Genomic DNA, 144,179 nt, shown 5'->3' on the forward strand with positions numbered 1-144,179 from the left:
CTTGCACTCACTAAAACACCTCCATCCTGATGACCTCAAACTCAATCAGTCACCGTAACCCTGGCTCCATCACATCTTCTCTGGCACCATCAACCTAACATTCTCACACTCCCTCAATCAACAGCACTCGAACTCCCGCATACTCACTCCATCACTGTCAAGCTGAACCCTTCACATTCACTCCGTTACTGTCACCATTACTCTGTCATTCTCACTCCATCACTGTCACTCTGATCCGCTCATACTCTTCGTCATTGTTATTTCGGCCCCCTCAAACTGACACTGTCACAGACGCACTAGCCCCTTCACACTCACTTGGCCACTGTCACTCTGACCCCCCTCACTTTCACTCCATCACTGTCACTCTGGCCCGCTCACATTCACTTCGTCACTGTGACCTTTTACCCATCAGACTCAATCCCTTACTGTCTTCCTGACACGCTGAAACTATCAACCTGCATAATCACTCTGTCACCCTCACTTTGACCACTCACACTCACTCCCCCACTATCACCCGGACAACCCATACACCTCACTGACACGCTCGCACTCTCCTAAAGTCACCCTGACTCCCTCACACTCACTCCATCACCGTCAACGTAACCCCCTCAGACTCACTCACCTGCTGTAACTCTGAATCCATCACATTGTGAGCGGCAAGGTGGCACAGTGGTTAGCAATGCTGCCTCCCAGCGGCAGAAACCCGGGTTCAGTTCCCGCCTCGGGCAACTGACTGTGTGGAGTTTGCACATTCTCTCCGTGGCTGCGTGGGTTTGCTCCGGTTTCCTTCCACAGTACAAAAAAAAATGTGCAGGTTATGTGAATTGGCCATGCTAAATTGCCTGTAGCGTGAAGTAAAGGGGTAAATGTAGAGGAATGGGTATGGCGTGGACTTGTTGGGCCGGAGGGCCTGTTTCCACACTGTAATTAATCGAATCTAACCACTCCCACTCTCACTCCATCACCATCATGCTCACTTCCTCAGACTCACTCACCATCACACGCATTTCTCACACACATTCCCAAACCTGAGCACATCTTCGAATCCGTCGCCAGTGCATATCCCAGAAATGGCCTTTGACCGCATCCTCTCTGTACCCCAAAATGTTTTCCATGCATAATAGCCTGTTCCCGTACAGCCACAGGCTATGGTGCCACTCTCACATTGACCTCCTGGTAACGTTCAGTATTTTCACCCTGTGTCGGTATCAACGGAATTTGGCGCCAGACTCATGCTGTTCCACTAGCAACTGCGTGAAACACCTCATCCCATGTTTTCCCGTAACAATGGCCTGATGTTCCAGACCTTCCTCTGTTAGTTGATCAACTGCCTGAAACTCCGCAACTCCCATTTTGTCCTCGTAATGGCTGGTCCTGCACGCTCCCGTCACCATAGCAACAACCTGAAGTCCCATATAAAGCCCTCCTTTCCCATGGTAAGGTTAAGATGAGGGAGGATTCCAAATGCAGAGGTTTGGAGAGAGGGAGATTGGGAGATTAAGGATGCAGATGTAGAGAGTTTGAAGAAGAATGTGGAAGGTATGGACAGTGAAAGAGAGCGTGTAAATGGGAGGAAGGGAGACAGAGGTGGGAGGTATTTGGGGAGTGGGACTATGGGAGAGAGATGAATTCTGCCGAGGCCTCATAGGGTAGGTGGCCCAGAGAGGAAAGCAAGGGCAGAGTGACTCTAACCCAATTCCTGAGCTCAGGTATTGGTCACCTCCCCTCCCCTGAGAACCAGAACGTTGGGCTGAGTTTTTCTCCCTCCAGCTCAGTTTCTTTAACACAAAGACAAACAACAATATCGTTGACTGCTGCTTGGTGCTTTTTGTAGAGCATTTTTATTGTTTCCAATTTGAAGTGATAGATACAGTCAGTGGGATGGTAATTTTTCTCACAGACCCCTGAGTTGAAAGAAACGTTGAAATATTTCCTTGTGATCCCCTCGGGGATAGGTGTGGAAAAAAAAAACAGCAGTCCCTTCAATCTGAAACCAATGCACAAGTTTGCTTCATTTCTGAAAATTTGAACTTAAATGAGAAAACCCCGGGTGCATTGATGTGATTGTTTGTTTAATTTGAATAAAGGAATATTCCAGCACATTCTTCAGTTGTTCTCTGAACTTCGTCTGGGTGACGGCATAAATTACGGTCTTTGTGCAGCAACTGAGGAGCTGCAGCATGAAGCCGAGCTCCAGCACAGCCATATCGAGATATACAGGGGTGTTCACCATCCCCACGATCCGGTTCGTTATAGAATACACCATGAACATTGAACATAACAGGATGAAATTAGCCGAGATCGCAAACAGTAAAATGATGGGCTTTTTTCGATTTCTCATTTCTGTATCAGACTGAGTCTCCCCATTGGAGTGAGCTCGGAGTCTTCTGCGGGCTCTGCTGGTTACTAAAATGTGTCTGATGGTGAATACACTGAGCAGCAGAATCAAGAGAAATGCGTCACCCGGGGTTAGAATGTGGTGGAGGGACTCGATTGGCACCCAGATACTGGAAAATTGAACATTTTATCTTGAATCACAAAACCAGGGCTCGTTCGCCAACCAAGAGTGAGATGTGAGTAAAATATACCAGGAAATGTTCTTCAAACAGCTCAGCGCAGTCACGATTCCCAGAACCACAGCCACTGTTTTCTCAATGCAATATTTACTGTCCAGATTCTGGCAACAAATGGCCACATATCGATCAAAAGTGAAAGTGACGGTAAACCAGACAGAAATGTCAGTGGCTGCATAAAGCAGGACGGCGTGGATGTTACACACGGGAAGAGATTCCAGGAATAAAAACTGTTCTGCATAAACAAGCGGAATGTGTCTCATTATCAGGTCTAGGATAATGACCAGGAGATCCGCCGCTGCCATGGCCCCCAGGTAACGTCTGACACACGGAGACAATCCACAATCGTTGTGAAGCAGAACGTAAATCGTAATTATGTTAACTGTGAGGAAGGAAAACAAACAACTTATACTTCATCATGGAAGCAAAATGACCAGTTTGATTGAGGACCCAAAGAGATATCCAATTGTGTCACGGTATGGATAAAATTAGAGCTGAAATTGAGATGTTCATTTCTGAATTACCGATAAAGAATATGATGTATACCATAAGAAACCCTCCCTCTCAAAACACACAGACATGCATCCTAAACAGTAGGTGGTTTCTGGAACATTCCCACACACTCGATCATTTTAAAGCATTTCTTTTCAGTTCCTAATACGGACAGTGCAAACGTTGTTGTTCTGAAGGATTCTCTCCCAATTCTTTGACTACCAACAGAGGTTGGAAATTTCTGTCTTTTAGTCTGAACTGCATTTGATCCTCTGTCGTGTCGAAATGTAAACGAAGGGAAAATATGTTGACCCCTTAAACTGCAGAATGGCACCTTGGAAAAATATTTCCTTCTTCCTGGGATGTGATCTCTTCCCTCTGGATATTATCTTTTTTGCAATTCACTGATGTCTAGCCGTTCACAAATGATGCTGGACACAGAAAGTTCTGGGGAATGTCGGGTACAGAATACTCTGGGGAATGACGGGAAAAGAATGTTCCAGGGACTGTCGTTTGCAGTATTTTCTGGATAATATCGGTTACAGAACGTCCTGGAGAATATCGTGTAGAGAATGGTTCTGGGAAAGTCGGTTACAAAATGTTCTAGGTACTGTCGAGTACAGAATGTAGGCTATAGAATGCCCCTGTCTGTACAACTCACCAAAACATATTCGAGCCATTATCCTGTGTCAGGCAGATGCCCTATGAGGAGGAACTAATACAGTCTGTTGCAATCACACGGAAATACCATTACAGTGCGTCATTTGCCCATTTAGCACTTCACCCACACTCGACGAATCAGTATGAATATTGATGATCTCTGTCTCCACTTCTTTCTGGGCAAGAGAATTCCAAACACTCACAACCGCGTGAGAAAATAAAATAAATCTCTTCACTCCTATAATAAATGAAAAATGCCCTCTTCAAAACAATTCTGCACCCCCCAGGTGCAGCCTCATCGCTTAATAAACAACTATTTGCGATTGAATCTCTTCCGTGAGACCCTTTCTGAACCACAGATCGTTCATCAATGAAACAAAATTTTTCTGAGTAACTAAAGCCATTCCTTGAAGAAGAAAACAGCCTTGAAATGTCTGAAAAATGGTGGCAGAGTTTAAAAGTTCCAGCAGGAACACACAAAGCTACATTGTTCAGTTTCCGATTCAACATTATTTATCTCATTGCTTTAGGTTTTTAACCTAATATTAATTGGAGTGCAATAGACTCAGCGAGTCCCACACTTGGGGCTAGCACAGGAAGGGGAATTCCACAACGGGGTCTCAGGCCAGAATTTGAGCATTGTGGAGTCTGGATACTGGGTCCGTTGTGGTCCAGAAGCTGGTTTCAGGACATTCAGGAGACTGGGCCTGGTGCAGTCCGGAGTCTCAGCCTGTTGTGGTCTGATTTAGGGATGGTGCTTTCTGGAGACTGAGCCCGTTGCACACAGGACACTGGGCCTGATGCTGTCTGGAGACTGGGCTGGGTGTGGTCTGAATATTGGCCCCAGTGTGGTCTGGAGACTCGGACCAGTGCAGTTTGGTGCAGACAGGAGACTGCGCCCGGTGTGGTCCAGAAACTTGGACTAGTGTAGTCTGCAGACTGGGTCCAGAATGGTTTGGAGACTGGGCTTGGCGCAGTCTGCAGAATAGGCCCAATTCCGTCTGGATACTGGGTCCAGTGCAGTCTGGAGACTCAGCCCGGTGCACTTTGGAGACTGCGTCCGGTGCTGTCAGGAGACTGCATCCAGTAGGTTCTGAAGACAGAGATGGGCGCAGTCTGTAGATTGGGCCCGGTGTAGTTTGATGACTGGAGAGATTGCCGTGGAGAGGCCCGGCCTGATGTGGGTCTGGAGGCTGTGGCCAGTGATGACTGGAGATTGGGCCCGGCACATTCTGGAGAATCTGACCATTCCATTTTGGAGACTGGGTCAGTAATATCTGGAGACTGGCCCAGATTGGTGTCTGGAGACTAGTGCCTTTTCGGTCTGGAGACTCGGCGTAGCGTGGCCTGGAGACTGAGCCTGATGTGGACTGGAGACTGGGCCCGTTGTGAACGGCATGAAGAGCTTGGTGTGGAGAGGGCAATGGTCCTTTTGTTGTTTGGAAACTGGGCCCAGTGTGATGTGGTTACTAGTTTGGTTGCAGTCTGCAGGCTGGACTCGTTTCGGTATGGAAGCTGGTGCTGCCCGGAGACAGGGCCTGATGCGAGCTGGAGAATGGGCTATGTGCAGACTGGTACCAGAGTGGTCTGGAAACTGGGCCCAGAGTAGTCTGGAGACAGGGCCCAGCAGGGTCGGGAGACAGTGCCTGGTGCCGTTCTGAGACTCGTTCTGGTGCAGTCTGGGAATTGGCCTGGTGTACTCAGGACAGTAGGAGCAGTGTGTTTTCACACGGGGCCCTGTATGGTCTCGAGACTGGGGCTGGTGTTGTCAGGGAACTGAGCTTGGTATGGCATCGCCATTAGACTGGTGCAATCTGTAGTCTGGGCCCGGTGCAGTCTGGAGATGGGGCCTGGTGTGGTCTGGAGAATTGCCAAAATCCGGCTTGGAGACTGGTCTGGAACAGTCTGGAGACGGGGTCTAGACCAGTCTGGAGAATGTGCCTGATGTGGTCTGAAACCTGGGCCCAGGGTTGTCTGGAGACTTGGCATGGGGCAGTCGTGAGTCTCAGACTGGCACGGTCCGGAAATTGAGCCTGGTGCAGATTGGAGAGTGGCCAGAGTGTGATTTTCAGAATGGGCCCAGTGAGGTTTGGAGACTGGGGTTGGTCTGGAGACTGGGCTCGATGCGATCTGGCGACTGGGCTTGGTGCAGTCTGGAGAATTCCCACGATGTGGTTTGGAGACTGGTACAAGTCCAGTCTGGAGACTGGGCCTGGTGGGGTCCGGAGACTGGGCTTTGAATGCTTTGCAGACAAGGCAGTGTGCACGCTGAGACTAGCCCCAGTGTCGTCCAGAGACTGGGAATGGTGCGGTCTTATGGCTCAGCCTGGTGTGGTCTGGAGATGGGGACAGTGCATTCGGGGGACACAGCCAAGTGAGTACTGGAGACTCGGCCCAATGCAGTCTGGAAATGAAACTGGTGCTGTTTTGAGAATCTGCCCAGTGTGACTTAGAGTCTTGACTGAGTGCAGTCCGGAGACTGGAAGAAGTACCGTCCAGAGACGAGGCTGGCGCAGTCTGGAAACTGGGCCTCCTGCAATCGAGTGAATGGCACAGTGCAGTCTGTCGACTCGATCCAGTGAAATCTGGCTTCTCGGCTTGTTGCTTCTGGAAACTTGACCTTGACCTATGAAATCTGTCCAGAGTAATCTGGAGTCCTTGCCGAGAGCAGTCTGGTGACTGAGCCCATTGCATGCGGTAGACTCAGAGCAGCGTGGCCTACTGACTGGGTCCAGAGTGATCTGGAGTCTCAGCTCAGTATGGTCTGGAAATTGCACCCGCGGCGATCATAAGATTAGATCTGGTGTGGTTAGAAGACTGGACCCTGTCGGGTCTGGAAACTGGAGAGTGGACGCGGTGCAGTCTGAAGACTGGCCCGGTGTGGACTGGAGACGGGGTCTGCTGCGGTCGGGAGACTGGGTCTCACGTGGTATAGAGTCTGGGCTCAGTGCAGTCCGAGGAATCTGAGCAGTGCTGTTTTGAGACTGGACCTGTTGCAATCTGGAGACTGTGACCTGTATCATCCAGAGAATCTGACCCGTGCAGACTGGAGACGTGGCTATGCACGGTTTGGAGGTCTGGCTTCATGCTATCTGGAAAATGGGCCTGGTGCAATCTGGAGAATCTGACCATTCCCATTTGGAGACTGGGTCGATGAAGTCTGGAGACTGGCCCCGGTGGTGTCTGGAGACTTGTGCTTTTGCAGTCTGGAGATTCGGGCTGGTGTGACCTGGAAACTGAGACTGATCTGGACTGGAGACGGGCCTGTTGTGGACTGCATAACGTGCCCGGTGTGGAGAGGAGACTGGGTCTGTTGCTGGTTGAATAATGGGCTCGGTTTGGACTGAAGAATTAGACAAGTGTGGTTTGGAGACTGGGTGCTGTCTGGAGGCTGGACTCGGTTCGGTATGGAAGCTGGGCGCGGGGCTGTCTGAAGACAGGGCCTGGTGTGGTCTGAACAGTGGGCTCAGTGCGCCTTGGAGATTGGACCCAGTGTGGTCTGGAGACTGGAACCCGAGTGCAGTCTGGAGACAGGGCCCTTTATGGTTTGGAGACAGTCTTGGAAATGGCCTGGTGCACTCAGGACACTTGGCGCAGTCTGGTCTTCAGGCGCGGCCCAGTATGGTCTAGAGACTGGGTTTGGTCTCGGGACTGGGTCTGGTGCTGTCTGGCAACTGAACTTGGTGTGGTCTAGACGATAGCCTGGTGCAATCTGTAGTTTTGGCCTGGGGCAGAGTTGTGCCTCAGGCTGGCGCTGTCTTGGAATTGGGCCTGGTGCAGTCAGGAATCTGGGCACAATGTGATCTTCAGACTTTGCCCAGTGGGGCCATTTGACTGGGCTTGCTGCAGTCTGGAGGTTTGCCACAATGCACTTTGTAGACTGGCTCTAGAGTGGGCTGGAGACTGGGCCCAGTCCCATCTGGACACTGGGCCCCGTGGAATCCGGACACAGGTCCTTGAAATGTTTGGTGACTAATCCTCGTGCAGTCTGGAGACTAGTCCCAGTGTCGTCCAGAGACTCGACATGTTGCGCTCTTGTGGCTCAGCCCGGTGAGGTCTTTAGAGACGGTATGGTACAGTCTGCGAATAGACCTGGTGCACTCAGGACACTGGGCGCAGTGTGTTCTTCAGACTGGGCCCTGTATGGTCTAGAGACTGGGGTTGGTCACAACACTAGGCCTGGCGCATCTGGGGACGGAGCTTGGTGTGGTCTCGACAGTGGACTGGTGCAATCTGTAGTCTGGGCCCAGTGCAGTCTGGAGACTGGGCCTGACTTGGTCTGCAGATGGGGACTGGTGTGGTCTGGAGAATAACCAAGCTTCGGCTTGGAGACTGGTCCAGAGATGTCTGGAGTCTGGGCCCGCTGTTGTTTCGAAACTGAGCCCAGTGTGGTCTGGAGGCTTGGCCTGGGGCAATTTTGAGACTCAGTCTGGAGTGGTCTGGAAATTGGGCCTGGTGAGGTGAGGAGACTGGGCACAGTGTGATCTTCATGTTAGGCCAAGTGAGGTCTGGAGACTGGGGTTGGTCTCAAAACTTGTCCTGCCGTGGACTGGTGACCTGGCTTGGTGCAGTCTAGAGGATTAGAACGAGGTGGTTTGGAGACTGGTCCGAGAGTATGCTGGAGACTGGGCCAAGTCCAGTCTGGAGTCTGGGCCTGGTGGCGTCTGGAGACTGGGACCTGAATGCTTTGGAGTTTGGTGCAGTCTGGAGACTAGCCTCTTGTCGTCTGGAGACTGGGCATGTTACGGTGTTGTGGCTCAACCTGGTATGGTGTGGAGACTGGGACAGTGCCGTCTGGAGACTCGATCTAGTGAGGTCTGGAGACTCAGCCAAAAACTATCTGGAAACTGGACTGGTGCAGTTTGGAGAATCAACCCAGTGCAATCTGGAGACTTGGCTGAGTGCAGTCTGGTGACTTGATCCCGTGAAGCCTGGCTTCTTGGCCTGCTGCTTCTGATAACTTGACCTGGTGCAGTATGAAAAGTCTGTCCAGGGTGATCTGGAGACTCTGACGACTACAGTCTGGAGATTGACCCCAGTGCAGGCTGGAGACTCAGCCCAGCTTTCCCTGCTGATTGGGCCCAGTATGATCTGGAGTCTCTGCTCTGTGCAGTCTGAAGACTGTGCCCAGTGCAGACTGGAGACTGGCGCTGCAGGGGTGTGGGGACTGTGCCTCGCGCCGTATGGAGGCTGGGCTCAGTGCAGTCTGAGGAATCTGAGCAGTGTGATCTTGAGACTGGACCTGGTGTAATCTGGAATCTGGGCCCAGTACCATCCAGAGAATCTGACCCGTGCAGACTGGAGACGGGGCTGAACACGGTTTGGGGGCTTGGCTTCGTGCAGTCTGGGAACTGGGCCCGGTGCCATCTGGAGACGAGGCGCATTGCAGTCTGCAGACTGGACCCTGTGACCTCTGGAGACAGGGCCCGGTGCAGTCTGGAGACTTTTGCTGGCACAGACTGATGCGTGATGACTCTATATATTGTCCATTATTTTTCTTCTTTTAATTTTCTGCAGGATATTCATTTAAACTTCTACTAATTTTGCACCAAAAACCGAAGAATCTGTATCTAGCTACGTTGTACCTCATGTGGCACCATAAACAACTGCATTGCAAACGGTTATGTGCATTCATTAGATTGCACGTGACAGTAAAGCCAATTGAATTCAAATGTGTGAGAGTCACTTTTTTATGCCTTTTCCGTGAAAGCTGCTGCTTGTACAGTGGAATGGCATGGCCAGCATGGCGTATAATGAGATCACTTTTAACACAAGAGGGAAAGACAGATGTAAAGACAGTGAGAGAGTGAGGAGTGTCATCATTTCCCCCACTTCCATCCGTCCACTAGCAAAACAAGAGAACCTGAAATGTTGAGAGATGCAGAAGTAGAGGTACTCACATAGATACACTGAAACACATACAAACGCAAAAACAAACACATGAAGCATACAGGCAAAAGTGAGGACTGCAGGTGCTGGAGATCAGCGCTGAAAATGTGTTGCTAGAAAAGCGCAGCAGGTCAGGCAGCATCCAAGGAGCTGGAGATTCGACGTTTCTGGCATGATTCCTGAAGAAGGGCTCATGCACATAAAGCATACAGTCATAAACACATTAGGTATGTGCAGACATCCGACCACTCATGGCTGATCGGATCTGGGCCTCAACAGTGTTTCCTCTTCTGAATTGGAAACATAATTAAATTAGTTTGGAAACATAATTAAATTCGACTGAAAATAGTTCTGGAAAAGCAAAGGCTTTTTCCACAAGTTAATGTTATGAATTGTGGCAAGGCCAATTTTGACGCAATTTCCCCTTCCACGTGTTTGGAGATGCCCAGCCGTGCCTCTCATCCACGTCCCGTACTTCTGACCTGGAAGCCCACTCCTCCAACGGCAACAAGGACAGAACCCCAACTAACCTTTCACCTCACCAACATCCACACAGATCGCATCGTTTTCTTTTACCGTTCCGCCACCTAAATCGGACCCCACCACCAGTAATTTATTTCCATTCCGACCCTCATCCGTTTTCCGTAAACATTGCTCCGTCCACCACTCCCTGGGTCAGATGCATGGACTCCTAACAACCTGCACTCCATTTTTGGCACCTTCTGCCACGTCAGGAATTGCAAAACCTGCACCCACAATTCCCGCTCATATCCATCCAAGATCCCAAGGGAGCCTTCTACGGCCAACAATGTTTCACCTGCACTGACACACATGACATTCATGTATCTGTAGCGCCCAATGCGTTCTCCTCTGCATTGTGGAGACTGGACGCCAATTCGCAGAGTTCTTCAGACAACATCTCCAGGACACCTGCACCAATCAAACCCACCACCTTGGGGCTAAATAATTCAACTGTCCCTCCCACTCTGCCAAATACATGCAGGTCCTGAGCCCCTGTAATCACCACTCCTTAACCATCGGACGCCTGGAGGAAGAACGCCAAATCTTCCTCGTCGGGACACTTCAACACCTAAGATCCCTGTGGATTTCAGTTTCCTCATTTCTCCTCCCCCACCTTACCCCAGTTCCAACCATCTAGCTCAGCACCATCGTCATGGCTTCTCCAATCTGTCAATCTTCCTTCCCCCATATCCGCTCCACCATCCTCTCTGACCTATCACCTTCATTCCCACTTCCATCCAACTATTGCGCTCTCAGGTACATTTGCCCTAGTCCCACCCGCTTCCATTTATCCCTCCACACAGAAGCTCCCAGATACATTCGTGCTGAAGTGCCTTTGCCGGAAATGTCCATTTTTCTGCTCCTCAGATGCTGCCTGACCTGCTGTGCTTTTTTCCAACAGCACTAATCTGAACCCTGATCTCCAGCGACTGCAGTACTCACTTTCGTCCAATGTTAATGGTGTTACGCAGGAATTTTCAAAAGATGATTGGCCAAAACTGTTCAAAGATAAAGGAATTTCGAGCAAGTGGGAGTCATTCAAAAGCAAGATAATGAGAGTTCAGAGAGTATGTTCCTTTTAGTGTGAAGGCAAACGCTAGAATGAGTAGGGAACAGTACATGGCAGACGGTATTTAGGCTCAAGTTAAGAAGCAAATGTTTGTAACTCAGATATAGGAAGTCAGGGTAAAATAATTTCCTTTGGTAGCACAAGAGGTGTAGGAGTGTATGTCCGAGGGAAATCAAAATGGAAGGACTAAGAGGGTCTAAGATAGCTTTGACAAATTAGTTGAGGGGAATCAACAGTGATTCTACAAGTATATTAAGGGAAAAAGAGAAACTATGGAGAGAATACGGCCCCTTAAAATCAACAAGCCATCTATATGTGGAACCACAGGAGAAGAAGTAGGTTTGATTTTATATGCATTAGCATTAAGACAGTACGATGTCTCAGTGGTTGGTACTGCTGCTGCACAATGCCAGCGATCCGTGTTCGATTCCAGCCTCGGGCGTCTGTCTGTTTGGCGTTTGCACATTCACCCCGTGTCAAGGTCGGTGTGCTCCGGTTTCTCCCATTGTCCAAAGATGTGCAGATCCGGTGAATTGGTCATATAAAATTGCCCATATAGTTAGGTGTTTTAGTCAGAGGTGAATTTAGGGTAGCGGAATGAGGGTCTGGGTGGGTAACTCTTCGATTGGCCTTGTTGGGCCCAATGACCTGTTTCCATACTGGAGGGGACCTAATCTAATCTCAACTAAAAACAAATTACAGGGCATAACATGTGATGTAATCTTCAGTACAAAGATACCACCTACGATATATAAATCCTTGGTGCAAAGCAGAAGAATAAAGAAAACAAAATGTAAATGTAAGACATTACAGTCCTTCCTGTAAAGGTGGAAAAACACAGAAACACAGTTGACAATTCAACAACACAGTCGATAAGCCTCTGGCCATGCGGGGTTCACTCTCCTGACAAGGCCTCGACATCCCATACTCCGTGGCCTAATGGCCTGTTCTTTCTCGATGGTTGAGATCCTTCATGAATATATCGCGTCAATATTTACTTTGGAGAAAGAGATGGAAGCTCGGGAAATTGGGGAAATAAATATATCCAGTGATGTTTCAAAACGAGGCCACATTACAGAAGAAAATGTGTTTCAACTCTTAAATTGTATAAGCCGAGATAAGTACCCAGGACCAGTTCAAATATGTCCTATGTTATTGAAGGAAGCAGGGGAAGAAATTGTGGGTCTCCGAGCTGAGGGTTTCATAATATTCCTCAGAGTCCAAATCTGTTATGGACCGGGCCAGACCATTCAAAGCAAATTCTTAAGCAAGCTGCCCCGAATCTAAACTGATTCGGCAAGTGTACAGTGTTAGTTACCCGGAATAGGTTAGCGAAGTTAACTAACGGCTTAAGAACAGAAACATATGTATTCACAAAATTACACAATAAAACACAAAGAAAAGAATAAAGAACTCAGACATAATTCAGTCAAGCAAAACTAGAATTAATAATGCGTTTCCGAATGCACCCAGCTTTCCCAATAAGCAAACCCCCTTGGAAAATGGAAATGAATGGATCAGTAGCTGATAGGTTGAAATTTGAATGGCAGAAAAGAGAGAGAGGTTGCTAACACGCAGCTCACTGTTAACCTCACAATTAATTCTAGAGTGAATGAAATGGTTCACCTAGAGAGGTGACCAGATTACAGTGGTGCTGGTAAAGCACATCGCATTTCGGGAAGGAGATCTTCATCAGCCCTTCATTCCTGAAGAAGAGGTCCTGTGCAAATCGTCGATTTTCCTGCTTCCTCGAATGCTGTCTGACTTGCTGTGCTCTTTCACTACCACCCTAACCTTGACTCTAGTCTTCAGCATCTGCAGTCCTTACTTTCGCCTGGAGAGCTGACCACTCCCCTTTCATTATACAGGTCACTTCGAAACATGACTGTTTTGACCTTAATTCTCATCTGTTTACATATAAACAAAAATACTTCTCAATACCCTTTAATATTTGCAGCAAACCAAATTAATTGGAACTGAAAGCTGTTCTTAAACCTCTGGAAAAAAAACAATGACACAATATCCTTGAGAAATGGAACAGATTTTCGCGAAAAAAACATTTTGTGGGTTGTTTGGCTGCACCCACACCGCAGCAAGAAGGTAGCAGTGGGCACGGCTTCTCTTGGATTTTGGTACCTTTGGTAGCAGCAGCAGGCTTGTTCTTCTGTCGTTTGCGGCAGATGGTGGCGACAGCAAAGCAATATCTGCAGTCGCAGCTGGACATGAGGGCTTGCGTGGCAGGGGAGTGAATCGCACCTGGTTGTGGTGCGAGTGTAGGTTCAGTGGCGTCAGGGAAGTATTCCGAGCGGCGAAGGGATGGCACCTGCTGTGGGGTAACTCATATGTTTTTAGTTCTCGTGCACGTCGCAACGAAGTTTTGCAAGTTATCCTTTGAGACAAGTAACTGATATGGACTCTATCAGAATGGCTTGTATTCGGAGCTTTTTACATTTTTACTTTTCTATTTTATTACCATGGAATATACTTTTGAAATATTTGTTTCTTTATTTCTGTTACGTTTCGCGTTTCCAAACAATTTGATCTAAAATGACTGTAATGAGTCACCTCTATAGTTAAGGTGGTGCTGTATTGTGATGACTACAATATTATCACTGGACACATTTGAGTATGTGATACGCTAAAGTTAAATCAATTCAGTTCTGTAACATTTGAACTTGCAGCTTGTTTCAAGAAAACACACCATTGTAAAATAGCGTACATGACTTTTCGATTTACAAACACGGAATGTCGCATTTTTCTGCTTATATCAGAATGGCAAAGATATTGGGGATCCACTGGATTCCAAAGACTCAGTGACTTGTCACGAAAATGTATGTTTGGTACCTTGAATGTTCATGTGACATGACATTTTAAATCTGGTTTCCGACCAAAGACGATGTTGAATTTGTTGAGTTCCTCTAACAGTTTCTGTTTATAAATAAATACAAATGATATAGCCTAGATTGCCTCTCTCTGTCCTTCTTTTTTCCAGCTAAAATATTCATCATCAGTGTAACTTGCAATATGTTGAACGTCTCTGAGAATCTCTTGTTTTCTTTATGCGCAATTATCAGAACGCTACAGACTAAAAAACATTGCACACCTCTCGGTTCTGCAGCACCTGTTGAAAAACTGACATGTCAATCCTCAAACAATATGGATTGTTCCGTCAATCATTGGATTATCCGTAGGAGATCTCGAGATCCCGAGAGAAATATTACATCAAAGATTTGTTTCCAACAGTGATTAGATATTTTGTTTACTGCGATTAAAAAAGCACCGTCTCCAAGTAATTGATCTCGCGCCCTCTGTCTCTCCCAACACTTTCCATGGAGTTCTACAAAGGGGTGTACCCTAAACCCCCTCCCATAGACAATCTCTCCAATATTGTCCTGTTCAAGGCAAATGTGGAACCTCTCAAAAAGATACAGTAAAATGTATTGTATGTGGCTCTGTGCGTTTGTGTCTGTGTGTGTGTGTATGTGCGCTATGTGGAGACTTACCTCGTAAAGGCAGAAACAGCAGTTGTCATGTTGTTTGTGTCCAATACGGCTGTCCCGGAGCGGGGGGCGCGGGTTGGACTGGGGTGCGCAGGAGGGATGCAGAGACGGACGGGGTTCTGAGGTTGGGCATGGTGATGGACGGGGTTGGGGCGGGGGGCGTGGGAGGGGGCGGTGATGGGCGGTGGCGGCGTGAGCGTCAGTGCACAGGGTTAGGGGCGGGTGGCGGACGGTGATGGATGGGGTTGGGAGTGGGGGACATGAGGATGGTGATGGACGGGGTTGGGGCAGAGGCGGGAGGGGTAGCGGTGATGGGCAGGGTTGGAGGCGGGAGGGGCGGTGGTGGACGTGTTTGGGGAGGGAGTTGGGAGTGGCGTGTGATGGGTGGGGTTGGGGCTGGGGCAGGCGGTGATGGACAGGATTCAGGACGGGGACGCGAGGGGGCCGGTGATGGATGGGGATGAGGTGGGGGCAGTGTTGGACGGGGTTGGGGGCGGAGCGCGGTGTTGGGGCGGGCGCTCGCACGCTGTGTACTGCTGAACAGGGAGCAGACTTATCGAACTCATTACCCCAGATGGAAAGCATTTAATCGATTAACCGAATAATAGATTCTCCGAACAAAATAGTGCCCGCCAATAATCGAGATTCTCCTGTATATATTTTCAGGCTATGCAAAGTTCAGTTAATTTATGGATAATTTACAAATTGGTGAAAGGATCCAGTGGGATAAAGATCATTTGCAGATATTGGCGGGTAAATGCCACACGAAGAGTAATCCAAGTTACAGTGAGGTGCTTTTTTTATTACAAACGAAACATTAGGTAAAAGTTTACAATTAATAGAGGAACACCGAAAAGTATTGCTGGAAGGAGGGATCTTCGGGTTCAACTCAATAATTCCCTGAAAATGTCCACGGTGGTAACGCAGGTGTACGGCTTGCTTGATTTTATTGTTTGGGGACATTAATATAGGAGCCAGGTTTGCCACGTTGAAGCATAATAAGAATTATTTCGGTCACACATAGAGCATTTTGTTCAATGCTGGCCGCTACATTTCTGGAAAGATGTGAGTGCTTTGGAGTGGGTGCAAAAGAGATTTATCAGGTTGCATATTGGATTGGCGATTGGGGCTTTATCGAGAGTCTAGAAAAATTCGGGCATTTCCTCTGAAGCGGCGGAGGCTCAGGCAAGATTTCTTAGAAGTCCATAACATTATGGGATGTTTAGCTGGGGTTGACCGCCTGACTCTCTTTCCCAGAATTGAAATATCTAGTACTGGGGACAACCAATTGAAGTGAGCGCAAAATTTCAAACGAGATGTAACGGACCTTTTTAAAAGGTTCACACGAATGCGCTGCCAGAAGTAATGATGCAGGAAGACACTGTTGTGGCATCTAAGGGGCTTAAGGATAAGCAAATCACTATGCAAGGGATCCAGTGATACGCAGCACTGTCAAGCAATAGGGATTAGTTTAATTTGGCGTCAGATTCAGAAAATTATCGTGGGCTGAAAGTCCTCTGCTTTCTGTATAGTTCTATGTTCCAGATGGGGTAAAGATGGGGGTTTTGTCAGCTGAGGAACACAAGAAGGAGAGAAAATTGTGGTATGATAATACCCTGGAAGGTAAGATTGGATAAAATCCGAAAATGTTCTGCAAGAATATGAATCGAACAGAATGATGAGGGAAATATTAAAGCCTATGTGGGGCCAAGGGCGACTCTGCATGAGAAACTCAAAAATATTGGCTGACTAAGAAATCAGTGCTTCTCACATGTCTTCCCTCGAGACAAAAATGTCTACAAAATTTTGGCAAATTGCCTGTGAAGTTTTTGAGCAGATTCATATTAGAAAGAAGGAGAGTTAGGCATTATTGATTGTAAATTGAACAAATACCCAGGTCTACGTGAGTTTTATCCCAGGCTATTGCGGGAGATAACGAGGAAACTACTGGAGTTCTGACAAAAGTTTGAATCCATGTCCGACAACAGAGAAGGTTCCAGAGTTCTGGAGGACAGACAGTCATTTTCCAATTTGCTAAAAAGATGGTGGACGTAAACCAGGGAACTACAGGCTAGCGAATCGAACATGAGGGATTCTGATTCTACTGGAGAAAATAGTAAAGGATAAAATTAAATTCCGTTCAAAATCAGAGCATCATCAAATGTGTACAGTGCAGAAGCAGGCCATTCAGCCTATCGAGTCCCACTGAAGCTTTGAGATCTTGCCAACATGGACACAAATCCCAACCTAACCGTGTGAACCGGCATTTCCCGTGCCTAATCAACCTATCCTACACAATTTATCATATCTCATCCACCTAAACTGCTCAAAGTTGGATTTAGAGGGATAATTTTGATCAGTGATATTCAGAATGGATATGACAAACGGAGATCATAACCAACAAATCTGGAAGAATTTTTGAAGGAGATGACCACGAGTTCTGATGACAGTGATATGAATTTCAGGAAGGTCTGTCATAAGGTAAAAGAAGGTAAAAGCTAATGTTGTTAGGGCAAGTTTTGAAGTTGGATACAAAATTGGCTTCGAAGAAAGAGACTGATGGAAGCTGCCTGGAGATGTTATGAGGTGATCTACTGTCAAGATCAATGCTGGGCCTTTGACGATGTATTCAAAACATAATTTAAATGAGAATGCGGGAAAGAAGCTAAGTATGTTTTTTTGGATGATCCAACATTACGGGCGGAACTGTGGTTAGCACTGCTGCCTCGCAGCGCCAAGAGACCCGGTTTCAATTCCAACCTCAGGCGACCCTCTGTGTGGCGTTTGCACATTGGCTGCGTGGGTTTCGTTCGGGTGCTCCGGTTTCCTCCCACAATTCAAAAATGTGCAGGTTAGGTGAATTGGCCATGCTAATTTGCCCGAAGTGTGAGGTGAAGGGGTAAAGGTAGGAGAATGGGTTTGTTTGGGTTACGCTTCGGCGGGTCGGTTTGGACTTGTTGGGCTGAAGGGCCTGTTTCCACACTGTAAGTAATCTAATCTAAAAAAAATTGGCTGGGTGGTTGAAAGTGACGAGAGGGGTGTGAGGTTATATGAAGATATAAATGGATTGGTCTGACATACAAGCAGCAAATGAATTTTGTCACTGATACATCTGAGATGACATACTTTGGAAAAAGGAATTGGAAGGGGAGTAGTATGGTTTGCCTCCAACGAAGGAAAAGGCCATTTGGCCCCACGAGTCATCAGAGAAACGCAGAAGGTAATCCACGCTGAACCATTCATCCCACCAAGCCCTATCGCAATCAGTCGGCATTTACCATGGCTAATCGACATAAATACACGTCTCTGGACAATATAGAGTAATTTATCTTCGCCAATTCACTTAACGTGTAAACATTTGGGCGTTAAGAGGAAACCATATCACCCAGCCGAAACCATGCAAACACGATAAGGGAGTGCATACTGCTGTAATTAAATTAATATTCCTCGTTATTGTGTGGCAGCCATAGTATTTACTGAGCTTCCTTGAAATACAAGATATTAAGAATCTTTAATGAATAGGACAATGTTGGTGTACTTATGCGAATATCTCTGATGCTGGCAGTAAAGGTGAAAAATAATTAGCAAGGAATATTGAACACTTCAGTTTATTGGACGAAAGTGAGTGCTGCAGATGCTGGAGATGAGAGTCAAGATTAGAGTGATGCTGGAAAAAAACAGCAGGTCAGGCAGCATCCGAGGAGGAGGAAAATCAACTTTTTGGGAAGGGCCTTTTGCCCGAAAAGTCGATTTTCCGGTTTCTCGAATGCTGCCTCACCTGCTGTGCGTTTCAAGTACTACTCTAATCTTGATGCTTCTCCTCATTGGGCGTGGCATTGACTGTAAGAACAGGGACTTCATTCTGGAACTCTGCATGTCATTGATAAGTCTGCAATTGGATTACTGTGTGTAGTTATCGTCTCTAAAATCATGGGGAAGAATGTGGTTGCAGCATCTGGATGGACGAGAGGTTCACTGAGATATTGTGAGGTTTGACAGCTTTACCAATTTCAAGTGCATTCAACAATTTCTTGATATTACCTTGAGTGAATTGAAGAGACAGATCTCAGGGACTTTTTGGAATTGAAGATTGAGTAAAGACTGTATAGTGGTGTACACACTGTTGAGAGAAATGCACAGTGTGAGCGGAAACCAATATTCCGATTAAATGAATGCTCAGTATCAAGGGAGCATAATTTGAGGGGTTTGTGGCAAAAAAAGAACGTTTGTCCTCGGATCATAGTCTGAAATGTAGTGCCAGAAATGGTATTTGAGGCGATAATATTTGAGCATTATAATAGACTTGGATGCGCATGTAAAGTCTCCTAACATCATTTTTTTTTAGAAATGAATTTGGTAAAAACAATGATGCATTTTTGTCACGACACATTGGATGCAGGAAAGTGCCTCGTTTGCACAGTATACATCCATTATTCTGATGCAAAAACGTCCTCATGTGGATTCAGTGATGATAATGTCATTGAATGCCAATGGATCATTTTCTTTCATTGGACATGACCATTGACTGACATACATGTTGCACAAATCGTCGTTCCCACTTTCCAGCACGAATCTTCATGTTGCCCAAATGGGAAATATCATTGATGAAGCTGTTGAAGGTTTTTAGGCAAATGATACTACTCTGGTGAACTACTGTGGAGATGTTCTGCAAGCATTCAAATTGATATCAAACCCCGAACTTATTTTTGCCAGTTTTTGTCAGAACCAGCAGAGAGACTTAAGTATAAATGTCTTTGATTCCAGTTTTTCTAGAGTGTCTTAATGTAATAAATGCCGCAAAAAGTCACATATGGAATTAATGTGGATGGGTGTCATGCTGGTGTCATCTTTGGGAGTATCCTACATTCTCAAGCTTGGAATGATATTAGTGAATGAAGTGTCAGAAACGTAGACGAGTTGGCATTGAGGGAGTTGTTGCTGAGCAAGTGCTCATTGATTGCTCTGTTGACGACATCTTTACTCAGACTATTCATAACCAAGATAAGAGTGATGTGGTGTTGGATTTGTCATTCTTCAGGATATGTCTGGACCATGTTTTTCATTGTTGGGTTGATGCCAGCATTGTAGCTATAACTGAAAAAAAAAAACAGTCGTGCTGCTGGTTTTACATCATAAGTATTTATTATTCTGGCCTGAAATTTTGTCAGGTCTGACAGCTTTACCAATTTCACGTGCATTCAACAATTTCTTGATATTACCTTAGTGAATTGAAGTGTATGCAAATTGTCATCCTGTGATGTAACTGTCGAGAACATTGTCCATAAAGAATAATTATTACAAGTGTTACCTCAGGATTTCAGTTGACCTCCCTGTTGTAAACCTCTCCAACTTTTAGCAATAGCATCAGACGTTTGTAATGTTACAATATCATTGATGCTGTTTGTTATTTCTGAGATGGAAATTGTTTAGTCCAGTTTCTCTTTGAGACTGATTACTTATTCTGAGCACTTTATTAAGCTTTTTGAACCACCCTCATCACAGTTAGTGTTCAGTCAGTGTTATTGGCCGGATAAGAAAAGGTGTGACTATTGTTTCTTCCGAGTACATGAAGAAACCAGATAGACGTTTACAACAATCCAGATCATCTCATGGCCACCAATGGAGCAGCTTTTGTCTCGAGGGTGCACTCACAGTTCTCTTCCTCATTGTTCTGAATTGTTCTGTCACAATTTAGTGAGAACAATTATTCACTAATATAGGAGAAGCCCGCATTTGTTTTCATATAGATTTTGGCCAAAAAATACTTACACAGTCGCATCAGTTAACAAAATCCTCACCAAATAACAAATTAACAAGAGGATACGTTTGTATATCTTCAATAATTCAATCCTTCCTTTCTCTCAATTAATTTAATAATTACAGTAAAGGGGAATTTCAATATATTCACAAAATTAGTTCTGAATTTAGTTTGTGATACTGCATAAATGCCAGTGTTCGTACAACAACTCAGAAGCTGAAGCATCAGTCCCATCTCAAGCACGAATGCCTGCAATGATATGGCATAATACCCCAAGGAAAACATGCGATGCCAAATTGAATACAACATTAACGTTGACCATAACGTAATGAAATTAGCTGAGACAAGGAAGAGTAAAATTATGGATTTTCTACGACTCTCCATCTCTGGATCGTTGCCACTACGAGAAGCGTGAAGTCTCCTACGAGCTCTGCTTGTCAATAAAATCTTTCTCACAGTTATTATATTGAACAACAGAATCAAGATGAAAGGGAAACATGGTGTTAGAATATGATATAGAAACTCAATTGCCACCCAGAGCATAGAATTTAAAACATTTTCTCTCATGTAACAGAACCAGGGTAAGTTGACCTGCAAATAATTACCTGATAACATGAAATACCAAAAAATATTCTTCATGCAGCTCAAAGCTGTTACAGTTCCCACAACCATCGTAGGTGTTCTTTCCGTGCAGTATTTACTTTTCAGCTTCGGGCAGCAAATGGCAACAAGTCGATCAAAGGTGAAAGTGACGGTGTACCATACGGAACAGTCAGTGATTGCATAAAGTAGGACAGCATGGATATTACACACAGGGATATAAATCAAGAAATGAAAATCTTCTCGGAAAACAATTGGAATGTGTCTGAATATGAGATCGAAGATAATAACCAGTAAGTCTGCAATTGCCATAGACACCAGATAGAGCGTGACACATTTGGATAGATCACACTTCCCGCGGGACAGAATCACAATTGTCACTGCGTTCACTGTGAGACAAAGTACAAGGACATGCATGAATGTTATCTAGGAATCTGGGGGAAAAAAAACTTCAAGAGTAAATAACAAAGAACACCACAGTTCCGCATCAGGTTCTTCAGCCTTCCAAACCTACACTGCCATATTTTGCCCTTTCTTCTAAAATTGCTTCAGTTTGAGGACCCATAACTCTCTTTTCCCTTCCCATTAATATCTTCGTCCGTATGCCTTTTGAGTGCTGCGATTGTGTCTGCTTCAAGCACTTCGTCTAGCAACGTTTTCTCAGCAGTCATCACTCTGTGTGTGAAAGCATTGCCTTCTGCATCGCGTCTGAACTTCCCATCTTGCATCTTGAAACTGCGTAATTCACCCTTTACACAGGGGAAATGCTTCATATTTTCCACTCTACCAATGCCATTCACGAACTTATGAACTTCTATGCTGCAGCACCCAATCTGCTGCATTCCAGTGAAAACAATTCCAGTCTAGCCAATCTTCCGTAATAACTTAAAATGCCCCATACCCGGCAACACCCTCGTTATTAATTTCTACACACTCTTCAAAGCATCCTTGGCATGTGCCAGAACTTTACACAATAGATTAGGCATGTCAAAACATAGATAAAATAACCTTTGCCTTTACTGAGTGCCATAGACAATTGGGTGTGATAGGAGTGAAGTATATGCATAATGTGAAGAGTGTGAGAAACTGATGTAATTGCATGTATTTTTCTACGGATATATGGTGCATGTACAGAGGAGAATCAGCAAAAGTGGATGGGTCAACTTCCAGCAGAGCAGATTGAGAAATAAATTAATTTAGTTTGATTAAGGGTTTCATGAAAACAAAGCTGTTTCAATCGATGCGGTGTCATTAACCATGTGACAGCTCTACAACACAATTGATAAAAGAGGACGGACTGGCTGTACGAATATCTATTTTAACAACAAGTCATATCCAATGGAATGCGTACTTACATTATGAGGAAAGATTGTCCTAATAAAGGTTTTCAGATACTGCAGGGAAGAATTCCAATCTTGGAAGAGTCAGTAATTAGATAAGAAAATAGAGTTGATGAAGAAACAGCATAATAACAGGAATTCGGATGATCTAGATTGGGAAATAGAACGGAAAATGTCTCCACAGGTATGCAGAAATGAAGTGGATTTTTATGTGTTATTCGCGCCAAGACGAAACTCACCATGTACATGCTGAAACGTAGGAAGGGAGAGGTTGTTTACTCTGGACTATCTGGTTGTGTGCTTAATTGAAAATGGATGTCTCTGGGTATTTTAGATAACAAAAATCTATATTTCTAAGGCCTAAGCAACATTTCTAAAAGAACAAATACGATTTGTGTGTGACGATTCGAATCACATCTGGAATGCAGTGCTTTCAGCTTGTCTTGACATAAAATACAAGCTAATGTCTTGGTTATTTGAATGGCATGTTTTGAAAGGGGCTAGTTTCATCCTTGACTGGGGTTTACCTAAAATCCACCATTTCAAAGAAGACTCTTAATTGGCATTGTTCATAATCGAATACTTGTCAATCTATCCAGAATGTAACTAGCCGCATTCCGTTATTGCTGTTTCAAGATCTCTGTTGGCAATTCTGGTATCATTAGGTTAAATATAATATGAAAAAGTGGAACGCAACTTCTATAACAGTTGCTCCAGAAAGCACTACAAGTTGCAGAGCACAAGAAAGCTTCATCAGACTCTCCGTTGCGGGTAATGCTTTCTTTTATTCTGTTTAACAGTGCTTAAGTGGTGTGACGTTGAGTTTAGTTCCTGCAACCACTCTCTGTTAACATGAGTCACGATGAAGAGCCAACACTACTGGGAGAACCAAAGGATATCCCATGCAGTTTCTCCATGCTTTCAAAATCCCCAGAATTAAGTGGCATATGCAACGTGAGAAAGACTTGCACGATGTAATGTTTTTAAAATGTGCCCCAGGCGATTTTTCTAAATATAAGGGAGCATGCAGGTGGTGCTGCAAGGGAATGGAATGTGCTGCTTTAAGTTTAACAAACAATGGTAGGCAAATCTTAGATATGGAAAGAGAGACAAAGAACAAATAAAATTTACAACCCACGTACAGGCCTTTTTGCCCACCAAGCCTGAGCCATTTCCAAATTTTCTATCTGTACCCTAAATACTAAGCATATGTATCCCTTTGCTCCCCACCTACTCATGCATCTGTCCAGATGGATCTAAAATGAATCTACCGAGCCTGCCTCTACCACCTCTGCTGGCAACGCGTTCCACATGACCATGACCCCCTTTGTGAAGTACTTGCTGTTTGTATCCCCCTTAAACTTTCCACCTCTGACCTTGAAACCGTGACCTCTCCTTATTGAATCCTTCATCATGGGAAAAAGTTTGTCCCTATTCACCTGTCGATATCCTTCATGACTTTTTAAAACTCAGTAAGGTACCCCCTCAATCTCCTATTTTCCTAATGAAAACAAACCTAACCTACTCAACATCTCTTCATAGCTAGTACATTCCGTACCAGACAACATCTTCGTCAACATTCTCTGTGCTTTCTCAAAAGCGTCCACACCCTTTGGGAATGTGGCGACCAGAACTGTGCACAGTATTCTGAAAGCGGCCAAACCAATGACTTGTACAATTTTAACATGATTTGCCAGCTGTTATACGCAATACTCCATCCAGTGAAGGGAAGCATACCGTATGCTTTCGTGACCTCTCTATTCACCTGTGCAGCAACTTACAGGGTAGATTGGACATGCACTCTCACATCTCTCTGCCCATCCACGTTTCCCAAGGTTCTTCAATTCATTGTATAATTCGTCTCGAATTAATTTTGCCTAAATGTATCACCTCACATTTGTCTGCATTGAAATCCATCTGCCACTTTTCTGCCCAACTCTCCAGTCTATCTATATCCTCCTGTATTCATTGACAGTCCCTGATGCTTTCTGCTACTCCAGAAAACTTTTCTGACATCTACAAACTTGCTGATCATACCAATGGTGCATTCTTCCAGATCATTTACGTACATCACAAGCAACAATGGCTCCAACACTGACCGCTGTGGAACACCACTGGTCACCTTTCTCCATTTCGAAAAACACCCTTCAACTACTACTCTCTGTCTCCTGTTGCTCAACCAGTTCTTTATCCGCCCAGGTAGAACACCCTGCACACCATGTGACTTCACTTTCTCCATTAGTCTACCATTGGGAACCTTATCAAACGCCTTATTAAAGTTCATGTATATGAGATCAACAGTCCTTCCTTCATCTATCAACTTGGTCACTTCCTCAAAGAACTCTATTAACTTAGTAAGGCACGTTCTCCCCCGCACAAAAAACATGTTGCCGATCACTGATAAGCACAATCTTTTCTAAATATATGTACATTCTGTCCAGCAGTACCCTCTTCAGCAACTGTCCCACCACCGAAGTCAGGCTTACTGCTCTGTAGTTTCTCGGGATATCCCTACTATCCCTCTTGTATGTTGGGGCAAAATGATCAACCTCCAGTCCTATTGCACTTCTCCTGTGATTAAGGATGCTACAAAGATATCTGTCAGTGATCCAGCTATTTTCTCTCTCGCCTCCCTCAGCAACGTGGGATAGATCACATCCGGTCCTGGTGTTTTGTGCACCTGAATAAGCTTTATCCTGCCCAACACATCTTCCCTACTTGTGACATCGTAATCCAGAATAATCAAACATCTTTCTCTAATCTCAACATTCATCATGTTCCTCTCCTCAGTGAACTTTAATGCAAAGTCATCAATCAGAATCTCACCCATTCTCTCAGTTTCGACACACAGCCTTCCTTCATTATCCTTTACTGGGCCAATCTTTTCTCTTTTTACCCGCTTGCTTCGTATGTAAGAATGAAATGTTTTGGGATTCTCCTTAATTCTGCTCTCTAAAAGTACTCGTTTTAGCCCGCTTTATTCCTCCTTTAAGACTTGTCCGACTCTTCCGAAATTTCTCCAAGGCCAATTCTGTTCATTACTGCCTAGATCTTATATACGCTTCTCTTTTCCTCTTGGCTGGTCGTACAATTTCTCCAATTATTCACGTTTCACGAATCTTGCCCTTCCTATACTTTGCCTTCGACGGACCTTGACTCTCCTCCACTATCTTTAACCTATCTTTGGAAGCTTCCTACATATCAAAGGTGGACTTCCCTTCAAATAGCTGTGAACAATCCACATTTTCGAGGTCCTGCCTAATTTTGCTATAATTGTCCATGGCCCAGTTTAGTACTATTCCCTTAGTTACTCTGTCTTCTTTATTAACGAGTATATAAAAACTTAAAGAATTGTGGTCACTTTTCCAAAAGAAATCCCCCACCGCAACTTCTACTACATGTTCTTGCTTGTTCCCAAGTAGCACATCCAATGTGGACGCTTCCAACGTCGGACCATTGACATGCTGCTCTAGAAAAATCTCCTGGGCGCATCTTACAAATTCGACCCCAAATAGTCCTCTGACCCTACGTGTATCCCAGTCAATGTTGGGAAAATTTAAATTTCCCACGGAGAATGAGTTTGTTGTGACTATCATGCATTTATATTTGAGGCATTAATGGGTAAACACAACCCTGGATTGGCAAATGAAACACTCTGGTTAGGGGAAGATTGATTTTGCACCATTGCTTCTGCATGAACTCTTCCAAATCCGAAATATCGGAGCTTCTCGTTGAAGCATTCCTGATAATTTTACAACATTTTCAGCCGTGCTTAGAGGATCAAAGACTCAAGACAAATTAAAGCTAACATGACTGTGATGTTTTTGCCTCATAGAGAATTGACGATCACAAAATACAGAAGAGCAATACTTCAAAACATTGTTTTGAATGATAATTGAAATTACAGTGTCCCGCATTTTATGACCACCCATAGAGACATTTGCTTCCCATTTTCTTCAAGAAGATAATTTACATTAGAATGGTACACATTTGTCCTCACACAACTTCGTCGATATAGATTGGTGTGCGAATTGTTAGAATAGAAGTAAAGTTGCAGAATGAGGAGGAAATGTGCTAATAATACTGAACTACCCTTGGGTCCTTTTTATCTAGGATTCTCATCCAATTAGAAGTGTTACAGGTATGCCACTTCATTTTACAGCTTCTTCCGAAATGAGCAGCATTTTTTGAAAGTTTAACAGTATTAACAAATAAACAGACTACAAAAGTCTAACTTCATTGAAAATGTATGGGAATGGAAACATTGAATTGGGTGAGGCCACATCTGGGTTTGCACAAAATAATGAAAGCAGAAAGTAGTTTTTTTGGCCAAACGAGAACCTAATGTAGATGCGTTTGTACAGGATGTCAGTTGAACAGAATTGGAGTGAAATGGTACGAGCAGTCGGGATTTGGAAGATGTTTTCTATTTTCCCAATATGTATTTATTGTAAACGAGTCCTTCTGAGAATTGTGGAGTCTCAACTTCAGAAAGGCACACGTGGTCTCACAGTTTGACTCTGGTCGCACAAAGAAGCATTGATGCAGGTGGTGAGATGGTGCACCTAGTGTCTGAATCGAGAAATATTCTAAAGGTGGAAGATAGTCTTGTTCAAATTCACCCAGAGCAGCGGAACCGAGCTTCTGTTCAATGTTGAAGAGAATGATTTGGTCTTACCAGCACTGAAGTAAGAATATCAACAAAGAGGAATTTTGAGGATTAAAAATATATGACTTGAATTCTGGCACTGACTACCAATACTACCAGACGCAAATAAAAAGAAGATAGTTAGATAATGAGAGCACGAATACAACTAGCAGTGAATTCAAATGTTTCATCTGTAAAAAGAATCTCTTTAGGAGCACTAATCGTATCTATAGTGCTGCACTGAAATGCAAGAATAATAATCCAGATAAGTTCGTTTGATTTATAAATATATAAAAAAGAACAATTATCATTACTTACGAGGAACACCAACAATTGCAAGCATAGGATAGTAGAAGCATTGAAGAATATAAAGTATATATTGGATCCGCCAAGCTACTGACATCCGATTGTAAAATACAGAAAGAAAGTAAACAGTCCAGGATAAATCTCTCTTAATTGGGATCGCATTCCAATTTTTTGATCCAAGTGTCTCAGCACTTGATGGAAAGTTCCACGCTGGTATTCGCAAAGCCTGGTGCATTGTTGTACCATACCAATCTGTTACTGTCATATTCTGATCCATTTGTTGTTAAATTTCAATGGCGGGTTTTGGATTCAAGAGGATTTGCTGAAGATGTCGATGTATTGACTCTCAGCTCCTCTTCTGTCGGTCTCAGTCTGTGTCTGTATTCACTTATCTCTGCTGGTGTCCAAGATCTTGGTTCCTCTGATACTGTTGGAAAACTTTATGGCAAGGATTCACTTACGTAGATAACAATCACGCAATCCCCGCTCAATTGATACAAATACAATCCATGGGGACAGGCATTAATTAGTCACTGAACAAATAGTCATGTTATTCTGCTCAATGCAGTGCAGTCGGAAAGGGATTCATGGGAGGAGCCAATGATTCAATTACAAAAATAGCGAAGGGATGAACCTGAATATTTAAATCTACCATGTATGTGAGATGATGTTATATGCCAAAGAATTATTGCAGCTATTAAACCAAATGTAGTATTTGCATAAATTGATGCAGTGTCTTGAAGTTACGTAGAGGAGTCACAAAAGTGATGTGGCAAAGTGTATTTCGAAGGATTAATTACAGCAGCTGAAATCAACTGAATAAAGAGATTAGAAATGAATTTGAGATTCACTAAGAAATGAAAACATTAGCTGTGCTCAAAATACTGATGGTTTGTGCAGGTTTGTGAGCCTGGGGATGAATGTAGAAATAGCGAAGGGTTAAGTTCTGGGGACAGGGATAGAGATAGGAAGTTTTATGGGGCTTGTGTGATCACGATAAGATGGAAGAATTGAAGCTTAAAACAAGTATATCGTTCGTCGTTAAAATTTTAGGAGTGCAAAATCTCAAATTCTAAAATTAGTTTGGACATTTGAGACTTTAACCAGTAAGGCAAACGAGCAGTCTTTTGCAAGAACTCAGGAACCTTTAATATATTATAACACTATTGAGGCAGCGACCTGACAGGTGTACCACAGCTGTTGCTTTCTGGTTCAGCTTAGGACGCAGGCATAAACTAAGTTGGTTCGTCTCCATTTGTAAAGCCTCGAGGATATTCCACTCCAGTTTGCAAGCAGTGTAACTTCAAACTTTCAGCTAGGTATCTTAGTCAGTGAAAGCAGTTCTTTATTAATTCGTTCGAAGCCACAAACTTACAGCCTGGTGACTTGATGCATTATGTGATGACTGACCTTTACTATGTGAGATTTAGTTCTAGTTGTGCTACAGACTCATCTTCAATCCATATTTGAGTCGAAAGTGAAGGCATACGCTGATAGAACCTGAATATTGACGTTCTTGAGAACTTTTCTCAGTCCTCAGTCAATTGGCAATGCTGCATTGAATCGAGCATTTACTCATATTTGACCATTTTCTTCTGCTGGGCTGGATGCTTGTAACAGTTCGTTCGCCTGTATGCCTCAAATGCTAAACAAAATCAGGAAATAATGATCCATATAAATTGTATTAAGGTCCGATACAGTAAATAACGACAGATATAAAAACTTTATTTGTAAGTTGCCCCGACTATACAAATTTAATTTAGTCAATTTTTCTTTATTTCATATACATTTACAAGTCCCAGCTGCTGTTACATTTTCTTCATGAGGGCTACCAAACTGGGAGTAAACCATCTGTGTCTTATTCAACCTTGAAAATATAGGCCGTGAACTGAACTCTCCCCACCTTACAAATATATCGTTAAACACAGGGTTCTCTTCTAAGCCTGCTCGAAATCCCATGGCATATTCCGTTTTCAAAGGAAGTGGTGTCACATATTGCTAGAGTGCGAAGATTTTCCATCAACAACTATATCGCTTAACACAAATTTTTCTTTTAAGCTTGCTTGAAATTCATGGAACGTTCCTTTCTTCAAAGAAGTGGAGTCACGTATTTTTCAAAGTTCACTGACCTCTATGATCAGTTAATATGAAATGATTACTTAATGATAACTGAATCCAATTGATACAAGAATGTTAGCTTCCGGCATATTGAAAAGTTGTAAAGTACCACTGCTAATAAGAAAAAAGGAAACTCTGTGAGAAGGGGAAGTTTACATGGAGGATTGTGGAGTCCAAGGCAGGCGAGAGATTTATGTAAGATTGAATTGAGTCATATACTTTGAAAGAGGTTTGATTTTATTCATATGATGTCATGGCGAATACAGTGCAATGTATTCATATTTATGGCCATATTCTTGGACCATCTTAAAACGCAGAAAAATAAGTTTTGACGTGCGATATTAAGGCAGATGAATAAAAATAAAATTGTTCAATTTTACTGTCCATTTCGTGAAGTTCTCCGCTATGGGCCATGGTCCTGGTGGAGAAATAGCAGTCCCTTCAGCATACCCCTGCACTTGGGATCGAAATTGCCACAGTCCGAATCTGTCTTGCCCCACCAACGCCCTCGCTGGTATGAGACTTCGCTGGACTCGCCATTGCCAAAGTTGCTCTGGGTAGTGTTCAGGCCAAAATTCGAGTCTGATACTGCCTGAGTCCGAAATAAAGTGCGAAAAGTATGCCACATGTGACAAGGTTCACGAAAGGCTGTTGCAACTAGAAAATATTGTAAAAACCGCGAAGCATTTTAAGGCTGGAGGACGTTATCGAGTTCGGGAGTGCTGTATCCATCAGAGTTCACCGTGCAGGTGGAAAACTTATCGCGGTTGACTGGGGCTCCAATCATATGGACGGTTCAAATCACGGAGATATTTCTAACTTTGTGTGAACTATTTGACATCAAGGTTTTTTTTTTGAAACAATGCAATACTGTCAGCTTTGATACTAGCTGTGAATTGTATCAAGGACTCCTGAGATGAAGCTTCTTGAAGTTATCATATGCAAGAGCAGATGGAGGTGCATTAAAAACTTTAGTCGAGATGTTAAAACAAACGAAATGGGGTTTGAATTGAAGACGCTGGGTGGCAACATGAGGCATGCAAGCTAGGACATGAGTCGCAGCTCTTCACATGCTAAGTCATGAACATGTGTTTGGGAATTGGCTGGATAACACTGAAATAGTTGTAGGAAAAGTGACGAAGTCTGTAATCAAATGTCAAGGAAAGAAACCTTTGCCAGTCTTGAATGCAGACAATATACCTTGCACTTATTCCAGTTTTTTTTCCCTTTGAGCACGTGGCCCTGGAGTTTTGGAAATGCTTCCCTCAGATCTCAACGGCTGATTCCAGTAATGAGAGCTCTTTTCATTCAACCACGGGTGACTTCCAGCAGTCCAGTTTGGTGAGTTCCCATCTTTGCAGCTTTGACCCTGCTGGGTGGCCCTCTATGGAAGCCTTCTTCAGTGACAACGAACAGTTATTATAATCGCGGACAGTCCCATCTTTTATTGGCTGTCACAGCCTGACATGACGGTTTCCCACAGCCGGGATTTCCAGCCCAGCATTGTCATATCATTCTTGCATGGGAGAAAGGGAGCACTGCAGTTTCTGGAAATTAGAATCGAAGACTGTGGTGCTGGAGTAGCACAGCCAGTCAGACAGCATCCACGGAGCAGGAAAATCGACCTGTTGGTCACAAGCCCTTGATGAAGAATGAGGAGGTGGAAAAGGGAACCTGAGAGATAATTGGGAGGGGATGGGACGAATGAGAAGGTAGCTGAAAATGCCAAAGGTAAATGAGGTTGGGGTGAAGATGATAGCTCAGAGAGAAGGGTGGAGCAGATGAGGAGGACTAAGGTGGACAAGTAGGACAAGTGAACAGGGCGATGTCGCGTTGGAAGGTGGGAATTGGAATTAGTTGGGGAGGGGAACTAAGGAAACTTGCGAAATCCACACTGATTCTGCTTGGTTGGATGGTCCCAGGCAGTAGATATTCACAAACTCCTAAGTTTCAAGTTGAGGAGCAGAGGAGTACCAACCTTGTTGATGTTGGAGGGGTGATCTTCAAGGGCGGAGGTGCGAAAGTTGGATGTGATACGCAGGAGACCATCACGATCACTTGGGGCAGGAAATTTTGATCTTTGAAGAAGGAGGTCATGGTGTATTCTGTAGTGGAATTGGTCCAGTTGGAAGCAGGTGCGGCGGAGGCAGATAAATTGGGAATAAGGATATTGTTTTTTACAGGAGACAAAGTGAGAGGGGATGTCGTCCAGGTAGCTGTGGGAATCGTAGGGTTTGTAGTAAATGTCTGTGTTGAGTCAGTCATCGTTAATAGAAATGGAGAGGTCCAGGAAAGGGAGGGACAGTCCGAGATGGTCAGGTGTAGTTGAGGTCGTGTTGGAATGTGTTTATGATGTTGATGAAGTGTTTAAACTCCTCGTGGGATAGAGTCAACAATGCAGTGGAGGAAACAATGGCAGGGGTGGTATCGGTATTGCTGCAGAAGATGGACTGTTCCACGTTTCCAACGAAAGGGCAGGCAGAGCTGGGGACCACGCGTGTGTCCATGGCGACGCTGGGGGAAAGGCAATTACGATGCGGTGAGGCAAGATTTAGGAAGCATAGAATGGGGAAGGAAACTGCAGAGGATGGGCACATTAGAAATGTGGAGCTTATTCAAGGAAAAGCTCCTCTGTGTCCGAGATAAGTATGTTCCTGTCAGGGAAGAAGGAAGTGGTACAGTGCGGGAGACTCGGTTTGCTAAGGAAGTGGAATCTCTGGTCAAGAGGAAGAATAAGGCTTACGTTATGGTGAGATGTGAAGGCTCAGTTATGGCGCTTGAGGGTGACCAGGTAGCCAGGAAAGAGCTATAGAGAGAGCTCAGAAGAGCCAGGAGGAGACATGAGAATTTGTTGGTGGATAGATTCAGCGTAAACCCTAAGGCTTTCTGTAGGTATTTAAGGAATTAAAGAATGACGAGAATAAGATTAGGGCCAATCAAGGATAGTAGTTGGAAGTAGTGTGGGGAGTCAGAGGAGATAGGGGAAGAAATAAATGAATATTTTTCGACAGTATTCACCCTAGAAAACGACAATATTGTCGAGTAGAATACAGAGATACAGGCTACTAGACTGGGTGGGATTGAGGTTCACAAGGAAGAGGTATTCGAAATCGTGCAGAGTGTGAAAATAGATATATCCTCTGGGCTGGATGTAATTTATCCTAAGATCCTCTGGGCAAGGAGGAGATTGCTGAGCCTTTGGCATTGATCTTTAAATCGTCATTGTCAACAGGAAGAGTGCCAGAAGACTGGAAGATATCAAACGTGGTCCTCTGTTCAAGAAGTGGGGTAGAGACAACCCTGATAATTATAGATCAGTAAGCCTTACTTCAGTTGTAGGTAAGGTGTTGTAAAACGTTATAAGAGATAGCATTTATAATCATGTAGGAAATAATAATTTGATTCGGGAGAGTCAGCACGGTTTTATGAAGGGCACGTTGTGCCTCACAAAACTTACTGAGTTCTTTGAGAAGGTGACCAAACAGGTAGATGAGTGTAAACCTGTTGATGTGCTGTGTATGGATTTCAGCAAGCCGTTCGATAAGGTTCCCCACAGTAGGCAACTGTACAAAATGCAGAAGAATGGGATTGTGGGAGATTTTACAGTTTGGATCAGTAATTGGCTTGCTGAAAGAAAACAGAGGGTGGTGGTTGATGGGAACTGTTCATCCTGGAGACCAGTTACTAGTGGTGTACTGTAAGGGTCGGTGTTGGGTCCAATGCTGTTCGTCATTTTTAGAAATGACCTGGATGAGGGCGTGGAAGGGTGTGTTAGTAAATATACAGAAAACGCTCATATCGGTGGAGCTGTGGAGAATGTCGAAGGTTACAGTGAGATATAAATAAGGTGTAAAGCAGGGCTGGGAGTGGCAAATGGAGTTTAATGCGGACAAGTACGAGGTGATTCACTTTGGTGGGAGTAACCGGATTGCAAAGTACTGGGCGAATGGTAAGATTCATGGTAGTGTAGATGAGCAGAGAGATCACGGTGTCCATGTACACAGATCCTTGAAAGTTGCCACGCAGGTTGAAAGGGTTGTTAAGAAGGCAGACAGTGCTTCAGCATTTTTTAATAGAGGGATCGAGTTCTGGAACTATGAGGTTATGCTACAGCTGTACAAAACTCTGGTGCAGCCGCACTTGGAGTGTTGTGCACAGTTCTGGTCACCGCATTATAAGAAGGATGTGGAAGCTTTGGAAAGGGCACAGGGGAGATTTACTAGGATGTTGCCTCGTATGGAGGGGAGGTCTTACCAGGAAAGGCTGAGTGACTTGAGGCTGTTTTCGTTGGAGAGAAGAAGGTTGAGAGGTGACTGAATAGTGACACATAAGATAATCAGGGATCACATAGGGTGGACACCTTTTTTTCCAAATATGGTGACGGCGAACACAAGGGGGGCATAGTTTTAAATTGAGGGATGATATATATATATATATATATATATATATAGGACAGATGTCAAAGGTAGTTTCTTTACTCAGAGAGTAGTAAGGGTATGGAATGCTTTGGCTGCAACGGCAGTAGATTCACCAACGGAAAGTGCATTTAAGTCGTAATTGAACAAACATATGGACGTACATGGAATAGTGTAGGTTAGATAGGCTTCACATTGGTAAGACTTGTTGGCGCAACATCGAGGGCCGAAGGGCCTATACAGCGCTGAAGTTTTCTATGTTCTATTGAGATTGAAGACCAGTTCTGCCAAGCAAATGAAAGCGTACTGGTGGGGACGACTGGAGAGGAAGAGATGGAAGTCTTGGAAGCCTTCGTCGGGAAGGATAGATGTGTACAGAGACAGGATGTCCATGGTGAAGATGAGTTGTTGGGAACCGGCGAAATGAATGTCAAGGAGGAGGTGGAGGTCGTTGAGGTGTCTTGACTTTCGGTGAGGAGACTGGACTGTGCGGATAGGAAATTATCAAGGTATGTGGAGATGATTTCAGTGGGCCAGGATCATTCTGAGACAATCGGTCGAACTGGGCAGGGAAGTTTGTCAATTTTGAGGAGGCAGTGTGTAGGAGTTCCCATTGGCTGATGAGGTCGGTTTATGCTCTGAGAGTTTGGTGATGGGATGGGACGCCATGGTCAATGAGGCAAAGGAAGAGCTGCCTGTGAGTTGGCACCTGGCTTCAGCACTGCAAATTTCGTTGCGCCAAACTACCATTGCAAACTCCACTCCCCCCTCCGCCCCCCCTCCCCCCCCCCCCGCCACTCAACCCTTTGCCTGCTGGTCTGACTGTGAGTTTGGGTTTCAAGCGGAGCATGTGGTAGGCTGAGCTTTGCAAGGGTGACAGATTGGATTGTGTGAGGGGTGTGGACAGATGAGGTGGTCGATTTCCCGTCGTCCATTGGAAATAAAGAGATCAAGGACTGGTAACAGGCCAGCACGAGGTTCCAAGTGGTTGGGGTATGTTGGAGGCGAGAGAAGGGATCCTCGCAGGGTGGACCAGAGTCCTGTTGGAATAAAAAGAGCAGAAGCAAAGGCATCAGAAGTATTCAATGACATGGAAAGTGTTGAATTCATTTATTTGTATCCATCGGGTTTGAAGGTGAGACATTTGCTGAGGAGTTAATGAGGATGGTAAAAACACAGCAGGGCTGGGAGCTAGGAATTGCTGTAAAGCTGGAGCTGGGGGACGCGGTTGAGACTTTAACTGGAGTTGGTGTGGAAGTGAGATGTAGTTGGTTTCACTACACAATTAACGCTCACCCAGCGTCGGGGGTCGGAAGTGGTTCCTGTGGGATCCGCAGGGCAGAAGAGGCGTAACACAGGATATTGGCAAAGTTTTCGAAGGTGTTGCCGTGAGTGATGTCATTAGGGGCAGTCACGGAGGTGCCTGTAAGCACATTCACACATTCGCAAATGCACATTCACGCAGCCCTTTATACACACTCTCTCTCTCTCTCTTCCACACACACACACACCACATGCAGGCACACGCACACAAACTCTCACAGGGATATAGTCCATTACACCCACAGACACACTTTGCCAAGCTTTTACAGATGAAAACACACACTGTTTTGCAGTCATACTCACACACCCACATGCACTCTCTCTCTCACTGACACACAGACACGAGTCACAATCCATGGTGTGAGTTTGTATTTGCAGAATTAAATTTGTAGACACATTCTAATTTGCTTTAAAAATGGACAATCTGCAGAAAGTCAATGCAGATGTAAACACATGTCACATGTAAATTACAATTTGTAAGTAGAATCAGTCTGATTCAAGATTGGGATACAGACAGACTCTGACCTCACACCCATCATACAGTGTCTGAGCTAAAACGTCACATTTTGTTACAAAACGTTAAGTTATCTCGAGAAGGTGACTTCAAAGATCTTTAGGATTCGCATATAAATGAACCAAAGCCTACATTCGAAAAGATGAAAGACGCAACAATCCAGGTTTGTTCAATATATCCCTGTATAAAACTGCAATTCTTTGGTATAAATTGTTTGTCTCATAATCATATACTACGCAATCACGCATGAAGTAGCAACGCTCCGAAAGCTAATGCTTCCAAATACAACTGTTGGACTAGAACTTGGTGTATTGTGATGTTTAACTTAATCAAGATTTGAAGTCACTGACAAGAGATGGTAAGGACGAAAGAATTTCCAGAAGGGTAGGTACAAATCAAAACAGGGAGCACGTCCGACAATTGATTTGCTTATCTCAGATTTAAAATCAGCAATTGAGGTGTGGAAGACAGTTCTACACCTCTCCATACTTTTCCTTTCAAATTGTTTCATAACATCTCTCCTGAACGGACTGAACATCATTTTCACATTCATTGCAAAAGCCCCACCCAATGGCATCAGTTTACTTTTATCACCCGCTTTTATCTTGTTAATATTTTGTCGGGCTTCATTCAGATTATTTTTTAACTTTGGAAATTCTCGTGAAAACAGGCCTCATTATAACCGATAGAGAAGTACCTCAGCAGGTCTGCTGGCATCCGTGGGATAGAAAACAGAGTTAATATTTCTCGATCAGTGACCCTTCTTCTGAAGTAACACACCTGATCTCTCCTTATACATTCAAACTTTATGAAACCGGAACAGATGATGGATCTCTGAGATCAGAAAGTACTGCACCAGCAGTAAAGTTGGGAGTTTCTGTCAGTGGATAATTGCACGGAGAATGCTGCTCAGTGATTTTCTATCACTGTTCCGGTGTCTGGATGAGGCTGACCAGTCAGTGAGCTGGAGACATTTCTGTTCAAATGCGAAAACGAGAGAGCATAGTAGCAGAAGATTAAAACAGATTCAATTGTCATAATGCCATATCAGAAACGCAATTAAAGCGAATGATTGTGTCGGACATCTTTTTCACATGTATTTTTCGGTGAGAGGTGCCTTGTCCCTGCAGCCAGCCCAAAGCTCCTTGATTGAAAATCTGAGCAGTTACATTCACAGAGACGTTGCCTTATACCATGTGGAAGATCTTTGGGGAGATCGAGTTTGCAGCTCAGCTTTATTGACGTTTGTTGTCAAATTCCTGCCATGAACAAATCAATTCTAAGAACAAGATTAATCTCAACTCTGAAGGAGCATTTCTGCCCATACATCATAACGAACTAACGAAAGCAGAATCTGGAATCTTAAAGAAACAACGCTGTTCACTCAAACCCCATGAGCCCCAACCTGAGATCATATACTATTTCACTCGATGTTGCATCGAGACAGTTTATTCCAATTGTCAAAAAATATCTCAGAACTGTCATTCTTTCCGCTAGTGTGGTGTATGCCCTGTTTAAACAAGACCATTTCACTCACTGATTGAAATTTAAATCTTCCCATACATTGAACGTGTTCATTCTGCCAAGGCCGTTATTTATTCCCCTTCCACAATTGCACAGGATCTGGAGCCACATGAAGGACCAAGTGAGAAGAACATACTGCCTTTTCTGATAGAAATGCCGTCAGTGAACAAGATAGGCTTCCAAAAATGGAGACGTCTTTGACCTCTATTATTATCACTATTCATCCTGACCCATGACTGTGTCTGACTTTACATAAATGTTTGAGATGTTTGACCCTTCTCCTGTTGCTTTAAAATGTGTTTACAAATTTAACACAAACCTTCAATAAAAGTTAACAGTGATGAATGAATAATGATGTATAATCATTACAAAAGCAGGTCCGACTCTGTTGAAATCGCCTGGATGCGGCTATCTATTTCTCAACTTGTAGCTACTGCTACTTGGGTTTGATACATGGCAAGGAGTTCACATTTTGAAAAGCTCAAGGTAGCTGCTCGCTGCCTGACATAATACATGGTAGTTTTAAAGAGTTCGTTTATGTGTTGTTACACATCCAGCTCAGCCATTATGTATTGCACATTCCTATTTGTCGTTTAACTGAAAAACTTGTTAGACAATTTCAGGAAGCAGTGAAGAAACAATTGTTTTACTGTCTAGAGGCACATATATGTCAGGCAAGGTGAGGACAGCTTATTGCCTCATTCCGAAAGAGTAATAGTGATCAGATGTGTTTTTTCAACAATTGATATTTAGTCAGATGGTCACTATGAAGCCACCAGGAGAAGGTAAGGCTGGTTGATGCTGGAGCTCAGAGTCGAGAGTGTAGTCCTGCGAAAGCACATCAGATCAGACAGCATTCGACGAGCAGGAGAATTGATCTTTCGTGCATCAACCCTTGAGCAGTTTCAGACGTTACTTTACAATGCTCGCGATCATCAGTGAGCCTGCGGATGAACGCTTGGTGGTATGGACCGCATTCTGTTTATGTGGAATGTTTCCTTGCTTTGGTGAAGTCATTTTCTGCGCTGAAGTCATTTCTGTTCTTTTTCTCACGGGGTGGTAGATGGGGGTCAAACTCGATGTGTTTGTTGATGGAGTTCCTGTTGGAATGTCATGCTTCGAGGAATTCTCGTGCGTGTCTCTGTTTGGCTTGTCCTTCGGTGGGTGATTGTCCCTGGCAAAGTGGTGCCATTCCTCATCTGTATGTAAAGATGTCAGTAAGAGTAGGTCATGCCTTTTATGTGGATAGTTGATGGTCATGTATCCTGGTGGCTAATTTGCTGCCTGTTTGTCCAAGGTAGAGTTTCTTACAGTCCACGTGAGGTATTTTGTAAATGACTTCAGCTGTGTGTGTTGTGTGTGTAGGCTTTTTGAAGTTCGTTAGCTGCTGATTAGTGCCTTGGTGATTTTGTGAGATGTGAGTTGGAAAATGTGATGTTGGAAAAACACAGCAGGACTGGCAGCATCCGAGGAACAGGAACAGAGCTTATGCCCTAAACGTCGATTTTCCAGCATCACATTTTTCATCTATGGTCTCCAGCATCTGCAGTCCTCACTTTCTCCTACCTAACTTTGTGAGATACCATGATGCCCAAGCGTTCTGAATTGTCTGGCACTCCTTTGTGAGATTTATCCTTACATTCAGATAAGGAAGGAGACCATTTCGACTGGTACAACTCACGCATCCTTCGACAGGCCAAACAGAGGCAGGGACGAGAATTCCTCGAAGCACGGCATACAAACAGGAACTCTATCAACAAACACATTGACTTGGATCCCATTTATCATACAAACATAACGGGAAATGGCATCACCACAGGAAAGGAAATCACCACAGAAAATGAAGTCAACAACCCAAGGAAACCTAAACAGGTAAATAGAATGTGGGCCATCCCATCTGTGCTTCTTCTGAAGGCTCAGTGATGATGTTTCCTCGTACACTGACAAAAAAGTCTGAAAACGACCCTGCCCACTCAGTGAGCAAACCTACATCAAAAACAGAATATGTTTCCCAGATTGCCGAATGTAGATTGTACAACAACATACACTATCCAAAAATCGGAAAGGTTATGCCAACTCGATGATGCTATTCAAGATAACTGCAATAATCTCTAGAAGCACCCCCTGGCAAAAGAGAAAAAAACAAGCACAAGGTTCTTACAGTAAAGACAGAAATGGCGGAGAGATTCACAATGGAACACCTTCTCTGATGTACCGGTTTATTTGACAGCAGCCTCAAAACTGACTGACAAGTTCCTCTGAACAGCTAGCCTGCTAAAACCCAACCCAAACCAATCCTAACCAGAAACATGCTGCATTTGGAAACCGGTCCACTCTCTTTTATTGCACAAAGGCTTGATTTTAACTTCAAAGCTTCTTCAAGTAGGCCAAGGCAGACATGCCTTGAACCTACATTTGTTTCTCAAAACAGTTGAAAAAATCCAATGAGCTGCAGCATTAGAAGACTGCGCGGAATACATGTCATATATCATAAAGAGAGGCAAAACTGCCAGCTCTGTCCAGACTGCTGCTACACATGATCCAACCCCTCAAAATATTAGAATAATGCAGCACAGAACCGAAATATGTTACTTGTTTTAAACAGTTGTAAACTCGATCTTCCAGGAGTGATATGCAGCTCCCCCAACAAGTCAGTTTTATACTAAGCCCAATTTATTTACCCACGATCACGAAACCCAATTAGGAATAACATAATTATTTGAAAACCCAACACACACGAAATCACAATTTGTCAAAAAACTGTTGCAAATACTTGCAACATTCCCATAACCATCCCCCTGATAATAAAATCCCCCTGACAATTCAATCACATATTCTTGAAGGAGAGATGTCAGAAGAAGAGATGATCAGCATGGAACTGCTGCGTTGACATCCTGGCAGGGTCTCTGGGATCCAGGTAAACCGTGACCAGCAGCTGCAAACAAAACCAGCTTGCTGAAACCAAACTAAACTGAACCCTGAACTGGGAGAAGAGGGCACTCCCCTTTCATGGTACAAGTATTTAAAAATTAATTACAATGATTCTCAAGTACATATTTCCAGACATATCGGAACCTCTGTTTTTATGAAGGATCTGACATAAAAACAAGGACGGGGTAAACTCCTGCTTAGTTTAAACCAGCAACACAGAAATGTTTACCTCTTGCAGTCATCCGTGAAACTTTTAGAGGCCAAGAATTTGTCACAGTAAAAATTATCAACTCTATTTCTGAAAGTATAACAGAGAATAATTAACTGATAACTATTTACACCTCCTTTCTCCAACCTATGTTTACTTTCTCGACGATAACACTCGTCTAATAAATATCCCAAATTAGATTTACAGGAAAATTCAACTTTTAAAGCTAACCAACGTTCGAATCTTCTCTTTCTCTTTTCCGATCGATTCGCTCTCTATGCCAGTGTTGAGATTTTTCTCTGTGCAATCTCCTTCTCTGGACAAGTACCTCTCAGAGAGTTCTGGCTAGCAGTCTATAATCTGCTGGTCTGGTGGCAGTTCTCATCCCAACTGTTCAATTTTCCCCAGTGGTATACACCAAAGTCATTGGTTTTAAAGATTGCCAATATCCTCAATTTAAACTTGACTAGAACTTTGTAATTCTTCGGAATATGATTTCAACTGACGAACCGATTTCGAATCTGTTTTGTCGTTTTCAGGTAACTAGCTACCCCAGTAGCTATATCACATGTTACATAGTGCTGTAATTTCTAGCTTTAACTCTCTTAAAGGTATAGTACATCACATCTTCATAACAACAAACTGACCTTGTTAATACAGCAGCATTGTCACACTCTCCCCTTTAAGAAATGACTCATAAATTTCCAAAGATGGCTCAATTTAAAAATCCCATTAAGCTTACAGTGCTTGCATACTGTAGCACAACATACATTACTTTGACTGCATCAATACATTCTGTTTCAATAAATTTGATCGTCTCACCAAATGCATCCGTTTCTCATCCAAGTCTTGAAATTGCATTTTAATCATGTTTTCTAGTCCTGGCACGTGCATAATATTCATTGCAACATTCTGGAATTTTTGTCCCTATATTTGTTCACAAACGTCGATGTGTTAGGGTCAATATATATGATTGTTCCAGATACGTTGCTAGTAAGATAAACATTGAAATATTATAACACAAATACCAAGCTCAAAGTCTTCTTCTCCACTGTGGAATATCTCGGCAAATGAATGTTCAACTTCCTGGAAAAATATATCCGCTAGGTCTTTCTCCCTTCCAGTCATCCTGCTGCAAAAGCACAGCAACGACACCGACATCACTTGCATCGATTGCCACCTTAAATGGATTTGCATATGCAGGTGTGGCTCACACTCGGGTTGTCGTTAACACAGCGTTCCGGAGAATAGATGCCTTCTGACAGTCGGCTATTCACTGAAACCTCTTGGCTTGCTTTAGTAAACCAGAGAGCGGAGCAGCCAAACTGTTTAATTTGGGACGAATTTCCAATAGAACCCATTCAATCCCTGGAGCTGTCGTACTGTTCTTTTTTGTTGATGATCTGGGAGACTCCAGAGTTTATTCTGTTTTTTTTTTTATTCAATGGGCCATTTGTCCATGTCCGAGAAAATGTCCGAGGAAGTTGAGTTGCGCTTTGACAAATCCATTCTTCGCCAGGTTTTTCACCAAGACTGCCCCCCAAAGTTAATCGAACAATTTCGATAAATTTTGATTATTTTCCTTCCATGTGTGGCTAAAAATCACCGGGTCATGAACTTAAAATACACCATTTTGTCATGCGAATTTGCCTTATTGGTTAGTTTTTGAAATGTGGCTGACACATTATTCATACAAAACAGCATTGTTGGAAATGGAAGAGAGTTCAGAGTGTGGTGCTGGAAAAGTACAGGAGGTCAGGTACCATCCGAGGACCAGGAGAATCAACGTTTCTGGCATAAGCCCTTCAGCAGAAGCCCATCATTCTCCATCTGTTTTCGTTCTGGGTCCTTGCCATTGCATTTGAGAATAACCGCTGGATGCCCTGCATTCAAAAATGCAAACAGGAATCAGGAAATATAGCCCAGTTAGGGTTTAGATGTCGCAGGGAAATTGTCGTAAATTGTTATTCATATAGATACATTGATCTGTTCAAATTAATCTGGCAGTTGCTTTGTGATTCTATTGACATTTCTTATATGACGTAAAATGTACCATTCAAAAAAAAAGAAGCTGCACCAGTACTGTGCTGATTTTCTTTAAATAAAGTAATACGCTCAATATCATGCCAGAAATTAAAGAGTTGAGCTATAAATGTGAATATCTGAATGGGAGAACGCTATTTATTTACATGCTAAACACCTGAAAGGAACACTTGCATTTACAATTTTTCTGAGGCTTTATCTGGTTTTCACGATTTCTCGGCTGTTTTTCCGTTTGGCTCAATCTGCCTCGTCTTCACCATGGATGTGCAATCCTTCTGCGCATCCATCACTCATCAAGGCTTGTGTAACCATTGTCTGCTTCCTCCTGAAACAGAGACCTAAAATGTCCCATCCAGCATCATATATTTTCACAGTTTTGAGCTTACACGTAAACGTAGTGTTTTTTTTTTCACTTGTTTCTGTCATCTCCTTCAGTACCTGCATCCCTCCCTTTCTCTGCAACCTGGTCCACTTCCAATATTGCACCGTATTGGGCCAAACTGCTACAGATCCCGCACATATCTCTCTCTCTACAACGTCCTCTTGCACCTCCATATCTCTATACACCTCCAGATTTGAAATCTCTCCTTATCTCTATCATTTCCTCCCAACAGACCTCCGTAACTCTTATCTTCCCCAGTCCCTACATCCCTCCGTCTGGAAATCATTGTGAACATGATATGCATCTTATCTCTGTAACCCACTCCAGAAGCTATACCATCTCTCTATGGAACTAACTCTAACATCTGCATCACTCTTTATGCCTGGAATATCATCCATTCACTCCACCTCCCCATATCTCCATCACCAGCTCAAGCCAACTTCGCCTTCATTATCACTGTAATCTCCTCCAGCTCTGACACACCGTTCTATCTCTGTAATCTCTCACACAGAGACAATTTCGGAACACGTACAGAAAGAATTCTACTTTTAATGTTTGTATCACAAAGCTCATTTCACTTTTTGTAGTCTCAATGTGAAGAATTAAGTGGGAAGGTAATTAAAAGTGAGTAATACACTCCAAGTTGTAGTCATTGACCCATGGAGTACAAAAGCCATCGACAGGCTAAAAATATATTATTACGAATGATAGTCCTACTTTCCCTCTTTCGGTCAAAGACTCAAATGATGTAACACTTCAAAGCACATCCAAGAACCGTGTAATTGTCTTGGACTTTGATGCGTCAACTCGCCTCCCAGAAAATGTATTCCAAATTCTCACCAGCCTCAGAGTGAAAACAGTATTCTTCAATTCCCACTAAGCCGTCTACCTTTCTTTTTAAAATGATGTCTCATCTAGACCAACCCCTCCACTAAAACGAATTGTTGCTTTATATTCACCCTATGTTCACTACCTTATGCACATCAACCAATCCCTCCTCAACTTTTACTTTGACTGAGTAAATAATCCGAGTTCTTCCTGTGTTGTTTCACAGCGGAACTGTTCCATCCCAAGCAACATTCTTGAAAATGGTGTGCATTCATCCAGTTCAATCACATTCTTCCTATAATACGGTGACAAGAGTGGGCAAAGAACTCCAGCTCGGCCTAACCAATAATCCACGCATTTCCAAAATGAACAGCTGCAATTCACTTCCTAACTACCCAAATGCAGTCCTCTATCCAGAAGCTACAAGAAATGTTTGTCTTGGAACAAAACCCACTCACCTGGATGAAGAAAACACTAACAACACTCAAGAAATCGAGTCCATCCACGGACAGCCGCCCATTTGATGGGCATCATTACATCAATATTCACTCTTTCAACGTCTGATACACGGTAGCAGCAGTACGCAACATCAGTAAGATGCACTGCAGAAATTCAGAAGAGCTCCTTCGGCAACACATTGCAAACGCACATCAATTACCATTTGTAGCAAAGGTAGCACCATCTGCAAGTTGTCCTCTAACCCTCAGATCAATATGACTAGCAAAAACTTTGGTGATCTTTCACATCCACTGACTCAAAGTCCAGGGCATCTAATGGGACATCTAATGCTGTAATTTTTAACGATAACCACTTCACATCACTATAAATGCTAAACCAACAGCATCACACTATTTCGAAACGTGACCAACCTTCCAAAACCTCAGAATAACAATCCCTAGGATTCCCCTAACTCTGCGAGTAACCCTAACTCTAACCATAATCCTGATGCTCACTGGAAATTCAACTCAGTCCGAGCCTTGAATACATCAAACCCCAATATTCCTCTAATGTTGACATGAAAAATGGATCTGAAATTAATCCTAAAACTAATATGAGCGCCAGCTCAAATCTTATCGTCTGCATAATGCTAACATTGATTCTCATTCATAAGCATACATAGAAGCATATAAAGTAAGTGCAGTCGTAGGCTATTCGGTCATTCAAGCCTGCATTTCCCTCTAATTTGATTATGTTCGATCATGCAAACTCAGCATCTTATTTAAGTTCGCACTCCTTACCCCTTTGTGCCTTTACCCGCAAGGGCTGCATCCAGCTCCATCTTGAACATATTCAAATACCCGGAGGGCAAAAAGGGGACTCTCTACTCTCTAAGTGAAGACATTCTTCATCATATCTCCCTGTAATGGCTTATCCCTCATTCGTAATCTGAGACAAACGTCCTACAACTCCCCGACATTGGGAACATTCTTCCTGCATCCAGTCTGCCCAGTCCCAACGGGAGTCTATACGTTTTGATGAGATCCCTCCTCATTCTATTAGATTCCAGTGAGGACAAGTCCAGTTGATCTAATTTTTTGTCGTTTGTCTCCTGTCAACTTGGGAATCAGTCTGTTGAACTTTCGCTTGTCTCCCTCAAGCGCAAGAATTATCTTCCTCAGATAAGAAAATCAAATGCACAAAGTTTGACCTCACAAAGGTCCTCTTTAACTACAATGAGACGTCTTTACCATGACACTCAAATTATCTCGCTTTACCTTTGGTTTTCCTCACTGCCTGCTGCACCTGCATGCATAGTTAACCTGACTCTGTGAATATCTCAAATGTATCAGAGAAATTAAGCATAACAGTTAGGAAAGGAAGGAGGGCGTGTTGGGTATTCTAAAAGAAATTAAGATGTCCAAGTCCCCATGTCCGGATGGGATCTATCCTGATTTCTGAGGCAAGCAAGAGGGGAAGTAGCTGCGGCCATAGCAGATATCTTTGCAGCATACTTGAACAAAGGTAAGGTCCCTGACGAATGAAGAGTTGATAATGTTGTCTCCGTATTTCGGAAGGGTGGAAAGCATGAACCAGACAAATATAGACGGTGAGACTGACATCAGTGTTGGGCATGCAGCTGGCGAAGACCTGGACCATCTCTGACACCTCCCTCCCCTTCTTGGACCTCTCCATCTCCGTCAGTGACGATCGACTTGACACTGACATTTTTTTACAAACCCACCGACTCCCACAGCAACCTGCATTACACCTCTTTCCACCCTATCTCTTGCAAAAATGCCATCCCGTATTCCCAATTCCTCCACCTCCGCCGTATCTGCTCCCAGGAGGACCAGTTCCACCACAGAACACAGCAGATGGCCTCCTTCTTTAGAGAGGCAATTTCCCTTACCACGTGGTTAAAGATGCCCTCCAACGCATCTCGTCCACATCCCGCACCTCCGCCCTCAGACCCCACCACTCCAACCGTAACAAGGAGAGAACGCCCCTGGTGCTCACCTTCCACCCTACAAACCTTCGCATAAACCCAATCCTCGGCCGACATTTCCGCCACCTCCAAAAAGACCCCACCACCAGGGATATATTTCCCTCCCCACCCCTTTCCGCCTTCCGCAAAGACCGTTCCCTCCGTGACTACCTGTTCAGGTCCATGTCCCCCTACGACCTACCCTCCCATCCTGGCACTTTCCACTGCCACCGCTGGAACTGAAAAACCTATGCCCACACCTCCTCCCTCACCTCTATCCCAGGCCCTAAAGGAGCCTTCCACATCCATCGAAGTTTTACCTGCACATCCACTAATATCATTTATTGTATCCGTTGCTCCCGATGCGGTCTCCTCTACATTGGGAAGACTGGGCGCCTCCGAGCAGAGCGCTTTCGGGAACATCTCCGAGACACCCGCACCAATCGACCAAACCGCCCCGTGGCCCAACATTTCAACTCCCCCTCCCACTCTGCCGAGGATATGGAGGTCCTGAGCCTCCTCTAACGCCGCTCCCTCACCACCAGACTCATGGAGGAAGAACGCCTCATCTTCCGCCTCAGAACACTTCAACTCCAGGGCATCAATGTGTACTTCAACAGCTTCCTCATTTCCCCTTCCCCACCTCATCCTAGTTTCAAACCTCCAGCTCAGCACTGTCCCCTTGTCTTGTCCAGACTTGTCCGACCTGCCTAGCTCTTTTTCCACCTATCCACTCCACCCTCTCCTTCCTGACCTATCACCTTCATCTCCTCCCCCACTGACCTATTGTACTCTATGCTACTCTCTCCCCACCCGCACACTCCTCTAGCTTATCTCTCCACGCTTCAGGCTCTCTGCCTTTATTCCTGATGAAGGGCTTTTGCCCGAAACGTCGATTTTGAAGCTCCTCGGATGCTGCCTGAACTGCTGTGCTCTTCCAGCAAAACTAATCCAGAAGCTGGCGAAGACACTGAGGGTTACGAACTATTCCCAGTTGGAAGAAAATGAACTTATCGGTAATAGGCAACATGGTTTTGTACAGGGAAGGCCATATCTTATGAAACTAGTGGAATTCTTTGTGAAGTGAAAAAGTTGATTGATGAGGGCAGGGATGTCCCTGTCAAATGCATGGACTTCTGTAAGGCACTTAATAAGTTTCCCCATGTTAGGCTGATGTAGATAGTGAAGTCACATGGGTACAGGTTGCATTAGCAAGTTGGATTGAGAACTGGTTGGGCAACAGAGGACGGAGAGAAGTCGTAGAAGAAATGAGTTTCACAAAATGGAAAATTGTGTCCAATTTTGTTCCACAGGGTTGCGCTCTGGAACACTCCTGTTAGTGATCGACATATCACTGATCTGGAAAAAGGTGCGCGTGGTCTAATTAGCAGGTTTGCAGATTACAGTAAGATTGGTGGAGGAGTAGACAGTGAAGGGAGCTGTCAGAGAATACAGAAGAATATAGATCAATTGGAGAGTTAGACGGGGAAACGGCCAATGGAGATCAATCTGAGCAAATTTGAGGTGAGGCGTTTTGAAAGAATGAATTCAAGAGCGAAATCAGTGGTAAATGGAAAATCCATGGTGAAATTGATGTACAGAGAGATTTTTAATATCCATTGCACGCGGAAGTTGGCAACAGAGGTCAATGCAGTGGTCAAGAAGGCAAAAGGCATGCTTTCCTTCATCGAATGTCATACTGATTACTGGAGTTGGCAGGCCATGTTCCAATTGCATAAGAGTTTGGTTCAGCGAACTGTTCTGGTTGTCACTTTATTAAAAGAATGCGGATGCTTTGGAGGGCGTGACGAGGATATTCACTAGTATGTTGACTCATTAGGAAGGTGCTCGTCAGGAAGAGGGGTTAAGTTTTCCTGTCCTTCCAAATGCACCATTTTTTTGAAAATTGAACACGTGTAAACAAACATGCTCCACCTAAACAGTCTGACACTTCTGTCCTTACGTTTCTCCATAAGCTTCAGTGGGTTATGATCAGTGCATATGTATGCCTCATATGCATTACCAGTAACATTAACACTGAAATATTATAGTGTCAATACCGAGCTCAAAGTCACCTTCTTAAAGGTGGACTATGTCTGCTGCTGAATATTCAACTTTCAGTGAAATACCCGATAGGTCTTTCTATCTTCTCGTCGTCTACTTGCGAGAGCACAGCATTGACATCGACATCATTTGCATTAACAGCCACCTTGAACAGCTTTATGTAGTTAGGTGCGGCTGAAACTGGGACAAGAATAGAATTTTCAGGTTGTCAAATGCCATCTAGCAGTCTGATGAGCTCTGAAACGTCTTTCCCTTCTTGTGCACTTCAGTAACTGGACTATGCACACTACTAAGTTTTGGGACCATTTCCGATAAAATCCACTCAATCACAGGAACCGTAGTACAGCTCCACTTGATAATGTTATGGGAAACTATCCAATTGCTTTAGTTTTTGGACCCCATGGGGACGTTTGTCTATGTCCAGTTATATGGCCCAGGAACGTGACTTGGACTTCGGCAAATTCACGATTGGCCAGGATTATCGCCAAACCTGTGTTTCGAAGTCAGTCGAACAAGTCTGATAAATGTTGTAAATGCTCCTTCCATGTGTGACTGAAAATATTTGGTGATCTATATAAGCAACACAGTGGGGTAATCCTTCAGTTACCTAATTGGTTTGACTGTGAACTATGGTTGGCATATGTTTGACGCCAAATGGCATCATATTAAACTGATATAGTTCATTCAGCTTAACAAAACCCGAAATTGCCTTTGCTCTTTCTGACAAGGTTAGTTGCCAGTATCTCCGGAACAAACCAAACTTAGAAGTATAAGTTTTTTTATCTGACCTTTTCCACACGGTCTTCCAATCGCGGATTCGGATATGCATTAGTGTTTGTAACTACGATGACTTCGCGGTAGTTCACACATAACCATTGGTTAACATCTGCTTTTTGCATCATAAACATGGGTGATTTCCAGTCACGATAACTCATATCGAATATGTTGTCTTGGAAAATGCGTTCAATCTCGTTTATAAACTGTGCCAACTTTAGAGGTTTATGCCCATAAGGATGTTGATTAATCGGAACAAGATCTCCTGTGTCTACATCCTGCACAATTATATTAGTACTTCACAGCCTAAACACTCGTCGCTACACGAAATATTAAGAACTTTTTCAGGTCATTTCGATTTTCCTCTGGAAGATAACTCAAAGTGCACCGCAAGGTTTGGCACATTCCGCATTGTCCAACTTAATTTGAGGAATGTCCAATTTAGAATCCTCTGAACTTGGGTCTTCCCTCTGTTGCAATAAATAATAGATTCTCCTCTTGCTTTCCTTCCCTATCAAAACACTTTTGGAGCATATTTACATGACACTCTGTGAGATTCATTTCTGCCTGGAATCCCTGTCAGTCATTTCACTTCACTCATTTTTCTTGTGATCGAAATCTTGCTTTTAAGGGTTCACTTATCACTGCAAGTAACACTTCCTTATTCCTGAGAGCAAAATTGCGATGTTTTATTTCTTGTATGCTTCCTGTTTCATTGTATATTGTAATACTGTTAAATGCTGTCCCGCCAACACCCCAGCTGTATTGAATTAAACCCTAATATTTGACACATGGTTCAATTATGTGATCTTTGCCTTCTTACTTACAATTTCTCCTTCGTCCATTTTGACAGTTCTCTTACTTCATGCCAGAAAACTACTTCATGAAATGAATTTGGTCGTTTCATTTGATGCATATCTGACAGCAAAAAGCACGAACCGAATTTTCTTACCCCAATCATCTGTATTCTCTTGGATTTCAGCCCTCAACATGGTCTTTTATGTCTGATCCCACCTTTCCCGCGATTCTGAATAGGCAGCAGTAGAATCAAATTGTTTTATTTCTAAGCTGCCCATAACTTCATTGACTAATGTTGATGTGACGTTTCATGATTGATCGGATTGCATCACTGTCAGTAGTCCGTATCCAGTGAAAATTTTGAGTAATCCCTCGACCATCCTTTCAGCTGTGATGTTGTGTAATGTAACTAGTCGATACATCAATTCTTGTTAATAAATACATGATTCCCACATGTTTGTGGTTGGGGATCTGTGAAATCAGTTAAGACGCTTGTAGAGGTTTCCTCAAATGCAGGAAAGAGGTTAAAGATGGAGCTATTATTACCGCCTGTGGTTTTACTATTAGCTGACAGGTATTACACGTCTGGCAGAATGCAATTGCGTCCTTGTGCAATTCACGCCAATAAAATGGTTTTCTATTTGAGCTGTGTAGTCCTCACTCCTAAACGATCCGTAAGTCATACACCCGAATGTACGAATATGCAGCATTGAAAACTAACAATAACTGGTGTATTCCATAACTTTTACTTGGAATAATTTGGGAATTTTCATTGTGCAGAGTCATGAAAACAGCCGTGGAGACGTTGTGAAAAATTGGAGCAAATCCAACGAAATACGTTCAAGTTGTAATTCAACTACATCCTCGCGCAGTTCAAGTCAGTACAAGTATATTGTCTTTTAGCTTGTCTTTTTCTCAATCCTAAACGACACTCAAGTGATAGATCGGGCAACGCTTGCGACATATCTGTCCTAAACCCTACTGACAATACGATTTGAAAGACTTCTGATCATTTCCCAAATGCCTGAACATGTGATTTTCTCCACTTCCTGAGAAATACATCATTTGTAAGGTAATAATATTTCAGGATGTATTCGAATTCTCTTCTGTGCATGCCTTTTGATGCAAGTTCTTTAAAGTTTCAACTTTCCACTGTAACTCAGTCAATTTATCGGAGCTAAAGATGTCTGTATTGTCATTTATAGGCTCCTGCCTTGGCTCAACCATTTGAGCGAACAGGTTCTTTACAAATTGCACTTCAGCATTCTTATTTCTACTCTTTGATATCTTATGTTTCAAATCTGCATTTTGTTACGTCATTAGCACGATCAGCACAAAATCCAGGATGTGACCTGAAGCAGATCAGTTGCCCTAGTTTTCACGTGATTTTCAAACACAGTAGGCAGCAAACCTAACGGTGAATCAGCGATATCGTTTGCAGGGACACATTATATACTCATCTCTGTACACTCTGACCCCACATTGCATATCTGAGAGCTTTTCGTCCCGCCGTGAATTCCCGATACTAGTACCATTTCTCGAGATATTCCTTTAGAGGTACATATTTCCTCATCTTTGACAATCACAGACTGAGAGGAACCCCGATCTCTGAACATTGTCACCTCTTTACCTGTTGCTCATGGCCGATACGAATAAACTTTACCCTTTGCAGGTACATGGTTCGGGATCTGGCACTTCTTCCTTACATAGAGAACACATATCATCGAACTTCGCACAATACAGCGCAGAACAGGCCCTTCGGCCCCCAATGTTGCGCCGACCTGTGAACTATTCTCAACTCGTCCCCCTACAGTATCCCAATATGCGCGATGTGCTATTCTAAGGATTGTTTAAATATTTCTAATGTGGCTAAGTCGACTACCTTAGCAGGAAAGGCATTCCACACCCTTACTACTCTCTGCGGAAAGAACTTGCCTCTGACATCTGTCTTAAATCTATCGCCCCTCAATTTATAGTTATGCCCTGTCATTTAAGCTGACGTCAACATCCTAGGAACAGGTCTTTCACTGTCTACCCTATCTAATCCTCTGATCATCTTGTATGTCTGGATCAAATCCCCGCTTACCCTTCTTCTTTCCAATGAGAACAGACCCAAGTCTCTCAGCCTTTCGTCATAAGACTTTCCCTCCAGACTAGGCAACATCCTGGCAAATCTCCTCTGCACCTTTTCCAATGCTTCCACATCCTTTCTGCAATGGGGCGACCAGAACTGTACACAATATTCGACGTGTGGCCGCACCAGCGTTTTGAATAGTTGCAGCATGATCATGCGGTTCTGGAACACAATCCCTCTAGCAATGAAACCTAACACACCTATACCTTCTTAACAGCACTATCCATCTGGGTGGCAACTTTCAGGGATCTATGCATATGGACTCCAAGATCCCTCTGCACTTTCAAACTACCAATAATCTTTCCATTGACCAAAACTCTGCCTTCCTGCTATTTCTCCCAAAGTGCAGCACGTCACATTTGGCTGCATTGAACTCCATTTGACAACTCTCAGCACATTTGTGCAGTTTATCCAAGTCCTCCTGCAACCAATTACATTCTTCCAAGCAGTTTACTACTCCACCGACTTTAGTGTCATCTGCAAATTTACTAATCCATCCACCTATGCCTGCGTTTAAGTCATTTATAAAAAATGACAAGCAGCGGTGGTCCCAAAACAGATCCTTGCGACACACGACCAGTAACTAGACACCTGACTGAATATTTTCCATCAACCACCACTCGTTGTCTTCTTCCAGAAAGCCAGTTTCTAACCCAATTTGTAAATCTCTCTCAATGCCGTGCCTCTGCATTGTCTCCAGCAGCCGACTATGTGGAACCCTATCAAAGACTTTACTGAATTCCATGTATACCACGACAACTGCCCTACCCGCATTTACATGCTTCGTCACCTTCTCAAAAAACTTAATGAGGTTTGTGAGGTACGATCTGCCCTTGAGGAAGTCATGTTGACTATCTGAAATGAAATTGATGCTTGCTCGATTATTGTAAATCTTATCTCTCATAATACTTTCCAAAACTTTTCCGACAACAGAAGTAAGGCTGTTGCAAGGTTTGTGAAGGTTTGTAGCTCAGGTTGAGGTTTAGGGGGTAGGTTTGCTCGCTGAGCTGTAGGTTTGATATCCAGATGTTTCATTACCTGGCGAGATAACATCATCAGTGGCGACCTCCAAGTGAAGCGAAGCTGTTGTCTCCTGCTTTCTATTTATATCTTTCTCCTGGATGGGGTTCCTTGGATTTGTGGTGATGTCATTTCCTGTTCGTTTTCTGAGGGGTTGATAGGTGGTATCTAGATCTATGTGTTTGTTTCTGGCGTTGTGGTTGGAGTGCCAGACCTCTAGCAATTCTCTGGCATGTCTTTGCTTAGATGTGTTGATGTGTTGATAGATGTGTTGTCCCAGTCGAAATGGAAGTAAGGCTCACTGGTCTATAACTGCAAGACGTGTCAGATTGTGGACATAGATACCACTATTACGCGTTTGAACACCTCCCACCTTGCACATGGCAGGTACTCATGTGACACAGCCAATGTTGCCCATCTTATACGTTGCAGGCAAGGATGCCCGGAGGCAAGGTACATTGGGGGAACCGAGCAAAGGCTACGACAACGGATGAATGGGCACCGCACAACAATCAACAGACATAAGGGTTCCCTCCCAGTTGGGGAACACTTCAGTGGTCCAGAACATTTAACCTCGGACCTTCGGGTGACCATCCTCCAAGGTGGACTTCGGGACAAGCAGCAGAGGAAAGTGGCCGAGCAGAGGCTGATAGTTAAGTTCTGTACCCATAGGGAGGGCCTCAACCGGGACCTTGGGTTCATGTTACATTACAGGTGATCACTATTGCACTACACATACACACACAGATATTCCTACACACACACTCTCTCACATACACGCGGACACAGGTACAAACAGACGCGCACACAGGCACCCACACACCCTTATAGACACACACACTCCCACACATGCACCCCCTCACAAACATAAGACACTCTGCACTCACTACACACACACATACACACATTCTCACACTCACAACCCCCACCCCAGACAGACACACACACACAGACAAAGACCCATATGCACACATATATTTTATGTGGTGAATTTGTACTTGCAGAGTTACATTGAACTTTGCTCAAAAACTGCATACATTAAAGTAGAACTCTGAGCTCAAAAACTCCATAAATCTATGTAAAACTCTGTTACCTCACTTTTTAGAATAGAATCAATCTACATATCAGGTCATAGACAGAGAACACAGGGGGCTAACACCTTCAGCACATTGCCTCGCTATCACCATTGTTAACAGCTAACCTGAAAATGCAACTTTTAAAAAAAGGGTTTAGTGATTTACACATGAAAGAAGTGAAACTATCACTGTATTCAAACAGATGAAAGGCTTAACAGGCAATCAATTTTTCAATGTATAATTTCAGTTACATCACACTGCAAATTTTTGAAATAAATTCTGTGTTACGATCGAGCCCTCCACAATCACCTGATGAAGGAGCGTCACTCCGAAAGCTAGTGTACTTCCAATTAAACCTGTTGGACTATAACCTGGTGTTGTGTGATTTTGAACTTAGTCTATAACTAACTGTGTCATCTCTGCTTCCCTTCTTGAACAAGGGCACCACTTTTGTAATCCTCCAGTCCTCAGGTACTAAATCTGTAAGCAATCACGAGTCAAGTATCAAAGCCAAAGTTTCTGCTATCTCCTCCTTAGCTTCCCAGAGAATTCTCCGATAAATCCCATTCGGCCCAGGGGACTTGTCTACTTTCACTCCTTCTAGAATTCATAACACCTGTGCGTAACTAACCTCAATCCTATCTAGTCGAATATCTCGTACCTCATCCTTCTCTTCGACACTATTCTCCTTTTCCTGAGTGAACACCGATGAGAAATGTTCATTTATCACCATTCTGATCTCTACAGGGTCCACGCTCAAATACCCAATTCTGTCTTTGACTGGCCCTATTCCCACCCTAATTATCCTTCCATTCTTCACATACCTATGGAAATTTTTAAGGTTCTCCTTTATTCTGTATGCTGTATTCTATAAAGACTGCTCGTGTCATCTCTTTGTTATTCTTAACTCTCTCTTTCAATTCTTACTAGCTGATCTGTAACTCTACATCGCCTTTTCTGTACCATCTTGCCTCATCAACACTTAAGCCTCTTCCATATTCTTAACAAGAGACGCGATTTCTGTAGTAAAGCACGATTCCCTTACCCTATCACTTCCTCCCTGCCTGACAGGGACATACCTATCAAGGTCACGCAGTATCTGTTCATCAAACCAGTTCCACATTTCGTTTGTCTGCATCCCCTACGTTTTGCTACGCCATTCTTTGATCCTAATTCTTGCCTAATCGCATTATAATTGCCCTTGCCCCAACGATAACTCTTGAACTGTGGCATGTAGCTATCCCTTTCCATCGCTAAACTAAACGTAACTGAATTATGGTCACTCTCTCCAAAGTGTTCACCTACAACTAAATCAAACACCTGGCCTGGTTCATTACCAAGCACCATATTCAGTATGGCCTCCCACCTTGTCAGCCCGTCAACGTACTGGGTCAGGAAACCCTCCTGTACACATTGTAAAAAAAAAGATTCATCTGACGGACAAGAGCTGTAACATTTCTTCAAAGACCGCAATTTTCCCCCAGACGTGGTCGACGATGCTCTCCACCGCATCTCCTCCACTTCCCGCTCCTCTGCACTGGAGCCCCGCCCCTCCACTCGCCACCAGGACAGAACCCCACTGGTCCTCACCTACCACCCCACCAACCTCCTTATACATCGTATCATCCGTCGTCAATACCGCCATCTCCAAACGGACCCCACCACCAGGGATATATTTCCCCCTCCTCCCCTTTCAGCATTTCGAAAAGACCACTCCCTCCGTGACTCCCTTGGCAAGTCCACACTCCCCACCAAACCAACCTACACTCCCGGCACCTTCCCCTTCAACCGCAAGAAATTCAAAACTTGAGCCCACACCTCCCCACTTACTTCCCCCAAGACCCCAAGGGATCCTTCGGTATCTGCCACAAATTTACCTGCACCTCCAAACACATAATTTACTGCATCCGCTGCACCCGATGTGACCTCATCTGTATTGGGGAGACAAGTTACCTACTTGCAGAAGTTTTCAGAGAACACCTCTGGGGCACCCGGACCAAACAACCCAACCACCCCGTGGCTCAACACATCAAGTCCTTCACCCACTCCACCAAGGACATGCAGGTCCTTGGACTCCTCCATCACCAGACCATAGCAACACGACGGCTTGAGGAAGAGCGTCTCACCCTCCGCCTCGGAACCCTCCAACCACAAGGGATGAACTCAGATTTCTCCAGTTTCCTCATTTCCCCTCCCCCACCTTGTCTCAGTACCAACTCTCGAACTCAGCACCACCTTCCGAACCTTAAATCTTCTTTCTGACCACTCCGCCCCCACCCCGACTCCGGCCTATCACCCTCACCTTATCACCCTCACCTTAACCTCCTTCCACCTATCGCATTTCCAACGCCCTCCCCCAAGTCCCTCCTCACTACCTTTTATCTTAGCTTGCTTGACACACTTTCCTCATTCCTGAAGAAGGGTTTATGCCCGAAACGTCGATTCTCCTGCTCCTTCGATGCTGCCTGACCTGCTGCGCTTTTCCAGCAACACATTTTCAGCTCTGATCTCCAGCATCTGCAGTCCTCAATTTTTCATGTAACATTTCCAATCAATGTTGGGGAAGTAAGGTCCCCCATAATGACCACTCTGTTCCTTTCACACCTACCCAGAATAATTTTGCCAATCCTCTCTTCCACCTTCCTGGAACTCTGCGGAGGCCTATAAACAAACTCCAAGCAGTGTGACATCTCCTCTCCTCTTTCTAACCTCAGCCCACACGAGTACTCATCAAAAGGTCTCTCAGCCACCGTTATGCTATCTTTGACTAACAAGGCCACGCCTCCCCCTCTTTCACCACCTTGCCTGTTTTAATGAAAGATCTAAATCCTGGAACCTGCAGCATCCATTCGACACACTGCTCTATCCATGTCTCCGAAATGGCTACGACATCGAAGTTCTTAAACAACCTTCGACTGGCTTGTACATTCTGGTGCAGCATCCACGGCGCTTTCTATTACCACTCCGACAAAATTCACAGGCTTATCCGGTTTTCATCGTCTCAATTTTCCAGTACGTTTCAAAACCGACCAACATGGTGATTTCATGGGACTACTTTATTGCAGTGAAAACACCGGAACTTCTTACCTGCTTTGTCCCCTTCCAGTGTTTCTTTTTGACACTGTTGTAACTCATCCTTATGATCTTCACCGAGTTTGATCTTTCATTTTTCACGTGAAAATTTGTCATTTCCTCAATTTCTAAACCTTTCTTTTCTGTTCCAACTCATCATCATCAGCTATCTCAGCAGCTAATCGTGCCCATTTACCTCTCTGCTCTTCCATATGAGCTCTCAGTAATTCAGGAAGCGAATTTTTGAACTCCTCCAAAATAGTTGTCTCTCACAGAGTCGTAACTTTCCTCCATTTTTACCACCCTTATTTACCTTTCAAAATTGCTTTATTTAATCCTTTCAAACTCAACGGAGTTTTGACCAACGTCCCGCCAAAGTTTCATGAAACGTTGTTTAAAGTCGTCTGACACAAACTCATATGCACTTAAGATGGCTTTCGTCGCCTCCTCATAAGCTCCAGCTACATCCTATGATCCTGATGGCATTGCCTCACTATTTCTACCCTTGAAAGGGACAACACAGGTGAGTTTTGTTTGGATCGGCAACCATATGAGCATTGGTCACCTAATCTGTTTAACATCACTTTAAATGAGATGAAGAAGGTTTCAATATCCTACTCATCGAATTTAGGCACAGCTTGAGTATATTTAAACAGATCCCCACCAAGCACTTGGCTACTAAGGGTTTGCTCATTCTCACTCTCTCTCACAGAACTTAGCTTCAGCTTTTATCTCCATCCTTTTCAGCTGCGTTTTCTGTCTCAGTGTCATACTATTAAGTTCAAACGCTCTCTCTATTTCTCTCTGACTTCTGATAAATCCATTCATTTTTTTTTTTGTGTTCTGCTTTGAATCGTAATTCATTGTCCTTTCCTTGCCTTTTGCCTGTAACGCAGGCTGCTTCATTTTACTTTGAAGTTTGGCCATCTTCAAATATTCTGATGGTGTACAGAGTAAATTTAAATGTTGAGCTATTGCTCTTCGTCCTTCATTTTATGTAGGCAGCTGCATCTCCAGCTTCCCTGCTAATTCCAGCAACATGGTCTTAACCACCTTTTGTATAATCCCAATGTCACTTTTTCCACCCAACAAAACACCTTGGTGACTGAAAGAGCCATCGCTATCCCAAACACTGTTTTAACTGAGCAAATTTAACACCGAGAATAAAACACCTACAACTCACTACCTTTGAGTCCGATTTACCTCATCCCAATTTGGAACAACAGAGCAAACTCCGAATAGAGCCGCAAATCTGTCATGGATCTGGCCAGACCCATCAAAACATTTCAAGAAGGTAGCCTGAAACCTATTTTGCTAATTATTTTCAGCAGGTGGGAAGTAGGTATTCCAGGGGAGAATCAGTTTGTCAAATCAGTTTAAACAAAACTGAAATTATTTACGAAATTAATGAATGAAAAACCAAGAACAAAAAAGTAATACCGAATAACGTCTTCTATCCATGAACCAACAGATCCACCAACTTAATGCTGCAGTTCTAAAATACTTGCAATAATCCCCATAAGCAGCAATTAGCATAAAAGGTAAAATTAAATCAAGTTTTTTCATGGTTGAAGTCAGAGAGAGTGAGAGAGAACGAGTCAAGACCTGCTTCCAGCAGCCTTTCTTCACTACTGTTAATACTAAACGACCAGAGAAAAGCTGGTCTGGCAGAACTAGCGACTCACTTCTCATTGTAGAATTGTTTTTTTTAATCTGGATAGCATTTTGGCTGTCGCAATATCGATTATCTATAAACAAGTTGGCTCTAAAACCTTACAAACTCAGACATTCCAACATGTGTTTTTCCAACCTCTCTGCGAAGGATAACGTAATCTTGTTAAAGGAACAGCTTCGTCCCTAAAACCTACACATCTTCATGCTACATATGCAAACAAGCATATCATTATGCACATGTTGACGCACACAGACACATACATACCGAGATGTACACATTTTTGCATGTACATTTGCATTCAAAAATACACAATCCTGTGTCTTCTGACAGCCTCTATATCAGTATTCCCTCGAAGTCATTGACTTTTCTTGCGTTAATGCTAACGAAAAATGTTCATTTAGCTCCTCTCCTCGCTCCTCGCACTCTGTGCACAACTTGCCAAAACTGTCTTGACTGGCCTTAATCTTACTCTGCTCATTCTTTTATTTTTGACATACCTATCGAAAGCTTGAGAGTTTTAATTGATTCTACCTGCAAATCACTTCTCATGTTGCCTCTCGCTCCTCTTCGCTGTTTCTTTCGGTCCTTTCTGGCTAACGCGTAACTCTCAAGCCCCACAACTGAGCCTTTACGTCTCATCTTTACATCGTCCACTTTCTTCCTCTTGATATGAGATTCAACGACTTTGGTAAACCACGGCTCCCTCGCTCGAAATCGTCCTCACTGTATGAGAAGTGCAGACTTTATCAAGGCATGCAGTAGCTCTTCGTTGAACAAGCTCCACATTTACATTTTGCCCACACACTGCTGTTTCCTTCCCCATCCACTGCATCTTTGATCTTGCCTAATGGCATCGTAATTGGCTTTCCTACAAGTGTAAGTCATGCCCTGTGGTATATAGCTTTCTGTTTCAATCGCTGACATAAACGTAACCGAATTATGGTCACTATCATCAAAGTACGCACCTACCTCCAGACCTAACATGTGGCTAGGTTCATTACCCAGTACATGATCCAATGTGGACTCTGCTTTTGTCGGCCTATCTACATCGTATGTCAGGAAACCCTCCAGCACACTTTGAAATAAATGCTGGACTCGAAGAATAGCGTTTCCCAGTCATCATTTGCAAAGTTAAGACCCCATAACAACCACGATGTTACTTTTGCTCCTATCTGGAATCATCATTGCAATTCTTTCCAAAAAATCTATGTAATTTTTCGAAAGTCTATAGAAAACTCACAATGCTTTGACCTATCATTTCCTGCTTCTAACCTCAGACCATATTACATCAGTAGATGAGTTCTCAACAAACGTCCGTTCTGCCACTGTTACACTGTTCTTGACTAACAATGCACACCTCACCTTTTATCACCTTTCCTGCACTTTCTTTAACATCAACACCCCAAACCCTGCAACAACTGTTCCTGTACTTGGTCTATCCATGTTCCAAAATGGCACAATTTCGAAGTCCCAGTTTCCAACCGATGCTGCAGGTTCAACCAGGTTTTCTTTTCCAGATGCTCCTGGCGTTGAAGTAGACATTCTTCAAACCAACTTCCCGATTGCTGATACACTCCTGCCACCTTGAAAATTTATTTATGATCTTACTACTTTCAACCTCTCGTTCAATGGATCTGCAGTTCAGTTTACCATCCCCGTGCTGAATTCATGTAATCTCTTCTGAAGCGGATGAACAAATTTTCCCCCAGAGGTTTTTGGTATTCCGCTGGTTCAGGTGCATTCCTTCGCGTTTGTAGAGGTACCACATAGCACAGATTGAGCCCCAATTATCCAGGTATACAAAACCTTCCCTCCTTCAGCGTCCCTGCTACCACGTACTCTAGGAATCTGTCTATTCGTCGCCTCGATGGCACGTGGCATGTATAGCAAAGCAGAGATAACAGCTCTGCTTGATCTAGCTCCAAGCTTCCACCCGAGCTACCTGGATTTTTTGCATAACATCCACAGCCAATTTCCGACACATGTCTTTAGTGCTTGTGTGGATCAAGGCTTGCGGCTGCTTTCCCTTCCCCCTTAAGTAACCTGAAAAGACGATCCGAGAAATCACATACCCTGGAACGTGGAAGGCATCACACAAAATGTGACTCTTTCTCGTTCCCAAATTATCGCCTATCTGTCCCCCTAATTATGTAGTCCACAATGACAACGATCTCCTCCTCTTCTCAGCAACAGAGACAGACTCTCTGCTGGAGACATGTATCGCATGTTACCACTGGTATATCGTCCCCTCAAATGTGTCCAAAGCAGCATACTTGTTACTGAGGGGAACGTTCACAGGAGATTCATGCTTTGTTTCCCTGTTTCCTTTCTGTCCCCTGACTGTAAACCATGTACCTTTTTTGTCTGTACCGGCGGTGCGCCTACCTCCCTGTAACTCCTCTCAATTACCCTTTCAGCCTCCCGAATGTTCAAAAGTTCATCTCGCTCCAGCTCCAGTCACCTCATCTGGTATCCAAGCAGTTTTTGTTGGGTGCACTTCCAGCCGTTAAAGTCAGTGGGGACGCGACCCGTGATCCTTAACTCCCACAATCTATAGAAGGAGCAATCAAATGCCCTAACAGCCATTACCACTGTCCTGAATTCCGAAAGAGACAATTGAAAATGATAAACTCATAACGTTTTCCAATCTGGCGCACAGAAGATTTATTATTAATCACAGGAGGAGTATGGGAGGGAGCGACGACATGAATAGTGCTTCGGGTAAAGCAATCTCACCAATATATTACCTTACTGACTCAGGCTTCCGGTGTCCGCTGCTGTTCAGCGTGCACTCATCCAATACACGAGGTTGTCATGATTTGGAGTTGCGGTGTTGGACTGGGGTGTACAAAGTTAAAACTCACACAACACAAGGCTGCTGCAATAATGATGCAGCAAAGTGGACAAGTCTTCGACATTGGACAACGCTGCAAACCTGAAAAGGACAAAGATATGTGTGACAGGATAGGGAACGTTTTGGAATAGAAATTCAAGAATGAGATTGGTCACATGATGTTCACAATGACTCACAGAATAGTGGAGCCTGTGCAGGACCAGAAATGCATGAATTCAGACGAGACAGAGAGAACTCCGAGAGAGGGGAGGGAAACGTGTTACTGCTGGAGGCAGAGGATATTGAACTGATAAAGGGACTGTGAAATTCTGTATAATCCCCTAAAAGTAAAGTTTAGAATATAGGAAGAGCACAGTCAAATATTAACAAACTCTGTTGAAAAGCTCGCTTATCAAACAATGGCCAGACGGTATTCAAGCCGCAATTTCACGGGGTACACACTCTGATAATTGTCTGTGGACGCAATCTCTCATTCTTCTGGGCTGGGGCAGGATTTTCCCCTCGCCCGAATCTCTCCTTAATAAGGTGGTTGTGAGCTGTCTACTTGAAGTTTTGCTTTTCACGTGCTTTTGGAGCAGCCACAGTTCCACTCGGGAGGGGATTCTGGGAGAGAAATTCAATCACAATGTGGGAACGGTGATGTACTTTTTTTAGGTGGGTTGGTCCACCCCCGGCGAAAACACACCAAGTCTACCCGCAACGTCACTTCCGCCCGAAGTATTCCCATGGCCACTGAAGTCAATCACTACAGCCGCCACCAAAGACAGCACTAACGTCATACGTAAGGTCAGTTAAATCGCCGGGGATGCCAATGAGTACACCAGCTCTGCCCCCGATCACGACAGTTAACAGAACATCCTTTGATTGCGGCTCAAATAATACCATGACCACAACCACTCCCAAAGCAGTCTCTGTCCCACTCGCAACTACACCGCTCCACTAGGCTCTTAACTGCAGCCTTGCCGAGGTTTTCTTTACCATCCCCAGACCTCGACCTTACCGAGAATGAGCGTTCAGTCCTCAGTGAATGTCTGACCTTCTTGCACTTTGGTGCTGAGTTAACGAATTCAACACGCGTTCCAACATCATTTTATTCTTCTGCTGCCTCTGTCTCCATGCTTACTGTTGGCATCAGGACTCTCTCCCTCCTTCTGAGGATTCTGTCTCCTGCCTTTAATATAATCCATCCATTGGTCAACCTGTGTTGGTCTGTTACCTGTCCAGCCCGCTTCACATTCAACTGCTGCCATTACATCGACCACCTCAATCTGTCCACTCCTTCACACACGACAACCTCTCATGCTCACAATGCGCCCTCCTCAATTCATTTTGCTCCAAACCCAAAGTCACCATCAAACCAGCAGACAAGGTGGAGCGCAGTATTTGTGTGGCGGTCAAAACTCTATACTGCTGATGTAAGGTGCATTCCCAGGGATCCTCCTCACCTTTCATCACCAAACCCAGAACATCCACAACCTTATCATCTCAGGCATCTCCCATCCACAGCCTCCCACCTCATTGTCCCGAAATCCCACACACTGGTTCTACCTCTTAAACAAAATTCAAAATCATGTCTTCCCCAGTCGAAGCAGCGTCTACGCATGCTCCTGTCACACCAAAACTGTATTTTCAAATCTTGAGAGCATCCGTGCCACTTTGCTTGATTAACTCCTCACATACATTCTGGTCACTACCAACGCCCTCCCCCTCCTCCATGACTTTCGTTTCCACAGCGGTCATTGCCTCATCTTCACCATGGAAATCCATTTCCAACACCGATACATCCATCATGGTGAAGCCATGCCAGCTCTCAGTTTCTTCCTCTTCCAACAACCCTTCCAGTTCCACATTACTGACACAATCATTCAAGTGGCAAAAATTGTCTTCACGCTAAGCAACGTCTTCTTTGAATCCATCCATTTTCTTCAGACCAAACATGAAGCCTTGACCACGCGCGTGGGGCCCTGTCATGCCTGCCTGTCCGTCGGATATGTGGAACAATCCATCTTCAGTAGTTAACGTTGCACCAATCCCCAACTTTTCCTCCACCGTTACAATGGTGACACTGTGGGTGCCTGCTTGATCAACTTCACGAACACCTTCCACCCTGAACTCAAGTTCACCTGGACCTTCACAGACAGCTCTCTCCCTTTCCTGGAACTTTCAACTTTATTTCCGGCAATTGACTCAACACTGACAACAAATTCAATCCTACCCACTCCCGCAGCTACCTGGATTACGCATCCTCCCACACCCCCTCCTGTGAAACGCTTTGCCTTAATCCTAAATCCTCTGCTCCGGTCGTTTTTGCTCCCACGTGCGGCACTTCCACGCCAGAACATCTCAAATGGCCTCCTATTTCAAGGAGAGAAATTTCCCCTTCCCAAGAAGTCATCATTGTCCTCCAGCCTTCCCTACCCTCGTCCTTGAAACACACCCCTTCAAACAGAATAAGAATAGAACCCCACTGGTCCTCGCCCTCCATACCACCAATCCATCGATAAAGAGCATCAACCTACGTGATTTCCGCCACCAACAGTCAAACCCCAGCAGCAGAGGTATAACTTCTCTCCCCACCCCTCCAGCATTCCACAGAGACTATTCCCACTGTGACACCCTCGTCTGGTCCACACATCACACAATGCCGCACTCCACCCCCGGCACCTCCCCTTGTCACTGCAAGAGATATAACTCCTGCGGCCAAACCTGCCACCCTCACCTCTATCCAAGGCCCTAAAGGATACTTCCACATGCAGCAAAGCTTTTCCAGCACATGGAAATACCTCATATGCTGTGCCCGTTGATATCGATATGTTGTCTTCTCTTTTGGGATAACTACAATTGAAGCTCGTGAAAAGCGGGATACTGTATGGAGGGGAGTGAAAGAGGCTGATATGCTCGAATTCGCGGAATGCTTCAGAGAACATCTCTGGAACGCAAGCAATAAACAACCCCACCGCTTTGTGGAAGATCACATCATCTCCCCCTCCCACAGCGCAAAGCACACGCAATTCTGGTCATCCTTCTTTGCCAAATACTTGCCAACGATGCTTGGAGGAAGAACTCCTTATCATCGACCTCGAAACCTCGAATGACACCGCATCAACGCCGAAGTCGCAGTTTCCTCACCGCCTACCCCAACTCATCCCAGATCCAACCCTTCAACATGGCACAGGCCTCTTGACCTGTTGCACCTGCTCCTATTCCTTCCCGTCTATGTGTGCCAACGTCTGCTCCGATCTTTCCCTATCACCCCCGGCTACACCTACCCATTACCCTCCCTGTTACCTTCACCTTCACCCCACTTCCTTCAATTGATCTGTCATCACCCTTCCGTGCCACAATCTTGATGAAGGAATTATGCCTGAAAAGTCGAATTCACTGCTCCTCGGATGCTGACTGATCTGCTGCGCCTTTCCAACGTTAATCCTTTCGAATCACAAAGGGATAGGGACTATTTCGACACCAACCAGGCTTTTACGAACAACCATAAATCCTGCCCCTCAGAATCCTCTTCAATCGTATGCCCACCAACGATGTAAGACTGACTTGCTTGTAATTCCCAGCGGTATTCCTATTCCCATTCTGGAACAAGTCATTTGCCAAAGTCAATCACCTGGTGCTACTCCAGTGGATAGTAAAGATCATGGCCGAAACAGCAATATCTTCCCTCACTTCCCCTCGAATCTTTGGGTATATCGACGATGGTCCAGGGGATTTATGCATTCTCAGGCTTTTCAAAATGTCCAGCACATTAAACGTTTCGAGAATATCAGCCTCTTTCACACATCACCATACGAATCCCACTTTTCTCGAGCCTCAAATGTGTAATTGTTGTTGGGTTAGAGGAAACGACAAAATAAATAGTTTTGTTGAAAATGAGTATAGCATGCAGACTTGTTGTGCACACAGCTGAATATTTAAATCATTGTTTAATTATTCATATTATTCGTATCAGTAAAAAACATCAATAACACAAATATACCACACATACAGTAGTGGGACCACTCTGCAGGTTTCAACTGACAACTTGTCAGTGAAAGGTATTTACGAAATCATCCTTGTCACTCAATTAGAAAATGCAGCAATTAATGACTGGGGTGATATGTGTACTCTCTTACTCTTCCCGAGAGGCTTATTCTGCCTTGGACATTGTTTCAGTGTTCCCGTCGGCATATTTGCGCCAAAAACAAGTCTACTGTCACTATAAAGAGGCTCAAGCTATAACTAATTTCACAATGCACTCGAGTCGGTATTTTAAACCGTTATTGAGCTTATTTCTGAATTGTTGCTGTGTTGCAGTGTAAATGAAAGTTTTGGCATATATACTGAGGAGCTATATCATGGCAGAAGAACGTTTTCTTACGAGGTGGAGATCTGAGCCAGAGATATGAAATTCAATATTTGCAGTTCACAAATACATATTATAAACAAGCGGAGTCGCCAATAAAATAACGAAAGTGTCAAAAGTGTAGAATAATCAATCTCCTTCGCTTCTAAGCCTCTTGGCCATTCTTATTCTCTGCAAAGCTTCAGCGCTGGCGCCCATGTCGTACTCTGCAATGCATCTGACTGTCAGAATATTGAACAGCAAAACAAGAAAGAACGGGAGAAAGGAAGTTAATATGAAATCAGACTTGACAATTATGGTCAATCAACAAAGATGAGATTCAAACTAATTACCAGGGAACACTGCCAATCATAAATCGATCTTCTTGTGTAAAGCGCCAGAAAAAAAAAGTTTCCAAGCAGCTCAGTACGTTCACATTTGTTAGAACAATGTCGCCATTGTCTACAGGAAAAGTGACGGAAGACTGGAGGACAGAAAACAAGAAGGGGAGCGGACACCACTCTGGAAATTATAGAAATGTGACCCATTCTTCGGTTGTTGGTATAATGTTGGAAAAGATTATAAGAGATAGGATTTCCAATTATCAATAAAGAAATACATTGATTAGAGATTGTCAGCACGATTTTGAGTAGAGTAGGTCGTTCCTCACAAGCTTTGTTAAGTTCTTTGTGAAGGAGAGCAAACACGCAGATGCGGGTAAAATGGTTGATGTGGTGTTTTTGGATTTCAGTGAGCCGTTTGTTAAGATTCCCCACGGTAGGCTATTCCAGAAAATACAGAGGAAAGGGATTGGGGTGCTTTAGATGTTTGGATCAGAAATTGGCTAGCTGAAAGAAGACAAGGAGTGGTGGTTCATTGTAAATCTTCATTCTGGAGTCGGTTATCAGTCGTGTACCTCTATAATCTGTGTTGGTGCCACTGCTGTTTGTCATTTTTACAAATGACATGAATGAGTTCGCAGAATGATGAGTTAGTAAATGTGTGAATGACACTAAGGTTGGGAGCGTTGTGGGTCGTGCCGAGGAATGTTGTAGGATACAGAGGGGCACACATAAGCTGAAGAGCTGGGCTGAAAGTTGGCAAATGGAGGTTAATTCAGAAAAGTATGACCTGTGTCACTTCGGAAGGAGTAAATAGAATGCAGGATACTTGGCCTTGACAGTGTAGATTGACAGAGAGATCTCAGCGTACCTGGGTACACATAGATCGCTCTAAGTTACCGCCACCGTTGATGTTCTTGTTGAGAAAGCATACGGTGAATTAGCTTTTTGGGTGGAGGAATTGAGTTTCAGAGCCATGAGATCATGCTGCAGCTGTGCAAAACTCTGGTGCAGTCGCACTTTGCGTTTGGCGTACACTTCTGGTTGCTGTATTAGAGGAAAGATGTGGAAGCTTTGGAATGGGTTCAGAGGAGATTTAATCGGATGTTGCCTGGCATGGAGGAAGATATGGTGAGGAAAGTATGAGCGACTTGAGGCTGTTTTCCTTCGAGAAAAGAAGGTGGAGAGGTGATTTAACTGAGATATGTAAAATATCAGTGGGGGAGATGGGGTAGGCAGTCAGACCTTTGTTTTCTTCGGATGGTGATGGTCAGCACGTGGAGACATAGCTTTAAATTGACAGGAAATTGACACAGGGCAGATGCCAGAGGTAGTTACTTCCCACAGAGAGTAGTTGTAGCGCTCGCGGCCTACCTGCAGCAGTAGTAGACTCGTCAGTTTTCCGGGTATTTAAATGGTCATTTGTTGACATATGGATGCAAATGGAACAGTGTCGGTTCGATGGGCATCAGATTGGTTTCACGGGTCGCTCAACATCGCGGGCTGAAGTACCTGTACTGCGCTGTAATCTTTTATGTTCTATGTTCTAACGTCAGTCGTTTTTTTTTTCAGTGCAGTAGATTGTTTTCAAGCTTCTCACATCAAATGGCCACAAATCGATCAAAGGTGGCAGTCACAGTGAGCCAGAGAGAAACAACGTGGCTGCAAACCTCAACCTGGTCATGAGAGAATAAGCAGGTGTTATGAATAGGAATGAATCTCGGAAATAAATTGCAGCTATCCACCTCAGTATAAGGTGCACGAAAACGACCAGGATATAGTGAAAGATGCATTTAAACAAAGAACAGTTGCCGCGAGTTACAGGATGGAAAATCTACTGAGTTTCGTTGAAAGTCACAGGAAAATAATGACAGAACTTTCTGATTAGAAACGATCACAAAGACAGAATGAACATGCCCAGTTTGAAATCTTGCTCGTTTTCTGCACCTTCAATGAGGAAAATTTGGTTCGTATTTGCGGTCAATTTCCTTTGGTAAAAGAAAGCTAAATTTTCATTTATTTACTCAATCCGGAATTGAGAAAGAAATGCACGAGCTCTGTTTCGACAGCTGAAACAGTATGCAGCAAAGTCAGAAAAGGAGGAAATGTTTTATCCATCAGGGTATCCGACAGCATCAAAGAACACTTTCAGCGTGCAGGATAATGCTTAAAATGAGGAATATTGAAACAGGTAGAAACATAATTGGAACTTTCTGATCACATGCTGAGGCAAAGATGCAACAACATTGTCTAGGTTGAAATTTTAATCGTTTTCCGCCCCGTCTATGATGAAGAATGATATTTTGGTCACTATTTCTGTCAATTTTTCTTTGATAAAAATATTGTGTAACATGTATTTACTCAGTACCGTCATTGTTTAAAATGCAAGAGATCTATTTGAATGGCTGAAGTAAAATGCAGTGAGGTATGTGACTGACAGAATGTTTTCTCAGTCATGGTATCCAGCAGTACAAGTTCAGATCTGGCGCCAGTTTAAAAGCTGGGCAAGACTGATGGCAATTGATTCCTTTTGACATGTTAAGTAGAACGAGAGACTGTGGTCTACAAAGGCAGGAAGCGTGGGGAGTGAAAAAAACTTGAATTAAGACATTCTAAGAGGTTTGAACCGAACATTGGATTTCTAAAGAAAGCATGGGTTATGAAACTGCAGTGAAAATAGTTTGATAGAAGCCAGTCGTTCAGAATCATTGAAGCAGGAATGCAAGTATTTTATTAATAGTTCATGCATGGAAAATCACGCCGCATCAGATTTTATTAGTTCCCCACAATTGCTTCCAGACAGTTTACAATGAGGTCCATTGCTGTAGTCACATTTGGTCCATCTCGGAAACAACCCCGCCGTGTCTTGACATCTCTATTTTGATCTCGGGTACAGTCCCAAACGGATGATTACTGTCAACCCACAGACTCTCATCTCTACGTGGGCAACACCTCTTCCCTGTTAATAACATGCAAGAGGTCCATACAATTATCCCAATTCCTCAGACCACACGGCATCTGCTTGTATGAAGAGATATTCTACTTGCAATCATTACAGAAGTCCACATATTTTGATCAACTTGTTATTCACCCCTTTGATCTTTCAGACAGGCCCAGAGCACAGCTCCTCCATTCTCCAATTCACTGCTCTAAATTCCCCATTAAACGCCATGAAAAAGATTCACTCTTGTCCTCATGTCCCACCCGACCAGGCTCCACATCCAACCTATCATTCACAAGCATTTCTGCCAATTCTAATTAGACCCCACCACGAAGTATATTTTGCTCTCCCCACCCTTCCCTGCAAACCGAAGTGCCATTCCGTTCCACATTCTTTTACACCACTTGCCCCGCAAACACCCCTGAAGCCCAAGTCACCCTCCCCTACAACTGTAAGACTATCAAAATCTATTGGCACCACCACTCCCTCACTTCCATCCCAGCCCCTAAAATGTCCTTCCCCTTAAGAAAGCTGTTCACCTTCCCCGTCTCCAAAGTAGTTTTTCGTATCAAGTGATCCCGCTCCATCGCTGAGACCGAACGATAAGTGAGGCCACATTTCGCTGAGCCTGGTGTGCAGGGTCCAACCTGATCTCCCAGTCACTCTCCGTTGTAATTCCCCTTTCCACTCCTTTACTAATATGACCATCCTTCGCTCATCCTTTGCCACAGCGAATCAGAGCACATATTGTGGGAAACGTCACCTCATTTTCTGCCTGTGTGATGACAGGCAGGAGACTGTTAGTTTTATACTTTCAAGATGCTTCAATTCCCATCCGCCAACACCACTCCGAGGCCTCTCCCCCTCCCTTCCATTCCTCTAATCAACAATTTCTTGCAGAGACTAAACAATTGCATAGTTAGCCAACGAACAACCACGTTGTGCCCTCCACTTGTTTTCACCTGTCTTGAACACGTCACACCGCCCCTGACTCCGACTACTCTCCTTGATCTGCAGGTGTACATACATCGAGACCCAGGTCTGAAGGAGTGTTACACCTGAAAACTTGAGTTCTCCATCGGCTGATGCTGCCTGGCTTGCTTTCTTCTTCCAGCCTCCTGCTTGTCTATCTTGGATTTCAGCATCTGCAGTTCGCGTCCTTTTTGTCTCTTCTGGAGTCTCAAGTCGGCCAACCGATGTCCTCCAATAAAGGAAACAAGGAGAAAATCTGCCATTACACGACTTTGTCTTTCATTAAATTCAGATTGAGCGTGATATGAATGGATTTGAATTAATATCGGTATCAATGGCGCTACCACACTTCCACCACGTGCGCTTACAAGTTAATGCAAAGAAAGCTCAGTGGCGCGGTGGCTCAGAGGTTAGCACTGCTGTTTCACAGCTTTAAGGAACCAGGTTCAGTTCTGGCCGAGGGCGACACTCTGTATGGAGTTCGCACGTTCTCGCCATGTTTGAGTGCCTCACCTTATAAATTCCAAAGACATGCACGTCAGGTGAGTTGTCCATCGTGTTCAAGAGTGTGTAACTTAGGTGGATTAGTGCAGTGTAATTGGATACTCTTCGAAGGGTCAGGAAGGACTTATTGGGCCAAGTGGCCTTTTTCCACAGTGTCGGGATTCCATGTTTGAAAAAGAAGAGAAAGAAATGTTCTTCTTGCATGCTTGCTTTTCCCCCCATAATCCAAAGATGTTCATGTAAGCTGAATTGGCCATAGTGTTCAGGGATGTGCAGGCAAGTTGCAAAGTTCAGTGGTAAACATAGAGTAACAGAGTAGGTAAATGGTTCTGGGTGGGCTATTCTTTGGTGGGTCGGTGTGGACATTTTGTGCCAATAGTCTGTTTCCAATCCGGGGAATCTGTAAAGGGCTATATTGCAGCAGTGTTTCCTTCAAGAGAACTTCTAGTAAATGGTTAAAGAGATCTATGAATCATTATTTTCTGACGCCTTTTGACGTTAGTGACCAAGCAACCTAAGGGTACAAAACAAGGTTAATAATTGCACACGTCCGATTGCGATGGAATGAACTTATATTCCAGCCCATCAGACTGGTGTTTTCTCGTTTTCTGTTTGAACAATTTTTTTTTTGCTCAGTTTCAAAATTCTGAGTTATGAAGAACTCTCCTACTTTGGTCACAAATGCAGTTTAAACTTCTGAATCGTAACACATTGATGGAAGAAATTGACATACTGAAAGGAAATAAAAAAAAGGTTGCAGCAAGTGAGGCCAATTTGAAATACCAACTCAATAAGACGATATTCTAACAGGAAACAAAACACAGATTCTCCCATGAATTACTATGCATTGGTTATTACTTTCTCAGCTTCTCCCATCCATCTCAATACCTTTTCATCTTTTCATGTACCTCTAATTTATTCTCCATCCCTCGCTGTCACTCTTTCTCAGACACTCCCATTTGCGATTTTACATCTCCATCTCAACTCTGCAATGCACAGTTTCCTCTCAAACTTGCAGTTGCCTCCTCCTGTGTATTTCTCCACTTTGTCTGTGTGACCGTTTCATTCTCTGATCACTCCTAATCTTTTACCGATCATGCTTACTCAATATCCACACCTCCTCTTTCTTATTTCCGATCAATGTCTGTCCCTGCATGTTTTCGATGTTATTCTCTTCCGAGCTTAAAAAAATCTGATTGTTGTTTGCCCGTATTTCATGCCTTCTGCAAATCTGTTTTCAGCTCAGTTATGCACAATATTATACAACACCAGACTGATAGTAAAATCTTAGAAAAATGAAGGCATAGAGTAGGGTGAGACGATTTCCAGCTTCGTCTGTGTAATATTGGGACGAGAGAAGACATTTTACTTACTGAAAATATTTGCACTATTTTTTTTGCGGCACAGTGATTCAGTGGTTAACACAGCGGCTTCACTTGCCAGATATTTCGGTTCAATTTCATTCTCATGCTCCATATGGAGCTTGCATATTCTTCCCTGCCTACATGGGTTTCTTATGGGTGGTCTGATGTCCACCAAAAGTACGAAGATATGCATAGAAGGTGGCTTAGACATGCTAAATTCCCCGTAATATCCAAGATGTGCAGTGTAGATGTGTTCGCCATGGGAAATGCAGGGCGACATGGTTTGTGTAGCGAGATTGGATACACTTTGCAGGAATGGTGTGGACTCGCTGGGCTAAATCGCTTTCTTCCACATGAGGGTATTCAATTATTCTAATTCTGATCGTGAGACTCACAAATTAAAGGTAGTAACAATTGGAGATTCTCTGATCCCTGTGTCTTGGCCAGAAGCTTTTTCGTAACACCAACACACAAGGAAAACAACACTTCATTAACACGTGAAACATACCAATAAAAAAAAATGAGTTGCATACTTAGTCCATACAGCCTGCTTTGCGATGCGATAATTTCATTACTGATACACTTTTATGGTTATCTCTAAATTCCTGAGTATTTCTGAATATCTCTGCTAATCATTCACCTCATTGGTTAACAACAAACTAACTTTGCCCGCAGGATTCCTTTTTATAAAATAAACACAGAATTCTGATGTATCAGACATCCCCCGAGAGCATGAAAAATTGTCACATTTCTGAAATAATAATATTCCTCTTTTCATTAAACTATTACTCTGAATGTTGGAAATTAACAAATCAAATACGTTGCAGATAAAATGCAATGTTGTTTGAAGAAAAAAAACAGTGAACAGAGTAACAGCCTTTGGTCAATTCTTAGGCACATCAAGCAGGTGTAAGATAAACTCAGTGAGAACTGCTATTAAGAACAGCAACAGAGCTCACACCGACGTTCGGTATCAGCAACTTAGAAGGGGACTTACTGGGATCACAACTGCTGCTGGAATGGGGGAATAAATGTGTTCTACCTTAAATGTTAATGCATATTCCATTTCTTGTTTATGCATCTGCTTTATTTGGTCGGGAAGCGATAGTTTAGCAAGGCCCTCCATTTAAATTGGCCTTGAAATCGACATCGAATAAATTCTCACTGACATTGATGCACATCTCATCATTATTTGTAGTTCCATTTCCTCGAGCAAACACGTTTTGTCAGCGGCTTTGATACAGTTTTCAAAACCATGTTTTAAATTAGTCAAGAAATGAAAAAAGATAAAAAAAAAAGTCAAAACTGTCCCAATCAAAACGTACATAGCAGAGTTCATTCAGGAGCGATCCATCAACAATGAAAGGGAAGCTTCATGGTCTCCATTTGTTTCACTGAGAGTTCTGATGAAGAGTCCCTGGACTCGAAACTGACCTCTGCTTTCTACACAGATGCTGCCAGACTTGACGGGTTTCTCGAGCAGTTTATGGGTTTTTTTTTGTATATTTGACGGAGCGGACACAACATTTAAAGAAAATTCATTTAAAAATGTTACTGTTTTATTTGTCATATGTAGAGAACTCACTCACGGAGCCAGACCGATTCCATTCTCTTTCTGCAGTTTCTAATTCAGATTATGAACCTTGTGTCTCATGCATGTTTAGTTAAATTGCAAAATCAGGATTGTCGTCCAGTTAAAGCTGCGGCAAATGTTCAGAACTGGACCAAATCTCTGCAAAACAGATCGGGAACATAGCCCAGATCCTAACTTTTATTGAGATAACACACACGAAAAGTGCAATTTCTCTCTTGAAAACAGTTAACAGACAGAACACAACACAGAATTGGCATCACTTTAATTTCATTTAAAGGCTAAACAAACGAATGCAATGATTAATCATCAACTGTTCACAGTTGCAAATTCACAAAAAAACATTAACCTTGTTTTCACTCTGGAGATGCTGCCAATCCTTCTGTGTTTTTCCGACATTGTCTGTTTTTGGGTTCTCACAAACACTGATCTTTTTATAAACATCTGCTACCTCCAGGTATGGAGAAAAGCAAACCGGAAAAAAAAGTAACGCTCTCGCAGCAGATAGATTAGGCAAGTTTTTTTCGGAGAGGGGACAGATCTGTGCCTATCAGCTTCAATCTCTCTCCAAATACCACCCCAACTTAAACTGAAGGTAAAACTAAAGCCCTGGATCTTGGTGAGCCTGACTCCACCCACTTTTGGTGTTTTAATTTAATGCAACAACAACAAAAAAAAAGATTAAGATGCTCAATGCTGTTTAACCATTATTTCGGAAGCAGAAATTTCAGCACCATTCTGGCAAAATCATTTTGGCAAAGGATGTCTAAAAGGCTACGTTACTGTTTCTGAAAAAGGGTTGGTGATTCCAAAGTCATTCTGAGGTTGGACGAGGCTCTGTCCTTTTAAAGTTTGCTTTTTATTTCTGCTCTTGAACAGACATTGTCAATACAGTAACACTTGTTAGGATGAGCACACGTTTGCCCGTTCCACATCGAGAACAAAATGGCAGATTTCCGAACAGGTAGGTTTGGGAGGCGGGGGTGGGGGGTGTAGTGTTCTGATGGAATTTGATCTAATCGATACCAATGTGAATTCACGTAGGGATATTTCGCTTAAAAAGTAGTTCCCTTGTCCTCTGGAGCTCATTGATGTTCAGAGATGTAATTCACATGCTAAGTACACTTTTCTCAACATAACACTTCGCAAATGAATATGGGTCTTCGAAACATCAGTCAACGATTCTGTTTCACACCATCTTCAAGTTGTTGTTCCTCCTATGAACGACTCACCGTTGAGTGAGAGAGGTTCATTCCTACAGTGGCTTGCGAGGCTACTCACGCTGAGTGCCGTCACAGTGTGAATGTCAACAGGCGTATCCAAACCACAACAGCTGAGGCAAGCTGCACTGCTCCACCAAACAGCCTCACTCAAGAACAAATTCGGAGGCAATGTTTCCCATCTTTTGAACTCCAACTAGACAGAGACCGAATGTCACGGCCTCATTCCCTCCAGGTCAAGAGCCAAACTCTGACTAAACAGCAGAGAGCTGCTGCACTCACATTTTCAATCGGCATTGCTCATCACAGTCCACATTGAAACAAAACAATTGCAAGTCGGAACTCCTCAGAGCTGGTCCCAGCATTTTATAAAGTGAAATGACCAGCTTTCTCCGAGTTCCTGTCCTTTCTCTTTTCTCAGGGCCAACGTAAAAAGGTTCCAAAAACAACCCCAACCTACCATTTTAACTGAACAGTAATTGTATATGCCTGAGTGAATAAGCCACCGCCCCCCACTTCAAGGTTCTCAGGCCTTGCCCAGCTGTGCCGACCCCAGTCTGGACAGGTCCCACCTCCGCCACAACTGGTGCGAGGAATCTGAAACGCACCAACTCCGCACTTTCTCACTTTCACGCCGCCTCTTTCGCCTCGTATATCTGCTTTGCACCCACATTGCTGGTCACAATTTGCTGCACGACCATTGAATATTGGCTCTCCACCCATCCTTCATTCCATCGGAATATCATGATGCCGTTTTGAGACATCCTTAATCAAAATATTGGTTTTGTCTCATATTCTCCTACTTTTTGAGACAGAAGCTTGGAAGTTCCTTCTCCTATTCGGTGCAATTGGATCACGACAGCATTTCTCACTCATTTTGCCATTGCACTCGGCGCCTGCAACATTCATTCCTCTCCCTGTTCAATCCACATGTTTGAAATGGCCACAATATCAAAAACCCATGCTGCTGGTTCTCCGCCTTTTTGTCGATGCTCCTGGTGTTGAAATTGACACATTTCATACCACCTTCCTCCAGCCCGTGAAATTCATGTGACTTTGTAACCATATTTATGAAATCATTTTCCTCGATCTCCTGTACACTGGAGCTACAATTCAGCTTCCCATCGCCCTGCTGAATGAGTTTCAACCTTTCCAAAGAGCATTCGCAAATGCCACCCGCTTCCCCCAGCATATTGGTTACCCCTGCTTCCGGTGCAAACAATGCCGTTTTCACTGGATCTACCTAACCTAGAATGAGACGTAAATATTCAAGTATCCGAATCCTTCCTTCATCCACAATCCCTGCAGCCACGCATTTACCTCGTCTCTCTCCCTTGTCTGTCTGCCTCGCCTTGCTAGCACGTGACACGGGTTTCAAACCTGAGAAAGCAACTCTCTTTGTTTTAGTTTTAACTTTCACATTAGCTCCCTGAATCTCTGCCTTAAATCACCATCCCTTTTCCAACCTAAGTCGGCGGTGACTATGTGGAACAAGATTTTGAATTACTCCCTCACCGTTAAGGTTTCCAAAAACATGATCTGAGACATCCCGAACCGCGGCACCTGGCAGGAAACACATCCACCTGAAGACACTCTCTTTTCTAAGAATGTTCTATCTGTCCCCCAGCTATGGAGTCCCCAGTGACCAATGCTCTGCTCATCTCCCCCACACCCCTTACTTTCTGACCAATATGGACAGACTCTGTGCCAGAGAACCGTACCACAATGGATTACCTCTGATAAGTCGTCCCCGCAACAGTATCCAAAACAATGCTAAAGAAGTGTATATTGCCACTTTCTCTTCAACACAACTCTACCAACAGTCAAATGAAACAAAGCGACACCCCAGCGTGAAAACGTCAATTCAGACCAAGGCTTTCTTTTTGTCTTTTCTTTCAATGTCCTCTCAAAAACTATTTTTGGCGTAGAGTCATACAGCACAGAAACAGACGCTTGAGTACAACCATTCAATTACAACCATAATCTCAAACTAATTTATTCCCACCCGCCTCCTCCTGCACAGAATCTGCCGAAACTCTGTTCATGCTCCAATCCAAATGTCTTCTAATCTTTGTAGCTGCACCCATATCCATGAATTCGTTTAGAAGTTCACCTCAAACATAAACCTCTTACTGTTTAAGAAGAATACACCTCAGGTTTTTCCTGAAGCTTAGCTCTAATCAAATTTTAAAAATAAACTCTTTTAATTCTAATCACCCACTGTGAGGAAAGGTTGTATTCCATTTATCTTATTAGTGCGTCTAAAGGTTATTAAAACTACAAAAGGTCACCCCTCTACTTCCCAGTCTCAAGTGAAAAAGATTCCGGGCTCTCTTTATTAGTCAAACATTTCATTTCCAGCAACCTCCTCGAAAATTTCTTCGGAACCCTCTCGACCTCAATCATACCTCGCCAAGGGAGACTGACCGGTAATTCGCACGTTTCTCCAGGAAGAATTATGCACCCTTACCCCTTATATCTCTGTTCTATAACATTGCCCAGTGCCCTATTTTTAGTTGTATAAGTCCTGCCCTCAGTTGTTTTACCAAAATACTACACATTTCATTGATGCAAATTAAGCTCCTTCTATCATTCAGCCTCTCGAACCTGTTCCGCCATTCGTGACGTTCATGCTGATAAGCCCATCCCCTTTTAACCACCCTCTCTGTTTATCTTCTATGTCTATGTATTGTATCTACACAACAATGTGGAAAGTTTCAAATTCAATAACTTTCTTTGACAGTGAGACCCACAGGCTGACAATTCCCCTGGGTTAACAGAAAGTGAAAGAAACAGAATAAGGTTCCTACTGGGCATGTTGTTGGTAATGCTTGATTTGCTCTTCTCTTTGTTCAAGAATAATTGGAGCTCGTTGGAGCTTTCCTGAGTTTCCCGCCATCATTTGTCTGAACACAAAATTTGTAGCCAGCTTGTCCCTTTGTGTTGGACATCTGCGACTTACAGAGCTGCGATTTCAAAAGGCAAAGTGCATTCCTTACTGCTAATTCGGTTGTCATGTTTTGAGATTATCAGACCAAACATCAACTTCATTGCAGTTCGATATTCTGTTCCGGAAATGGACTCAGTCTATGGTACGGGTAAACGAGCAACAATGGAAAAAACAAACTGAGCAAACGAGGCATCAACCTTGCCGGGGATGGGGAGGGAGGATGTTTGAAAGAGGAAGATATTTTTCTTCAGAACATTTCGATTTTTCTTCAGAACATCTTCGCTGTTTGCAAATAGAAAGCATTTCACTTTCATTGGTTTTAGTGTGTTGTCAATACGTAAAACTGTCTGGTGAACTTAGCAAATCTAATTCAATCATCAAATAGAGTACCCAACACGAATTAGGCCTATCACTGATCAGGCATTTCTTACTTCTGAGTTTAGAATTGGTAAATGGCTGGGGAAAGTTTGGAAACTTTGAGAGAGAAGTACCAAATTGTGCAGGGGGTTTCTCCTTCAGAGCAGAATTATTTTCGCTCTCCATCTGATCGAATCCTTCCCCATGTTTGGGTACATGGTGTTTCCTTCAACATGCCAGCTTTCCAAACAAAAGTCAGTGCCAGTCACCCATGGCAGGAACAGTCAGTTCTCGGAGTCAGTCACCTCCCTGTCTTCAAATCCGCGAGTGAACTTCTGTATAGCACTGTTGACTGATTTTTTTTTTGGCACTGAGTACTCCCCTGCATGAAATTCACACAATATCTAAACGATAATTCTGATTCTATCTACCTCTCTTCGAGTATTTATATCGGCCATCTGTGTATAATCTTGCCTGGAAGATGATTCCCCTGTTCGTGTCGCGCAAGCATAGCACTGCAATCCGATAGTTGTTTTTCTGGGTACACCAGCATGCTCTCTATATCACCTCTTTCTGTTTATTTGTTCTCATTTCAACTCTGCGGTTTGTACTTTAAGGTTTTGTGAATCAGAGGGTATGTAGCGCTGCCCCCTTGAATGTTACTGTCCAATGGGAAATAAAGACAAACATTTTCTATCAGAGTGTGGACCTATTTACCTCCATGCTCCAACGGGGATTCCTTTCTTCAAGGTGTGAGAGAACTGAGCATCTGTAGCAAAGTATGCATTCGGGATGGAATCATTGAGTGGGATTCACCCCCCACCCCCCCCCCCATTCAAAACACTGGCCCGAATTGTTAAGCAGGACCCTTCCAGGAAAGCAAAAACCAGTAACAATCAGACAAACTGAGAAATCGTCACCATTCAGAAGGGTGCAATTCACTAACTCTTGTGGCGCTGTCATCGCGTTGATGTTTAATTTCCAAGCAGTAAGGGAAACGTGGCAATATGTTCTCACACCGGACAAACAGTGATCAATCTGTCGGAGAAAGGGATGGATGTCTTGGTCACAAGAAGGGGCTCCTATTGGCTACCTTACATGTTTTGCTGTGCTCACGATTCTGTCATTCCACCATAAAACCTGAGCTCAGGGTGATTTCCTGATGTATAACAACAGGACTGCATGTGAGTTCGAAAGTCAGAAAACAGCGATGACTGTCTTGCTATTCCTCGTTCTCTTCTGCTTCTCTCCTGGTAAGATGCTAACCACTTTGTAAAACTCTCCTCTTTTGTACGTTGGCAGGGTAGAAAGGGCGTCTGAAGGAGTCCAGGAAACACCGTGACAATCAACATTTGTCACTTACCTTTGTTTTGATGCTGATGCGAATTCACTGTTCTTTTGCTGCTCAGAATCTAACCTGAAATGTTCCCTGCTCAGTGACTCCGATGGGAATGCCGCATTATTTTAACGGTATTACATGATGCTAAGCTGTCTGCATTTGTATCATACGAGATTCTGGTTCAGCCCGGAAAACCGTGAAAAGCATTCGGTTACATGGGGAAACAGAAAGCAATCAAAGCGAGATTTCATTAGAACTCATCGATTTAACCGGGACTATCAACAGGCTCGCCCTTACCTCGAGAGAGTGAATGATCAGAGGCCTGATTAGAATGGGAGAGGGTGTGAGGTCCACTCCAAAGCCGAGTCCTGTGTGGCACAAGAGAGGATATACTGCAGATGCTGAAGGTCGTCAACGCAGGGGGCAGAGTGATTAGCACTGCTACCTCACAACGCCAGGGACCTGTCTCAATTCCACCATCGGCGATGGATTGCGTGAGTTTTCTGCATTCTCCCCCGTGTCTGCGTGGGTTTCCTCAGGTGTTCCGGTTTCTGCCGACAGTCGAAAGATTCACAGATTATGTGGGTTGGCCGGAAATACAAGGTTACAGGGAAATGGTGGGATGCCCTTCGGAGTGGCAGTGCAGATGTGACGGACCAAATCGGCTCTATTTACTCTGTTGGAAATCAATAACAGCCAGACTGCGTCATAAAGCCAGCCAGGCTCTTATCATCTGCAGGGACAGAAAGCAGAGTTATCTGTTCAGAACTGACACATACGTCACTGATCTGAAAACGTGCCCATTCTGTCGACAATGCAATCAGAAGTGACAAAGATGCTTGTATTTCTGTCGACATTAGGGTGTATGTGAATTGTCCCATCTGTTTATCCCGATTCCAGTTCTGGAAGAGCCCATATAGCCGCTTATGGCGCGTTTTTGTTTCAAAAAATATCTAAGCAAAGCGAAGTAACATGATGGCCTAAACACCCTCTCTGAACGTATTTTTCAGTAACGAAACTGTTCAGCCCTGGGCAGTCGCAACGCCCTCCTTGTGGACAAATGCGTTCCTGTGCAAGATAGGCAAGAAACACATTAGTTCAAATGGCCCCAAACATTCTTGCCCATTCTTGTCTGAACGTCCCACATTGAAAAGCACCATAATTGCGATTAGCGAGATGTTGATGGAGTGGAATGATATTATATATCTGCCTAATCCTGGACTGAGCATTCCGTCTTGATCTTCCAACTCAATTGCCTGCAGTTAATAGTAAACAAACTGCGGTTTCTCTACTTCTGAAACATCCTTTACGTTTAGCGAGAGAGAAAGAGATAGAGAGAGAGAGAGACTGAAAAGTTATAAGTTATTCTGAAGTATTTATGAAAGTCCTCTTTGCTCCCAATCGCCTTTCCCAATCCCAATTCTCTGGCGATCACCCCATCAGGTGAGACTGATTAACCAGTCACGGCCAACGCCATTTGACGCAAGTCCACATGGAAGATTGTTCAGATTTATTTGTAAAATGGCTTGATTTTTTTCTCCAGGAGGGAACATGCTCTGAAAAAGGTACAGCGGAGTCGAAAACTTTACCTTGCCTTCTCTGAAAGATCTGCTGAGATCCTCGGACAATACCATGTTCTCGTCTCCATGGGTTTTGAAATTGCACGCAATCCTCCAAACACAGAGTGTCAGAAGCACTTTTGGTGCTACCTAATCTGTCCTCACTACCCGTCCCTACTACCCAGCCCTCAACTAAAACATGAGAATTTGTGTGTTGATTACTTGTCGGAAGCATTCCCTATTCAATCATAACCTTCCCAATTTCTCTGCAGTCCATTTTTGTCTACAATGTCCTGTTTCCAGTGTGTGGAAATCTCCACTAAGCTCCAGTCGCAATGGAGGGATGGTGTGGGCATGGGAACACTGCAGCAGGAAGTCTGCAAATCGCTCGCTCCTGAATCCAATTTGATGCTGAGTTCCAATGAGATTGAAAAGGAACGTAATGGGAAAACCACGACGGCAGCATCACGAGCAGGTTAGGTCTCCCTTATTTTTAGGAAATATATCATTCCGTTGGAGAACTTTCACAGAAGGTACAACAGGATAGTCCCCAAGTAGGGATGGATTGCTTTATGAAAAATAGCTAAACAGAATGGGACTTTAGAAGCTGGGAGCACAAACCAGTGCGGACTTACACAGTCTATGGTAGAGTCTGTGGAGTGCTGGTGAACAGAGGGACCAAAGGGGTGTAGGTACGTAGATAGTTGTAGTGACATCACTGGTAGACAGGGAATTGAACATTGGTTCTGCTGCACGTTCCTTCATTGGTCAGAGCATTGCGTGCAGGAGACGAGATATTATGTTAGATCTGCATAAGAAATTGATGAGGTCACTTTCCGAAAACTTTGAACAGTTCTGGTCTCTCTGCTGCAGGAAGATAACATTAAATGTGGAAGAGTGGAAGAAAAGATTTACAAGCATGTTACGGAGACTGCAGTGTTTATGTTTTGATGACAGGCTGGACAGGCTCGGATTAATTTCCCTGGAGTGCACGCGGATGAGTGGGTATCATATAGAGATGTAGTAAATCAGAAGGAGCACAGATGAGGTGAATCACTGAGGTGTTCTCCGTTGGTTGGGTGGACCAAAACTAGAGAGTGTAAATTTAAGATTAGAGTCAAGCGAATTAAATGAGAAGAGTGGGGTAACATTTTCATGCTTAGGGTGGTGCGTACATGTCATCAGCTGGCAAAGGAAGTGGAGGAGGCTGATACAATTCTAACATTCAAAAGACATCTGCATGTTATCAGCTGAGCATGTTTCCCTCTTTCCAACATCTTCTGACAGTGCGTGGATTTTATCAGAGAAAACATGAAGGTGGTCACAAAAGCCGTCAAGATTCCGGGCATTTATGATCTGTGTGGGGTGAGTATCACGGACTCGGCATTCACCAAAATCTTCAACTCTGAGGGCCAGCACCTGCAATCCTCACTTCCTCCGAAATCACCTCTTTGTGTACGTCAGTGAGAGAGAGGGAAAGTGATCTTGCAATTCAGTTAAGAAAAACACAGAAATGTGTGTCAAATCGGGCCTCCTGCTTTCCGCTACTTCACGTTCAAATAACTGAAAATTTCAAGGAATTGTATCCCTTTAACATCGTGTCGTGTCAATTGGTTGGAAAATGAGAGCCTTTTTCCTCGAATTGCGACGATTATAACGAGTATAGCTTTAAGGTATAGCTTTAAGTTCAGGCTTGATAGATATTGGACAGATGTCAGAGGTAGTTTCTTTACTCAGAGTGTACTCGGTGCGTGGAATGGTGTGCCTGCAACAGGAGGAGATTGGCCCAGTTTAAGGTTATTTAAATGGTCATTGGATAGACATGGATAAAAATGGAATAGTGTATTTTAAATGGACTTCAGATTAGTTTCTCAGGACGCCGCAGCATCGAAGGTCGAAGGGCCTGTACTGCGCTGTAATGGTCTAAGTTGTATGTTCAATATTCAAACATAAGAAATATAAGGAGCAGAAGTAGGCGACCTGACTCCTCCAGCCTGCTTCATCATTAATTAACATTGTGGGTGATCGTTTTGCTGCTCAACTCAACTTCCCCGCCCATTCGCAAAAAACATGAATTTCTGCACTGTTCGAATATCAATCTAGCTTTGCCTTTAAAACATGCAATATGTTAGACTTAATCGCTTCAGGTGACAGGGAAATTTGCAGATTCACAACCATTTGGGTAATGAGTCAGTTCTTTAACTGAATCGTAAATCTGCTTCCCTAAACGTAGATTATATGTCACTCCGTTTCAATTTGACCTTCATGTGGAAATAACCTCCCTGCTTCGAGCTTAACTATTCCCTTCATAATTTTACTTGTGGCGAGAAGACCGCTCCCATTTATTTCTAAATTCCAATATGTATCGGCTCAGCTGCTCAGTCTGGTCCTCAAAAGGCAAAGCTGTTTACTCTAGAATCAATTTATGGAACCTCTCTGCGTCCCGTACAGTGCCATTACATTATTTCCCAAGTAAGAAGACGAACATTAGACATAAGTTTCCAGGTGTGGCCTCATCTGCACGCGATGCAACTGCAGCATAACCTACGAGTCTTGAAAATCCATCCGTCTTGCAATTAAGGTCAATAAACCATTTCCGTTCTTAGTTACCTGTTGCAATTGCAAATCAAACTCCTGAGATTCATGCACAAGTACACCCAGGTCCCTTTGAATCGCAGCATGCTGTAACTTTCCTCCATTTAAACAAAAAACTGTGTTGCTGTTATGCCTGTCAAAATGAATGACCTTACATTTACCAGAATTGTACTGCACCTGCCACACCCTTGCCCACTCACTTAATCTCTCTCTATTATTCTGCTGTTTTTGTTATACCACTCATCGTAGTGTCATGTGCGAACATTGACACGTTACACATGACCTAAAATTCCAAATCATCGATATCAGTTGGAAACAATTACGATTCCAACACTGATCTTTGAGGCAAACCAGAAGACATTTATTGCCAAAATTTAAAAAAAACAACGATTTATCCACAATTATTGCTTTTTATACACTAGCTAATCATTTACACATGCTACCTCCTTACCAATAATGCCGTGCACCTTCACCTGTTGCACCAGCCTATGTGCATTTCCTTGATCAATGACACCTGGAGATTCAGATGCACCAGATGCAACGGTTCTCCATTGCCCAGCGCGCCCGTCATGGCATCTAAGAATTCAAGCTCTCACAATATGTCGTGTGAATACGTGCAAACAGTACTTCAATCAGGAATGAGAGCAAAAGGATAATGTGGCAGTATCACAACTGAGACCACTGTACCCAAAACAGATAGCTCTGAACGTGACAGTACTAAAATTGAATTAGACAACGAGGACGTTCTTGAAAATTGGCCTAAATTATTGATTTATCTTCCAGAGTAAATCGACATGAGGTAAAAGAGTTGTATCAATTCCCTGGAGAGATACATGGGATTAAGCAGGGAACTGATCGCACTTCATGTTGAAATAGGAAATGCTGTTCTCTTGAAGCAACATTCTTTTCGGCCTAATCCACTAAATTAGATACAGCTGCAAAAAAAGATTACAAACATGTTCACTGAGAGTTGAAAAGTTGCGAACAGCAACTCCGGTCCACTGCTCCCCCCTATCCTGGGAAACTAGCGTAATGTTTCCTCTGTGTGGTTGACCAGAGAATTGTGCTTACATCAATGTCACCTTTGAGGGTTTGTTCACAGACACTGCAATTCTGTGCTTGGGTTAAATATGCAGGTATAGTTGGAAATATCAATAAAAACTTTGACTTTCCTCTTGAGTTTCGAGATCGTTGAAGACGCACCCAGTGTAAAATACGCCTGCACGAATTCACTGTCTGTCCTTGTGTAGAATATGGAATATTTACGGACCGCAGCTTGGCACGAAACTTTCATCCTTTCCTAATCAATGCAACATCTGGCTATGAAATAAAGTTATATGGGCTCTGTACAACCAAATTGAATTGCTTCCATTTGTTAAATCATGCGAGCACGGACGATGAGTGTTCTTCTGCTGTATACTTCTAGGACCTTCTAAATAAGGCTTCATTCATTGAATTGTCCTTTCAGCAATGGGAGCCATGAATAGAGACCTCGATCACCCTCTGACTCTTACTGTCCTGTCCTGCCAGGTTTCTCACCATCCCGAACCCCAGAAAGGCAAAGTTCGCTTTCCTGCTCTTCAAACAGAAACCCGTGAAAGCCTGGATCAGAATGAAAAATTCCCTGGCCCTACCTCTTCCGCCTCCTCCAACTCCCTTCTGGTGCCATTGCATTGGCCTCCACAGTCAGCCTCGGGGAAACTGCACATCATCTCTACAGGGTGATGGTGATTCTGGGGTGTTCAACTCACATGTAAGACGTTGCGCAAAACTTCAGCCAAATGGATAACCAACGGTGGAAACACTGCCGAATGACGTTGGTAGCAGAGATGTATGTGAGTGGGAGACTCATTTAAAGCACACTGCTTCGTGACCATTCCATCTCGTTGCATAATTTAAAGTGTGTATTGCTCAGAGATGATGACCACTCTCAGCCGAGACGTGCAAACATTACAGTTTCTTCAATATCACAGCGTTTTGCGAAGATTTATGGTTCTAAAATCAGGTCTGCATTTTTCACAACTGCCTGCATTTTGACCTTTCCTTCGTCTTTCGTAAAGCTTGTCTTTGCGAGGGGCATGGCTGGATCTCATAGCATCCTGCAAACGTGAACATATATTTCTGCTGCAATATATCACAATGGCAGTGAACCTAAATAATGCGAGAATGTGTTTGCTTCGAACTCTGATTGAGGGTCACCACCAGGAAAAAGATGTGGCAAAAGAAGCGAAGCCAGTGGCATTAATGCAGGTAGTAAAGAAAACTGCAATAAAAGCCGAGGAGATGCAGGACAGTACACAGCCTGGGCAGAGAGTGGGGATGAAGTTCTTAACTGATCGCTGTAAATAACTCACTTCTGTGGGTAAAGTTTACTCAGAACGAATTGGGGAGAAGAACAAGAAGGTATACTTTTGAGAAATACAGGACCAACCAGTGGCTGATCGTAAGGTATGAGCTAATTCACACTCTTTCTGATTTGTTACCCGAGAATATGGCAATTTGTGGGAAACATGGACAGAAATTTTGCGTTCCCGATGTAAGATCAGGTTTGACTGCCAACTGAAGACTGGGCAATTTACAGTGGGAGTAATTGACAGAGTGACAATTCCAGTATTTCAGTTTGTTCTTGGTAATGAGTTACAGAGATTCAAGGTGGAAGTGACTCCCCTTGTTGTGGAGAAGCCCAAGGATGGCAAAGAAACTGAGGAGTTACAACGTAAATATACTGGCATTTTCCCAGACTGTGTATTAACCAGATCTCACTATCAGAGGTCACAGCACGAACAAAAACGAAAGAGAGAGAAGAAGGAATTGAGTTGCAGATCGCGGACACGCTGTTTGACAGTATATTGAGGAACGAACCGGTAATGGCAGATGTTCAGATAGAAGCGTTTAGGTCCTGAAAGGTTGAGAGACTGCAACATCAAAACAAGACAATAAAGATATATATTACATGCATATTCCGAAAAGGAAGCAGAGGATATTCATGAGTATAATTATCTAGAAGATAAAATCCAAAGACTGAAATGGAGACCACGGCAGCTTAGCATGGAAGAGACGTAGGCCAAAGTGCACCAGATTGTGCTGCCAGGAGCATTCTGACAGGAGGTGTCGCGAGTAGGACATGATCCACCTGTAAGAGGTCACCTAGTGCTACACAGGACTCACCTGATGAAGGAGCATCGCTCCGAAAGCTAGTGTGCTTCCAATTAAACCTGTTGGAATATAACCTGATGTTGTGTGAATTTTAACATAGAGAACTTTGGTATACATCACTTTAAATCAAGTATGTATCACCCTGAATCACAGGGAGCGTTAGAAAGGTGACCGTGAAGACCATGTTGCGAGCATACTGTCAGGGTTACCCTAAAAATTGGGATAAATGTATTCCATTCGTATTGTTTATTATTCGAGTTTCCCCAAACGAGTCTACTCAGTTTACAACATTCGTGTTGATATTCGTTGATGGAATGAGAAGGCATTTGAAGTTAATTAAAGAGAAATTCACAGGGCCAAAGTCAGAGATCTCACACTCATATTATGTATCGCGGTGAGGGAGAGATTAATTCGAGTCGGTGACTTATTTGAACAGCACCGAAAGAGAACAAATCTAACAATGAAGCAGGTGGCAGATGAAAACTCTGAGACTCGGACGTTTTCACGCAGGGCCTCGGAAATGATTTATTAGTGCTGTAACCAGTGATAGGAAATCTCTTCGAAGCAATGTTTCGTAGCCCCTATCAAATTCAGAAAAAGATGACTCGTGTGAACGATTTAGTAAACATGCCAGATTGAAAGAAAGACCTGTATTGTGTATGTCACGAGAACATGTTGAATCCGGATTAGATTAGATTACATTACAGTGTGGAAACAGGCTCTTCGGCCCAATAAGTCCACACCGACCCGCCGAAGCGCAACCCACCTATACCACTACATTTACCCCTTACCTAACACTACGGGCAATTTAGCATGGCCAATTCACCTTACCTGCACATCTTTGGACTGTGGGAGGAAACCGGAGCACCCGGAGGAAACCCACGCAGACACGGGGAGAATGTGCAAACTCCACACAGTCAGTCGCCTGAGGCGGGAATTGAACCCAGGTCTCTGGTGCTGTGAGGCAGCAGTGCTAATCACTGTGCCACCGTGCCGCCCTACGAGAGAGAAAAAAAAACTGGAGAAGCAGGCGTTGTTTGCTGCCCCATAGAGTGAGGAATCAAATCCTGATATTAAAATTTTGATGTGCGTCAAAATAAGTTAAAAATTAGTAAGTCCTTGATGAGCAACGAACGCAGTTGAAAGGTTTGTTACTGCAGTATGAGGACATTTGTAGCAATCAAATAGGGAGGACTAATGCTAATGCACAGAGAATGTAGTTCCAATACAGAAACACACTTATCGGGTTAATCCCTTGAAAGTGAGACAGGTCTTGAATGCGGTAGATGCCATGCCGAACGAGGATAATATTGTACCAAGCCAGAGTGAGTGGGATTCACCGAAATCTTAGTTCCCAAACCGGACGAGTCTCAACGATTTTGCGTGGATTATCGGACAGTCAATGCTGTAAGAGAATTGGACCCATATCCAATAACAAGATTGGAGATCTATACAGAGAAAGTTGTACAAGCTCGTAACATCACCAAATTAGACTTCCTGCTTGGTTATTGGCAGGTACTTTTCTCAGTGACGGCGAAATAAATATCTGCGTTTGTAAAACCCAAATGAGCTATATCAAATCAAAATGATGCCTTTTGGAATGAAGAACGCACCTGCCACGTTCTAAAGACTCATGAACAGCGCTGTGGCTGGGTTAACACAGTGTGCAGTGTATTTGGCCGATGTAGTGATCTTAAAGTCCATGAAAAAACATGATACAATTTGCAGAACTCTTTGAATAATTAAGAGTAGCAAAGCTGAGAATAAACTTAAACAAAATTGAGTTCGCGAAAGGAGAGGTGACGTTCTTGCGACATAACATTGGTCATGGAAGGTTGACCCCATGGCCAATGCCATCAAGGAATTCCTTTGACCAATCTCGAGGAAAGAGTTGCTTTGATTTTTGCGACTAAGCAGACTCCATCAGTAGTTTGTACAAACGTCAGCAGTGTATATGTAGCATTAACAGATTTCATGAAGATGACCAGAAACTTTCGGTGGACATAAGAATGCCAGGTGGCATTTGTATATTTAAAAGCAATACTAACTATCGCACCAGTTCGAGCTACACCAAACTTTTCAAATCCCTCAACGTTGCGATCGATGCTCTTGACATAGGAGTTGGATCTGTATTACTACAGGAAGATGGTCACGAAATTGAACTGCCAGTTGTTTACTTTTCAAAGAAACACAACATCCACCAGAGAAAATACTCCACGATGTAAAAGGAACTATTGAGATTGGTACTGACCTTACAACATCTTAATGTGCATGTTACGAACAATATGTCAGAGACGGTTCTGTTCACAGATAACAATACACTAATATTCTTGGTACACATTAAAGAACACTTTAAATGTTTCGTTGGTGTCTTATGTTACAGACATTTAATTTACAAATTTTAAGTGTTGCAATGCATAAGAATGTAATTGCAGACGTCCTTTCCCAGATTAACTGACAGACGGTAGATGAGATTGGTTTCTATCCAATGTCTTTTTATAGATTTATGTATATGTGCATGTGTATGTGCATATATATCAAGAAGAATTTAGATTAATGTTATAAGTATGTCGTGAGCATAAGGTTAAGAAATACAAAAGAAAAAGGGCCCAACCGTTCATCATGATCGTTCAGTTTTATCTGAAGTCGGGAGTTGTTATGAACTTCTAGACATGTGCTCTACTTTTAAGGGAGCTGAAACACCTGGCTGGCAAACAGTGAGCTAGTGGATTTTAAAAAGTAATATTTGGTTGTGAAACAAGTACAGAGAACAGCATTGTCATAGTATAAAACAAATTCAAATGTGGACAAAGTGTTTAAATTATGCCACAGATACCAAACTCCAATAGAACTTGAATTTTAATGTTTTGGATGACATCAAACCAGTGAGCCGGTCCGATGTTTTGGGGTTGATCGCCAGGAATTGAACAGATTGGTCTCGGATTAATGTATTTGGTCGGCTGAGAACGATACAGTCTGGACAGATTTTGACAGATTTGAGTATATTTAGTGTACTAGAAAAGCCAGATAGTTTTAAAGCCTTGCAGGTTAGTGCCCTAGATATCTAAATGAAAACAAGTTGAGACAACTTGTTTACTTGCAGCGAATTGTGGTTTGTTAAATTAAAAGTGAGAGAAATAGCTCCTAAAATTTGGAAACAGTTTTTGGGGTTTGAAGATGATTCTCAGATTTGACTCGAAAATTTTGAAAGAAATCAATTGGTCGTACTTTTAGAATAACAAACAGCAGCCAATCAGCAACAAACTGCAGCAGAATGCTACCTTGGAACGGTACATGGGCATCAGAAAGTTTTGCAGCAGAAGATCAAAGACACCTCCAAGAACCGACAGAGGAACTTCGAACACGCGAAGCAGACAACTGTTTTTGAAAATTGATTTGCCATAAATTTCAGAGCGAATTTATCATACCAATGCTGTAGAATGTGAGGTAGAATGGTTTTAATAGAAATGAGTTGTAACAATTCGTTGCCTAATGTTCTCGTTTTTAGAATAAAATGTAGTTATTGTTTTCTTCTTTAAATTTTGATATGTGGGATAGCACTTTGCCACTAGAAATTTAACACGTTATGGCATGCGGTGAACGTTCATGTGTGTCTAGTTTAAATTAGCAGAAGGGTTTACCCCGTGTCGGAACACTAGAAAGGCTAAGTATGGCAAAATAAAATACTGGAGAAACTTAGCAAAAGTTAGGCAGAGAAAAACGAAGTAAATTTTAGAGACGAATACTGTTCATCTTAATTACTGAAAGAAACTGAAACAGTATAGTTTTTAAAAATTAAACAAGCACTGTTGCGTATAAATGTGGTGAAGAAGGTCAAAGCGAGACGATCACAAAGGAGAACGTATGACGGTTGAGCCCAAAGCACAAGACAAAGTGGATGAAAAAGGTCAGAAAGGAGATTTAGAAATATATGATAGGTCTAAATGTGAGATGTGAAAATGATAAATTCTGTCAGCTCGACTTGTCACAAGACAAAGCAGACACAACTCGTTATGGTTGTGTGGGATTGTCATCAACAGAAGTTATGCTGTGAAGTTACTCAGCTGAAAGCCGAGTGCATGATGCCTCAAAGGAAACGAAGTATTTTACCCTTTGCATGCGTTGAGCTTTTTCGACATGATAGTGTCAGAGTAAAAGAAGAAAGAACTGTACAGCAAAGGAACAAGAATTCCCATAACTGAACCGCCACATAATACCTTTCTGGACTAAGCGACTTTGCATCGATATGCTCCGTATCCCTCCATTCCCTGCCTGTTTACAAATCTGGCAAGATACCTCTTAAACCTAGCCATTGTTTCCGCCTTCAACACTGCTCTGCATGTACATTCCAGACCATAAGCACTCACTCTCATCGCCATTCTTCTGAAACGCTCTCACCTTTAACCTTGTGTTCCAAGTAATTGCTGTTTCAAACTTTGGATTAAAAAATACCTGTAACTATCCATTAATCCAATCCTCGAATAATTTTCTGTGCTTATGCTTTTATCGAATTGCCAATCATCCTCCAAATTTAACTGATTGCAATTACGGTTTATTTTTCAAATTTATGCTCAGAGCTAATACATCGCCAACCGAGCAATATCCTGATAAGCAAGCTATGCAGCCCCTCGAAATCTTTCACATCCCTCTGGTGATGTGACGACGAGAACTGTACAAGGCATACTAAATGTGGCTGAACTAAATTTCTATAAATCTGCAATGTAACTTGCCAATTTTTTATCGCCTATACCCCACGAATTAAGATAGGCATGACATCCACATTCTTGACGAACTTACTTATTTCAGCTGCCACCTCCAGGAAACTGCAGACGTCTAAGCTCCATCCCTTTGCAGGTTTTTGCAACGTTTGATGCAGTTTGCGGGTATTTATCGCCTGCGTTTGATATCTCACTAAGGTCACCTCCAACTCTCGTTTTTCCACGTTGCTCTCAAACCCATTGACGCCCTGCTGTGTCCTTGGCAATTTTTGAGACAGTCCTTAGCACCCACAATCTTGATAAATTCTGTGTCTAATGACCCTCTCCGAAAATGACCTGATGAAGGAGCTGTGTTCTCAAAGATAGTGCTTCCCACATTAGCTATATATATAAATTTGAAAAATAAGCCTTGATTGCGTTCAGTGAATAGCAAACTTGCATTCTTGTCCATATTATTTACAGGTATTCCAGCAGTGATCTTTAAGGAACATACTTGCTGAGAGTTTCAGACTGAAAATTATCTTTCCGTTTTACTTTCAGTCTTCCATGACTAAGTCTTCTCTGAATCCACGTTAGTATCTCACAGTAGATCTCAAGTGACTTCACATTTTAAAGTAGGCCGACTTGAAGGGCTTTGTAAAAACCCTTCAAAAAGTCCATAGAGGCAACATATCTTGCTCAGTGCTCATTAATCATCTTTGACATTTTTTTCAAGAAAAAATAATTTCTGTTTGTGAGATACGACCTTCTCTACACAAAGGCGATCTTTCTATGCCAAATAATGATGTGGACGCTCCAGTGCTGGACTGGAGTGGGCAAGGTAAAATGTCATCCAACCATAATGCCATATAATCCAACATGTGTATTTGGAAGCACTAGCTCTCAGAGCCCTGCTTCTAAATCTGGTCGTTTTTTGGAGAGGATTATTAGACACACAATTTATCGCAATAGATTCCAGCATCATGGAACAGAGGTCATATATTAAACAAACCTAGATTGTTGTTAAGTCTTTCATGTAAAATAATGAAAGCTCTCCGAAAGCCACTGCTTCCAAATAAACCTGTTGAAGTATAACCTGGTGCTGTGTGACTATTGCAATTGAGTTCATTTTCCGATTCTAAATGCGAGTTGCCCCTGCTACGAAGAAATGTCTACCACAACTTCCTTACTATTTTCAGAGAATTACTGGCCCATAATTTCACGAATAATTCCTGCTGAAACTGTTACTAAAGTAAAGAAATATTGTTAATCTCCAGGCCTCTGGCACGTCTCCTGTGAGAAAACATGATCCACATACTTTAGGCAAGACGCCAACAATTTCCTCACTTGCATTCTTATCAAGTCTGTGATGTTTGTAATCAGGTCATGGGGACTTGTCTACCGTAAACACATTACAATGAGGTGAAGCCGGTGCACACTGCATCCAGCAAGAGTGTGTCTTCAGGTGGCTAAACTGTCTAATAAGTATCATATAAACTAGAAATTGCTGTAACTCAGAGTGGGACATTCAGTCTCCCATGTGTGCACAAACTCTCCAACTGATCGATACCTACTACTGTTCTCTTAGTTTCTTCCCATATAATTGCACATTTCTTCGTCTCATATGTTAATTGAACTTTGTCTTGACTGTATCGATAATGCTCCTTCCATGATATTCTTAGATCATGGATGAAAGGCATTGAGTACTCGCTGTGGAAAATATTTCATGTTATAAAGATGTGTCAAACATGAATTGTTTTAACAACTGAATAGCAAAACTTACGTAAATGGAGTTGTTCCTGGGAGAAAGTAGATTCGTGCAAATTGACCTTGAGAGCAGAAGCTGGAAACAATAGCACACGATGATCTCAATGAGAGACTGGAGCAAAAAATCTAGTGAGAACAATCACCGAGAAATGACGAATCAATATCATATGCGAGGACGAGTAACTGCTTATGAAGGTTGGAAATCACTTATTGTCATCTCTATCTTTATTAAGTCCTCTCCGCTGACTACATTTGACAACGTGTGTCCTTACATTTCTAAAAATAAAGAAAGCACACCAAGTCAGTGTGCTCCTTCTCCCTGTTTAAGACTGACACCTTTGATTGGAATTGTCTGCCCTCCATCCACGCACATGATATATCCTGCACTGTAAGCTGCATGAAGCATAGATTCGCTACAGTGTGGAAACTGGCCAGTAACCCAACTTACAGCGTTTCCCTGAATGCCAAACCCTCTCTTTGAAAAGCATCCGACTCCGATTCACCCGCAAACTATCCATGTAACACTATACTTCCTTTGGCGAGCCGATATATTGTATGATACTTTGGCAATTTAACATGATCAAGCCACGCATTCAACAGGTTTTTGGACTGTGGCAGCAAAATGGTTCACACGACAAACAAACACACGCAGACATGGGAAGAAGGAAAATACTCCACACAGCCAGTCTTGAAGCCAGATCATGGCGCCTTAATGCCACAGTGTTAATCACTGAGCCGCAGCGCCACCGCAAGACTATGTGACCAAGACAAAAACTGATGTCTCCAGAATGCCATCACAGCAACCAACTTCCCACATTTCCTCTAATTTTCAATCTTGTAGTCGATGATATGTCGAGATGGTCACTTCTGTGTACTCAATTGTATTAATGGTTTTCTAGGCAAGACAGTAAATACACTTGAACATATTCTTTTCTGAAGTACGCCAATGAACTGAGTGAATTTGGCAAAATATTTTGTTCACGTATCGAAACTGATTGTGCCTACAAAATAACTATTTTCAAAGCAACAACTTATTTCCCGACATATTGGACTTCACGTTCCAAAATATTCGACAGATATAAAAGTTAGTAGACGTGATTATGATGTTTACTATTGCTCGTTTCCTACATAGATCCAGATATTTCCAACTCTCCAGAGCCTGTGTAGAACTTCACACTTATGTAAGATGGAGTGATTATCGACAGTCCCTCTCCAACGTACATAATGACTTCCACGATCAAGCTGAATAAGTCCTAACCCCACTCATTAAAACAATTCACGGGATTGGGTTATAGACTGGTCCAGACCCACATTAAACGTCCAAGAATTTAGCACAGACCCCAACCTTTCTAATTGTTTTAAACATGTGTACAGTGGATATTCCAGGCGTAATGCAGCTGGCACAACCACTCAGTTTTAAGAAAAACAATATGTCTTTCGAGACTACCGTTTGAAAAACAAGCGACAAAAGTATTGTATTTAGAAAAACTGAGCCTATTGGAAGCCCAATCGAATCTATTAGAACTTAATGATAATGTTCCAAGCAGTTGCAAAATTCACATAAATATACCATTGGTCAAGAAAAAGGTAAAACCAAACATAGATTCTTACAGGAGAGACGTCACAGGGAGAGAGAGAATTGACAGCTTAGAACTGCTTCTTTCTGTACCCAGCAGTTTCTCAGGGATTGCCTCTGAAACTTGATCAAACAGAACAGCTGGATAAACCCAAAACAAACTGAACTTTGAACTGCGGGAACAGGCCACTCTCCTTCCATTGAACAAGTGCTTTAGAAAAACAGTTCAATAAATGTTCCAGTCAAATCTGAACCTCTACCTTTATGACTCCTGTTAATATAACCAAGGGCAGCACAGCCGTGAGAAAGGAACAGCATTGTCACCATAGAAAGGTTTTGGATTGAAAAGCGTTCACTGAAACTATTTGTACAATGACAGGAGTTAATGTCAAATTCCAAGGAACCTAATTCTCTCATTAGAGGGATTTCATCTTCTCTTAATAAGAGACATCTTTCGCTATCTTAAAGTAACAGCGCGAGCATCACGTGCGACATGATAAGGAATCATCAGCTGCACAGAAATCGAGAGCAAGACCAGTATCTGACAGCAACAGAGTGGAAATTTAAAGCAATGGATCAAAGTTTGTCTTTGGGGCTTTACCAGCTTTCCCAGGGTTGGCCATCATTAACAATGCAGATATAGTTTGTACTTCGGGTGATTCAAGCTGGTTATTATCCATTCCTCGCGATCGTTGGTCTTCCTGGTAAGTTACTCTATCTGACTGTTAAGTCAATAAGATGTTTAACTATATTAATGTCCTCGTTATTAAAACTCGGAAAACATCGAAACAGTTGCCATCATCTCATCCTGCAAAGCCCATTCTTTATTAAGCAAGTGCAACTCCATTATCTGAATAGGAATCTAACCACAAAAAGCGATAAGTGATATTGCTCTCAACTGAACGCATTTTTGTCGCCAAATCGTTCCCTGCCCCGATCCCGTTCACTGCCTGCTCTACATTATCCCAAGTTTGAAATTCGACTTCACTCCAGGTGCTAAATAAATCTTCTTTTCTCTCTTTGTTGAGTCCAGACAGAACAGACAAAAAAGTTGGCCTACTAGTGTTGTCAACCAGCTATTAGGAAAGCCAACGTAAACGATAAAGGAGTCCATGTCTTCTGGCGTTACCATCCTATCAGAAAAAAAACAATTCCACTTCCATGTACATCTAATTCTCTGCCAGAATTTCTCCTGTTTTACGAGGTGTGCGACGTCTGCCGCCGAACCTATTGCTTAGCTTTGCAAACAACCATTTTCAGATATTCGAAATTCTGGTCTAAAAAAATTGGTGCGAGCTACACTGCCAACCGCTTTTTTGGAGAATTAAACTGTCCATTTTTCAGGGTGAGAGGAGAAATTGACAATGTTTCTTCAGAACAGAAGATGCACAGAGGGAGCCAAGATAGAGCAAAGATGTTTTTAATAATTATCCAGATAGCATCCCATGCATTGCCGCAGTTGATATCCTTCTCTCATTGGTAATTTCGGGGGCATGCTGTGAATGGTCCCCTGCATTGGAATAGAGCTATTATGTAGATTCAATGCAGATTTGGAAAATAACTAACAAATTGAGCAAACAATACAACTGGTACAAACTTTCTGGTAAAACGGAGGAAGAGGAGGAAATTTGATTGCTGCCGTACTCTATTTTTTTCCAAAAAAATTTTTTCGAATATATCCATAATCCAAGAGTTCTGTGAAATCCATATACACCACATCAACATGTTTACTCTCATGTACTTGTATGGTTACTTTGTCAAAAAACTCAATAAAATTCGTTAGGCACGTCCTACCCTTCACAAAACCGTGCTGACTGTCCCTGATCAGATTATTCTTTTCTAGGTGGTTATAAGTCCTTACTCTTATAACCTTTTCCAACACTTTAGCAACAACTGAAGTGAGATTCACTGGTCTGTAATTACCAGGGTTGTCTCTACTACCCTTTTTGAACAACGGAATCACATTTGCTATCCTCCAGTACTCAGGCACTATTCCTGTAGAAAATGATGATTTGAAGATCAATGCGAAAAGCTTGGCATTCGCTTCCCTTGCTTCCCAGAGAATCGTAAGATAGATACCATGCGGTGCAGGGGACTTGTCTATTTTCACACTCTGCAGTATTTCTAATACCTCCTCCTTGTGAACCTCAATCTCTTCTCGTCTAGATGTAAGTATCTCTGTATCTACCTCGCCAGAATTTTCATTTTCTATTGTGAACAGTGTCGGAAGATATTTATTTAGTGCTTCCCCTATCTCCTCTGACTCCACACATAACTTCCCACTATTATCCTTGATTGGTCCTAATTTAACTCTCGTCATTCTTTTATTCCTGACACACCTATGGAAAGTATTAGGGTGAACCCAGATCCTATCCACCAACAACATCTCATGTCTCCTCCTGGTCCTGATGAGCTCTCTTTTTAGGTCATTCTTGACTTCCTTGTAACCCTCAAGAGCCCTAACTGATTTTTCACAATTTGTCCTAACATAAGCCGCCTTCTTCTTCTTGATCAGGGATTCCACTTCCTTAGTAAACCATGGCTCACGCGTTCTATAACTTTCTCCCTGCCTGACAGGTGCATACGTATCTAGGACACACAAGAGCGTTTTCTTGAATAAGCTCCACATTTTTAATGTACTCATCCCCTGCAGTTTCCTTCCCCATTCTACGCTTCCTAAATCTTTCCTAATTGCATCGCAATTTCCCTTCCCCCAGCCATAACTTTTGCTCGGTGGACAATACCTATTCCTTTCCAGCACTAAAGTAAACCTAAAAAAATTGTGATCGATGTCTCCAACGTTCTCACCTCCTTCCAAACCTAACACCTGGCCAGGTTTATTACCCAGTACTAACTCTAAAGTGGCTTCTCCCCTTGTACGCCTGAGTGCACACTGCGTCAGGAAGCCCTCCTGCACACACTGGGCAAAAACCGACCCATTTATAGTACTCGTACTGTAGTTATCCCAGTCAATATTTGTGAAGTTGAAGTCCACATGATAACTACCCTACCTCTCTCACTCCTATCGAGAATCATCTTTGCTATCCTTTCCTGTACATCTCTGAGACTACTCAGAGGCCAATAGTAAGCTCCCAGCATGGTGACATCTCCATTCCTGTTTCTAATCTCACCCCATACTACATCATTTAACGAGTCCCCAAACATCCTTTCTACAACTGTAATATTGTCTCTGATTAATAATGCCACCCCTCTTTTACCATCTTCTCTGTTCTTACTGAAACATCAGAGTCCCGGAACCTGCAACAGCCATTCCTGTCCCTGCTCTATCCATGTCACCATAATGGCCACACCATCGAAGTCCCAGGTATCAAAACACTCTGCCAGTTCACCCACTTTATTAGATGCTAGTCCCGTTGAAGTACACACAATTCAAATCAGGTTCACGCTTTCCAGTGTCAAATACTTGATTTGGGAACTCCCTACTCTCATCCTCTTCTGCACCTGTCCTACAATTTTGGTTCCCATTCCCCTGCTGTATTAGTGTAAATCCACCTTAATAGCTTTAGAGTCATAGAGTCATAGAGATGTACAGCATGGAAACAGACCCTTCGTTCCAACCCGTCCATGCCTACCAGAACCCAAACTAGTCCCACCTGCCAGCACCCGGCCCATATCCCTCCAAACCCTTCCTATTCATATACTCATCCAATTGTCTCTTAAATTTTGCAATTGTACCAGCCTCCACCACATCCTCTGGCAGCTCATTCCATACACATGCTATCCTCTGTGTGAAAACGTTGCCCCGAATGTCTTCTTTTATATCTTTCCCCTCTCACCCTAAACCTATGCCCTCCAGTTCTGGACTCCCCGACTCCAGAGAAAATACTTTGTCTATTTATCCTACCCATGCCCCTCATAATTTATTAAACCTCTATAAGGTCACCCCTCAGTCTACGACTCTCCAGGGAAAACAGCCTCAGACTGTTCAGCCTCTCTCTGTAGCTAAGATCCTCCAACCCTGGCAACATCCTTGTAAATCTTTTCTGAACCCTTTCAAGTTTCACAACATCTTTCCGATAGGAAGGAGACCAGGATTACATGCAACATTCGAACAATGGCCTAACCAATGTCCTGTACAGCCACAACATGACCTCCCAACTCCTGTACTCAATACTCTGACTAATAAAGGAAAGCATACCAAACGCCTTCTTCACTATCTTACCTAGCTGCGACTCCACTTTCAAGGAGCTATGAACCTGCAGTCCAAGGTCTTTTTGTTCAGATTCACTCCCCAAGCCCTTACCATTAAATGTATAAGTCCTGCTAAGGTTTGCTTTCCTAAATTGCAGCACATCGCATTTATCTGAATTAAACTCCATCGGCCACTTCTCAGCCCATTGGCCCATCTGGTGCAGATCCTGTTGTAATCTGAGGTAACCCTCTTCGCTAGGAGAAAGAGAGGCCTGCAGATGCTGGAGATCAGAGCTGAAAAATGTGTTGCTAGAAAAGCGAAGCAGGTCAGGCAGCATCCAAGGAGTGGAGAATGGACTTTTCGGGCATAACCGTTTTCGCTGTCCACTACACTTCCCATTTTGGTGTCATCTGCAAACTTACTAACTGTACGTCTTATGCTCGCATCCAAATCATTTATTTAAATGTTATAAATTAGAGGGCCCAGGTCCGATCCTTGTGGCACTCCACTGGTCACAGGCGTCCAGACAGAAAAACAACACTTCACCACCACCACCTGTCTTCTACCTTTGCGCCAGTTCTGTATCAAAATGGCTAGTTATCCCTGTACTCCATGAGATCTAACCATGCTAACGATGTCTCCAGTGGGGAACCCTGTCGAACGCCTTATTGAACTCCATATAGATCAAATCTACTGCTCTGCCCTCATCAATAATCATTGTTACTTCTTCAAAAAACTCAATCAAGTTTGTGAGACATCGGTTTTCACGCACAAAGCCATGTTGACTATGCCGAAGCATTCCTTGCCTTTGCAAATACATGTACATCCTGTCCCTCAGGATTCCCTCCAACATCCTGCCTACCACTGAGGTCAGGCTCACCGGTCTCTCGTTCCCTGGATTGTCTTTACCGCCCTTCTTAAATAGTGGCACTATGTTAGGCAACCTCCAGTCGTCTGGTACCTCACCTGTGACTACCGATGATACAAGTATCTCAGCAAGAGGCCCCACAATCACGTCTCTCGCTTCCCACAGAGTTGTCGGGTACACCTGATCAGGTCCTGGGGGGATTTATCCATCTATAACCTTTTCAAGACATCCATCACTTGCTCCTCTGTAATCTGGACATTTTACAAGATGTCACCATCTATTTCCCTATTTCCCATCCAGGATATCGGTACCCCTCTGGTTTAGATGAGGACCATCCAGCATTTAGAGGTCCCACCTTCCCCAGAAAGAGCTCCAATTATCCAAAAACCCGAAACCCTCTCTTCTGCCCCATCCCTGTCACCACGCGTTCAACTCCTTTCTCTCACTATTCCTCACCTCATGAGCACGGGGCACGGGCAGCAAACCAGAGAAAACAACTCCGTTTTTCCTAGCTCTAAGCTTCCATTGTAGCTCCCTGAATTTCTGCCTCAAGTCCCGTCTCTCTTCAGACCTATGTCGTTGGTGACAATGTGGATCACGACTTGGGGTTGCTCCCCCTCCCCCCAGAGACATCACGGACCCTGGCACCCGGGAGGCAACACACGAACCGTGAGTCTCTCTCGTCCCCACAGAACTTCCTATCTGTTCCCCTAACTGTCAAGTCCCCAATAACTGATGCTCTGTTCCTCTTCCCCCTTCTCTTCCGAGCAGCAGGTGACCCACTGCTTTCCCCTGGTAAGTCATTCCCCCCAACTGTATCCAAAACGATATGCTTATTGTTGAGGTGAATGAAAACAGGGGATACATGCACTGCCTGCCGGTTCCCTTTCTGTCCCCTAACTGTAACCCATCTCTCTTTTATTTTTATGTGGTGAGTGACTACCTCTCTGTAAGTCCTGTCAATAACCCCCTCTGCCTCCAGAATGATCCGAATTTCATACAACTCCAGTTCTAGTTCCCTAACGAGGTTTTCGAGGAGCTGGTGTTGGGTGCACTTCCCACAGATATAGTCAGCAGGGACACTAGTGGTGAACCTTACTTCCAGCATTCTGCAGGAGGAGCATTCCACTGCCCGAAACTCCATTCCCACTGTTCTAACTCCCGAAGTGACTACTGAAAAAAAGGGATTAGGAAATAAACTAGTTACCTCACCTTGTCAATCTGGCGCCCACATTTTTTTTTAGGTTAGAGGAGGAGGATGGGTGGGAGACACTACCCGAGTAATGTCTCAGGTAACACAACCACGCAAATATAAACTGTTCTACATACCATTCCCAGAAGTCTTTGCTCGCTCCTCCCTTTTTGGCCTGAAAGTAAGAAGTTTAACTATAATTACCAGCTTTCCCGACAATCACCGCGCACCAACGTCACCTCCTCCCGGCTCCCGCCTCTCGCTGCTCTGAAGTGGACCATTGGCCTTAAGACAACCTCCGTATACATCGCATCATCCGGCAATGACAAACGGACCCCACCACCAGCAGTATAGTTCCCTTCCCACCGCTGTCCACTTTTTGTAAAGACCATTCCCTCTGCGACAACCTGGTCAGGTCCAAAGAATGTGCATGAATGAGGATTTGAGGCTTGCAGTAGATCATGGTGAATTGAGCAGCATGGGATGAATGGCATACTCCTGCTTCTTTTCCATATTTTCTTGTTCAGCTATCACTCATTCAGCAGTTGATTTCCTGGAGGTTACGTTGTAAAATGTTGCATACAGGGTGATCATTGTGTTTGTTAAACTAAGCCTGGCTATTGATAGATGCTCCGTACACAATGAATCTAGGTTTGCGGTAGAACCAACAAACGAAGCAGAACTTGCAGAGGGAATTAGCTGTATAAAGCGGGGCCTGTCAGATGTTCGCCAGCCAACCCGTGTTTCCATCGCACAGTTTCTCAGTCTACAGGCCACGGTACATGACAATCTTTCGAGAATCTGAAAACTTATCTCCTGTTTCGATCCACAGGTTTGAAATCTGAAATGCTCTCCCATTGCACCTGGGAAGCAAATTCTGAGTGCTAATAAAACTGAGGAACGTGTGGTTGAGGAACAGAAGTAGGTAACTTGACGATTCGATGAAGTTCTTCCAATGATTTAGAACATGGCTGATCTATTTGTGATCTCAGCTGTACATTTCTGTCTATCCATGTCATCCATCATTCGCTCATCTGTCAAAAATCTAACCGAGCCTCAAACTAAATTAGAGGCACAGATTGCGTGAAGTTGTTTGACACAGTTCTACATCCTGGTGATCATTACTAAGTCTTCAAAACTGCCTGGCTGAGTATTGGAATGATTACGCTTTTCTTTTCGATACCCATCCACAGGTCACAGAAAATCTTTAATGTAACCAGTTCTGTGACATGGCCACAAACTTGAACGGAAGCTGTGACAAAAAGAGAACCCTAGCCTGATCTGTGGAGAGAAAGCAGATTGAAACTCTGAGGTTCAGAGACTCGTGTTCAGAAGAGCATCCTGTTATGGTCAATTATTTAACTGTGTCGGGTTCAGCGTAAAGAACAAACCAACCAGGGTTCTTTCGTCAGCAGTAAATAAAGTTTATTTTTTCAAAGATCACTTTCTGCAACAACGGTGCAAAGACATCTGACGAACATTATAGAATATGCAATGATGCTGAATTATGTACAATTCGATAAAATGGTGACACATGTCTACACAGTGACATGACACAGAGAGACACGCTGACACAGGCACACTGACTCACACGCATATATTTGAATGCCTAATAAACACAGACACACACGCAAAAAGACACACTGCCATAGAGACACATCCGTGCATACAGACACGCATAAACCCATTAACACATTTAGACGGACAGATTAAGAAATCCGGACGCAGTGGCACACACACAGGCACCCTGTAACGGACACACACACAGGTACACAACACAAACAAACACACACACAAACAAACACACACACATTCTCGCAAGCATATTTCTACACACACACACGTGTCAACACAAGCACAAAGAAAAACATTCCACACAGTGATTACTTGGAAACACTTTGTCGAAGGAACAGACAAAGTACTAACAAAACGAAAACTGACTGATTGTGACGAATGCCATTACAAAGTTATTCATACCATGCAATCGTCTGCCTTTGGAGGTTCATCCTCGTACATCTACATTTGGTTCACTTCCCCTTTGTGATATACCGTGGGAAGATGCCAATGTAACATCTATAGGACTCATGAAGGACGAAAAGATTTTCATCAAGCAGAGAGAAAAATAAATCAATTTCAATTATGTTATATTCTGAACAAAGAAGCTACGTATTGTATTCCTTAAAATCATGCGCCATCTATGAATCTACAATCGGATGTTCCCCATTCATTGATCCAGGAACTTTGTAAAACGTTGGTAAATCATCATTAGAGAAAATGCTTTCTGTTGCAAAGTATTGAAAGCTGAGCAATTCCTCTGTCAAACCATTTGGCGTGCACTCAAACCCTTTTATGTGGGCAATTGGATTTAAAATAAACTTTGTGGAGTACTTCAGCCACTAGTTTTTGATCGCAGCGTATTCGTATTGTCAAATTATTTTATTTCACTTGCTGCATTAAGTGCATTTTAATTTCATCTGATGTTTCAGGTATGGTATCCTTGCAGCAGGTGTTGTCTCCACATATCTTGATACTGTGCACAAATTCAATCTCCAGTTACATAAGTTAGCCCCGCGCTTCCATCATTTTCCAGTCTCAACATCTCTGGATGTTTTTGAGACATTTGGAAAATCCTGCACCATTCCACGACAGAAATTAATCTCTGAGACAAAACTTGTGACACTTCGGAACAGCTCATCAATTAATCTCGCACAATTAGGCATTAGCTATCCAGATTGCCACCGTCAGTGACTTTATCATCGTTGCGTTCCAGTTGCAACATTACAATGTGCTGAAACTGCAAGGAAATTAAAACTTTGAAAATGCATTTCAAATAAAATTCAATTACTGATAAATGCATGAGCATCATCCAACTTTCCTAAAACGTTCCATTCATGACTAAATAGTGGCTCTGATATCTCAAATAATTGAATGCTTCTCCAGGAAGGTTAGGACGCAAATCAACTCTTGCCAACCAGTCTGCCTCAGTCCTCTGAAGTTCACATTTTCCCAGTACTGAACTTCGGACAGAGCACGAGCCTAATTATCGTCTATGACTCTGCCTTCGGGATGCAATGATAAATTCTCCCTGAATGTTGGCAAAACAAAACAACTGACCGCTGATATCAGGAAGAAAGGAAAAAACTTGCTCCCATCTGCATCAATGGAACTGACATTGTGAGGGTGGAGCGCATCGACTTCCTCAGAGTGATGAAAACCAACAACCTGTCTTGGGCTTCCCGTACATATGCGATTATCAAGAAAGCACAACAACGCTTCTTCTTCCTCAGATGGTTTCGGAAATTTGGCATTTCTATAAAGACCTTCATCAATATTACAGATTCTTAATGGAAAACATACTGTTCGGGTGCAGATCGTCCGGGTGTGACAATTGCTCTGCCCAGCATCATAAGAACATACAGAAGGCTGTGTGTACAGCCCAGACCTTTACGGAAGCCACCCCCGCATGAATGGACAATATTTACACTTCTTGTTGCGACGGAGAGGCTGACAACATCAACACTGATCCCCCTCCACACACGTAATGTTCTCCTAATAACCAGATCCGTTCGGCAGAACATACATAAGATTGAAACAAATGCACGTACAAGTTCAAGAGCAGCTTCTTCCCTGCCACCACGAGACTGATGAAAGGATCCTTGAACGTCATATTATATTGATTGTTTTCATATTGATCTTGCTTCGTGCACTGCCTGTGCAGTGTCACCTCTGTGTTTCACTCCGCCGATGCACCCTATGATATATCTGTCCTTATTTGCTGTGATCTGCCTGTACTGCTCACAAACAAGACTTTTCACAGCGATGAAGTACAAATGTATACAAGATCTTAAATCAAATAAATCAAATTAACCATCACATAGTCACACCTGAGGAACAAAGGGATGTTCTCACTGGTGTTTTCACCTTCAAATATCGCGAAATTAACATTATATGAACGGGAAAGCAATTTGTATTTTTGTTACCTCATTTGTTTTGCTTGTGAGACCCTATTGTTTATAGTTGAATCAATAGTTTCACTGTCACGAACACGATTGCACATCAAAAAAAAATGTCAGTGCACATAAATTCCACGTGAATTTTATTTCATGTCGATGTTTTTATCGAATATGACGTTTCGAATAAAGCTGCAAAAAAGTTCCCTGAAAGCTCTCACTGCGCACATATTTTTCAATTTCATTCTCTAACAGGCTATGGACTCTGCACTTGTAAAATCCTTTGCTAAGTATAACAAAAAATCTTCCCTTCACTCCATGTTTGCTAAGTCTGCAATCTCAGTCTCTGAGTCCGAGTTCGAGAATTTGCTTCCATTGGAAATAAAACGGCCCAGAAACAGTATCGTAAATATTTCTAGCAATGTCACCCGCTTGAAATACAATGTATATTCTTTTTTCTTCTGTATTCGCAGTTGTCTTCTTATTCATTCCATATCAGTAAACGCTCTCGTTTTGACTTCTAAGAGTTGTCAGCCAATACTATGCCTTCCAGAGATGTGTTCTATTCTGTTTGTGTTGCAGAATGATACACACCCAGTGGTGTAGTTTTTATCCCCATCAGACAGGCACTATTTCAACAGTTTTGAGTTCTCAATGGGTGATTTTAAAGTAAGACAGAAGAATCATGATGTGAAGTCAGCTTCACATAGATCCAAAGAGACTTTGCATTTGCTTTCAGTGAGTTGGTGATTTTACCAGCTTTTGGAGTTGAATCTTCGAGTTCGACAGGGAGACTTCCTCTTAAACTTCATAAGTGGAAGCTTATTTCATCTTACTTGCCTCTACCAAGGATATGTTTATTGAATGTTGCGTATATTGCAAGACTTGATGATTGGGATAAAATGGTAAATTTTCTTGTCATGAAATTTAATATAATGCAGAAAGAGGCACGTGAGCTCTTCAAGTTTGCACCGACATCGTTTGCCCTTCCGTACTACAGCTGCGTTGACTTTCCTCTTTCCCTTCTTCTTCATGAATTCGTCCACGTTATGTTTAATGAAAGCTGCTATTATGTTCCTCTACTGCTATACCCCGCTTTCTCTTTGGCATCCCGTTCCAAACATCCACCACTTGTTGTGTTTTGTGTACCTTAAATCTCACGGCATTATGGTCACTTCTCCAGAAATTCTGCCCTGAATGAAATTTTACTCACCTGGAGGTGCTCATCTGCCATATGCATGTCCAGCATAACAGCGTCCATGGTCGGAAAGTATAAATCCTGTGTCAAGAAACCCTCCTGAACTGACGTTACACATTCTGCACTACAAGGCTCATGAACGAAGTGAGAACCAACCAGTGTAGGGAATTTAAAATCATTCCGCACAACAACCCACATAATCCTTAAGAGTGTAAAATGGAATATAAATTCGTACACCAGTTTTATTTTAAAGAAACGATATTTAGTATCTCGAATATCTCCAAAACATACGTTTGCAGTTTGAGTTTAATCCAAAGCAATGTAAACGGAAAATTAACTTTTACTTGTAATAAGTCCTTCTGACATATCATTTGACCTGAGCAGGCTGACGGGAAGCGTTCATTTTCAAATTATTTGTCTCCTATTTTAAGTCTGTTAACAACCATAAGTGAACTATTGCTTGAATAGCTCACTCTACGACGACCAGGTGATATCTCTAACTTCCTTCAGCACTTGCCTACAATCTTCACAATTGACATTAATCTCTCTGTTTGCTGCTTCTAAAAAAAACCCTCAGTTACTGTATTTATGTTGAAACATGAAACATTTTACATGGCAATCGACATTCCTTTTTGTCCTCATTATCCTACACACATGACAATTACCTAGTTTGCTTCATATGTCAACGTATGTATGTAGAAATATATGCAATACATTGTAATTCCCTGAGAGAATGATAAACCTTGGGAGTCCAGTGGCGGTGACAGGAGATTTTGGGATAGAGATCTGCTTGACATTAATGATATTTTTGACACAAATGTAAATTTCTATTTGGATGAAAAATAATTGAATTTGAGATGCAAGATAAAATTAGAGCGTGGTTTCTCATTTGGATTTTACTTCAAATCGCAATTATCTTTAACTTTGGGAGAGATATGTATTTTAGAGAGAAGTTAAGCATTTTAGCAAAGATAATTCCAGTGTTCGGTTTATAGTTTGAATTGCGCTTTATCTGATTAGTGTATATCTCATGTGAGAAGTTGAGGTTGTTTGCAAGGAAGGGTTTTGTTATTTTATTTTGTGTAGTATTCACTTGAAGGCAAACGTTTAGCAAAGAGGAAGATGATAACTAGCCATGGTAACTGTAGAGTTCTACGTGTCAAGAATGTTTGAAATTTGTTGGATAATGTGTTTGGTTCAAATTTGACAAGAGACCGAATCGGAATGAATTACATTAAAACATTTGAAGAGAATAGGGAGTTGTAGGAGCACTGGGCACAATCACTCCATTTTCTGAGATGAGATGGGATGGGATGGTGTCAGAGACTGTAATATTGCAACGAGGAGAAACTAAGGACTGCACAAGCTGGAAATTAGAGTCGAAACGTGTGATGCTGTAAAGGTACAGCCCATTAGGCAGCATCTGATCAGCATGAGAGTAGAAAGTGAGGATTGCAGATACCGGAGATCGGAGTCAAAATGTGTGGTGCTGGAAGAGCTTCATTCTTGATAAAGGCTTATGCTCGAAATGTCGATTCTCCTGCTCCTCGGATACTGCCTAACTAGCTGTGCTTTTCCAGCACCAGACTTTTAGACTTTAATATTGCATTTTCCTTGTTCAAAAATTACAGGTCAGGTAGGTGAGGCAATTTCAAAAGCTTGTGGAAATTTTTTACTCAAGATAGAATTGAACAGAACAGCGAGGAGAGAGGGCAGAGAGAAGCGAGGACTGCTGGAAAGTTGAAAGTGGGTGAGATCTAAACTCGAGACCCTAGATCATGGAGTTTCCCTCCCGCCCAGCTGCTCTAACTAATATTCTGGAAACTCGTAAGTTTTCACGTTTTCTCTTTTTTTCTGTTTTCATCTCTTCCTTGTTTAGTTCTGTGTGGACTTTCAGATGAGGGAGGTTTGACCGATCGAGTAGTTGCATGTTCGTCTTGCAGAATGTGATAGGTAAGAGACATGACATGTATCTCTGCTGAACGCATCTGCGAGAATTGCACCCACATCAAACTCCTCAAAAGCCGAGTCAGTGAACTGGAATTGCAGCTGGATGGACTGAGGATCATTTGAAAGTTGAGAGCGAAATCGAGTGATGTAGTCACTCCTCAGACACAGGATCAGGACAGCTGGGATACAGTAAGTGGAGGAAAAGGAACCAGAAATTACAGCAGGGATCCCCTGTGCCCGTTCCCTCAGCAATAAGTATACCATTTTGGATACAGCTGGTGGGGACAGCCTACAAGGGGAAAACTATAGTTATCAAGCCTCAGGCACTGAGCCTTGCAGTGAGGCTCAGAACGGAAGTGAGGAGATTAGAAAAGCGATAGTTCTTAGGGACTGAATACTTGGATGGATTGACAAGAGATTTTGTGGTCATGAACATGACTCCTGGAAGGTAAGTTGCCTCCCCGGTGCCAGGATCTGGGATGTCACCAATCGGGCTTACAGGATTCAGAACGGGGAGGATGAGTAGCCAGAAATCATGGTGCATACTGGCACAATTGATATAGCCAGGAAAGGGATTCAGAATCTGAAAACTGACTGCGGACAGCTAGTTTGGAAGCTTAAGAACAGGACGAGAAGGGTAATGATCTCACGTTTGCTACCGGTGCCACGAGACAGTGAGGCGAGGAACAGTCACCGAGAGCAGCTTTACACGTGGCTGTGAGGATGGTGCAGGATAGGGCTTCAGATAAATAGACCATTGGGATGTCTTCTGGGAAGGTGGGACTTGAACAAGGGCGGCTTGCACCTGAACTTGAGGGGCACATATATCCTGTGTGGGAGAGTTGTTTGTGTGGTTCGGAAAGTATTAAACCATTTTTGCAAGGATGTGGGAACCAGAACTGCAGAAGGGAGACGGTGGGGGTGGGGGGGGGGGGGGGCGCGGTGTAGTTACAGGATGGAGGGAAATATCGGGAAGATTTATGACTTGATGAAAGAAAAAAGAACGGTTAAAGTATATCTGCTTTAACGCAAGGAACTTCAGAAATGAAAATGATTAACTTAGAGGGTGGATCAGTTTTTGTGAGAATGATGTTGTGGCCATAACAGAGACGTCGGCTTCACAGGAGCAGGAATGGTTGCTCGATGCTGCAGGGTGTAGGATATTTTTGAAAAGAACTGGGAGGGTTGAAAAACGAGCAGGGGATGTAGCATTGCTAATGAGAGAGTGCATCAGAGCTATAGAAATGAAGGTTGATGAGGAAGGCTTCTCAACTGAGTCAGTTTGAGTGAAAGTTGAGAATAGCAATGGAGCCTCATTGGGGGTTTTATACAGACTCTCGATTAGCAGTCGGGAGATTGAAGAACAATTGGTATGCAGAGTTTGGAAAAATGCAGATGTAGCAGGGTTGTAGTTAAGGTTGACTTCAACTTTTCCAATATTGACTGGATCCTCCTAGTGCAGATTACTTGGATCGAGCCGTTTTGTCGGGTGTTTTCAGGAGGCTTTCCTTAGTCAGTACGTCGACAGACCAACGAGGGGAGAGGCGACTTTGGATTTGGTGCTCAGCAATAAGCTCGGACAGGTGTCAGATCTCGTTGTGGGAGAGCGTTTTGGTGTCTGTGACCATAGCTGCCTCACATTTATCACAAACCTGGAGAGGGAAAGGAGCAGTTACCAAAGGAAAATATTTAATTGTGGAAAAGAACATTATGACGCTATCAGACAGGAGTTGGGGAGTACAGGTTGGGAGCAATTGTTCGACAGAAAGTACACAACAGACATGCAGAGACTGTTTAAGGAGCAGTTCTTGCGCGTGATGTACGAATTTGTTCTTCTGAGACGAAGGAAGGGATAAGATTAAGGAGCCATGGATGACGAGAAAAGTTGAGCTTCTCGTCAAAACGATGAAGGCAGCTTACGTAATGTGGTGGAATCAAGGATCTAGCACAGCTTGAGAGGTTCACAGTCTTACTGGAAAGGAGCTCGGAAATGTACTGATTAGAGCTAGTGTGAGCACGATAAAGGCTTGGCAGGACGGATTACGGAGAACCCAAAGGCATTTTACTTATATGTGGGGAATAAAGGAATGATCAGGGAGAAGGTAGGGACGATCAGGGACAGCATATGGAACTTGTGTGTGGAGTCTGAGTAGATAGCAAAGGCCTTAAATGTGCTTTCTGCTCCGGTTTTCACTAAGGAAGCGGATCTTGTTGTGAATGAGAACTTTGTGGAGCTGGAAAACAAGCTTGAATAGATCACGATTGATGAAGTTGATGTGCTGGAAACTTCAGCAAATCTTAAGATTGATAAGTCCAAAGAGCCAGACCAGATTTATTTTAGGTTGCTCTCGGAATGAGAAAGGAGTTTGATCAGCCGTTGATGAAGTACTTTTCTTCCTCACTCCCCACTATAGTCATACCAGAGGAGTGTTGTTCCTCTTTTCAAGAAATGAAATAGGGAATTCCCTAGCAATTACAGACCAATCAGTCTTACATCTGTGTTCAGCATAGCTTTGGAAAGAATACCGAGGGACAGGATTGAGGACTGTTGGAAAAACATAGCATCATGAAAGCCAGTCAACATGGTTTCGTGATGGGCAGCTCAAGCCTCACTAACCTTATTGAGTTCTTTGAGGAGCTGACAAGACAGGTCGACGAAGTGCTTGTGCTGTACATTGACTTAAGCAATGCATTTTATAAGGTTCCCCATGTTAACCTCAGTCATTTAGGCAGGAGATTGGGATACAGGGAGATTTGGCTGTCTGGATTCAAAATTGGTTGACTGACAGAAAGCAGAGAGTAGTTGTAGTTGGAAAGTATTCTGCCTGGAGGTCAGTGGTGAATGGTGTGCTCCAGTGCTCCGTTGTTTGGCCTAAGCTCTTTGTAGTTTTTACAAATGAATTGTATGAGGAGTTTTAGTGATTAGTTAGTAAATTTACCGATGACACAAAGGTTGGAGGTTCCATCAAAGGCTTTTGCAAACTGCAGCTCGACATAGACAGGATGCAAAGCAGGGCTGTGAAATGGCTTATGGCATTCAACCTGGAAAAATGCGAAGTGATGCATTTTGGAAAGTCGAACTTGAATGCTGAATGCAGAATTAAAGGCAGTATTCTTGCCAGTGTGGAGGAACAAAGAAATCTTGGTGTTCAAGTGCATAGATCCCTTAAAGTTGCCACCCGAGTGTATCGCATTGTTAAGAAAGCATATATTGTGCCTGTTATTAATGGGAGATCGAATTTAAGAACTGAGAGGTTTGCAACAGCTCTACAAGAGCCTCGTGAGACCACACTTGTGACCAGTTCTGGTCGCCCTATTATGGGAAAGATATGGAGGCTTTCGAGAAGGTGCAAAGAAGGTCTACCAGGATGCTACCTGAACTGGAGGGCTTGTCTTACGAAGAGACATCGACTGAGCTCGGCGTTTTCTCTCTGGAGAGAAGGAGGAAGAGAGGGGACATGATCGACATATACAAGTTAATGAGATTAAAAATCACACAATACCAGGTTATAGTCCAACAGTCTTATTTAGAAGCACAAGCTTCCGGAGCGCTGCTCCTTCATGAGGTGATTGTGGAGAAGGATCAGTGCTCAGAAAACTGGTGCTTCTAACTAAACATGCTGGACCATAACCTGGTGTTGAGTGATTTTTAACTATGTACACTCCAGTGCAATACTGGCATCTCCAAATAAAGGTAATGAAAGCCATGAATTGAGTCAATAGCCAGATACTTCCACCACCCTCCCCTCCCCCGCAGGATTGACTTGCACGAGGATATCAGGAGGAAGGTACAGAAGAAATGTCAGAGGTAGGCTCTTTACGCAGAGTTGTTAATGCATGGAATGCGTTGCCAGCGCTTTTGATGGGAGCAGAGTCATTAGGGGCATTTAAGCGACTGCATTGCATGCTCATTTACGGCAGTGAATTGAGCGGTACGCAGATTAGGTTATTTTATTTTAGATTTGGAATAATCCTCAACATAACATCGTGGGCCGAAGGGCCTGTTGTGTGCCATACATTGCTATGTTTAATTGTTAGTCGCATGGAATATGACAGCTTGAATTGAAAGAATGGATTTACAAAATGTAATTTTGTTTAATGGACTATTGAATATTTTGCAATTGGTAAACGAAGGACTAAATGAGTGCAACAGTGTTCATTTGTTGTTCCAAAATTTTTAATGGCTGTGCGCAACTCTTTTTCACACATTTGCTAATACACATATGCTGTGTATTTGACGCTACTGGAATAAAAAAAAAACTCTGGGAGAACTCTTTCGCATGCTCTCAGTAGCACTGCTTCTTACCCAGTCGAAGCATTGATTTGATGGGATTCTACATTGCTCCCTTGAGCGGCTTTCTAAACTTGGACTGAATTGATCCATATATTAAGTTGTTTATGCAGCAACTTAAATTGCACAGCATGAATCCAACCGTTTGCAATATGAATTCGAAAGTTTTGTAATCTCTTGTATTTGCTCCTCTAATGTTATAGAATAAGTAATATATATATCACACACCTTCGACAAGAGAATGAAGCTGCCAGCTCTGCTGAAGAGTAAAATCTTAGACGTCCTCCTGCTCTCCATTTCTGCGTCATTGTAATTGTCTTTAGTGCTCTGACATCTCAGTCTCTTCCAGATGTGACTACTCACAAACATGTGTCGAAAGGTCAGAGGTTTCAGTAAAACAAAATTAAAACGAATGGGAGGAAATAATAAGATAACACCAAGCCAGGAACAGTATAACAGAACCATGACACATATTATATGACCTCACCAGCTTCCAGGATAAAGCAATGAGGCATGTTTTTTCAAACAGAGGTGAACACCAGTCGTTGCTTAAACCACGGCTGCTGTTCTCTCAGAGAAATATGTTCCACTCAGATACTGACAACTAATGGCTCCAAACCAATCAATTGTTTAATTAACGGTGTATCAGATTGAACATCCTGTTGTTGCACAATGCAGGGCATGGGTAACTCTACACACAGCTGTAATGAGAAAGAAACATGATGGGATATAATAAGTGATCCGCCACATTATGTCTTCTGTGATAACAAGTAGTAGAAGTGCAATTGCCATAGCCAGTAACTAACGAGTGATACAAATCAAAAAGCCACATTTTCCATGTGACAGGATCAATATAGCCACTAAATCTGCGGTCATTGAAACAGAACAACAAAAGAAGGTATGTTAAATCATTCCACCTGACAATAGTTCAACATTCTTATTTGTCTATGGTTGATCAGTATGTACACATTGAAAAATCTCCTAAGACAATCTCAGGAATTACAAATTAATGAAATAAAATAAAACATATTTCAAATGGTGATTTTGTTGTATGAAAGCCCCAAATGTTTAAAGTTGACTGATCTGTCAAAGATGTCCGAGTCTGCCAGCAATGATTAAAAGTTATTAACCTGAGGATAGAATGGTCAAACTAGACAGAGACAGTGCACTGACATGAATGGGATTGTGAATGGGCAATCACATAACAACACCGAGTTCATGAAGAATTAAGTCACTCATATTCTGGAACATTCTAGATAGAACAAGGTATTAATTGAGTTTTAGGAGAATGTAGAACGGAAATATCTAATTTCGCTATCTGATTGATGATTATAACGAGACGATATACGTTATACAATAATTGTAGTTTATTCGGAATTACTTTACCCTGATGGGTTATATCGAAACAATGCGAAAGAGGAGATCAGTTGTTGAATGGACTGAGAGTTGAGAAAAAGCATACCATAGTGAAATGTGTATGAAGTGCATGCGAATGTTGGGGAATTCTCTTCTCAAGGAATGGTGAAGAGTACCTTGTCATTTGCAATTTTCGTAAACAGTGAATTTGAAAAGCAGAAGCACATTTCACAACATAGACATATAACCTGAAGGAGAAAGTGATGACTGCAGATGCTGGAGATCAGAGCTAAAAATGTGTTGCTGGAAAAGCGCAGCAGGTCAGGCAGCATCCAAGGGAGCAGGAGAATCAACGTTTCGGACATGAGCCCTTCTTCAGGAAAAATGACTCATTGCATTATGGGAAGACAAATCTGGTCACAACTGAAAGTGAATGATAATGCAATGATTCATCTTACCGAACATAGTCGCCTGGTGATTCAGATAAAAAGATTCTTAGACAGTCAATGATAGGGCAATAGGTGGCTTTGTCGAACACGGGGACCTGATGGGTGAGATACATAGATTCTTGAAAGAAGAAGGTGTTTGTAAAATTTGTCTTAATTGCACAGAGCATTGAGTATAAGGGCTGAGACGTTTTGTTGTAGCAGTTGCTGGCATTGGAATGAACTGCCAGAGGAAGTGGTAAATGCAGATACAGTTACAATATTTCTAAGACATTTGGACAGGTACAGGAACTGAATAGATCTCGATAAATATGGGCCAAACGCAGGCTAATGGAATTCGTTGAATTTGGGAACACTGGTTGGTATGGATAAGCGGTGCTGAAGGATCTGTTTGTGTTGTACGATAATTTGACTTTTTGGTGCAGTAGGCTCAAAGTAGGAAGCTGGTGAGCTATTGGGAGATAGATTGTTAATGTGATAGAGTTTGAGCTGGTAGGCGGTCAGATGTTGGGTGGCTGCTGGCTAAGCATGCATACACCCAATCTGGCAGTGTGGCATCAAGAGAAATTTTAATGGTCACAAGGAAATAATTTGATCGCGTTGTGCTTGGTAGGAGAGAGGTACTATGAGCAGAAATGCAGGAAGTCTATCTGGTGCCAAGATGGTTAGTTGAGTGGTCAACAGGCTGCAGGGCTGGATGGTTGAGAGGTGGTTAGTGTGCGAGGCTGGTAAGTTGAAAAGTGAGGGCAGTCCGGAGCTGGTTGGGTTGAGGTGGACTGGCTGCTAGGCTGGTTTGTTGAGTTGTCAACAGGGTACCAAGCTGGTCAGTTGAGACAAGGGCAGGGTGTCAGGCTGGTTAGTTGAGAGTTCAATAGGGTATCAGTCTGGTTAGTTCAGTGCTGCTCAGATTGTCGGAGCGGTTAGTTGCGAATTTGGCAGAGTACCTGGGTGTTTAGTTGAGAAGTGGGCATTGTGCCGGGCTCATTAGTTGAGATGTTGGCAGGATGTCATACTGGTTATTTGAGAAGTGGTTGGGTGTTTGGCTGGGGAGTTGAGTGGGAAGCAGGGTGCTGGGCTGGTTAGATGAGTGGTTTGCAGGGTGTCGGACTGATTAGTTGAGAGGTGGACAGTGTGTCATACTGGTTAGTTGAGGGGTGGGTGGCCAGTAGGGTTGGTGCGTTGAGTGGCTCAGAAGGGTATTGGGCTGTGGATATAATGACAAAACGTTAAGCTCGGAGTCTGACGAAGTCACAGGCGGTAAAGGGAAGTTGGGAACAGAGCTAGAGTGCAATATGCACAGATTGACTTGGGTAAGTTGAGAGTTCAGTGGTGAAGGTCTAAGGTCATGTCTGAGGGAGTGGCGTCCTGTCAGGTATTGTCAAAATTCTGGTGCCAGTACCAGGTTCACGATGGACCAGGTGCAGGGTGGCAGGGGTGGAATTGAGTGAAAGGAATCGAGATTACATTCTCGTCCATAATATGGATTGTCTTGAATGTGTGTTATGTCTTGTGATGGGAATCCTGTCTTCCAAGGGTGAATGAGTGTGTCACAGTGTTGGGATTTTTAAAGTGAATGGAAATTGACGTCGAGACAGAAAGTCAGAGCAGTGATTAATCTGACAGATTAGAGTTTTGCAATAAATTGCGTGTCAGTTTGATAGTTATTGAAGTTAAAGAGTACATGTTCATTTCTCGAATCATATTTACATAATGCTCAGTTCAGCTAGCTGTCACACTCCAAAGTCTCTGAACCTTTAATGGTCCTCTTTGTTTCAGAGGCCTCCAGAATTCAGATAATTGTCAAGTCGATCAATGAGCTTCTAGGCAATTAGCATGATATCAGCTGCGACAGATATTTTCTCAGTCCCAGTGCTCTGCAACTGCCTTATTTCCAGAAAGCGGATTCCGGCTGACATTGATAAGCTGGGAAGGTACAATGGACTCGAAACGTTCACTCTGGTTTCTCTCCACAGATGCAGCCAGTTGTTGGGTTTCTCCAGCAACTTCGGTTTTCATTTCCAATTCCAACTTCCGCGTTTTCTTGGTTTGTATTTTGTGAAAACTCTATGCTCGTCACTTGCAATCCAATGAAAGTGTCAGTTGGTGAGATTTTCAGCAGTTACTCTTCGTCAGATCAGTGTGTTCCTATTTCTAAATTATATAGTAATGGTCAAGGTAGAGGGCATGTTTCTGAAGAGGGAACCAATAGATCATGATCAACGACTGATTGGAAACTAAAATCAATTCAAGGTATACTAAAGATTTTAGCAGGAACGCACTGGTGTCCATGTACAGCTGAGGAAACATTTGGGTAACCAATTAGGTCGAATTAACAGAAACTAACTTGCTCAATTGGTCATTCTATCCTTGAGACTGCAACTCCCCCCAAACTTTATGGACTTGTCTTCTCCTGTCAGCAACACAACACTGACGTTTCTGTGATTTTTGGTTGTTTGGCCATGGACTATAACACTGACGTTACCAAGGTGACCTGGAAAAAAATGTGGGGGGCCAATCACGACTGCAGTGAAGACTTATCCATCCGTGAGGAACAACAATGGAACTTACACTCTGAGCAGCCAGTTGACCCTGCCTGAGTCAGAGGCAGATTGCAGCAAACTCTCCTGTGAGGTTCAACACAGCGGGTCAAAGCAGAGCACTGGAATGCTATGTAAATCTTGTAGGAACTGAGGTGAACAGCACACCTGTGGTTAACATCAATAGGGCATTAGTTATAATACATTTGACATCGTCATAGGGGAGATAGAGTACAGGAAAAGTTCCTGAGGTCCATCCAGTCCACGCCTATCAATAACAGCCCCCTAACTATTCCAGTCCACTATATTCGCGAGTGATGCATTGCTTTGTGTGACTTGACATTTCTTATGTGCATCTGCATATTTCTCACATGTTATGCGGTGCCGAGCCTCTTCAAGACTTACTCACACTGAGCTGCAGATTCACACACTCTGTGTGATTTTGGTTTCCCCAATATCCTCCTGTCCTTACCTTAACCCTGTGCACTTGAGACATTGCTCCATCCATTAAGGGGAAAGGATTTGTCCTGTTTACTCTGTGTATGTCTACCGCAATTCTAGACATCACAATCATCTCTATCATTCTTCTCTGCTCCAAGTAAAACCGCAGTTTGGTTAATGACATTCCATAACTTAAAAACTTCCAGTCCAGGAAAAGACCTGGAAAATGTCAATAATGCTGCCTTCTGTGTAATCACATTCCTTCCATAACATGCAGTCCTATACATCACACAATGCTTCATGTCTGGCCTAACCAGTGTTTTATTAATTTCCAGTATCATCTCCCAACACCTAATGTAAATGTCTTGGCTCATTAAAGCAATACCCGACACACATTCTTAGTCTTTTTATCCACCTACCACATTACTACAAAGGATCGATGGGCATGCACACCAAAGATCCTCAGTCCTTTTCACGGTTCCACCATTCAAAACATAATACCTCTTAGTTTCTTCTGACCAAGTGCATCACCTTACACTTATCCAGAATGATTTCCATTTTCTATTTCTAACCACAAGTAGCCAACCCTTCTGTACCTTGCTGCAATCTAAAGCTATCATTCTCACTACTTACCAACACGGCAATTTTCGTTTCATCTGTGAACTTACTGGCCACATCTCGTGCATTGTATTCTAAATCGATTTTACATAATAGAAACATCAATAAATCAACACTGATCCCTGCAGAACACCACTAGATATTTACTTCCATCCACACAAACATTCTATGACCATGACCCTCTGCACTCCGCCATTCAGCTAACTCAGGGTTCAATTCGTCAAATTAACTTGATCTCATCTGGCTCTGATCTTTACTATCATCTGGAATTCGACTTACTTCTTCGAAAACTAACATCAAATTGCTCAATGAAATCGTGCTGAGAATTGTTGATTAACCTTCCAGATGAAGGTTAATTCCCCTCTCCATAGTTACAATGTCTTCCCTACTACAGAGCTGAGCTTGAGCCGAGCCTGTCGTTTCATTGGTTTTTTCTTCGTCTGTCCTGCATAACAATACCACATTGGCAGTTTTACCATATCCCCAGATGGCCAGGAATTATAAATTATTGCCAGCCACCCGCTATTTCATTCTTTGCTTGCCATACATGTTACCTGCCCTGGAAATATTACTAGTTTTTCATCCAGCAACACAGCATCTATCCTAATTTCTGAAAAAAAATCATAACACTTCACAATGTTTTCTATGTCCACATATTCCCTCACACTGGTGAACATCAACAAGCTTCACCACTCCCACTCCATCTTCATTTTTCCCTGTCTCACTTGAAGGCATCATATTTGGAATATTGAACTGCCACTCATGCCCCTCTCTCAGCATGTCTCCATTATATCAATTGCACACTTCCTCCTTTATGCCGTTAACTCATCAGCATTGTTTATCATACTCCTTTCATTAAAATGAATACCATCCAAACTTGCTATCTCTCCCTCTGATTTAACTGGCCTATCATTTTTGTACCTTCTTGACCTCCTTGCTCTGACCTCTAATTTTAGCATTACATTGTCATTATCACATCGCCCGTCTAATTGTACTGTGTTGATCTCAGCTTCTGTAGCACTCTGGACAATTATGATGTTTGTAATATCAAGGTTCATATCCATTAACCACAATAAGCTTTGTTGCATAAGAACTGAATGTATTTTTTTATCAAATTTGTCAGATAATTTATACAATGATTTTCATAAAGGTCCACTTCTCCAACAACTCTTCTTCTGATCGTGAGTCCCAGTGAAGAAATCGCAACATAGAATATAGAACATAGAACAATACAGTACAGAACAGGCCTTTCGTCCCATGATGTTGTGCCGAACATTTGTCCGAGCTTAAGCACCTATCCATGTTCCTATCCAATTGCCGCTTAAAGGTCACCAATGATTCTGACTCTGCCACTCCCACAGGCAGTCATTCCATGCCCCCTCCAGTCTCTGGGTAAAGAAACTACCCCTGACATCCCCCGTATATCTTCCACCCTTCACCTTTATTTTTTTATCCCCTTGTAACACTCTGTTGTACCCGCGGGAAAAGTCTCTGACTGTCTACTCGAACTATTTCCCTAATCATCTTATAAACCTCTATCAAGTCACCCCTCATCCTTGGCCGTTCCAATGAGATAAGGCCTAGCACTCTCAACCTATCCTCATACGACCTATTCTCTATTCCAGGCAACATCCTGGTAAATCTCCTCTGTACCCTCTCCAAAGCTTCCCCATCTTTCCTAAAATGAGGCGACAAGAACTGCACACAGTACTCCAAATGTGGCCTTACCAAGGTCCTGTGCAGCTGCAACATCACCTCACGATTCTTGAATTCAAACCCTCTGCTAATGTACGTTAATACGCCATAGGCCTTCTTACAAGTTCTATCCTCCTGAGTGGCAACTTTCAAAGAGCTATGAACATAGACCCCAGGATCCCTCTGCTCCTCCACCTTACTAAGAATTCTATCGTTAACCCTGTATTCCGCATTTTTATTTGTCCTTCCGAAATGGACAACCTTACAATGGAAAGGGTTGAACTCCATCTGCCACTCCTCAGTGCAGCTCTGCATCATATCTAAGTCCCTTTGCAGCCGACAAAGCCCTCCTCACTATCCACAACTCCACCAATCTTCGTATCGTCTGCAAATTTACTGATCCACCCTTCGACTCCCTCTTCAAAGTCATTAATAAACATTACAAACAGCAGAGGACCCAGAACTGATCCCTGCGGAACTCCACTTGTAACTGAGCTCCAGGCTGAATATTTACCATCTACCACCACTCTCTGACTTAGACCGATTAGCCAGTTCTCTATCCAACTGGCCAAATCTTCCCACTATCCCATGCCTCCTGACTTTCCGCATAAGCCTACCATGGGGAACCTGATCAAATGCCTTATTAAAATCCATGTACACTACATCCACTGTTCTACCCTCATCCACATGTTTGGTCACCTCCTCAAAGAATTCAATAAGACTTGTACGGCAAGACCTACCCCTCACATATCCGCGCTGGCTGTCCCTAATCAAGTTGTGTCTTTCCAGATACTCATAAATGCTATCCATCAGTACCCTTTCCATTACTTTGCCTATCACCAAAGTAAGACTAACTGGCCTGTAATTCCCGGGGTTATCCCTATTCCCTTTTTTGAACAGGGGCACAATATTCGCCACTCTCCAGTCCCCTGGTACCACCCCGATGACAGTGAAGGCGAAAAGATCATTGCCAACGGCTCTGCAATTTCTCTCTTGCTTCTCACATAATCCTAGGTTATATCCCGCCAATCCCGGGGGGGACTTGTCTATCCTCAGGTTTTAAAAAATGCCCAACACATCTTCCTTCCTGACAAGTATCTCCTCTAGCTTACCAGTCTGTTTCATACTCTCCTCTTCAACAATACGGTCACTCTCATTTATAAATACTAAAGTAAAGTACTCATTCAAGACCTCTCCGATCTCTTCCGACTCAATACACAGTGCCCCACTACTGTCCTTGATCGAACCTACCCTCGATCTCGTCATTCTCATGTTTCTCACATACGCATAAAAGACCTTGGGGTTATCCTTGATCCTACTCGCCAAAGATTTTTCAGGCCCTCTCTTAGTTCTGGTGTCTTCACATCTCCCGTGTGTGAGATGAATGGGAATTTCTCGGCAATGAATCGGCTGACCGCTGTTATGGTGAATGGTTCAACAGCGCAGTGTTTAACTGCCAGGTCACTCATGGAGAGAACACTCAAAGTCAAAACATCACCACACCCCAGGGTAAGACATACATACGAGAGCACTAGAAATCATTCTGAACTCCGATGTGAATCAGATACACACATTTGTCAAACTAAGTCAACAGCACTAAAGTGTGCAGCATCCCATTCACAAACGTGTCATGCATTTCAGTTTGAGTGTGACATTAGCATTGCTCATAATTCAACATTAAGTCTAATCAGAAGAGCATGTTTTCCTCTATATTGAAGACATGTGAGCTGGCTTAACAGTCTTTTTTTAAAAGTAGTTTGTTGGCTGACCACACTTGGAGAGGCAGTTAGAGTGCCGAATCCACGCCTGGTGACTTCATTAAGGGTAAAGGGTTTAGCGGGTGGGGGAGGGGTGCGTGTCTTGTGTGGGCCGGGGCATTAGGGTCACAGAGGTATTTTTTGGAAACTTAAAACATACAGGGAGTCCGAGTTTGGGTGAACGTGGAGTAAATGTTTTGACAAGTAGGCGAGAATAGGACACGAGGGCATAACCTCGGAGGCAAAGGGTGCACCATTTGTAACTGAGGTGGGGAAGAATTTCTTCAGCCAGAGGATGGTGGAATTCATTACCATAGACGGTTATGGAGACCAAGTCAGTGACTGTATTTATGATGGCGATTGATCGGTTAGTACATGGAGAAGGCTGGAGAATGTGGTAGAGAAACATATCACACATGATCGAATGGCAGGGCAGACACGATTGGCCGAATTGTCTCATTCTGCTCCTATATGTTACTATCTTGTGGTCTCAAAATTACAAGGTAAAATATGCAGTTACCCTTTTTGCAAAATAAATCAAAATGTGGTCAATGACTCATTTCCTGCTCAGGAATGACCTGTTGGACTTGGGCATTGTACTTCATAGATTTTATCTGTTACTGAGCTCTTTAACTTTATTCATGGGAGCAGGCCGAAGAGCAAGTTGGTATCACATTTGATCAATCCGGACAAACAGAACATAATTGAAACTCTTTAAGGTACTCTCTGCAATTAGTGGATGTGGCAGGAGAAAACATTTTAGTGGGAAGGCTACAGTAGCGATGAACGAACGAGGAATTAGAGTCAGGCGTATTCAGCCTGGTGTCCGGATGGATATGTTCCCACAGTGATCAGTGGAAGTCTGAATAATGCTCACGCAAATTTCCATCAATTTGTAGAATAATGTTAGACACTCGTATTTGTTTTGTTTCTATTCTACTAAGAAATTCACTGTTTTGTTTTTAGACCTACTACAAATTTGACAGGAGGAATAATATCTCATGGTATGTTTTTGAAAATGATCTCACACCAATAATACAAATAATTTACAATAACGTTAAACACATTGAACGGAATTTCTGTGACTGATAACTGCCCCATAACACTTTTAAACGCCTGCAAACGCATGAGAACAAAGAAAATAATTATGTTTGATTACAGTTTGTTAAAAATTGGGGATGTAATTTGACATTCAGAATGCCCAGCAGCATTTGCAAGTACGTTTCATGAACATAGAAATGAAATCGTTATATTCAGATTAAGCTTGTCAAAAGTATAAAAGGATGGTCCGAAGTGAGAGAAGAGCTCTGAAAGGAAGGTAATTCCATGTGTTACGTCATGGTATCTTTGATTTTACTTTTTCACAGGTTTCACTAGTTGCAAAGCCAGTGTTCTTTATGAATGATTACATGCGTCATGTTATAGATAATAACAAATGTTTTCACAAATCAAAATATGTCAGCAAGAGGAACCATCATTTCAGCAACATTTGGAAGCTGCCATGTCAAAGGTGGTTTCTTCACTTCATGAGTGAATAGCCTGAAGACTCGGTGTTTTGATCCTAAAGAGGCATTTTTCATTGATTTGATTTCTGTTTCATAGGAGTTACTGATTGCCACGATTACACAGTTACACTCCTACCACCGCCATTAGAACACATCTTACTGGAGGCGACGGTGACATTAACCTGTGTTGTGTCCAATCTTTCTTCTGGTGCCAATGTCACCTTGTACAAGAAAAGAAGACTCTGAAATCAGAGATCTCTAATCGGCCTAGAGAAAATCCCGACAGCGTGACCAGCAAATTAATCACTTCTACTGAAGCCTGGATGAGTCACGTTAGTTTTGAAGGTTTGGTGAACCATCTGTATCTACTGACTCCACTGAGAACTCCATTCACAAGGAAAATGGTGAGCGGTGAGATGAAAAAACAAGGCATCCTATGTGTAATCTCGATCCAGTAACATACATGACATGCTTGGATTGGCTCCTAATAACATTGGGAGCATTAAACATGTGTCTGATGTCAGGATAGCTAAATATTTGATTGAGAACAAGATGGACCAAAGCTTGTTCTTTTTTCGTTATAAGTCAAATAAAGTGTGAAGAAGCCTGGTTTGTGTTTTTAACATCAGCAATGACAAATGTACAGGAGGTCTTAGTTGTAGGTTGGAAACAGGAAACATGGAGGCGATTTTCGAATTAAACTCTTCACTCTTAATGATTAGGATGGATGTCATTCTGCTCGATCAGAAAATGAGAGTGTATAAATCCCAAATTTAAAAACCAAACTGGCACATTTTAATATGTCTGAAATTGCAATATTGATTTTGGATTTTTATAGTGGATTTATATTTGTTTCAAATATTCTGCAGGATAAACGCTACTGGAGCCATCAGTGTCGTTCCTCCTGCCACCAACAGAAGATGTTTCCGCTAAAAGGTTTCTCTCCCTCACCTGTGTAGTGAGAGGCTTCTCTTCCCGAGAGATCTTAGTCAAGTGGACAAACAATGACAAGCCAGTTAATCCCAGTAACTACAAGAACACCGAGGTGATGGCGGAAAGCGAGAGCACCTCCTTCTTCATGGACACCCTGTTGTCCATTACAACAGAGGAGTGGGCCAGTGGTGCTTCTTCTTCCTGTGTGGTGGGACATGAAGCGATTCCACTGAAGATCATCAACAGAACAGTCGATAAATCCAGCGGTAAACCAAGTTTTGTGAACATTTCACTTGCACTGATGGGCACTATTAATTCATGTCAATAAAAAATTCGAAGATGTGTTTAATAATTCAACAAAAGTAATAAAGCTTTTTCTTCCAATTGTGATTTAAATATTCAACCGTTTAATTAATTGTGCTTCTCGCTTTTAATTATATTCCAGTTGTAAAGTTAAGTTGGATTAGTAACAGGTGTTGGACTCATGCCTTGTGCAGTCAATGTTCCCTGCTCGGACAAAGTTAAGATCAGAGAGAGAGAGTAAAGCTCACGCATTGCCGGATTCTGCAAAGTAACTTTTCCATTTTTAATTCCAATAAAACGAAATCTGAAAATTCCCAATTTCTGTCAAGTGAACAACACGAATTTTGAAATTGGTTTTCCTGATTCCCCGATTGCACATTCTTACGAAATTCATGTCGGCTTTCAATTGCCACAATGCAACAATTGGGAACGCAATCTTAAGAGACATTTGAAATTAGTGTTGATTGGAAAGTACCAATCGCAAAGAGTGCAGATTAAGTTGAATATAACACTACTGTTGCAAACGTTTCGTCCCCTGTCTAGGGGACATCCTCAGTGCTTAGGAGCCTCCTGGGAAGCGCGCCTGTGGTGTTTCCTCCGGCATTTATAGTGGCCTGTCCTTGCCGCTTCCGGTTGTCAGTTTCAGCTAAAACTAAGGACCCGATACCCAACATGAGCAAAACTAACGTAGTGTACAAAATGCCATGCAAGGACTGCACAAAACACTATATAGGACAAACAGGAATAAAGCTAACGATCCGCATCCACGAACATCAACTAGCCACGAAACGACACTACCAGCTATCCCTAGTAGCCACACACGCAGAGGACAAGCAACATGAATTTCACTGGGACAACACTACCATTATAGGGCAAGCGAAACAAAGAACAGCCATGGAATTCCTAGAAGCTTGGCACTCATCCACAAACTCCATCAACAAACACATCGACCTGGACCCAATATGCCAGCCACTACAGCGGACAGCTGGAAGTCGCAACCGGAAGCGGCAGGGGCAGGCCACAATAAATGCCGGAGGAAACACAACAGAAGTGCTTCACAGGAGGCTCCCAAGCACTGAGGATGTCACCGAGACAGGGTACGTAACGTTTGCAACAAAAAACTTCCAGCTCGGCGAACAGAACCACAGCAACGAGCACCCGAGCTACAAATCTTCTCACAATCTTTGAACACTAGTGTCTGTGTAATCAGGGATCTTGTACCAATGCAGTAGTTGACAGAATGCATGTTAATTTCCCCAACAAAGAGACCCGAAAGGAAGATTATTGTTGTTCAGCCGAAGGAGGAGGAGAGGGGAATTATTAACGGTCTGTACTCTTACTCACTCTGCAGAGTTTTCAAGATAGAAGTCCACTGTAATGTACCACAGTCGCTGACAGGAACAGTCAGCTTATTCTTTACTGTCTGAAGATTCCAACTTTCCATGCAAAATAATACCTTTGAGTATGCTCGACATGATTTACCCTGTTAATCGTTTGTTAACATTGACTCCCCTTAATCCTAAACTGGTATTTGCATCATCCCAGTTTGAAGTCCATAGTTTTGTCTCAGTTTTCTGGAGCACATGGGAGAAATTCTGGTATTCGAACTTCTGACATAGTTTGCTTCACGTACAGAATATTTATAGATATTTTGTAATCAGCATGTTCGGAAATGTAAGTCTGCATGTCTGGAATAGTGGAAATTTGAGCTCACGTGTCTTGTCTCAGAGACAGAAATTCAATCGCTGCAACAAAGGAGTAGCTCACATCGAGGGCTGAAGGGCCTGGTTTGCGCAGTTTTGTTCTATGTTCTAAAAGATTTATCTTTCCACGACAGTCAGAAATGTTCCTGACAACATCAGGATCAGACATAATTGTTGACAATCCATTAAAACACAAAGATAATGCAAATTATAGTCTAGTATAAGAGCTGAAACAGTGACAGAGAGATGCTCACAAATACATACGCAAAAACAAATACACAGCCTCTCACCTAAAGACACATGTTTATGCGCATACATAAACGTGCACACAGATGAACTGTCACACACGTTTGCATACACACAGCTACACATGCAAATGGTACTTAAAACACTCATCTAGTCCCCAGAAAAACGCATATTCACAGAAAAAATAGCACATGCACAAATGAACAAGGATATCCACACATAACTATGAAAAGCGTAGATGCACATTAATACACAAATGGACATGACTGCATTTCTATGCATGCAGCATAATGCTGATAGACATACATTCATACGCACACAGATACAACATCTGAAAATTTAATTCCCACGTGTAGGCTCAAACAGGCACGTATGAGCACAGGTTAAAATAAATATTAGTTCTTAATTTTCATAATCACAAACGTATGATTGCAGAGGCAGCTTATTTTATTTTGAAACCACTTTGATCAGCACTTATACATGGTCACACACACACATAAATTCTGAGTCGTACATGCAGACGTGCAAATAATGGGGCGTTTATTAAACAAGGAGAATGGCACAAGCATCAGCAAACATTCACACACAATAACACAAACAAGCACATCAGGCAATGGTTTAGGATAGATTGCCACAAAAACAGATCATCACGCAAAGATAAACATCCACCAAACATGGCGTTGCATTCACACATTTATTGAGGACAAACATGAAAATAACCGAATGTGGGTAGGACCTGAAATAGACAGATCCTGCTGTATATTGGTAGTATGGCATAACGAAAAGTAAACACTCACAAGAACGTTAAAAGATAAATGTAGGCGTCAACGAAGTGCCAGTTTAGCATGATGATGCTTACATGTCGTGAAGGGAACAATATTTGAATACAAAGAAAAATGTGAGTACATCAGTAGTAAAGAACATGAGTATGTTTATTCATACACACACTCCAAAATGGGCAAATGCAATGCAAGAGGCAGACATTACCACATCCATAAACACAAGGAAAAACATAAATATCAAGCCATCGAAAAAATAAATTAAGAGCGACATGCACAAAAACTGATTCCTAAATATACAGATCCTACAAACAAAAATATGAAGCATTTTTCATACTGTGAATGTAATTTACATTCATGAGATGCCAAGCAATTGGTCACCAATATATCATGAAGATGAGAATCACATATGAACTTTTATCCAGCGATGGACAAAATCTTGAACTAAACTGCAGTCACAGCACTTTTTTAAAATATAATGATAAAATTAAAATAATTGTTCTCAATAAGTATCCCTCAAATGATAATATTCTTCAATAATAGATTAAAAGACAAAGTAATTCAAAGTGTTCTGACACGGACAGTAAGGAGAAAATGTGCAGTTAATATTAGTTAGTTCTTGCTGCGAATCAATAATGCATTAATACGTGCAGATAGAGAGTCAAAATTGAGAAATATCTGACTGCCTAAAGAAGATGTAACGGCTTCTAATTACAATTCTAAAATGCAGATAGATCGGTCAGCATCAATAAACAATCTGAACATGTTCTCTCAGCTTTATATTCATAGATTCAATAGATCATACTTGGATTGAAGACTATGGGGATGATAATGGCAACATCTGGACAACTGCTTCCACGTTCATCACCCTGTTCTTCCTGAGTATTTTCTACAGAGCTGCCGTCACTCTGGTGAAGGTGATTATAATCAAATAATTCACACAGCAAGCAGCCAAAGATGTTTTGTGAAATATAGAAGTGTGCCACTGAATACAACTCAGAACCTAAATGCATCTGATAATAAACATCTGCATCATGACTTTATCTCTCTTTTCCAGGTTAAGTGAATGAGTTGTGGACACTGTAGATTTTCCTCATCTGTTTATTGAGGCTTCTGAATTCCCAATCTACTATCTGTCCTGTTGCTGACTCGAATAGTGAGTTCACTTCAGTTTGTCAGTGTGTAACTGAGATAAATATTGATGTCCTTTCGTTTTCAAATTGATATCTTTGAGATGATTATAGTTGGAATAATTTGTAGCTTCCCAGTTGTTTGGATTCAATTCGTTTTTTTTTTTAACTTTGTTCCTTATTCAGAATGGATGCCACCCTTATATGCTGAGCCTTTTCATTCTCTTTCTGGCGATTGCTACAGATGTACATAAAATTCAAGGCTCATTGTGCATGGGATCTCGTCTCAATGTAGCATACAGTCATTATATTCACTTCTATTAACTTTAACATAAGCTTTTCGATAAAAATGCTTCTGAAATGGTTAATAAACCTTGAAAGAATATGCACTAACTTTGAGTATGCTTAGTTCTTTCTTCGAGGCCAATACATAAAAAATACATTTTTCCAAGTTTACACATTCCACTCCCTTCTCAGCAAACACCTTTCACTTGACTTGTCTAGTTGTGTTTCATACAGTTATTTCGGTTAATTCTCCGCCTCCATGTGGACCACTCATATAATTGCATTTTTCACACTGTCTGTCTGACGGAATTCTCCAGAGGCAGAATGATTAGAGACCATGTCCTCTTTAGCACAAATCGTCACGCCCACGGGTCACATAATAATAAAAATCAGGAACGTTGCTCACAGAAATCTATGAGAGGCAGGCAAATGAATGAGGAAGTTGAGTCTGTTTAAACTAAAAGTACTCCCAATGTCGGGGCAGGCTGGTTTATTAATGCATAAATCGGCACCCAGATGTCCAATTAAACGTTTATCAGTCAAAAATGTCAACGTTCAGTCAGACATGCAGGCACAACACATGGAAAAACGTTGGGCGGATTCTCTCAACTGGAGTTTCTCGCACAAATATGACTCGTGGAGCATAAATTCTAGGATCTATTTGACACACCACACCTCTCAAATCCCATTAAGTGAGACTCAGATATGTCTTATTCAGGAATATTACTGAACAGAAAGCCACGGAAATCATAAATCACACCTCGATTTGGATCAGGCGAGGTAGAAATCAGATGTACAGGCAGAATTCAGCACCAATCATTTCAACTGGTTACAGAATCTGAATCCAATCTTGTCTAGTTTATTATTTCTGGGAGCAATATATGTAGTATTAATCCCTTATGAAAGCAATTGAAATACATATATTTAAAATAATCTATCAATTTATATTTGACTCCGCAACATCTGATAAATTGGTCGCTCTGGAACACCCAAAAATCTGTAATTACTCGAGGCCTGATAATAAATTCAAAAAACGAAGCTTTCCCATGTATTTTAATTTATCATTTCATCGGTAAACATGAAATTTATACCTCTGCAAGAGAGAATGATCAACATTAATGTATACATTTACACACGGATGCATTCTCAAATTTTAAATGAATTGTTCACTGTGTGAAACTATTCACACACGGAGAGTCTCGCTAAACCATTAGAACATTAGTCGCATACTAACATTGCAACTTGAATTGTTCCTGATGCAAAATTTCTAAAATAAACACAGAGGATCATCGAAGCAGTGGAAGTGAAAATGGGAACTGATAGGGTGCAAAGCATAGTAATTGTGAAGACGCCAGGACAGATTTTTATGTTTACTGTGTAACTTAGAATCGTGTCATTGCTGAACAATCACAATTGCTTTTTAAAAGCATCAGGCCAGGCGAAATGCGAATTCACCTTGAATGTCATAATTAATCCTGAGTCCGCTGCACACTTTACAGGAGCAGAAAATATCCAAAGCATTCGCTGCATTCAAGTAAGTTTCACCTTATCTTCTTTTGTGATGTTTCGATTGCCAATTATACTGATAAAGTGCCTGAATTCTCTTAATTCTTATTCAGCGAGAACAGTTTGTCCAAAGCGAATCTACCCAAATGTATCAGGGATTTAAGGCTTCAAGCAAAATGAAAATTTTTGTTCATCAGAGAACAATCCTAATTTCTCGAAGTCAGTGAGATGGATCATCCAAGGAACACTTTTGCGAGTCAGTCATGCACCCACTCTCATGACTTTACTTTTTTTTCAGAAATGTAGCACTTGAAACTGGATGCAATATTCCAGGTGAGGCAATATACTGTTTTATTTAATGATTTGGAGATGCCGGTGTTGGACTGGGATGTACAAAGTTAAAAATCACACAACACCAGGTTATAGTCCAACAGGTTTAATGGGAAGCACACTAGCTTTCGGAGCGACGCTCCTTCATCAGGTGATGGTGGAGGGCTCAATCCTAACACAGAATTTATCGCAAAAATTTACAGTGTGATGTAACTGTAATTATACATTGAAAAATTGATTGCCTGTTAAGCCTTTCATCTGTTAGAATACAGTGATACTTTCACTTCTTTCATATGAAAATTACAAAACCTTTTTTTTAAAAGTTGCATTTTCGGGTTAGCTGTTAACAGTGGTGATAGCTAGACAATATGTTGAAGGTGTTGCCCCTGTGTTCTCTGTCTATGCCAAGATGTGTAGATTGATTCTAATCTCAAAGAGTGAGATAACTGAGTTTTACATAAATTCATGCAGTTTTTGAGCTCCGAGTTCTACATGAATGCATGCAGTTTTTGAGCAAAATACAATGTAACCCTGCAAGTACAAACTCACCCCACAAAATATATGTGTGCATGTGGGTCTTTGTCTGTGTGTGTGTGTGTCTGTCTGTCTGTTTGGGTTGTGCGTTGTGAATGTGAGAAAGTGTATGTGTGTGTGTAGTGAGTGCAGAGTGTCTTAAGTCTGTGAGGGGGTGCATGTGTGAGTGTCGGAGGATGTGTCTGTAAGGGTGTGTGGGGGTGTCTTTGTGCGAGTCTGTGTGTATGTGTGTCCGTGTGTATGGGTGTATAGGAGTACTTGTATGTGAGTGTGTGTGTGTGTTCGTAGGAATATCTGTGTGTGTGTGTGTGTGTGTGTGTGTATAGTGCAATGCTGGTCACCTGTAATGTGACATGAACCTAACAACCCAGTTGAGGCCCTCCCCATGGGTACCGAACTTAGCTGTCAGCCTCTGCTCGGCCACTTTTCTCTGCTGCCTGTCCCGAAGTCCACCTTGAAGGATGGTCACCCGAAGGTCGGAGACTGAATATCCTGGACCACTGAAGTGCTCCCCAACTGGGAGGGAACCCTCCTGTCTGTTGATTGTTATGTGGTGTCCATTCATCCGTTTCGTAGCCTTTGCTCCGTTTCCCCAATGTACCATTCCTCCGGGCATCCTTGCCTGCAACGTATAAGATAGACAACTTTGGCTGAGTCACATGAGTACCTGCCATGTACAAGGTGGGAGGTGTCCCAATAATGGTATCTATGTCCACACTCTGACACATCTTGCAGCATCCACCGTGTCAGGATTGTATGGAGTTGTCCTGAGAGCCGGACAGCTTGCTGCGAGCAACTATCTGTTTGAAGTTTGGCGGTTGTTTAAAGGCAAGTAGTGGAGTTGTGGGGAATGTCTTGGTGAGGTGCTCATCCTCATTGATAATGTGTTGCAGGTCACGAAGAACATGGCGTAATTTTTCAGCTCCTGTGAAATACTGAACAACGAAGGGTACCCTATCGGTTGCAGCACATACCTGTCTCGTCAGGAGGTCATTCCGGTTCCGTGCTGTGGCACGTCGTAACTGGCGGTCGATGAGTTGGGCATCGTACTCCGTTCTTGTGAGGGCATCCTTCCAGGTGTCCGTCACGTTCCTCCACATCTGAGCAGATCCAGTGTATGCGTAGGGCTTGTCCATAAGGGATGACTGTTTTAATATGGTTTGCTTGGAAGCTGGAGAAGTGTAGCATTGTGAGGTTGTCGGTGGGTTTGTGGTAGAGTGTGGTGCTGTGGTGTCCATCCTTGATGGAGACGCATGTGTCCAAGAATGAGACAGACAGTCGATAGTAGTCCATGGTGTGTTTGACGGTGGGATGAAACTTGTTGATGTCATTGTGTAGTTTTAACAGTGACGCGTCGCCATGGGTCCAGAGGAAGGAAATGTCATCAATGTACCTGGTGTACAATGTTCGTTGGAGATCCTGCACAGAGAAGAAGTCTTGTTCGAACCAGCCATCCCCTATGGACAAGCCCTAGTCAGAGCTCAAAAACTGTATGAAATTATGTCAAACTCTCTTATCTCACTTTTTAGATTAGAATCAATCTAAACATCATGGCATAGACAGAGAACAAAGGGGGCGAATACCTTCAACATATTATCTCGCTATCACCATTATTAACAGCTAACCCGAGAATGCAACTTTAAACGAAAAGGTTTTGTGATTTATCCATGAAAGAAGTGAAAGTATCACTGTATTCTAATTGATGAAAGGCTTAACAGACAATCAATTTTTCAATGTATAATTACATTTACATCAAACTGTAAATTTTTGCTATAAATTCTGTGTTAGGATTGAGCCCTCCACTATCACCTGATGGAGGAGCGTCGCTTCGAAAGCTAGTGTGCTTCCAATTAAACCTGTTGGACTATAACCTGGTGTTGTATGATTTTAACTTTGTTTTATTTTAATTTAACATAATTCATTTGTGCTTATTGTCTGCAGCACTATTTCTGAAGTTGGGGTTTATTTGTTCTTCTGTCGACATGTCATGGTACATTCCCTGATTTGAGCACGCATACACGGATGATTATCTCCTCCTACTCACCTCTGGATTTACAACTTTACTGTTATGTCTTCTTCTGAGTTCATCACAAAACAAAGAAGCACGTCACAGCTCCACGAGACTGAGATATACCTGACACAAGGAGGTCGTTGCTGGAACTCCTGCTACTTTCCATTTGATGTCTTTCCCTGCAGCATCTGTAAAAAATTGAAGTTCTACCTTGTTTTTTCCAACATCATAATATTTGACCTTAAATTGTTATTCATTTTTCTTCTTTAATTGTGCCTCATGGACCGATGCAGAGGTTGTAACAACAAGTACTCCAAACATTGAACTCCGAGATTGTACACGAAAAGGCAACGTATATCCTGAAAAGGCAAACTTCTCAGAACAAATGGTTGACTACAACAAAACAGCGAATGAGATGAATTTGATTTCATCGAAAAAGCAAATATAAAGTACTCTGAAGGTACAGCAGCCCAGGCAAGACCTGAGCAGAGAGAACGAGTTTTTCTTGTAATATGTCTTTTTTTGCAGAATTTGCCTTACGCACAATGTATCTTTATATTTCTCCTCACCAAGTCACCTATTGTGTTTTTATTTTCAGTTATTAAGAATAAATAGATTAATTTATGTACAGAGTCTCATAAGTGCAATTCACACCATCAAAGGAAGTCGGAAGAGCGAGAAGATGCTTCCCGTCAGTTTATTCCCTATCATGAGATAGTACTGCTGTACTAAGAGAGGATATTTCTGAGGGATTGTACAGTAAAGCTAAGCAAATGGAACTCATAAATAAGAAGGAGATGCGATTGTAATAGTCCCCCCCCCCTCTCCCAGTAGTCAGAGTGAGATTGAAGATCAAATATGTGGAGAGATCTCATTGAGATGCAAGAATAATACAGTTGTAATAATAGCGAATTTTAACCTTCTAAACATAAATTGGGACACCATAATGTTAAGTGTTTGGATGGTGAGGAATTTATTACACGTGCTCAAGAAAGATTTCTTAATTAATATGTATATGCAACCACCACAGATAAAAAATGAAAACTTTTCCTTGTCTTGTGATATAAGGCAGGGCAAGTGATTGAAGTATTCATAGCGGAGCACTTTGGAGCCAGTGACTATAATTCAAATAGTTCTAAAATACTTATAGAAAGGATAGGTCTTGTATGACTCGTTGACTCTAATATATAACACATGTTTATTCTTAACCAGAACATCAGCATCTTTATTTCTCCATTGTTTCCTCCTGTTTCCAGCCTTACCTTCACTCTAACAGGAACGTAATGCCGCTGAACTTTCATCATCTCACTTTTAAAAACCTCGCACTTGTTGGCTCTCCTTTTACCTGCAAACAGTTTACTCTAATCCATTCTTGGAAGTTTTTTGTTTTATTCTATCAAAATTTGCCCAGATCCAATGAGAAACTTTAACTTTTATACAAAACCTATCGTTTCCATAACTATTTTAGCACTATTTGAATTATAGTTACGACATATAGACAAATGAGATCAAGTGAATTTCTTGAAGAATATAAGAGTTGTAGGGACATTTTTTAAAAAGATAAATCAGGAGGGAGAAAGAGGATATGATATGATATGTGATATATGTAGATTGTACCAACCTTCACCACTTCCTCCAGCAGATCATCCCATACATGCAACATTTTCTGCTTTAAAAAGTTGCCCATTAGGACCCTTTCATTTATTTCCTCTCTCATCCTAATCCTACCCGTCTTTTCTGGACTCCCTTAACCCAGGAAAAACCTGTCTATCCACTATATCTACGCCGCTCAAGATTTTATACCGCTCACCCTCTGATGGTGCAGTGAAAACAAACAACCTATTCAGTTTCTTATTATATTACTGAATGTGGCCGTGAAGATGTAAAAACCGAGAGGGAGTCGTCATAAATCATGCTGCATTTTGCATAAATGATGTCATTGCTTTAATATCAGTTGGTGTCAAACCGAGTATGGGTGCCTTTTCAATTTAATGCCAGTTGCACAGAAACTGGGGAAATATACTGCAACAAAAAAGAAATGCAATTGCAGTGCGATTAATCCCACTATATGATTCACGTAAAAATTAATTTCCTGTTTTGAACTTGCAGTTACGAGAACTTACAAATTATTTCTGTATTTGTAATAACTTTAATCCATCCGTTATTTTACATTTAGTTGTTACAGTTATCATGTGAATTACTGCACTTTTCTAAGTACTTAACCATAAAACACAAAGCAAAATGAAGTAAAACTGCAAATTAAATACTGTCTCTAATTATTACAAAATAAAAATATTTAGCAATTCAATGACATCAAATTGTTAGGGAATGTGGTGAGCTAGTCAGATCTGAGGACAACAAGAATTTACAGGAGATCATTAATAAATTTACAATATGGTGAAATAATTGGCAAATGAAGTTCGACATAGATGAATGTAACGTGCTGTATCTTGGAAGGAATAATGTGCAGGTCACTTATTCGACGGTGCACATCTAAGTGGGAGAGACAAACAAAGGGATCTCACACGATTACATCAGTCACTAAAAAAAATGCCAAGGAGAAACGAAGACCATCAAAACGCAAACAAAGCTCCAAGCTTTATCTCTAAAAGGATAGATTTGAAAGTAGGCATGTCTGCTAGATCCCTGTTAAAATGGTTTAGATTATAATTAAAAGTATTGCCTGCAGTTCCTGATGCCACGTTATAGAATGGCCACACAAGCACTGGAGAGGATGAAGAGAGATTTAAGAGTGAAGCACAAATTTATGGGTGTGTATATCAGGGAGGCGTGGTCGTGCTGTTCACTTCTTTCTTGAAAAGAAAAGCAGGCTGAGGGGTCAAAATTATGAAAGGATTTGATACGATCAGGTGCAGAGAAAACAGTTCCTCCATGGGGTAGAGCAGAAGTCGAGGCTGTCAATAAAATGAAGGAAGTATAATTCAGGTATAGACAGGATAGATTGAGTGAATACTTAGAAGAGTATAAAGGCAGTTGGAGTGTACCTAAGTGAGAAATCAGGAAGGTAAAAAGGGGACATGGGCACATGGCAAACTGAATTAAGGAGAACCCGAAGGTTTTGACAAATACGGAATACCTGGAGCACTCACCATTTGGATGCAGAATTGTCTCAAAGGTCGAAGACAGAGGGTAATGGTGGTGGGTTATTTTTCACTCCACTGGTCACAGGCCTCCAGTCTGATAAACAACCCTCCACCACCTCCCTCTGTCTTCGACCTTTGAGCCGGTTCTGTATCCAAGTAGCTAGTTCACCCTGTATTTAAGATCTAACCTTGCTGACCCATCTCCTCTGGGAAGTATTGTCAAATATCTTACTGAAGTCCATATAAGATCACATGTACCACTCTGTCCTCAACAATCCTCTTTGTTACTTCTTCAAAAAACACAATCAAGTTTGTAAGACATGATTTCCCACGCACCAAGTCACGTTGATTATCCCTCAAAAGTCCTTGCCTTTTGAAATACATGCACATCCTGTCTCTCAGGATTCTCCACAACTTTATGCGTTTCAAGACATCCAGCACTTGCTCCTCTGTAATATGGACATTTTGCAAGGTGTCACCATCTATTTCCCTACATTCCATATCTTCCATATCCTTTTCCACAGTAAATACTGTTGCAAAATACTCGTGTGGCATCTCCACCATTTTCTGCGGCACCACACAAAAGCCTCCTCGTTCATGTTTGAAGGACCCTATTCTCTCCCTCGTTACCCTTCTGTCCTTAATGAATTTGTAAAAGCCCTTTGAGTCTCCTTGGTTCTATCTGCCAAAGCTATCTCATGCCCCCCCTTTTTGCCCTCCTGATTTCCCTCTTAAGTATACTACTACTGCCTTTATACTCTTTTCAGGATTCACTCGATGTATCCTGTCTATACATTACATATGCTTCCTTCTTTTTCTTAACTGAACCTCAATTGTTTACCTGCATGGGTGCAGCTCCGACAACCCTGAAGAAGCTTAACACAAAGCTGCCCGCCTGTTCGGCACCATATCCACAAACATTCAGTCCCTCCACCACCAGCACTCAGTAGCAATGGTTATTACTATCTACAAGGTGCACTTCAGAAATTAACCAAAGGTTCGAAGACAGCACCTTCCATACACGCAACCACTTCCATCTAGAAAAACAAGGGGAGCAGGTACCTGGGAACACAACAACCTGCAAGTCCCCTCCAAGCCACTCACCATCCCGATTGGAGATATATCGACATTCCATCACATCGTTGCGTCAAAACATTGAAATTCCCTCCCTCCTGGTATTATGGGTCAACCCACAGTAAGTGGACTGCAGAAATTCAAGAAGGCAGCTCATCACAAACTTCTCAAGGGCAAATAGGGATGGGCTATCAATTCTGGCCAGCCAGCGACGGCCAAGTCCCACAAATAAATAAACAACAAATCACCATTGTATGAAATGAATTGAGTATTGACAACATAGAGAGGAATTATAATTTTTTTCACACAAATACACACAGAAACGTCTCAAATGCACAGCACTGAACGTGAATTTTTTTTCTCGCATGGCCATTCTTCAATTTTAGGTTGAGAGAACTGAAAAAGCTTTGTTCACAACACTTCCACTCGATGAAGGTCCATGCACCAACTGGGGGCATCTTAAATGAATCATTAATGGCCTCAGTAGAATCTGCCAAGCGAACCCTGGTAACATTTTGTACACTCCGCCTCCCAAGGCTTTTTCTACTCATTTGTTTGGATTTCCAGTTCCAGAAATGATCCCGAACGGAGACAGGAGGCTGTTCCAAAATGCAATTGGGATACGCTGCTGTTAGCTGTTTGATCTTTTTAAGGTGGGACATCCTGAGTCTGCAGGCGTGCCTCTAGCATTCGGGATGTGGTATCCCACACAATGCAGGATCCACCTACTACTGATAAAATGCTAGCATTGGTGGGAACATACTCCACATTGGCCAACTGAGTGTCCATCCTTTCCCTGTTTTGAAATCAATAAAATACAATTTAGATGGAAAGATAAGAGGTACTGCAACTCCTTCCTTCCCTTAGGTGAAAGTGTGGACTGCAGATGCCGGAGATTAGAGTCAAGATTAGAGTGATTCCGGAAAAACAGAGCAGATCAGGCGGCATCTGATGAGCAGCCTTGACCATTCCTGATGAAGGGCTCTTACCAAAGCTTCGATTTTCCCGCTCCTCCGATGTTACCTTACCTGGTGTACTTTTCCAGCACCACTCTAATCTTGACTCTTGCCTTCCCTTGAAATTTTACAACCTATTATCCACCTAATGATCTTGCAGCATGTCCCTACAGGTCTGATATAACCCAGTCTGATTAGTTTAAACCTGCTTCCAATATACAACAACATGGAAGTGTGGCAAACTGGTCAGAATTGATAAAGTTCAACAAAAACAGTCTTGACTTACTCTGAAATTCAGAACTGTGACTTGGGCTGAGATCAATATAAATGGACGAAGTACAGAAACAACCACTTCCATCCATCAGAAGCAATTTTCTCTGAATGTCAATGTGCCGTCCACAATTTCGAATGGATCAGTGCATTTGAAAAGCTAATGAGAAGCAGGAATATTATAGGTTAAGATGTGTGCACAGGTTGAAGCTGTTTCCTGCTTCAGTTTAGCTAGAGGCTTCGCAGATACATTCCAATTGGCATAAATTAAACCTGCCAAAGTGGGCATTAAATTCTCATATTTATGAGGCGCTTTAACGGAAAATGATGTACTGATTGCCAAACAGGATAAAGTTCGTGGCATGTATCAGAAGAGTGAGGATGGATGACCAGACACGTGAAACAGGGTTTTTAAGCAGGCTTTCAATAAGAGCGAATGAGTTCCAGAGGTCATCTGAGGAACTGATCGATAGAATAAAGCCAATTAAGGGGGCTAGGTCATCAACATGGACAAAAGGAAGAAATACAACAATTAGAGAACAAAAGAACAGAGTTTTTATATAAAAGGTAGAAGACAGTGCGTGGATCATGGCTATGAAGAATTTGAAGATATACATAATTTTAAATTTAAAACATTAGATGGCAGTGAGTCACTTAAGATCTCAGTCCTTTCTCGACAAAATACAAATTTAAGTTTACCAGCCTTGTCCCAGCAACTTTAAATGACAATTGCTTTTGCATTGTGCATATCTCATGATTTCACAAAATATCGTCGTTTTATGAATGGAATAAAGTGCAATTTCCAAAGTTTCAGCAATATATTAAACAGCAGTTAACAGAAATGATCAATTTGCGAAAATTATCTTCCAATATCCAGACTGATGCAATGGTCAAACCGGATGTCTAAGAACAGGATAGGTTTTTCAGGGGGTTAAACCATTTCGAGTCTTAAACAGAGATTCCGTTTTACTCATATCAGCTGTATGTTGGATATTCCATTTGCAAAGTGTTCCGATATTCAAATACATACATTGAGTATTGCTTTAAAATACCACAAGTATTTTTCCAGTTTTTTTAACATCTACTTTCATAAGGAAATCTGCAGGAATATCGACAATATTTAACACTGTACAAGAAAGCAGTTCTGATGGGTCGGAAAGTGCATCATGATTGATGGGCAATTGACAGCTTAAAGCTGTTAAATTTTAAAATGGCAGTTTGACTGTTAGTCAAGGCATTGTCCAGCCAAATAAAACTGAGAATGGAAACTGTCGATTGGTTGAATCAAAACAAACTACAAGGCTTGACAGTTCTCGTCCATTCTCTGTGCTATTTCCAATCAGCACTCATTGCCTCTGTAGTTTGAACGTTTTCTACCCTTGTGTTGCTACCGTTGAAAATATCCTGATCAGTAAAGGTTTCAATTTTTTTCCATCAATACTCAAATTTCTAATTAGCACCCCAGATTGCAGGGGTGAAACATAACAAAAACGTATAGGGCTTACAATTAACTTGGAGAGTTTTGCACTGATCTCAGAGGAAAACCAGCAACAATGCCCATGTGGAGATGGAAGAATGGCAGCATTAAATTGACTTGGGGCGATACAGCAAGAATTGCAACCCCATGAGGAACAGAAATAAATAGAAACAAACCACATGCACAGAGACACAACACACAATTATTTAAAGTAACAAAGCTAGTAAAAGTATTATCACTTCGAGAAATTGTGGACTAGCAGAAATATTAAGTGTTATTCTGAATAGTGAAGGTGGTACACTTGGTTTTCAGCAGTTGAAGAGTTTGTCATACTATTTTGTTACCTGTTCAGATCCTTTACCGTTTAGTGACCACATATTCAGATATTTTGAGAAGCATGTGTCAGCATGAAGTTGCAAGTGAGCAGAAGCAGGGCTATCATCTGGACAGCACTAAGGAGATCCCACACGCATTGGCTTTTTATTAAAACGGTGGGGTGATATCTAACTGGTGAAAGCCAATACAAGAGGAAATAAATGCGAAGAGAGGAACCACTTCCACGATTTCATCCAATCTAATATCAATACTTCCTATTTCCAAAAATGGGACCGGCAAACACGAGGGGACACAACTTTAAAGTGAGGGGAGATAGGTAAAGACAAATATCAGAGGTAACTTCTTTATTCAGAGAGTAGTAAGGGTATGGAATGCTTTGCCTCCAATGGTAGTAGATTCAGCAAGATTAAGTGCATTTAAGTCGTCATTGGACAGGCATATGGACGTACATGGAATAGTGTAAGTGAGATGGCCTTCAGATTAGTATGACAGGGTGGCGCAACATCGAGGGTCAAAGGGCATGTACTGCGCTGTAATGTCCTATGTTCCAGAAGCGATACATGATCACCAAATCAGCTGCCACATTTTGAAAAGATGCAAGAAGCCCAAAGAAGAGATAGTAGAGCTTTTACTTGAATCTATAATGCATTATTTCAACGGATGTTTGTCGTTGCCTTCCAGCAGACATTTTTCCCCAAGCGACATAGGTTTGACAGAGAAACATTGGTCCGGATCACAGATCTGAGCCAAATAGTAAAAAACCACGTCAAAATTAATTTCGAGAAACTGTATCAATGAGCGTTTGGGGTTGCAGTGCCACTGTATTCTGAGCTTCGACTGCAATCTCTTCCGGTTCCATAGTTTTTCTGTGTAAGTTGCATTTCCAGTCTATTTGTATTTCATCATTCCTGGCACAATATGTCGACAGGCCCATAAGGGTCGAGAACACATTGAATTTGGAACTGCGGAATGAGCCCGGCCAGTTGTTAGATTTGAAAGTTGGTGAGCACTTTGTTGGTAATCCCCACAATTCGGTTATGTTTACTTTAGCGCTGGAAACGGATGTGTTTCTAGCGCAGGGCATGAGATATAGCTGGGGGAAATGCAATTATGATGTGATTAGGCTAGATTTAAGATGCATAGGATGTGGAAGGAAACTGTCAGGCATGGCACAATTGAAATGCGAAGCTAATTCGAGGAACAGCTACTGCGCGTCCTTGATAGGTATGTACCTTTCAGGCAGGGGGGAGGTTGTCGAGTGAAGGAACCATGTTTTACTAAAGAAGTTGAATCTCTTGTCAAGAGGAAGAAGAAGGCTTATGTTAGGATGAGATGTGATGCCTCAGTTAGGGTGCGTGAGAAATGAAGGTTAACTAGGGAAGACCAAAAGCGAGAGGTCAGGAGAGCCAGCAGGGGACATGGGAATTCATTGGTGGATAGTATCAAGGAAAACCGGTAAGGTATATCAGGAATAAAAGAATGAATCGAGTAAGATTAGGTCCAATCAAGGATAATAATACAAGTGTGTGTGGAGTAAGAGGAGATAGTTGAAGCACTGTGTGAATATTTTTCATCAGCATTCATAATGGAAAATGACAATGTTATCGGGGAGAATATTGAGATACGGGCTACCAGTCTTGATTGGATTAAGGTTCACAACGAGGTGTCGTTAGCAATTTTCGAACGTGTGAAAGGAGATAAGACCACTGGGGCAGATGGCTTTTATCCAAAAATTCGCTGGGAATCCAGGAAGGAGATTGCAGAGCTTCGTGGGCGGCACGGTGGCACAGTGGTTAGCACTGTTGCCTCACAGCGCCAGAGACCTGCGTTCAATTCTCGCCTCAGGCGACTGACTGTGTGGCGTTTGCACGTTTTCCCCGTGTTTGCGTGGCTTTCCTCTGGGTGCTCCGGTTTCCTCCCACAGTCCAAAGATATGCAGGTTAGGTGAATTGGCCATGCTAAATTTCCTGTAGTGAAGGGTATGGGTAGGTTGCGCGTCGGTGTGGACTTGTTGGGCCGAAGGGCCTGTTTCCACTTTGTAATCTAATTATTTTGACATTGTCTACAGGAATAGTGGCAGAAAGCTGGAGGTGGCAAATGTTGCTCCATTGTTCAAAAAGGGGAGTTGAGACAACTCTAGCAATTACCAGTGAGCATTACTTCGGTTGCGCGTAAAGTATTGGAAAGAGTTGTTAGATATGATTTATAACGATTGAGAAAAGAATATGTGAGTGAGGAGTGGTCAACACGGTTTTGTAAAGTGTACATCATGCCTCACGAAAATTATTAAGTTTTTTGAGAAGGCGATGAAACAAGTGGATGAGGGTAAAGCGGTTGATGTGATGAACATGGATTTCAGTAAGGCGCTTGATAAAGTTCCCCTCAGTGGGCTGTTGCAAAAAATATGAAGGCATGGGATTAAGGATGATTTAGCGGTTTGGGTTAGAAATTAGCTAGCTTAAAGAAGACTAAGGGTTGTGGTTGAGTGGTAATGTTCATCCTGGAGTACAGTAACTCGTGTTGCACCACAAGGATCTCACTTGGGGCCACTGGTGTTTCTGATTTTTACGAATGACTGGGATGAGTGTCTAGAAGGATAGTTTAGTTAATTTTCGGATGACACAAAGGTCGGTAGAGTTGTGGATAGTGTCAAAGGATGTTGTTGGTTCGAGGAGGACATAGATAAGCTGCAGAGCTGGGCTGAGAGGAGAAAAATGGAGTTTAATGTGTAAAACTGTGAGGTGAATCACTTTGGAAGGAGTAACAAGAATGCAGAGGACTCGGCTAGTGGAAAATGTCTTGGTAGTGCAGATAGACAGAGAGATGTCGGTGTCCATGCAAATAGATCCCAGAAAGTTGTCAACCAGGTTGATAAGGTTGTTAAGAAGACATACAATGTTTTAGTTTTTATTAATACAGGAATTGAGTTTCGGAGCCATGAGGACATGCTGCAGCTGTACAAATCTCTGGTGCGGCGGGATTTGGAGTATTCCACATAGTTCTGGTCACCACATTATAGGAAGGATGTGGATGCTTTGGAAATGGTTCACAGGATATTTACTGAGATGTTTACTGGAATGGAGGGACGGTCTTATGAGGGAAGGCTGAGGGACTTGAGGCTGTTGTTCTTTGAGTGGAGAAGATTGAGAGGAGTCATAATTGAAACATATCAGATTATCAGAGTGTTAGATAGGGTGGACAATGAGATCCTTTTTCCTTGGATGGTGGTGGCTCGCATGAGGGACATAGCTTTAGGTTCGGGGCGTGATAGAAATAGGATAGATGTCAGAGGTAGTTTATTTACTCAGAACATAGTAGGGTCGTGGAATGGACTGCCCGCAACAGTGGCAATTTTTTAAGGACACTTAAATGGTGATTGGACAGACATATGCATTAAAATGGAAAACAACCGGGTATATTGGGCTTTAGATTAATTTGACAGTTTCATGCAACATCGAGGACCGAAGGGCCTGAATTGCACTGCAGTGTTCAATGTTCTATTCTCCATTTTCTATATATGGAACGAACAGCCAGGAAATGTTAGAAACAAGTACAATTAAAGCATGGGAGAGACATTTGGGCAGGTATATGGAGTGGAGAAGGTTTGAAGAGATATGGGCCAAATGCAGGCAAATACGACTAATTCAGTTTACGAAACCTGGTTCGCATGGACGAGATGGATTGAAGGGTCTGCTTCTGGTCTATTTACTGGAAGAGAAGGCTACGGAGATAAGACATGCTCTGGAGACAATCACAATTTACTGAGATGGGGATGGTAGTCTAGTTTGGAGTACGTTTCAAATAAGTAGAGGAATAAGAGAGATACGAGAAGGTTACAAAGATAGTAACTGTTATAGGAGTTCGAATGATTGAAGACACTGGTCGACAAAATGTGACACAGATATAGTTTCAGAGAGGCAACACAGAACAGAATGATCCCAGGAAGCATTGCCACCGTCTCTTGTGAACGCTGCTTTCACCTGTGTTGCACTGATGCTCACGAAGACAGTACAGGACTGGATTGATGACTGTGAACTCCTTATACTGGCTTGCTATAACATACATTAAATTAGGGGTGGTGATTAAGCTTGGAGTGTGTCTGTACTCTGCTCCACGTCCATAAATGTATCTATCCCACACTATGTGAACCGATGTTTGGAGCTCTCCCATTGATCTCTGCTCTGTTCACAGTGTGTGACCTTAACTCGCGGCAGGATTTATTGAAAACTCCAGGCCTCCATTAACGTTTGTTCCTCTGGAAGACAACCCATCTTCAATGAGGTGATGGACGAGACACTCAGCAGCTGGGAAGTCTATGGAGATAGGAACTACCTTATTACATACAGGAGACAGAGAGAGAAACAGAATGGGAAATTAGACTCATCAAGGCTTACACACACAGCGGCATTTAGAACCACAGAGACACGAATCGTCAGAGGGAAATTGAGAAA

The 144,179-nt window shown here is 42.7% G+C and overlaps 1 pseudogene; it reads right to left on the reverse strand.

Moving 5' to 3' along the window:
- Positions 1-20,541: 20,541 nt before the first annotated feature.
- On the reverse strand, positions 20,542-65,711 carry LOC148134921 (uncharacterized; annotated as a pseudogene).
- Positions 65,712-144,179: the final 78,468 nt, after the last annotated feature.

This window comes from Chiloscyllium plagiosum, unplaced genomic scaffold (assembly GCF_037043375.1).
Source record: "Chiloscyllium plagiosum isolate Xiang-an unplaced genomic scaffold, Cpla_swu_hap1 HiC_scaffold_52, whole genome shotgun sequence".
Classification (NCBI taxonomy): Eukaryota; Metazoa; Chordata; class Chondrichthyes; order Orectolobiformes; family Hemiscylliidae; genus Chiloscyllium; species Chiloscyllium plagiosum.